This window comes from Patiria miniata, unplaced genomic scaffold, assembly GCF_015706575.1.
Source record: "Patiria miniata isolate m_02_andy unplaced genomic scaffold, ASM1570657v1 HiC_scaffold_17, whole genome shotgun sequence".
In the NCBI taxonomy this organism is placed as follows: Eukaryota; Metazoa; Echinodermata; class Asteroidea; order Valvatida; family Asterinidae; genus Patiria; species Patiria miniata.
The window spans coordinates 11,127,250-11,260,746 of NW_024037055.1; the positions used below are offsets into that span (position 1 = coordinate 11,127,250).

General features: G+C 40.5%; 3 protein-coding genes across 5 annotated transcripts; all 3 read right to left on the bottom strand.

Annotated features, from left to right (window-relative positions):
* Nucleotides 1–7,607: 7,607 nt before the first annotated feature.
* On the bottom strand, nucleotides 7,608–108,604 carry LOC119723817 (transmembrane and coiled-coil domain-containing protein 3-like). 3 transcript variants are annotated; one of them, XM_038194693.1, is made up of 12 exons: nucleotides 108,302–108,604; nucleotides 107,289–107,483; nucleotides 105,883–106,011; nucleotides 99,230–99,322; nucleotides 96,302–96,524; nucleotides 87,982–88,197; nucleotides 73,890–74,026; nucleotides 72,700–72,850; nucleotides 50,233–50,312; nucleotides 49,370–49,519; nucleotides 29,341–29,465; nucleotides 7,608–8,756 (listed from the first exon to the last, which is right to left on the bottom strand). In XM_038194693.1, the coding sequence occupies exons 1-11, from the start codon at nucleotides 108,557–108,559 to the stop codon at nucleotides 29,349–29,351; spliced, it is 1,749 nt and encodes a 582-aa protein (XP_038050621.1). In that variant the 5' UTR covers nucleotides 108,560–108,604; the 3' UTR covers nucleotides 7,608–8,756; nucleotides 29,341–29,348. The 3 variants fall into 3 exon arrangements, with proteins under 3 accessions (XP_038050621.1, XP_038050622.1, XP_038050623.1); XM_038194694.1 differs by lacking the exon at nucleotides 99,230–99,322; XM_038194695.1 differs by lacking the exon at nucleotides 87,982–88,197.
* On the bottom strand, nucleotides 22,516–23,993 carry LOC119724034. Its single transcript, XM_038194955.1, has 3 exons — nucleotides 23,913–23,993; nucleotides 22,972–23,395; nucleotides 22,516–22,742 (listed from the first exon to the last, which is right to left on the bottom strand). The coding sequence occupies exons 1-3, from the start codon at nucleotides 23,991–23,993 to the stop codon at nucleotides 22,516–22,518; spliced, it is 732 nt and encodes a 243-aa protein (XP_038050883.1).
* A 7,413-nt stretch (nucleotides 108,605–116,017) lies between the features above and the next one.
* Nucleotides 116,018–117,885, bottom strand: LOC119723819 (protein ANTAGONIST OF LIKE HETEROCHROMATIN PROTEIN 1-like). The gene has a single exon (XM_038194696.1). It carries the CDS (start codon nucleotides 117,859–117,861, stop codon nucleotides 116,974–116,976), a length of 888 nt encoding a protein of 295 aa, XP_038050624.1. The 5' UTR covers nucleotides 117,862–117,885; the 3' UTR covers nucleotides 116,018–116,973.
* Between the last annotated feature and the right edge of the window lie 15,612 nt (nucleotides 117,886–133,497).

Sequence of the window (133,497 nt, forward strand, 5' to 3'; positions counted from 1 at the left end):
AAAAGTGAAAATGGCAAATGGCAATCCAGTGCGATCACTTCTTTTGTAATGAAAACTTCATGTTGACAATTTTGCACAGTTTGAATGGAAAAAAACTGTACAAGTGTTAACGAAAGTTTACCCAGTCGAATTGACCTGAAATTTCCAACACGCAGTACCCGAAAGCACACTATAGCTACTGCAGAAACACATAATAAATGACGTAATATAATCTTACTGCATCTGTTATACGGCCGGATATGAGACCAATGATTTGTCAAAAAGACCATAATTATATTTTACGTGGAAACCAAGTTGCTTTGAGTTGCAAAATAATGCGCGTTTGCTCTTCCATTGTCTTACTATTTGGAGATCAATTTTTACCCCACTGCTTTACGCGCGCCTGCAATGCGCGTACAGCGCGTACCGTTTTCACGAAGAGAGAAAAGTGAGTGCGGGGAGGGCAAAACAGCTGCCAAACGCATTTTAGCGTTTTCACGAACAGCCAAAAGTGTTTCTTTACTAATTAAACAATGTTTAGTAAGCCTTTTCGGAAATAATTCAATAGTTTTGAGTCATTTAGCGTATGGTTTTTCGTGTGGTAACATTGGTTAATTAATAAGAATACCGAGTAACAGGGACATGCACGATGCAAACAGAGACCAACTTCAAAGGCGATTTCTCTCGAAACATGCATGCTTATAAACTGGCAGACTTTTCTCTCTTCGTGAAAACGGTGACGAATTGTTTTAAAAAAAAATGCCACGCCTGTAGGAACATCCGTTATCAAAACATCTATAAAGTGTGGACAAAGCAATATTTCATTTGTTATTTTTAAAAAAATGTAATTTACACCTCCATGCGTGTCCGTCTATGCACGAGTACTTGTGCACATGCACAGTTGATACCAAAAGATTTCGACAACTTGACATTTCGCGTGAACGGTACATGTCTGATTTTCACACCAATGTGAGTCAAAATGACCGTAAACAGCCGTGTGGTTGCGAAGGGCCATTTCAAAGGGTTACGTAACGCTTTATTTGGAATGAAACTACATGTATACGTACATGTTCACTTTGGCGGGCGAAATCTTTAAAAATTAATTTCTCCCGTTTGGAAGACCGTATCTTCATGCAACTTTCAGGATTTATTTTACTTATAATAATCCAAGTGTGTGCTAAAAATCGTTGTGATATGTTTATTACTTTTCTTTGAAATTGGAAAAATAGGCCTGGCTTCGTGCATATTTGAAAGTTGTAACACTAGCGTTTGCAATATCTGTCAATCTTTTCAAGCCTCATGAATATTAACAAGGTTCCTAACACACGGCCAAACATTAAAAAAAAAATCTAGTCTGCTCACACTGGAGTTTTCAGTCGTCCACTGCTTGCCGCAAATTTGTAATCCACAAATGCGTACTACCCAATCATGCTCCCTGTATCCAATTGGCTCGTGATGTCGTCACTACCCAGGCGATCCCGACATCATGATGATGATGATGACTACCCAATCATTTTGTCGGGTCAATAGGAGACCGATTTTCAGTCACTGCACTGGGATGTTTCGGCTACACATGAACGCGCAAACGAACATGTACCTAGTCAAGGGCGAATCCGGGAGGGGGGGGGGCAACAGAGGCCATGCCCCCCCCCCCCCCCAAAAAAAGCGAACCCAATTTTTCTTTAAAGTGACGTCGCACTGCGTACTGCGTACACCACATCTTTTCCTAAAAAAAAAATTAGTTAAAGTGGTCAGAAATTGCCTCAGATCGCACTACAGAGCATCTAGAATCCAATTTTTTTCCCGCCCCCCCCCCATGCCATAAGAGTTTCGCGCTCCGCACTCACATTTACTCCTTGGACCAAATTGCCCCTAATTTCACCCTGGCTAGAACACTGGATATACACCATGTACATATTACATAAGTTGTGTGTACTTTGCTATAACAGTGCAAACCAGTAGGCCTGGCCTACTTACACACTCTTTGTGTCGATCCCCTGGCCACGGGGCTCACACGACAAAAAAAAGCTCTAACGGCACAATATTCAGACCAGCGAGCTTAATTCGTACCCCCCGCCCTGCAAACAGAACGCTGGGATACTCTGATGAGCTTCACAGAATCTTGTGAAGGAAATGGCCTATGACCTATGTATAAAGCATCTGGCTGCAGCTGTTAAAGACCGCAGTTAGACAATGTGCGCAAATGCTATCCGAAAACGTCCTATAGAAATGCGCACATTCCATACCGGATGTGATTTCTGTTTCATTGCGGCCCATGTGACAACATTTTGAGCGCCACATAATGCAATCCGACCGTTCGTGATTCGAAATGGAGCCTGACCAAGTGACTGGAATTGTAGATTTACAACACATGTAAGTTTTACAGAATGTCCTACATTATTACACTTTTCAACGAAAAACAAAACCATCTCTAAACTGGAATAAAAGAGTAATGATTCAGTCTTAACGGCCGTTTCAAACCTTGCAGAGTCATGACCTTGATGACGCGCAGGTCACTGGTCACGCAAAATCTAACCAATCAGAGCGTGAATTCATCAGAGTATCCCAGCGTCCTGTTTGCAGGGCGGGGGGTACGAGCGAAACCAGCGAGCTTGCTCGAGAGAAAGTAAAAAATCAGTTGTGCGAGGGCGTACGAGGGCGCTCTACAACAATAACTAAAAGCATATTGATCACTGATGTCTCGAGCCAAGACTAAGCGAGTACCTTGCTATGGGCTCCGATCCGTTACGCACAAGTACGGGTCTACCCGATATCCAATACCTATGTTTTCCAATACCGATGTTCCCCGAAATCCTTAGGATTAGGGTTAGGGTAAGGATTTCGGGGAACATAGGTATTGGGGAACATCGGTGTTGGGGAACATGGGTATGCACCCCACAAGTACCCCCTTCAATGGCCGGAAAAGAAGAGTTGGGGTGACCTAGACTGGTTCCCGGTCCATCCACTGCGTATTTCGAATGATCCAAAATTCTTGGGGGCCGGGATTAGTCTGCGAGACCATCGCCTACGGTGGCCAACAACTGTCACGGCAAAAGCAAAAGCGCCGCGGCAAGCGCAAAAGCGCCACGGCGAAAGCAAAAGCGCCACGGGTTTATTGGTAAGGGGCTAATCATACATGCCGCTACTACATCAAAAAATAAAATGGGAAGGAGAATGGCCGCCACCAGGAATTCTTATTAATCACAGAATTTAATTCTTTGAGAAGTGATTTCATGGCTGAGAAAATAGCAAGGCCAAGGAAACCGGTCAGTGCAAGCAACGTTCAGGAAATAAATCGTCGATATTAATTTGTTGTAGGATAATTCCAAGATTATTCCAAGAGAGTTGCTGCTCACTTGTGTGCCTACACTGGTATACACACCGGTGAACTAAGGCTCAAACATTAACGGAACTCTTCTCTGCATGCTAGTCGGAAGGGAAAAAAAACTCTTCAAAAAATGCATCAGCTCACAGAGCCTCCCGTCCTCGTAATTGTTTTGCATCCCACGAAATGTAAAGAAATGAGGAACGGCCCTGATAGTGCTGATAGTGAGTCCCACTCCTTTATAAACTCTGATCCACGGCAGCAACTCTCTTGGAATAATCTTGGAATTATCCTACAACGTGATGAGTTTCACCAATCAAATGACAAGGATCTGTATGTCGGATATCTAATATAAGTTATCCCGCGAGCGCGAGTGGCACACGGAACAATGTAGTGCGTCTGTGTCCCACATACCATACCTTTTAGCGGTTATAGGGTGCAGACCAGTAAATCGGTCGGAAATTGCTTACGCCAGCCAAATCACGATTTGCATGCCCTCAAAATCTTCAGTATTTGAGCATGCTGTGGGCCATGAACTTGAGGGTTTGTAAAAAATATGGGTGGAAGCCGTGCACAGGACTGGGAGCTTGCAGTTCTGTGTAATTTGGATGTAATTTGGACCCTAAAAGCGCTCTATTTTGCAATGGAGTGTAGGCATCGTTTTTCAAAATGGCGATGGGCTTCAGGACTATTTTCAGGGGTGGTCATCTTCAGATGGAAATTTCTCCTAAAAGTCATCAGTTGACCCCCCTAAAATTGAAAAGAAAATGAAAGATGATGAAATAAGCTTTAATTTGATGTGGGTCTCGAACACCTTGGCGAGTTGTGAGTATTTTTCCCGAATTTCTGAAGTGGGAGCATTTACCATTGGGGTCTATGGAAGTTTATTTACTGGTCTGCTACCTTAAGCGCGCGCATGCAGCTGGAATGTCGCTCGCATCTTGGAATAGCGCAATACGCAGGGTGCGATATGGACCGTGCAATACAGCCTCTTATATAGCCGACATACAGATCCTTGTCATTTGATTGGTGGAACTCACATCACGTGGCATTTGTTATTGCTCTCATTCATGCCGCGGCTCAAAAAGTACTATCCGCCCATGGGGAATGGGAAATACTATTCAACAGTTTGACGCGGAATTTGTGTGCAAATGCATGCTGGTGTGCGCGTTCAGCGTTGCGCGTATTGTTCCAAAGAGCCAGCGCTACAGCGTTGGGTTCAAACATTTTCGTGAAAGGGTGGTTTGAAAGAGAGAAATACATTTTCCTCCATTTTTTGTATTGAAAAAAAAGTTCGAATAATCAAATGACAAGGATCTATTTGTCAGTTATATAAAACAAATATTGAATGGCTTTAAATTGTGAAATGGGAGGAATATTATCGCTCGGTAAAATCTGGACTTTTCCAGTTCACTCGGCTTCGCCTCGTGAAATGGAAAAGTCTAGATTTTACCTTGCGATAATATTCCTCCCATTCCACGCTGAGCCACTCAATATTTGTATAATATCACACTGTTGTTGCCATGGATCGACCAATCAGGATCGAGGATTCAAGTTTACTTGAAGATAAGAAATGTAATACTCCATATTGGCGGGCCAGATTAATATGAAATGTAATACTCCATATTGGCGGGCCAGATTGTAAATAACATTTGAACTTCCAAACACATCGTGTTTACTCACGGCGGCACGAATTGATGAAACATAATGGTATAATTTGAAATCAGCATTAACAACTGTGCCCAACGATGTTCGGGAACGAAATTAAAGTATCTTTCCATGGAGTTTGAACGATACAACTTACAAGCGTTGAAGTAACTGGAAACTTATGTTACAGCAAAGCAAAGTTATTCACTGTTAATTGTGACATCAAACAATAAAGTCTGACTTTGAATAATTGCTTCACAAATTGATTTGCGCCCGACAGTAGGCCTACTTCAGGTGGATCTTTTTGTGCTGTAGAGGCGTTGCAGGCACCACAAATAGAGGAGGAAAAGGATGGTGTTTTTTTTTTTTGGGGGGGTCAAAACATACCCACAAAATTAAATTAGTCGAGGAACACAAAGAGAGAAACACATGAATAAAATCACTTCTGTGGTTTCCAAAACTATATGCACACACATATAATATTTTCTAGAAATTAATATTATGCGCAACAAATATAAAATTCCGAGAATCCTACTGAATACCTATTTAAATAAATTATCTAATTCTGTATCATTCTGTAATAACCTCAAAAGCTTGCAAACGTCTGATGCACTGTTAAATCTACACAATAATATGCAGTAGTCCACGAGCAAAAGAGCTGCTTTCCTTTTGAGAGGGGGTTACAGGAAAGGGATAAGCGAAGTTATGTATACATTTTAAAAGCCTGTTTTACATAAGCTTAAGTTTACCCGACATTCCAAATCTACCAACTATGAACTACACTCAACCAAAAAAGAATGTCCCCCCCCAATACTTTTTTGTTTAACTGAAAAACTACAAAATTATGCAATTGATGACAAACGATACAAAAAAGTTGCACTTTTGTATGCGTGCAAGTTGAGTGTGATGAACATTTCGTCTCTAACTCAATCTTCCAACAAAAATTACTTAAAATAAATTTAAAGATTTGTTGGCTATCTTTTCACCCTTTCCTTTACTGCATACTTTTCATGTTCTTCGAGGTTCAGTAAAGGAAACTGTAAAAAGATAAGTAACCAACGAAATGTGAATTTTTTCAAAAGAATTGTTTGTTGGAAGATTGCGCTAGAGACGACATGTTCAGTGTTGAGTGTGAACATTTCGTGTCTAATGCAATCTTCGAACAAAACATTTCATAAATTTTGTTTTCAAGTTTTGTTGGTTGCCAAATTTCTAGTGTGGGGGGAGGGGGGGGGGGGTTGGCGATTTTTTTTGCACAGCACCTTGCGTCTCACCCGCCATGACTCTTTTCTCGATCGTATAAGTGCATAATTCGATGCTTACATGAAAGTTGGGAGGTGGGAGGGTGCTCTATGGGCAAGTATTCACTAGTAGAATTGGCCCACACTTCTGTTAGGGGGGGGGGGGATTCTACAATGCTCATCTTACCCGTAGAGTAGTGTCGGGTCGGTTTTGGTTTTGCATTTGCGATTGTCGGGTTGACGCGGTTAAGCCATTTTTGGAAAAAAAAATAAATAAACCGGAAAAACTTAAACAGTTCGGCAAATGACTTGGTGCAATATTTATTGCGGAGTCACTGTGCCCGGTACGACCAAAATCAGGGGCGTCTGTAGCAAGGTCATTTTTATTGGGGAGAAGGGGGGGGGGGGGGTAAAAATGTCTTGAAAAGGGCACTTGCAAATCCGTGCTGAAATGTAGACACGTTTTTTTCCCTGAACACTTAGCCTCCGTAAATAAAATAAATCAAATACTGGGGGCGGGGGGGCGGGGGGGGGGGGGGGGGGGGGGGGGGGGGGGCGTGGGGGGCGTGGGGGGGGGGGGGTTTACCATCCGTCGATGGGAACGTTGTTCAAAACAAACAATTATTATGCACACTAACGGACAATATATCATGCTTTTCAGGGTGATACATTTGCGAAATTAACAAAAAAGCACCCGTAACGGGTGATGACACACAAAAGGGCAAGACTTATTTTTTTAAAGGGAATATACATCATTTGCTTTTGCTGTAATTTTCAGAAATGGATGGAACTGGGGGGTTGGAAATATATGGCAAATATAGTTACACTGACCTTTTTGAGGTTTTGGGTTCGAAAATGCTATAAAAACCAAGAAAAACAATCATTTTCCTGTAGTCTGGTTCCCTGACTCCATATAAGAAGAAACAGAGCAGTTTACATACATTGGGGAATTGTAAGGTCAGGGAACCAGTCTAGCTGGCTCGTACCCGTTCATAGGTTTGTAATCGATTGCAAACAAGTGCGATGGTCAATTGGCGCCAGTATTTGAAAAAAAGCCAGTTTTTTCCAACGCTGATCGGCCGATCAGCGTTGGAAATTGATACAAAAATACCACTTTTCTTGAAAATGACAGTATACCAGGTGCCATGATTTACACTGTCATTCACTAACAGTCCAGCAAGGTATTTCAAAATGATTTGGTAGTTTTATTTGTTGATGTTTGCAAATGTTGTATTTTCCCTTTAAAAAGACACTTGTTCAGAAAAAAAGGGGCACTTGTTCAGAAAAAAGGGCACTTGTTAACAACAGAAGGGCACTCTTTACAGATATTGGGGGGGGGGGGGGGGGGGGGTTAAACGCTTGTGAAAAAAGAGCATTTGAATGGAAAAGGGTAGTCTTTACACAATATTGGGGGGGGGGAGAGAAATACCTTACATCCCCCCCCCCAAAAAAAATATTGGGGGGTCTTGGAAAACACTCTTTTCTGTAGCGCTAAAGAGAAAAGAGGAAGTATCATGCCAGGCGGGCCGCGAGGTAATGTGGGAAAATAATCTTGGTGAATGGCTAGTGCCCTCTAGGGGGATATTGTAGTACTGCTCTGCGGGTTAGACGAGAGCAGTAGTATATAAAATTAAATGAGATGTTATAAGTTTTGCCTAAATAAACCCCCTATAATCTTCACTCTTCACCCTTAGGACACGTTTCTTGGGGGGTTCTGATTATCATTCCCCCCCCCCCCATATATAGTAGCATACTTTTACAATTTCTGAAACATAGTCATACAATAATGGAATTTCTACACATTCATGACATTGCTTCAGACCTTTGTCTATGTGTCGACTTCCAAACCCTCCACAAGTTAATTTGTAAAAATAATTGCATTATTATGCAAAGTTTTGTTTATGTCACAATAAGTTCAGGCTTCAACAAATGCATCACATACCTCTGTATCTTTATCTAGGTTCTGTGCTAAAGTACCTTCTCAGTAGTGAAAGTGTGTCACTGTCATTGCAGAGCACTTGCCAAGCAATGATTCTTGACACAGGTATGTGAATAAGTGTAAGCATTCCCTCTGTTCCAGACTATTTCCTGCCCCCTGCATTATGAGATCCAAGAATTAAGTGGAGGGACTGAATTTTTCCTGCTACATGTTGATTCCCCAATGTCAATGCACAAGCATGTTTCACAATGTGCCAAACAGAACACAGTGAATATGCATCTATAGCACATAACATCAATAAATTCATGCAGAGAACTTCCCATCAACTACCAGCTGCAAAATTAGTTTAAATACAATGTACAAAAGTTGTATTAAATTCACACAGTCCTGTCATAGATGCACAACTAAGTGGTATTATGTTCCTCCACTTCCGGCTATGTAGCCAACTATACTATTGCAGATAGACAAATTATTCTTATGCATGACATTTTTTGAAAGACAAAATAATAGAGCTACATGTATATTTAGCAAATCTTGCTTTAAAAAACACACATAAGCTTTTGAGTCTCTAATATCTTACACTTCCTTGACTGTCAATGACTGTCTGAACATGGCATCAACGAATCTGTGAGGAAAAATCCAGAAAAGACATAATACATTGTAGCTTAAAGGTAAAGAATAGATGGAATCTCAATAATTGTTCATCACCTGCCTTTGAAGCAGGTTCTGTGTTTAATGGAATATTAATAACTTGGATTACAGATTCGCTACTCAAAATATAAAGATCCGAAGACAAAAATTGCTGTAAGAAAATACATGTTTTGATGACAAAAATTACCTAGCACAAACAAAACAAGATATCGCAACAAAAATCCAAACAAAACAAAACAAAGTTAGAGCTGGCACATTTGTTGACCTAAAATGCAGGGTGATCGGGCAAGCAACTATTTCATTGGCCATTGTCCACTTCAGTTATGAATATTGTTAGGGCCATGTAAAAACAATAAACAAATCTTGAATTCTGCATTTTCCAGTGAATATTTTTTAATTTGAAAACAAAAAGGATTTTTTTTCTTGCTACTTCCCGTTTGTGACATCGGTAGTTAATTAAAGCTATAGTCCATCATTTGCAGCCATCCAAAAAAGGAAGGCCTTTCCAACGGTGCGTCTTAAGATGCACCGTAGGAAAATTTAAATTAGTAGTTCGTTTTATTTTTCGGCGCAGCGCGTGCAAGCATTGGCACGATGCACAGGCGCGCGTGGTTGCTATAATTTGTCGGTTCAGTGCGCGACATCGCGTATAGCTGCAATTCAAAACAAATCAAAACATGATTCAGCAACTTTTGATTTGAAATTGAGATCCTAGAATGCTGTTTTTCTCGGAATATACAGCTGAAGCTGAGCTGAAACTTCATCAGATTAGTTGTTCAGTATCCTTCATTAGATTTTGAACACTTTTGTTGCTTCAAACGAACAAAATGCACAAATTACAAATGATGGACTATATCTTTAATTTGGACAGGATATGCAATGTAAAGTGAAAAGAACTTCTGAATGTATAAGTGTATGTGTTGATTCCAGTTTGACGACTTTGTAGCATTAGAAAGCCAAACACCAACAGTATAAGATGATATCCTCATTTGTGCTACAAACATTGCCACTGAACATAGATTAAATCATGGATTTGAAAAACAAAATGATAATTTTCAAATTATCCCCACAATAACTTCCGGTCTGAAGATGTCATCATTCTGAAACTTCACACCGTCATTTGAGGTTGTCCAAAGAATGATCATTGGCAATTTACAATGTAGGTTGTCACAAGAGGGCGCAATATGTCCTTTATATTGAATATTTATTATATTTCACGACCCGTCTCCCTTATGTTGGTACGACATTTTGAATACGTTAATTGTGATTGATTTTTGGGATGTGGTACTCCGAATAAGGTCGAATTTGTGGCCCAAAGGCCCTGCTAACATCTCCAGTATTTGAGGCGCTGGTTTTTTTTTTTTAATATATACCAAAAAGCTTAATGGCACTTTGAGAGCCTCAAATTTTGAAAAGATGCAGAACTGGAAATCAGTTTTCATATATTTTTTTTGTAGCATGGACCTAGATTGATCTCCCGTAGCTTAATGAAAATCCTACAAATTTTGTTTATGTGAGTGACGTGTTGCTGAACTTGTCTTCTACTTGTCAAGAATTTTTTTTAAATCATTTTATTCAGTTTTAAAAGTAAATATAACATGCATTTGATGCCAAAATCCAACTTTACTATTAACTTTCTAAGCTTTCTATTATATTAAATTGGTAACAATGAAATGTTTAAAGACAGGATATGTGATGCTGCTGGCATTGTGGGATTATTCAAAAATTACCTAACTGTTAATTAAACTAAAACAATGTCAACTACAACTACTCATCAGAATTCTTGAGCCATATAAAAAATACTTTCTGGGGTATTGTTGTTGTGTTTCGGACGTTACAGCATAGTGTTAACATACATTTTTATCATCAGACAAATTTCAAATGAGGGAAAAATCTTACAATAAAAAAAATAGATTTCAACATTTTAAGTCCTCCTGTTGTGTTTTCTTTTTATATTTTATCAGGTCTTGTTTTTAGGAAGGTAATTCCAACTTAAAAAATATAAGTTAAGTCTATTTCTCACTACCTGTATGGCCATTTTACACTATAGTACATAGCCTTGGTCAATGCTCTCGTCGTTATTCGTCCCGTACGCGGTCAATCGTCGGCATACATGTATATCCTCACGCGCTATGCACATGCATGTAAAAATACAGCGCGAACAGCGACCTCACGCGGCCACTATTTTTATATGCAAATCAGTTGGGGACGATCGAGAGCCTTGGTTCAATCGTCCATGTGAGGTTTTGGAGGTGGTGCTCATTATGTTAATAGCCTTAGCTGACCTTAAATGTCGTTTTCTTATTGGTCGATCGTTGCGTGGAAAGTTGCATAGTGAAACGTGGCACCGTACATAATCCATACACGTACACGTTGTGTCTCTGCACACGGCACCAATGCACAAAAACTGTGGTTCCTGTCACGTCCGCAAAAGGCGAATAGCTGCAAATAATTTGATGACGTCCGGATTTACCAAGGTGTGATTGGACACTCCACATATTAGCCCCGCCTACACTTATCTGTATTCACATACGAGGTCGTGCGCTAGAAATCCAGCGCAAAATAAAGAAAAACATTAGCTTTTGCCGACGATTGAACCAAGGCTCGAGATCGTCCCCAACTGATTTGCATGAAAAAATAGTGGTCGCATGAGGTCGCTGTTCGCGCTGTATTTTTACATGCATGTGCATAGCGCGTGAGGATATATGCCGACGATTGACCGCGTACAGGACGAATAACGACGAGAGCATTGACCAAGGCTATATAGTACACCGAATTAAATTTAAGGAGACAACAAGATATGTTGTTTGATTGGTGTTGCAGCAAGATGGAATGAAGTAAAGTGTGAATTTTGGTTAAAATAACCCTTTTTTTCCTTAATATAATTAGGGATTTTTGAAACTAATTTTTGCACCTTGTTTTAACATGCAAAACTTGAGTGGTATTGTAAGTTTTGTATTTTAGAGAAAGGTGCAACTTCTGTATAAATAGAGCTCTTTTGTTTGATTATTAGTTTCATTTCGGTATGTTAAAACTTGTGCCAAAGATGGGCGGACAAACTGTAACGTTACGCTACATAAACCATAATGTAACTAACCAACGTTTTTAGCACTATGTTTTATGCTTATGACAGTCATTGAGAAATGTTATTACATGTATACCGGTATGTCAAAGCATTTGTCAGTAAGTAAGCAATTAAAGAAAAACTATCATTTATTTCAGCTGTATCCCATTTGAGGGAACTTTTTATACAAAGACACATATTTTTGGCTGTTTCGGCAACCGGCCGAAACAGCCTTTGTTTTCGTTAAAATTTATTTATTTATTTATTTTTTATTTTTTTGCTTTTTCGCAAATTTGCGAAAAAGCCTTTGTTTTTGTTGTGATTTTTTTTTTTGGGGGGGGGGTTTTTTCTTTTTTGTGCCATAAATCCCATAGACTTTGTACACGATTTTAGTACATGCCACTTTTGGCATTGAACTTTGTCACACATCATTCAAATTAAGCATATGCATTGTCCTTATGGCAAAGTTGTGTCCCGAAGAGTGACGTCATGATTACGTCATCAGGGGTCACGTGACGTCATCACAAACATGCATATTTTGAAGTCTTATATCTACAGGACAGTAAGTCCGATTGGGTTGAAACTTGATATGTGGGTAGACCGGGATGTGTTATAGATAAAAATTGAGGTGACATCATGATGACGTCATCATGCGATTTTCTATGAATATTTTAATTTTTGGACCTTTAACCCATATCTCACGAACGCAACATGCAAAATTCAAAATTCTTTTTGTATTTGGTTCGTTATGGAATAGGTATTTGCACAAAATTTTAAAAAAAATATGGGACGTCATCATGACGTCATCAAAAATGTGATTTTTCAAAGCACATATAAGGAAAGGTCCGATCGTCATGAAACTTGGTGGGTAGGTAGATAAGTGTACTAGTATGCAAAGTCCGAAGTGACGTCATGATGATGTCATCATTCGATTTTTTATGATTTTTTAAATATTTAAAATTTTATTCTGCTTCCAAAATTGCACACTTCCTTTTATCAGATTGACTTTAAGCTTGGTTCAAACCAAGACCACAATGACAAAATGTGCATTGGGGATGGTATTCAAGATGACGTCATCGCAGGGCATGTGAAGGACAAAGAGAAGGGTTTTCAAAGTGACGTCATTGCAGGGCATGTGACCTCATGTGATAAAGTTTTATTGGAATTATTCTAAGCATTTTGAACAAACTTTGACTGTATTAAACACTCTAAAAAGTGGCTGCAAAGGGACAAACATAGCATAAACATTTATGAAATGCGAAAAAGCCCTGTGTTCTGTTTTCAAACAGACATACACATGTACAGCTCTAGTTTTTTTTTCTTTTTCAGTCATTTTTGCCCATAGCATTTGTACACGTATTTTTGTTACCGGCACTTTGGCCACTAAAATCAATCCGATTGCCTTAATACTCGGCACACACTTAGACCAGCATCTGTAGTTGATCCCCGAACATTGACGTCATCATGACGTCATCACGAGTCACGTGACGTCACATTATATGCGAATTTTCTGTTGTAACCATTTTCTAGCAGAATTTGGCTAGATCTGACAGATTGGGCTATATCTCCAGAACTACAGGTCCAATTGAGTTGAAAGTTGGTATGTACCTAGACCGGGATGTCCTATAGATGAAAATCAACTTGACGTCATGATGACGTCATCACGTGACATATGACGTCATGTATAATAAACATATTTTGAAGGCCTATATCTCCTGAACTACAGGTCCGATGGGGTTGAAAGTTGGTATGTACCGAGACCGGGATGTGTTATAGATGAAAATTGAAGTGACATCACGATGACGTCATCATGACATCATCATGGGTCACGTGACGTCACGTTAAAGATTAATAGATCTTTGAAAATCAATATAAAATCAACCGTGAGAGACCTGAACTTAACGTTTGTGGGAATCAATAGAATAATCCAGGGTCTTAATTTTTTTATATTATGTGCAAAATCATGTGACCCTTCCTTCCGGAAACCGGAAGTGCCTTGTAATTTAAAATTGGTGAAAGATGTGAACTTGCTTTCAACGATGTATGCTATGGCTAAGTTGTTATTTACAAACAAAAATATAGTTATAAATGAAAATTGATGTGACGTCATCATGACGTCATCACGTCACATGTGATGTCAAAATTCAAAGCCCTATGGGAATGTAATCACATATTATATCCACCAGTTATTAGCAACAGAACTACACATCCTTCCTGGATGGAACTTATACTTGAAACTTTACATGTCACATGTCACAAAAAAAATACCGAAACAGCCCTGTGTTTGTCCACAAACATAAGTCTAGTTTTCCTTGTCGGTGTTTTGAAATGTACATGTAACTTCAAATTAGGTTTTTGCCCTTTACCAACGTTTAAACACTGTATACTCAGTGTTTTTAACGTCGGTGAAGGGCAAAAACCTATATCACCACGACACAAAATTCCATCTTAAAATACATGTAACTTAAAAAGATTTTAAATGATTTTTTTTTTCAATAAAAATGGAGAATTGATAGCCACCCATGTTAAAATACATGTAAGTGCCCAAACAGTGGTGTTACATTGCTTAAAATGTAACGAAACTAACCGTGGAATTGCCATGAACCACATCAGTTTACCTTTAATATCTAGTTTTTCTACGAGTTTCATTCCAAAATAGATTTTCAACTATTTCATGGGATACTGTGACTGTAACGATGTGGTTTTGTCAAAAATAACATTTGAAGCGAACAGATTAAACCTTAGCAAAGTTTGTAGAAATTGATAATCCGATTGCGATGTTAACATCATGTAACATCTGAAACAAAAGATGACATACTGTCTTTTGCACTGTAGCAAATAAGCAGTTCAGTATGTTTTCATTTTTTTCCCAATGATTACCACTGCAATCAAGTTCATATTTTGCAATTTTCCATATGCAACATAACGTTTGGAAGTACAAATTAGATTGATCCAGTTTACAACAAGTGCTAGTACTGTACCGTATATAAATAGTTGATAGAATACACTGCTCAAATACAGTGGAATGCCGCTATACTGAACACCGCTATACCGAACATTCGGCTATTCCGAACATCATCCTTGGCTCCTGGTTTTAATGTACAAAACGTAGCAAACATTGTTGTTGAAAAAAGTAAACAGATTAACAAACAATCTACTGGTTGTACAATGTACATGTATTAAACATTATGTAACCGACATACAGATCCTTGTCATTTGATTAGTGGAACTCAAATCACGTGTCATTCATTATTACTGCCATTCATACATGGGGAATGAGAAGTACTATTGAACAGTTAGGATCATGACGCGGTATTTGTGTGCAAATGCGTGCTGGTGTGCACGTTGCGCATAGCGTGTATTGTTTCAAAGAGCCAGCGCTACAGCGTTGGGTTCAAACATTTTTGTGAAGGGGTGGTTTGGAAGAGAGAAATACATTTTTCTACAATTTTGTATTGAAATAAAAGTTCAAATATATCAAATGACAAGGATCTATATGTAAGTTATATAAAACAAATATTGAGTGGCTTTAAATTGAGAAATGGGAGGAATATTATCGCTCGGTAACATCCCCCCACAGAAGTGTGGTTGGGGTCTACGAGCGAATACTTACCAGTAGAGCAATTACAACTTTTGCATATTCCCTAGACCGGCAGGTATTTTCCGCTAAGAGTTTTACACAATAGCGCCCTCTGGTGTCCTACCCATAATGCCCTGCGGTGTGCGTGCCTCGTGAGCGTCCTCTTTTCTCGAGTGTTAAGTCGGAATACAAAATGTACTCATGGCATCGAGAAGAGTGGGGTAGGAGGGAGGGATGCTCTACAGGTAAGTATTCGCTCGTAGACCCCAACCACACTTCTGTGGGGGGAGTCTACTTCACTCTACTTACCTGTAGAGCAATTACTACTTTTGCATAGACTAGCACCGTCAAGGCGGTGGGTCATGCGAGATGCTATTGTGCTTTCACAGGGGCATGTAACGCTACACGTAACCCCCGGATGGGCCCCGTCGCTCCACATGTGGACAAGGCAGCCCAAAAGGTCTGCATGATAAGGACATTAACCATTAACATGCTGACTGAGATGCGGTCCCCGATATGGGGCAGTGCGCGTAATGATTATGACATACGACATATAGACACTGTTATATGTACTGAATTCAAGAAAGAATCAGAGTCAGGAGACATCAATTCTGGGGAGGTCTCCGGTCTGAAAATGTCTCGAGAATATGTTGGGGTCAGTCATTTGCCATCAACACTGTTCTCCCAATCTCTGCCTAATACAGTATTGTGTACACGGGCCGATCACACAGCCTCTGCCGTTGGTGACGCCTGTAGTTTCATGGACCATAATCAACCTTCAGGCAATCTTGTCGTAAAAAGCCTGCAGGTATGGTGGGGTCGTCCTGATAAAAACATGTCGTGAAAGGCCTGCCGGTATGGCAGGTTCGTCATGACAAAGCACGTCGTGAGAAGCCTGCTGGTATGGCACGGTTGTCACGACAAACATGTGTCATGAGAAGCCTGCTGGTTTGGCAGGGTTGTCATGACAAATATGTGACGCGAGAAGCCTGCCGTTATGGCAGGGCTGTCTCGACAAATGTACAGTACATGAAACTGCAAGTGATCAATTCAAAGCGTCCCTGTGCAGCTTATGTACGATGTCACAGTCATGATCGGCACCAAAATTCTCCGTCGAGAGTAATTTGATGCCTGGAATAAAGACGTCCGGAGGCACAAAGGACTCCGACGGTCTTAGTTCAAAATCCTTCCGTAGAAATCGAATGGGCACACTCAGTCCACACCAGGTGTGGTCCGTCTCTATTATACAGCAAGCAGTTGTTTTCTACATGTACATCTAGAAGTAACAACTGCTAACAAAAAGTAACCTTAGGGACAATGGAAACATATATGAAATTGCCCACTGGTTCAAGGAACTACAAGTCATGTCTAAAGATCTCGATAACGTTTCTTTGGAATAGCGTTGAAGAGGTCCCGCACTTCAGTGGAGTTGAAACAAACATCCCCTTAATAAACTGACATGGGAGTACGACTGTCTAACATAAAGCAATACATGTATACTGTCATGTTAGAAGTCCCTCAAGTGCAGGCAGTAACAGCCGTAGCTTGTTTGAGAAAGGTCTGATGTGAATAGGATAGCATGACAGCATCCAGCACATCAGGAGAAATTCCTGCGGAGCCGGGTGAAGGAAACCCAAACTGCGCTGGAACAGAATATTTTTTATCCTCGGAAGAACTCCTGACTGGTGAACCAAGGGAATGGTTATAGCCCTGGGAAACCAATCAATGGGACCAACATGGAGTAAAGAGGAGGACCTTGTCATCTTTCTACTCCAGTTGCTTTAGTACCCGAGGGATAGGAGGAAACGGCGGGAAGATGTAAACAAGCAGCCCGTCCGTCTCCACACCAATGTGTTCATCTGCCACGTGCAGGGGTTAGGAACCCTCCCGCAGTACACTGGAAAAATGTGACTAATCCGTGTAACAAGCAGATTGACATGGTTAGTGGTTTAGCAGCTACCACTGTCGAGAGAATCCATCCCCCTAAGGAGGACGTTAGAAACGACGTTCTCCTTGTTTGGGAGGGAAATAGTCAAAAGCATGAAACTGCCATGACAATTAGTGAAGGCTGTGATCTGCGAGGCCCACCCCTGTGAGGTTGGCAGCGTTGAACCATCACTGGAGGTGCTATAACAAGTACTTTGTACAGAAGAAAACAAAGAAAATCAAAAACTTGGAACTTAACATTTTCCCTGTTACATGTATAAGCACAATGTTGTATTAACAGTGCTTTTCTTATCAGGGTTCGACTGTACATGCACATGCACACTGAACATTGGGCAATGTACATGTACATGAAAAACTGCAGCGATTTCAGATTTTCAGTGCAGGCAGAAACACCAACGCACACAAGTGCGGCGTGTCCCTCTGTCCTCGAGCCACCCAACCGTGACTACTGTAGAGGGCTACAGAGCATGGCTTGCAACTCAGACGGGCGTTTCATCAATGGTGCCCGCCAGACAATAGGCGCATAGAGCCAACAATGATCTCGGCAATGTAGCCGAGAACAATTGTAAGGCTTGCGATGAGTGGACCCAAACAACCGGGTCCTCATCCCGGCTGTGTTTGCAACATGGGATCGGTGCAAAAAATCGCCCGAATTTGATCGAAGAATAAGGAGAACAAATCGCCCGAATTTGATCAAAGAATAAGGAGAACGAATCGGGTCGTACGATAGTAATCCTATTCCCGCTTGAGAAATGGACGCCGTTTGTCCATTGACATAATGATGTTGATGTATTCCACACACTTGATCCAAAGGAAGTTTGGGGAACACTTCGTCATTGTTAGATGTGAAGCCCGTCCCGCGCTTCAAAGATTTAAATTTATGATCAGGCGGAGGGGCTCATCAGCGGAGGGTAATGTACCCGTATCATGTCCCTCTACACAAAACAGACTTCCGTTTCTGTGATGGACAGCCGCTGTAATTGGTCTGGTTCTTCGTCATCATCGGCCGAGTCAGCAGATTGCGAAGATCGAGTTGACTCTGGTGAACGAGATCCGTCTGGAGGGGTGAGTTGTACAGAACCACGCGGCGGTGGCTGGACAACTCCCTCGGAGTAAAATAATAGACATCGATGGGTGAATACTTAACACATGCGGGGATTCCGGCGCACGGCTAACTGCGTGCGGTAGGTCCCGTTGTCTCCGGTCCACCCAACCGTGGCCCACGGCCGGCGAATGTGAAACACTCGCCATAGGCCAGGACTTCGGTCCACGCAACCATACGTGGTATCGGTCAGGGGGCGAGTTGACCTGACACCGTATCATTGTACATTGTGTACATGTACAAATGAACATGTGCAAATAAACATGTGACCAACGAATAACAACTGTGAAGCATTCACTGCAGATGGGACTCCGGAGCACGGCTATCTGTGTGCGATATGTCCCCTTGTTCATGGGTCACCCAATCGTGACCTGCGACTGAAGATTGTGAAGCAAAACCAACGGCCGAGGGTTGTGAGGTGTGGCTTGCCGCTTCAGGGCCTCACCACAGGGGCGTTTGCCCCGGTGGGACCAGTCAGAAGAGCCGCCAGCGTCTGAAGAAGAACAGCGTGATATCAGCGATCAACCTTCTTCTACTTCTTTGAAGAATGGCTCCGGGGTGTGTCAGAGGAAATGCCGGAAGACACCTGGGGCACCAGGACCCCCGAACAACGGATAAAATCCGATGACGAGAATGGTGCCTCAGAGCGAGATATAATGGGGGCCCGTCGGGCCGGGGTATCCCCAGGTGACAGGCTCTGCGTTGCTCATAGCATACCCGACCAACGCCTCAAGCCCCGTGGGCTGAGCGAGCGCTGGCCGTTCTGATAGCCCGTGAAATAGCCCGTCCCTGCAACCAGTGGTACTTGGCACTGTGTCAGGAGGGCATGGGTGACTATAGCCCACTGACGCGTGGCGGCTAATCCCCTCGGGCTGCCCCATGCTTGGGGAAGTGCAGGGGTATAGCGTAGCTCATATCATACCCGGCCGACAGCGTCTCAGGCCTCGTGGGCTGAGCGAGCGCTAGTCGGTCTGATAGCCCGTGCAATAGCCCGTCCCGGCAACCAGTGGAACTCACACTGTGTCGGGAGGGCATGGGTGACTGGAGCCCACTGAAGCGTGGCGGCAAGGGCTAGGGGCTATAGCGGCGCTCGTACCCGAGCCACGCTTGCCCTTTCGGCCCTTTTTAGGCTTCGCTCCGGCAGAGGAGGTATGTTTTGGAGGAACCTTGCCGGAGCGTGCCTTTTGTTTGGGTGTTCCGCTTGAATTGACCAGAGAAGGAGACCGAGGTCCCTTTAACTGGTCAGCGGAACTGCCAACGCCCCCAGCCGGCAGTGGCTGAGGGTGCTGGACGAGGGACTGCGGCCGTGGTAACGACGGAGCGTTACCGGCAGAGTCCCCCGAGAACTCGGTCCGTCCTGTGGGAGAGGAATTCCCCCGGTTTGTGACAGATCAGTTCTCCCCAAACGCTTCATACCAATTGAATAAAGTCAACAACTAAATCAAGAAGACGATGAGAAACTCTACAAATTGTTGTTATTTAACTCTTTTAATAAATAAACTTCTCTTAGGCGAAAAAAGGGTAGCAAAATGACGAGGAAAACAGGAGCTATTTTACACACGTCCTACCCGACCTGCCGCTATTAAGAGAAAAGAGGACGCTCACGAGGCACGCACGCCGCGGGGCATTATGAGTAGGACACCAAAGGGCACTATTGTATAAAACTCTTAGCGGAAAATACCTGCCGGTCTAGGGAATATGCAAAAGTAGTAATTGCTCTACAGGTAAGTAGAGTGAAGTAGACTCTGGACTTTTTCAGTTCACTCGGCTTCACCTCGTGAAATGGAAAAGTCCAGATTTTACCTTGCGATAATATTCCTCCCATTCCACGCTGATCCACTCAATATTTGTATACTATTTGGGCCACTTTTAATTCCTGAACATCAAACAACCCATAGTTACATTGTATTTGAACGTTGAAAGGCAATAGATGGCTATTATTTCTCCAAGGAATAGAAGGGAAAACCACTCTTGAGAAATGCCAGTTCACTATTGGTCAAGAGGGTACCGGCGGTTCAAAATCGCTATACCAAACAATCGTTATTACGAACACTTTCTGTGGATCCAACGATGTTCGTTATGGCGGCATTCCACCGTACTTCTGTGGCAATTTGAATACAGAGTTTGCATAAAAGTTAATATGTTAGTATATTTTCTGCCTACAAATAAGCTAACAGGCCGATGATACTAAAGCAAAGCCATAAAATGTGAGAAAAGTTAATATAGCAGGGGACACAGGTATGAAAATTATCTGCTAATGTACTTTTTCAATTTTTTTTCCATATAACTAGAGTGTATCATCCATTGTTTACATGCAATAAGTTTGACCCAAGAAAAGCCCATTCTTCCAAACCCCAAACAAATTTAAATAGTGAAACCCAGTATTTTCGGCTATATTTGAATTTCAAGCAATGTAAAAAACAATTTTTTTGTGATAGAAACTCAAAACTTGGCATAAATAATCTCTGAACCATGCTCTTCACATTAACATTCATTGTTAAAGTAGTTGTTAAAGCACGAGTTGAATATCACCATTTTGAGATATGTAACGGTTTGTAGTAAAATGTACAAATGTTGTTATGTTCATGGATGTTTCACAAGTTTAGAGTTAGATTTAAGCTCAGACTTTTACATTTCTTATACATATAACTAGTTTTGATGCTAAAAAAAAAAAAACATGTTTGAAGTGTGCTGACATGTTTTCATTTTTTACCCTATTGGTTGACACAAATGGGTACGTTAAAAAAAAACAGAGCCTTATGTGACTTGAGCGGTGATTGGGGCCCCACCAACCCACCACTTGGCGCAGGTGGAGGATGGCCCCCCAGCCAGAAAGGTATGAGTCCTTCAGGTCTAGGCTGGCCCCCCATGCTGATGTGTGGATTGACTCGAGGATAATCTTAAGTTTAGAATGGGGCACCATACGCTGGCTTCCTCCTTGGGCAACAAGAAGAGGGTCGACATAAACCCCGATCACATCCCCCAGGAAATTATGCGTACTACCGCTTTTTCGAGGAGGGAGCTGATCTCCACCTCGAGGGAGGGGCATTTCGTTGGGTTGGATGGTATTGGTGTTTGGTGGAACAAGCATGTCTGACAGGGGGGTTGCTCGAGCAATCGAATGCGTAACCGTGACTGATTGAATCGAGCAGCCACTGGTCAGACATGATAAGAGCCCAGGACCCCGCAAATTCTCGAAGGTGGCCTCCCAACGGGTCTGACAGCGGGAGGTCGCCATGAGTTGGGTGAGTCATTTACGCCAACCCCCGGATAATGGGGGGCAGTTGTCCAGGAACCACGGCCAGATTGGGGTCGTTGTTTGGTGAAAGCATGGTGTAAGACTGAGTCTGCGCGGAGCATGCACCGGACATATGCCAGTGCGGCCACGAAAGCTACTACGGTTAAACTACAGCGACCTGCGGCAGAGAATAACAAACAACAGTTTGTTCCTACCCTGGGCTGCCCTGGCCAAGGGGGTTGGCAGCTTCTTGGAAATGTTCTCAGTAGCCTTCAACAGCTTTGTTTCGGTTTGCATCAAATTGCCCCGTAAAATGATCCTTGTCTGGCCATTAGAGGGAGGGTCTCGAATATCTTTCAAGCGCCCTATGACGGGAGAAAAAAAAATATGTGCGCAACCTGAGCTGTTATGACTTTGTAGCCTCGAGCCTTGCGCATCTTTTGATACCAAAAACATAGAAATCGGACCACTGGTAGCCGCGCAGCGAAAATTTTTCCCATATATGTACTGTACACAGAGCAGAATTATCATTCGTGCATATGAATAATTAATTAGTCCTAATTCCAAAACCCTTTGACCTATAGTCATGACATGAAATTTCTTGGCTATGTTTATGATAAGTTGTTCTATGCACGTACCAAGTTTCATAATTTTTTGTCACTCGATGGCCGATGGAATCCACCCCCCCCCCCCCCCCCCGGCTGAGAGTTGATCAAAAAAGCTTGGCCCTTTCAGGGTTAAAACTATCCATTATCTCAGTGCTTTCCGCTGAACTATGTAAATCAACAGATATACGTTTGTGTCAATCAAGTTGAGGCCCTTTGGCAGCTCGAGCCCTCCCAATGATCTTGGTCCACATGTCCCGGTCCAGCATGCAGGAGCGCAGCTCTTCAGCGGTGGTCAAGCTGGTTTCCCGTTTCAGCATGTCCACGAAGGAGATATTTCTTCTCCCACGTGAGGCAGTGCCCAATGTGGTCTCCCAGAGAATGATCTGGCTAGCAGCCAGCTCGAGGTGACGGACGCAATGCCCTGCAAGCGTGACATGCCCCGGATCTTTTTCGTCACCTTTGGCAAGCCTGCATAGAGGTCTACATTTCTCATGTGATCCTGCCACAGGATGTTGAGGGCCATGCGCAGCATCCTGGTGTAACACCCATCCAGAGACTTCTCCATCTAAGTAATGAGGGTGATCAGTGATGACCACACCTTTTTCATTCTGTGGAGCAATGACCACACCTGTCCTTGAGGTCTTTCTCACTGGAGCTGATCCTAGCTCCAAGGTACTTGTAGTCAGATTCAACCTTGAGAGTTGTACCATCTCTCGTGCAGACAGCTGTGCCACTGATGTTATAGGCGAGCACCTTGGTCTTCTTTGTGTTCAGCTGTAGGCCAACCTTCAAACACTCCTCCTCAACTGATAACAAAAGGGTTCGAGCCTGCTCCACTGTATTTGAGACCAGTGCGATGTCATACGCAAAGTCCATGTCAGTGATCATCACATGAGACAATCGCCGGCTCTTGCGGGGCACTATGGTGAAACCCAGCTCCTCTTCTCTAATGTTGATGGCCTTCCTCAGGGCGTAGTAGAGTACAATGATGAAGAGAAAAGGGGCCAAGATGTCACCCTGAAGCACTCCTGTCAGGATGTCAAAGCTCTCTGTGACACCACCCACTGAAGTGACCTGGCCCGGCAGTTAGTGTAGGTCGCCCCAATGATTTGCACTAACTTACTGGGGAGTCCGTATGCGGTGAGGATGTTCATCATTTTGACCCGGTGGATAGTGTCAAATGCCTTGCGGATGTCAATGAAGGTGATGACTGCAGGAGGATGTTTATGCTTGACACCTTCAATGATTCTTCTCAACCAATGATGTGCCCCACTTAGAACCCATTCTGTGCTGTTCTAAGAAATGGGTCCATCACTGGCCGAATCCGGTTGAGCACCATCCTGTTAAAGGTTTTGGCGACAAAAGAGGTAAGACTTATCCCTCGGTAGTTGTCCGTACATGTGAGGTCACCAGACTTCGGAACCGGGATGATATTAATACTGCTTCACTGATCTGGTATCTCTCCCTTCTCCTATGCCTTGTGGACAAAGTCGAGTATGTGGTCGTGGATGGGGACATACTTCAGGACCTCTGGGACTACTCCATCCTCTCAACAGCATTTTCCAGCCTTGAGTGCCCCCTTTGCTTTCACATACTCCTCATCATTGAAGGGACCACCTTCGATGTCCAGGTCCTCGAACACATGTTCTACCTCCGCCTGCTCATCCATCATCTCTGGTTTATCACCAAGAAGGTTTCTGAAGTGGTTGAACCATGCCTCAACCCGTTGCTCATCGGTATCTCCCTTGACCAGTAATCTCGTGGATCAGCATACAGCTCATCGCATGCATTTGGTTGACCCGAGCTACTTCCACCTCCCTTATTTTCTGGGTAAGCATGCACCTCCTCTTCGATGATATCATAGGTTTCAACGAGGGCCTTCTTTTTGTTGGAGTAGACCACTCGATTGGTGAGGCTGAAGTCTGCTACAAGAGATCTGTAGGCCACTTCCATCTCCTCCCTGGCTCTGAAGACACAAGGATGCGATGAGGCTTTCGCCCTCCTCTTCACCTTGGGGACCTTGTCCATGCAGAACTCCCCGGCCTCCTCGTTTGCTTTCACAAACTTGTCATATCGGTCAGTAGCAGATTCCCCCTCCTCAGTCAGTACCTGGAACCGATTGTGAACTTTTATTACGTACAGCTCCTGCAGATCGCTGTTTCCCTTGAGCTTCTTCCATTCGTATACTTCACCCTTCTTGTGACTGGCTTTCTCGGTTTCCTCGGAGGCTGAGACGCACCTTTGTCACCACCACTCTATGATCTGATCCCACTGTAGAGAAGGTACTGTGGGCGCAAGAGTTAATAAGGCTATTTCGCCATTTCCTCCTGGTCAGGATGAAGTCGATCTGGGATTTCATCCCTGCTGGTGACAGCCACGTCCACAGCCTTCCCTTTCGCTTCTCAAACAGCGTGTTGTTGACTAGAAGAGAGTAGTCCTCAAATCGATCCAGCAGACGCACCCCATTGTCATTTGTAACCTGATGCAAGGTGAAGGAACGTCTCCCTGTCCCAGGGGGGCATTGAAGTCTCCAAGAATGGCAAGGAAGTGATGCTGGGGAACAGCCTCTACCGCTCGTCTAAGATCATCATAGTTGGTGTGTAGGCCACTATGGTGGTGAGGACTGGATTGCTTTGGAAAGAGGCAGTGATAACTATATCAGAACACCGGTTGACATGATTAACGACCTCTGTGCCTCTCTGCTCAGCATAAGCCTGACCCAGTTGCCGCCTGAGCTTCATTTCTCCAAGCCGATGCCGTGACAAGGTAGAAATCTTCAATCATGTTGGTAACCACGATATCTCTCATGCCATCAGCATGCACGTGCTCCTGGATCCCACACACGGCCACTCCGTGTCTCCTCATCCTATCCACTAGCTCCTTTGCTCTCTTATCCTCCCTGATTGTCTGCACATTCATTGTGACAAGAGACAAGCTCTTCTTACATCTCAGTAGTGCTTCGGCTGTCCAGCACCCGTCGGCTCCCCTTCCCAAGGAGTCCTTGGGGTTTGAGGGAGCACCATCATCATTCTCACGAGGTGAGCGTGCACGAATTCCCTCTGCTGTTCTCCTGCAGACTCCGGCTGCTGGAAGTATACGATTCTTCATTGGATTTAAGATCATGATCATGGGCATTGCGAGGGGGGGGGCAAGGGGGGGGGCTTGTTCCCCCCCCCCCCCGAAAAAAAAGAAAAAAAAAAAAAAGGGAAGAAAAAAAAAGAAAAAAGAAACAGAGGCGCAAAGTCATACTGGAATTTTTTGGAAAAAATATGTTTTGCCCCCCTCTAGAAAAAAATCCTGGCGACGCCCATGATCATGATTAGGCTTTTCTTTTGTGAAAGTAGTGCTGGGGTGGTCACAACTCCTCTCCCGAGACGGGTGGTTTGAGGTTAGAGTTTTCCTTCTCAAAGGAGGGCTGCCTTCCCAGGTTTACGACAGCCCCTGGGATAACGGGGGTGGCGCCCAGGAACCACCGCCAAATCGGGGCCATTGTTTACCGGGGAATGACTGAGTCTGTGCGACCTGCGTAGCTGACGTGTTGTCGGCGCGGCCGCAAAAAGTACGGTTAGATTTCAGTGGTTTGCGGCATGGAATAATGAACAATGGTTTGTTCTTATTCTGTGCTATTCTAGTTGTGGGGGTTGGTGGCTTCTTAAAATTAATCTTTTCAGTAGCCTTCAACCGCTTTGCCTCAGCCTGCATGCAATCCTTGAATTTCCCGGTGAAGAGATCCTTGCCCTTGAGGGGGAGGGACTCGAACCTCTCGAACCGGCACATGGAGGTCGCTAAGGTCGACACTCATGCAAATTGGTCAAGCACCGAGCGAAGACCTTGGTCGAGGAGTAAAGAGCAGCAGTCATCATGTCTACCGGAATTGTGGAGTCATCTTCATAACCTAAAGCCAAAGACTCCGTGCAGAGAAGTAAGAAGGAGGCGGATCGCAAGCTTAAGCGGGAGGCTGAATCCATTTTCTTCAGAGTGTCCTCAAGCTCGCCGCGTGTCTTATCCACGAAGGGCCGCTTGATTGTCAAAGTCCTCTCATCCGCTGCCAGCTTATCTTTTGCTGCCTCCGGGAGGGAAGGCGATTGAAAAAATTATTGATATCCGTGGGATAAAAACGATAATAATCCCGCTGACTTCTAGGGAATGGACGCCAATTATCAGCGGACATAATGTTGTCAATGTGTTCCACGCACACTTGATCTAGTGGAAGTATGGGGAACACCTTGTCGCTACTTGTTGTTGAGCCCGTCCTGCACTTTATGTTCATCAATGGAGGGTTACTTAAGTACCAAAATCATGTCCCTCTGCACCAAACGGAGTTCTGTTTCTTCTGTTGCTATTGGTCTGCCTCGTCGTCGTCATCAGATGAACCACCCGAGTGCGAGGGCTGGGTTGACTCCGGTGAACGAGAGCCGACTGGAGGGGCGAATTGCAACAAACCACGTGGGCAGTGGCTGTGAAACTCCCTCGGAGGCAATGGACAAAGGCGGGTGCAGACTCAATGCAGGCATGGACTCCGGAGCACGATTAAGCATGTGCGGTATGTCCCTTTGTCCTTGGGCCACGCAACTGTGGCCAATGGCTGACGACTGTGGAACGCTGACTGCAGGTGGGGAGATCAGGGCACGGTTAACTGTGTGTGGTATGCCCCTTCGTCCTTGGGCCACCCAACCATGGCCAATGACTGACGACTGTAATTCTACCCAGTTTGTGACAGGCCAGTTCTCTCCAAACGCTTCATTACTATGAACTATTTACTCAATAAGACGAAAACTATACTCTACAATAATCTTTCTTTATCAATACTTCTCTTAAAGGCGCAATAGGGTATAAAAAAACCCGATGAAAATACAGAGCATATTTTTATACGTAGGTACGAAGCATATCACACACCCACATAATTCCATGGCACATCATTTCAGGGGGTCTGTCAAAGTCGCTGCACTGATATGGTTCCGATCTTGAGGTACAGTAATTTTGCATGCATTACTTGAGATGAACTAGACTGTTTTCTTGCTTGTTTGTTGTGCAAATTCGCTACAATTGTTTTTTAGTCTGTTCGGCCATGAGCACAATCTTCTGTTTTGAAAATGTTCATCACTGATTAGTTTATGTCACATACAAGGGCGGAAATCGCTCCTTGAACGTGGGGGGGACAGGTTTTTTTTTCTCCCCGAAATTACTCACAAAAAGTCACAGGCTGAACGGACAACTTTCCACTCGTAATATTGCCATGGGGTATGGCAGCCATAGCGATAGACTTGAAATCAAGTCTGTAATGAGTGGTTTTAATCGCGTCCGCCGCAAGGGCGGATCCAGAACACAATTTTTGGGGGGGGGGGCAAAAAAACGTTTGGTCCCGCAAAAAAGTGGGTCCAAAAAATTACGGCGTGGGGTTTCGTGAAAAAATTTTGGATTCTAGATGCTCTGTGATGCGATCTGAGGCAATTTCTGACCACTTTAACTAATTTTTTTGGGGGTGTACTCATTGCCTGCCTTTATTGCGATGTCACATAAAAAAAAAAAATTGGTTTCGTTTTTTTTTTGGGGGGGGGGGCGGGGTCATGGCCCCCTTGATAATGCAACAATATATTTCTAAACCTCATTGTGTGCATCGGGCATTTTGTCATTGCGGTTCTGTAACCTTAAAAATGGGCACAAACCGCGAACGAGTTCGTTTTCAGGGTGATTAGTTAAACTACAACAAGCCACATGGGCCAAAAGGAACTTACATTTACAGTCGGCGCGCACTTCATTTTTTGAAGGGGATTTACAATTATTCGTAACAGTTTCAACTTCCATAATTACTTAAATATTACTCCTTTTATTCAAAGACAGTTGCAAAAGTACTAATATTATCTACAATGTTACACGCTTTTACTGTAATTTTAAAAACAGGACTGCCAGATAAAATGAAAACTTGAAAATGATCGATGGTGTTTCTTCGTAAGCCAGATGGGCTACTATTGGCCCTCGCTATGGAAACATCATGCATATATGCATTACAGTGGCTGCACATATGAATATTCGCTTGAAAATGTCTTAGTCAAGTCGTTAGACACATACTGACCATGCCGCGCGTTAGTACATGACTTTTGCATGAATGGTTGTAGCGCTGACGTTGCATGAACGGCGGTGGTATGTATGAGGCGCCATGTGTATATAATGCAAACTGCCAAACAATTATTGAATTATAATGAATATATATAAATAATTTTGTTAAATAATTTATTTACACATGGCGCCTCATAGTATGGCGGATTTTGGCGCTGATCGATGACGGACATAAACCACTATAGTCTAACGACTTGTCATCAAGTCTATCATAGCGATTGCGGGCCGGAGTGGGGCCGAATTTGTATAGGAGTAGCAAATTATATGACGTACGCAGGCAACATTGTGTATAACGTATACCGCATGAACCAACACGCACGTACTGTACATGTACGTGGGTAGGCGTACAAGAGCTGTGGTCAAACCTACAAGAAAACCAAATTGGTTCTCAGCCACAAAGCGACGTATCAAAGAGGCTTTTCCCTAAGACTCTGCCATGGTTGGTCACCCACCCATACCTACACATGAAAACATGGAGGGGACATTCGACATTGTGTCCCCCCTTACCAAATTCATGAGGGGGACGTGTCCCCCCTGTCCCCCCCCCGGGATTTCCGCCCATGGTCACATATAATATCATTCTACATGTATGTACCAACCCTTTTAAGAGAATAGAAAACAATGCTGGGAATTCTTAGTGGTACACGTCCGATATTAATGACGCTAAACAAATGCTGTCAGGCAGTAGACAGAGAAGATCAGATTGCATTTGGTGTATTATTTTATTTATTTATTCATTTAATCATGTTTTGAAAATCATCTTACTCTTGAAGTTTTTGCAGCATGGAACATGTTTAATTAAATATATCAGGATACATATTGTATCATTTAGCATGTATCATAAGTATCGTGACACAAGTGTATCATTTCAGCCATAGTTTCAGCCTTCTGTGAACACTCACCTTTGGCGTCACCTGATGACAGGGGGACGGTGTTGGATGCGCCGGCATCGCCATAACGACACCTTCCACAGCACTGGGGCCAGCAAGAGACTCAGTGTTGTTACACTCAGAATCAATAAGTACACCTGGAAAGAGGAGTGTGTTTACACATCAATGCAATAAGAGTGACAGAGATTCAGGTTCATGACATGTAGGCACAGTGGCTCTTTCCTCGCCTTCCACCTCTACATCTCAGGTTCGATTCCTGCCTTGGTTCACATGTACATTGGGTTTCAGTCTCTACCTGATTCTGTGGGTTTCCCCAGCATATTTCTTCTTGTTACACTCTCTCTCTACAGCTTTCTCCAGGCTTGCAATATACAGTGCCTCGGGTGCTTTTGTCAAATTCCCTAACCCACAGAGGTGTGGGCTGATTCTACTAGTGAGTACTTTACCCGTAGAGCATTACTACCGAACATGCAAGAGGGTGTTAGCCATTTGCTAAGATTCATTTCCCACAGTACCTTGCCGCCCACCCCCGCCATAACACATCCATGAGTGAGTGCGCATGCGTGAATTGTATAGTAAGATCTCCACATCGCTGCTGAAATTTGGGTAAAATTTACACCATAACTCCACAATTTACTCTCCCAAATGTGGTTTCAGTGCTGAATCTTTCATTCAAGACCATGTTGGTTTGTTTTGGCTTTCACCACCTGGATTCTGGTCGAGTAACATCACTTAGCATTTTTTTCACCACACAATTGTTGTTTTCTCCATCTTGACAATATGGGGGCCACCATGGAGTAGAACTCTAGCGGGATGGCGTCAGGTGTGAGTAATAATTTGCTGGGTTGTGATAGGTGACCTGTATTGTTGTTTGATCTCTCATCTTGTAGAAAGGAAGGATTCATCCCCGTGAGTATGCTACTTTTAATCACCGGGATGGTGTTGTCTGCAAATTTCTACAATTTTGATGATGAATCTGTTACAATTAACTTCATTCATTTGTATGTAGTGATGTTTGTGTGGATGAATATCCATCATGATTTGACTATGGTACGCTGGTTGGGGATCGTGCATCTTCTCTACCATGCAAAAAAGCTTCAAGTTCAAATACTTCCCTGCTATACCATTGTTGCTTAGGAAGAGAAATAAAACTCAATTACCAGTCTGGATGCAGATTTAAAACTTTGATTAGTCTACATGTGTCTACTCACCGTACTCCAAACTGGAGACACTGAGCCCAAACCAGGACCCACCCCACTTAGTCCTAGTAACCCACATAATGCAGTAGATAACCCGATGTATGTGGGAAGATAGAGCAGTGCAATGTGACCAATGTGAAAATGCAATGAGTGGTACCATGCCAACTGCATGAACATGAATACAATAGTCTACGAAGCACTCAGTTAACAGGAAAGGGAAACATCTTGGATTTATTTCTTACTACCCACCCCACTTTTGTCGAGAAGTCCTCTGTTTTACCTGGAATGAGTGACCACGAGGGTATTCTGTGCGTGATCCTGACTACCAAACCAAGGAAAGTTAAACAACAGCCAAGAAAGATTTTCTTGTACAAAAAAGCTTTAACACCACAGACATGAAAAAGACCTCAACAAGCTTAGCAAGGACTTTGTGAAGAAATATGACAATGTTGACTGTACTGCAGATGATCTTTGGTGCGACTTCACGGCTGGGCTGAGTATGCATGGACAAATACATATCCTCTAAGACAGTCACCAGCAGAAGTTCTCCCCCTTGGCTAACACAGAAGATCAAGAGTGCGCACAAACGAAAACAACGGGCCTACAACCACTTCAAGAAAACCAGAGACCCAGAGGATGAGGTGAACATTACGGCGTGGGAATTCTAGATGCTCTGTAGTGCGATCTGAGGCAATTTCTGACCACTTTAACCAATGTTATTTTTGAGGAAAAGATGGTGGTGCAGTCATTGCCTGCCTTTATTGCGACGTCACATAAAAAAAAAATTGGTTTCGTTTTGGAGAAGGGGGGCCCATGGCCCCTTTGCCCCCCCCCCCCGATCTGCCCTTGTGTTGCCATGGCAATTTTGATGCTGCAAAAATTCAACTATATCACAAAAAAGCATCATCCTTACACTTACAAGAAAAAATTAGAAACACTTTTCAAAAAATCACTTTTATATTATTTTTAGGCCCTACAATACAGCATGTTTTTACAACTAGCAAAATTGCATTTTTTACCACATTTTTAACCCTCCAAATTGCCACTTGCCAGGGCACTCAGAATATATACTTTTACCCTTTCAAGGGTAAAAGGTCTTATACTCAGCGAACGCTTTTATCCCAGTGTTAGGCCTCTGTGCGTGCTGTCTATATAAAATAACAATCTTACGCACAGCCTGTGACCCACAAATGAGCATATCTCGGTCACTGAACTTTTTGCCACATCTTGTGTGGCGCGCTTAGCTTATTACAGGCTCGGACGTACGGGTTGGCGCCTAATAAGGGATAATTATGCAAAGGGCTAAAGTTCACGGGCATGTAAATTGCGATTCTTAGGTGCCCGTCCGGACGTTGGGCGCTCGGCGGGCTGTAATCATACGGCCACTCTGTCACAGCCATCCAAAGCGTGTACAGACAAAAAGTCTGTTCTTTCAATTTTCACCCACCACCATCCCCTTAGCTCCACCCACACAACATATTCAGTTTTTCAAGACATGTATAGTGCTCGCTAGTGTCATGAGATTATACATGTGATTTCCTTAGGAGTACCTCCTGGTTCATTGTACATTTGATTCCATCGATTAGTTTGTCTGGCAATATTTGCGGATGCAGACAGCCAGTAACCAAATTACTCATATTTTGGGGCATTTAAATATAATGTATAATTGTTATACAAATTTAAATTGTTGCCATAGCACTCAAAAGTTTCCCGAGGCCATGCTTTCCTGACTGAATGTAACATCGGTTGGAAGCTATCGTGTGTCAATCCACGTGTGAAATGTGATTTAAGCACCAAGTTGACGTGCATTTGGCTCATGTACATGTAGCTTGGGCATGTTATGCCCATTGTTTTGGGCCTGGGTGCCCAGGGCATGTTATTGCCCCAGGGCATGTTATTGCCCAATGGCATGTTATTGCCAATTTCTGGTCGGGCCGTGTGTTGCCCAATGGCATGATATTGCCCATTACTGCTTGGGCCTAGTGTGGCCCACTATTAATAACTTTTAATACTGACAACCGGTATGCCCAATCCTGGTATCCGGAAAAATAAAACACTACTTTAGGCTGTGGCATAAACTCAATGAATTGTCTCTTTGTTGCTTAATTTGTGTCTGAGTATAATTTCTCTTTGGCTATGGTTAGTTCAGACATTGGTCTTTTAATATCTGGTGAGAAAATCTTGGGTTAATGTACATCCTTCGTGCAGTAGTGCTCCAAAAATGGTAATTTTCACAAAAACCTTAAAAAGTGTATTTTCATTTTTTCCTTTGTTTTGAGTAATAACATGTATAATTGGAATTGTTCCTAAATCTAGCACAATGTCACAAACAGAATCACACTGTTAGACCAGTGGATGAATAGTAGGTCGTATAGTCCCCCCCCCCTCCCGGCTAGGCCCCGCCCACTCCCCCTCTACCACCGAACTTAGATCTTGTATGTTGATTGCATAATGAAACAAATGTAAATAAATAATTTGCAAGTGAACACTTTAGAAATAATACAGAATTCCTTTTCACAGCCTCCCTCCCCCCCCCTCGGCCCTGGGGCATTGAGTGGGGTTACGGATGGGGTATGACAACCCACCAATAACTTGGCTTTGTTGGTAAAATCATTGTAACGTCAGCAAAAATCATGGTGACCTTGACCTTTGACCCCAAAACCAATCTCAACTTGCCTACTCCCAAGGACAATCCCCTACCAAAGTTAGACACCAAAATCTCATTTTTAACTCAAGTGATCATCCGGAAACCATTGACATTTAACTGACCACGGTGACCTTGACCTTCGACCTTTTGACCCCCAAACCAATCCAAACTTGCCTACTCCCAAGGGCAATCCCCTACCAAAGTTAGACACCAAAATCTCACTTCTACATATAACTCAAGTTATCATCCGGAAACCATTAACATTTAACTCACCATGGTGACCTTGACCTTTAACCTTTTGACCTCAAAACCAATCCCAACTTGCCTACTCCTAAGGGCAACCCCCTACCGAAGTTACAATCCCATACAACATTTCTAACTCTTAAAAGTTATCATCCGGAAACTAAGCTGCCCGGACGGACGGGTGGACAACCGGGCAGATGAGACAACCGGGGTGATGGCATTGTAGTCCTTTTATCCCTTTTTATAAAGATTTCACATCCGGGGTGATGTCTTTCTATAGATTTCACATGTAGAGTGCATGTCCAACAAAGAAAATCACCCCACATGTGGGGTGTGGTTAGGGCGGACGGCCCGACGGACGCCCTATGGACGGACGGATGACTACGGACGGACGGATGACAATACCCCGCGAGCCTCTCGGCTGAGGGGTAAAAAAAACAGTGTACATAATTCAGACTTTCCCCAAGGCCATATGCATTTATGAAATCTGAACATAAGCCTTTCTTTTTGTTAAGATTTTTCTTTCTTCTTCTTCCTTTTCTTCTTCTTCTTTTTGTCGCCTAAACCCCATAGACTTTGTACACATTTTTTCTCAACGCCACTTTTGGCATTAATCTTTGTCGTACATCATTCAAAGTCAGCATAGGCATAGTCCTTATAGCATAGTTGTGTCCCGAAGAGTGACGTCATCATGACGTCAACATGGGTCACGTGACGTCATCACAAAAGTGCAAACTTTAAGACCCTATATCTAAAGAACTGTAAGCCCGATTGGGTTGAAACTTGGTATGTAGGTAGACCGGGATGTATTATAGGTAAAAATTGAGGTGACGTCATGATGATGTCATCGAGCTATTTTATATGATTTTTTTTGCATTTTTGGACCTTTAAGCCATATCTCTTGAACGCAACATGCAAAATTCAAAATTCTTTTTGTATTATGTTTGTTAAGTAAAAGGTATATGCACACAATTTTGAAAAATGTGTGACGTCATCATGACGTCATCAAAAATGTGATTTTTAAAAACATATATAAGGGAAAGTCCGATCGCCATGAAACTTAGTGGATAGCTAGATAATGGTACTAGTATGCAAGTTCCGAAAAGACATCACCAAGACGTCATCGGTTGATTTTTTATGATTTTTTTTTCATATTTACAATTTAAAGTGCAGTCCTATATCTAGAGAACCGTATGTCCGATGGGGTTGAAACTCGGTATGTAGATAGACCGGGATGTGTTATAGGTAAAAATTGAGGTGACGTCATCATGACATCATCATACGATCTTATATGATTTTTTGAATTTTTTGACCTTTAAGCCATATCTCATGAACGCAACATGCAAAATTAATAATTTGTTTTGTATTATGTTTGTTAGGTAATAGGTACATGTATATGTAAAAAATTTTGAAAAATGTGTGACGTCATCATGATGTCATCAAAAATGTGTTTTTTTTAAACACATATAAGGGAATGTCCGATCGTCGTGAAACTTGATGGATAGCTAGATAATGGTACTGGTATGCAAAATCTGAAATGACATCACCATGACGTCATCGCATGATTTTTTTATGATTTTTTTAATATTTACAATTTCATTCCGCTTCCAAAATTTAACACTTCCTTTCATTGGATGGACTTCAAGCTTGGTACAAACCAAGACCACAATGCAAAAATGTGCATTGACAAGTGTTATCAAGATGACGTCATCGTAGGGCATGTGGCGCTATCATAAAGATGCCTTTTTTAAAGTTTCACATTGAGAAAACTATCAGTCCGAATGGGTCAAAATCGCGTATGAAGGTAGTCAGACACGTCTGATTGGCTTTTCCGCAAAAAAGCGGAAAAGACTTTCTTTTTGTTCTCATTTTTGGCTTTTTTGCAATTTTGCGAAAAAGCCTTTGTTTTTGTTCTCATTTTTTTTTTTGCTTTTCCGCAAAGTTGCGGAAAAGCCTTTGTTTTTGTTCTGGTTTTTCTTTGGCTTTTCCGCAAAAAAGCGGAAAAGCCTTTCTTTTTGTTCTCATTTTTTTGGCTTTTTCGCAATTCTTGCGAAAAAGCCTTTCTTTTTGTTCTGATTTTTTTTCTTTCTTCCTCTTCCTCTTCTTCTTCCACTTCTTTTTTGCACAAAATCCCATAGACTTTGTACACGTTTTTTCTACACGCCACTTTTGGCCTTAAAACAATTCCGATTTTCTTCAAACCTGGCACATACTTAGAACATCACCTGCAGATGTGTGCCGAATCATTACGTCATGCTGACGTCATCACACGATTTATTATATAATTTTGAATATTTAATTTTTCCCATAGACTTTGTACACAGAAATTTAAAAAAAAATGTCAATTTTCAAAGGGCATTTTCGACTCTTTGCCAGTAATTCATTTACACCACTCTTTGTCCAAGCAAAGACCCTAATTCAAACAACATTGTGTAATGATGAAGTCATGATGACGTCATCCGGTGTTTATTTATAGGCAATTAAATTGTGACACTTTTAATATTTAAAAATGCATAAGAAATCAACCGTACGCGTCCGCAGCATTCTGTTGCCGGCAAGTGGTAGATTAGGTTGATTTCATTCAGTGTGCGTGAAATCACATGACCCTTGCTTCCGGTCGAAAGAGGCCAAAACCGGAAGTGGCTTATTATTTGAAAGTGGTAATAGATATGAACTTGCTTTTAACGGTGTTAGTCTCTTGGCTGATAGTATTGTTCAAATTATCTACCGATGACGTCATGCAATCTTCGAGCGCCCTCTCGCGACAGGTTAAAAATTAGCAAAAATGTATTTTGAACAGATGTCTGTGGCGAAGTTTGTCGGAATCGCCTAAATATTGGTGTATATGATGACCTTGACCCACTTAAGACGTGTGCGAAGTTTGAGGTGAATGACGTCATCAGACCGGAAGTTATTATAAAAAGACCTTTTTTCATTTGAAAATTCCTGAAAAATCAACCATGGCAGTTTTTATGTTAGTTTTTACTTTAATTGTCGATTTAAGGGTAGGTCTAAAACATTTCAAAGTTTCGAGGCGATAAGCGAACTCGAACATACCCTGCGCACGCTTAAAACTTCACGTTGACAATACCTCTGCTTCAAAACATGCACAGGACAGGACGTCCACAATGTACATGTACTTGCACGTACGTTGTACATAGGCACATACATCGTATGTCAGTCAGCCTGCAGCGCACGTGTTGCTGAGGTCAAATCCTGTCCACAGTGACCGTTTTAGCCGATTTTCGGCTAACTTTGACAGATTTTATGTTCATGCATGCGTATAGACAGGGACGTATTATAACACTTTTGGCATTAATCTTTGTCAGATATCATTGAAGGTTGGCATAAGCATAGTCCCTATAGCCAAGATGTGTCCCAAGGAGTGTCGTCATGGTGACGTCATCAAGTGATTTATTATGGATTTATGAATAATTAATTGTTCTCATAGACTTTGTACACAGCTTTCTCCACAAGTCTTTCCCTATACAACACTGATATATCTTACTGAGTAGTTCTGAACTTCGGCCGAGAATTACTATGAGAAGGAAAAAGAAATCGTTTTTTTTACGTTTGCCATTTGATTGAAAATATTCCCAAGAGTCAGAATATCAAGTAATATTTTATAAAAATGTTTCAGTTTAAAGGCAAATCACGTATTTAAAGGTGCAGTTTCTCTGCTGTGGGATTTTTAACCCATTGACTTTGTATACGTTTTCAAGCCACCATTTTTATAACTTGGCGATCTGGAATTGTCATCAAAGTTACAGCCAAGGAAGACCCTCATACAAAAATTATGCCAAGACTATGACATCACGATGACGTCAGCACCTAATTTTTTTATTGATTTTTGAAAATTTACGTACATATTGTGAAGTCTTATATCTACAGAAATGTAAGTCCGATTGGGTTGAAACTTGGTATGTGGCTATACCAGGATGTGTTATAGATTAAAAATGAGGTGACGTCATGATGACGTCATCCTGAGATTTTATATGAATATTAATTTTTTTGGACCTTTTAGCCATATCTCCCGAACGCAACATGCAAAATGCAAAATTCGTTTTTGCATTTGGTCTGTCATGTAATAGCTATTCGCACAAAACTTGCAAAAAGGTGTGACGTCATCATGACGTCATCAAAATGCGATTTTTCAAAACTCATATAAGGAAAGGTCCAATTGTCGTGGAACTTGTTGGGTAGGTAGTTAATCATACTATTATGCAAAGTTAGAAGTGACGTCACGATGACGTCATCAAAAATTTTAAAATAATTGTCGATTTTCATAGTGCGTTTTCGACTCTTTGCCAGTTATTTATTTAGATCACTCTTTGGCAAGGCAAAGACCTTGTACACACACACATACATACATCGTATTGCCGAGGTCAAATCCTGTCCACAGTGACCGTTTTAGCCGAGTTTTCGGCTAACTTTGACAGATTTTATGTTCATGCATATTCAGCGCATATTATTGATTAAAAAAAATCATAATGCGGAAAAGCCCTGTGTTCTGTTTCGACAGACATACAGTTCTAGTTTCTTTCTTCTTCTTCTTCTTCTTCTTCTTTTTGTCGCCTAAATCCCATAGACTTTGTACACGTTTTTTCTCAGTGCCACTTTTGGTATTAATCTTCGTCTTACATCATTCAAATTAAGCATAGTCATAGTCCCTATAGCAAAGATGTGTCCCGAAGATTGACGTCATGGTGACGTCATCGACTAATTTATTATAGATTTTTGAATATTTAATTTTTCCAAAGTTTCAAGGCGATAAGCGAACTCGAACATACCCTGCGCACGCTTAAAACTTCACGTTGACAATACCTCTGCTTCAAAACATGCACAGGACAGGACGTCCACAATGTACATGCACGTACGTTGTACATAGGCACATACATCGTATGTCAGTCAGCCTGCAGCGCACGTGTTGCTGAGGTCAAATCCTGTCCACAGTGACCGTTTTAGTCGATTTTCGGCTAACTTTGACAGATTTTATGTTCATGCATGCGCATAGACAGGGACGTATTATAGCACTTTTGGCATTAATCTTTGTCAGATATCATTGAAAGTTGGCATAAGCATAGTCCCTATAGCCAAGATGTGTCCCGAAGAGTGACGTCATGGTGACGTCATCAAGTAATTTATTATGGATTTATGAATAATTAATTTTTCTCATAGACTTTGTACACAGCTTTCTCCACAAGTCTTTCCCTATACAACACTGATATATCTTACTGAGTAGTTCTGAACTTCGGCTGAGAATTACTATGAGAAGGAAAAAGAAATCGTATTTTTTTACGCCTGTCATTTGATTGAAAATATTCCCAAGAGTTAGAATAGCAAGTTATATTTTATAAAAATGTTTCAGTTTAAAGGAAAATCACGCATTTAAAGGTGCAGTTTTTCTGCTGTGGGATTTTTAACCTATTGACTTTGTACACGTTTTCAAGCCACCATTTTCATAACTTGGTGATCTGTCCTATAACAGTTCTGTAGTCCTATATCTACAGAACTGTAAGTCTGATTGGGTTGAAATTTGGTATGTGGCTAGACCGGGATGTGTTATAGGTAAAATTTTTTTAGGTAGAGCCATGATGACGTCATTCAGAGATTTTATATGAATATTTGAAGTTTTTGACCTTTTAGCCATATCTCATGAACGTAACATGCAAAATTCAAAATTCTTTGTGTATTTGGTCTGTTAGGTAAAAAGGTATTTGCACAAAATATTGAAAAAAAATATCTGACATCATTATGACGTCATAAAAATGCGATTTTTCAAAATACATATAAGGAAAGGTCTGACTGTCATGAAACTTAGTGGGTAGGTAAATAATGGTACTAGTATACAAAGTTTAAAGTGACGTCACGATGACGTCATCGTTTTGTTTTGATAATTTTTAGATATTTATAATTTTATTCTGCTTCCACAAATTGCACACTTTCTTTCATCGGATTGACATTAAACTTGGTTCAAACCAAAATCACAATGACAAAATGTGCATTGAGAAAGGATGACGTCATTGCAGGGCAAGTGACATCATTTGATAAAATTATACTTTAGGAATTATTCTAAGCGTATTGAACAACCTTTAACTGCATGAAGCACTCTGAAAAGTGACTGCAAAAGGACAAACGAAACAAATATTTGTAAAATGCGAAAAAGCCCTGTGTTCTGTTTGCAAACAGACATACAGCTCTAGTTTTTCTTTCTTCTTCTTCTTCTTTTTGTCGCCTAAATCCCATAGACTTTGTACACATTTTTTCTCAGTGCCACTTTTGGTATTAATCTTTGTCATACATCATTCAAATTAAGCATAGTCATAGTCCTTATAGCAGAGATGTGCCCTGAGGAGTGACGTCATGGTGACGTCATCGACTAATTTATTATAGATTTTTGAATATTTAATTTTTCCCATAGACTTTGTACACAAAAATTTAGAAAAAAATGTCGATTTTCAAAGGGCATTTTCGACTGTTTGCCAGTATTTCATTTAGATCACTCTTTGTCCAAGCAAAGACCCTAATTCAAACAACATTGTGTAATGATGACGTCATGATGACGTCATCAGGTGTTTATTTATAGGCAATTCAATTGTAACACCTTTAATATTTAAAAATGCATAAGAATGCGTCCGCAGCATTCTGTTGCCGGCAAGTGGTAGAGTAGGTTGGGGTCTTTATTTCATTCAGTGTGCATGCAATTACGTGACCCTTGCTTCCGGTCGAAAAAGGCCAAAACCGGAATTGGCTTATTATTTAAAAGTGGTAATAGATATGAACTTGCTTTCAACGGTGTTAGTCTCTTGGCTGATAGTTTTGTTTAAATTATCTACCTCTGACGTCATGCAATCTTCGAGCGCCCTCTAGCGACAGGTTGAAAATTTTCAAAAATGTATTTTGAATAGATGTCTGTGGCGAAGTTTGTCGGAATCGCCTAAATATTGGTGTATATGATGACCTTGACCCACTTACGACGTGTGCGAAGTTTTAGGCGTATGACGTCATCAGACCGGAAGTTACGTTAAAAAGACCTTTCCTTTTTCAAAAATTGCTAACAAATCAATCCGTACAGATATAATCTTGAATTGCCCATGAAATGATAGTGTAAACATTTGCCTCAACAGTGCCAAGTTTCCAGCTTGTCAAATTGTTCACACAGTTGACGCGGCGTCGGCAAAAATACCCTTGCGCAAGTTGCGGCAGAGAGCTTTAAAACATGCACAGGACTTCCACATGTATAGCACGTACACGTGGCTTTGAAACGTCGTACAATGTACATTACGTCCCTTCATTCTCGCCAAAAGAGGGCAGTACATAACTTTAACGGTAGTACGAGCGCACAGGCATTGACTTCGTGCACGTTTTTTCTGGCCTCCACTTTTGGCATTAATCTTTGTCATACATTATTCAAAGTCAGCATACGCATAGTCCCTATAGCAAAGATGTGTCCCGAAGAGTGACGTCATGTTGACGTCATCAAGTAATTTATTATGAATTTATGAATAATAAATTTTTCCCATAGACTTTGTACACAGCTTTCTCCACAAGTCTTTTTCTGTACAACACTGATATATCTTACTGAGTAGTTCTGAACTTCGGCCGAGAATTACTATGAGAAATCGTATTTTTTACGCTTTTCCATTTGATTGAAAATATTCCCAAGAGTCAGAATATCAAGTAATATTTTATAAAAATGTTTCAGTTTAAATGCAAATCAGGTATTTAAAGGTGCAGTCTTTCTGCAGTGGGATTTTTGCCCATTGACTTTGTACACGTTTTCAAGCCACCATTTTTATAACCTGGCGATCTGGAATCGTCATCAAAGTTACAGCCAAGGAAGACCCTCATACAAAAATTAATTATGCCAAGACTATGACGTCATGATGACGTTATCACCTAATTTTTTTGTACACGTTTTTACAACACTGTTAAACTAGAGCCGAAGCAGCTGAATCAAACATTTGATTCAAACATTGCACATGCAAAGTCAGGGACGTGTTATTGATGAAAACAATCATAATGCGGAAAAGCCCTATGTTCTGTTGCAAACAGACATAGATCTCTAGTTTTATATGGATTTATTTCTTTTGGAAGATAATATATCTCACAGACGCTACATGCTAAATTTAAAAATTATTGTACCATATACTTTGAAACGTTGTACATGCATTGTCTGGGACGAAAAAAAGCATAATGTTTAAAAGCCCTATGTTCTGTTGCAAACAGACATAGATCTCTAGTTGGCCTTTCTCTCTGTTAAGATTTTTCTTTCTGGTTCTTCTTTTTGTCGCCTAAACCCCATAGACTTTGTGCACGTCTTTTCTCATCGCCACTTTTGGCATAAATCTTTGTCATACATCATTCAAAGTCAGCACAGGCATAGTCCTTATGGCATACTTGTGTCCCGAAGAGTGACGTCATGTTGACGTCATCATGGGTCACGTGATGTCATTTTAAAGATTTCTAGATTTAATCTTTGAAAATCAATATAAAACCAACCGTGAGAGACCTGAACTTGATTTTTGCGGGAATTGATATAATAATCCAGGGTCTTTATTTTATCTCGTGTGCATAAAGTCACATGACCCTTCCTTCCGGTCCAAACCGGAAGTGGCTTATAATTTAAAACTGGAAAAAAATGTCCAAACCGGAAGTGGCTTATAATTTAAAACTGGAAAAAAATGTCCAAACCGGAAGTGGCTTATAATTTAAAACTGGAAAAAAATGTGAACTTGCTTTCAACGCTGCTAGTCTGTGGTTAGGTTGTAGTTCACAAAAATATTACAGGTGACGTCATAAAATGTTAGAGCGCCCTCTAGCAACAGGTTGAAAAATGTTTAAAATGAATTTTTAGTTGATGTCTGTGGCAAAGTTTGCGGTAATCGCTTCAAAATGAGGGTATATAATGACTTTAATGCAAACAACACCTGTGCGCGAAAAAAAAAATGATAATGTCATCAGACCGGAAGTAAGAATGAAAAAACCTCTTTTTCTTTGAAAATTCCTAAAACTCTACCCTGATAGTAATATTCTTGAATTTTTCTTCAACACACTCTAAGGGTAAGTCTAAAACTTTCCTAGGTTTGGTGGCAAAAAAGCGTACTTGGACATGCCTTGCAGCACACTTAAAATTCAGGTTGACCACACCTACGCTTTAAACATCGTATAGCACGTACATGTACAATGTACACTACGTCCCTTCATTCTCGCCAAAAGAGGGCGCTGCATAACTTTAACGGTTGCGTTTATATGTCGGTGGTTGTACCACAGACGTACATACAAACACATGCTGTGGGTTGTACGCAGGCTAGGCAAGGCAGTGTAACCGAGCGGCACAGAGCCTGATCATGTACAGGAAATTTCTCTTTTTGCGTTGCCAAAACACCTTCACGTGGCGATTTGTTTTATCCAGTTCACCAGGCATTAAGAACATTCTGCCGAGTTGTATAACAAGGACGATAAAAAAATATTGTGCCTTTCGGTACTTTTAATGAGTGTAATACATATTCACGTTTTCAAAAACTTCCAAATTTTTCCTCACCGTGTCTGCTAAATGGTACGGTACCGTCTATATTTTAACATAAATTTTTAACGGTGTTCTGCCCATGAAAGTTCCATTGTCTGGTTCCCATTCTACAGCTGCAAACGCAAAATAACGTCGAACGACGATTTTTTATTCCAGTATGAAATCTTAAAAACTTTTACGCGATCAAAATACTCACAGCGCGTTAAAAAAATACAACAGTACACCGTGTTAAGTGAATGGCGCCCCCATTCGCCAAGTTAATGTGGTGTAATTCAGAACCATGACCATTCAGGTATTGACACTTGCGAGTTGGGAACAATAGTTATCATATGTAAATTATATCCTCACCATTTCTGGTATTCTTTTTAATTGTTGACTTGTTTTGGAAATAAAACAAATTACAATAGTACAGCATGTGCATACCTTTGTTTTGTTTTGTTTGATTAATAGAAAATTCTTACTTAACAGTCAGTCTTCACAAATATGCATATTTTAAATTCCTATATCAACAGAACTATAAGTTCAATTGGGTTGAAACTCAGTATGTAGGTAGACCGGGATGTGTTATAGGTAAAAATTGAGGCGACGTCATCGTGCGATTTTATATGCATTTTTAAAGTTTTGGACCTTTAAGCCATATCTCACGAACGCAACATTCAAAATTCAAAATTCCCTTTGTATTTGGTTTGTTAGGTAATAGGTACATGTATATGCACAAATTTTTGAAAAATGTGTGACGTCATCATGACGTCATCAAAAATGTGATTTTTGAAAACACATATAAGGGAAAGTCCGATTGTCATGAAATTTAGTGGATAGCTAGATAATGGTACAAGTATGAAACAATTCAAAAGGACGTCACCATGATGTCATCGGTTGATTTTAATTTTTTTTTTTAATATTTACAATGTCATTCCGCTTCCAAAATTTAACACTTTCTTTCACCTGATTGACTTCAAACTTGGTACAAACCAAGGCTACAATGCAAAAATGTGCATTGACAAGTGTTGTCAACATGACGTCATCGTAGGGCATGTGACGTCATCATAAAGGGTCACTTTTCAAAGTCTCATATTGAGAATACTATCAGTCCCAATGGGTCAAATTTTGTATGAACGTAGTCCGATGCGTCTGATTTAATATGGACTTATTTCTTTTCGACGATAATATATCTCAAAGACCCTACAAGCTACATTAGAAAAATTCTTGTAATTCTTGTAATGCGGAAAAGCCCTATGTTCTGTTGCAAACAGACGTAGATCTCTAGTTGTATTTGTACTTGTTGAGGGAGAGGGGGGAAGGGGTGTGCTCTTATGAGCATTGAGAGAGGGGGTGGAAGGAGAAGGGGGCTAGCTGTGAGACAGCTGTTGGTGTAGATTGTAAAAGGTTCACTTGCAAATTGATATCTATTTGGGCAAAACATACATCAATCAAAATCTGTATTTGGTGGCAAGGGAAGGGGCCGGGCGTAGCTGGGTGGGGAGGACTGGACATCATTTAAATAAATGGAAGCACTTCAATCAGAGGACAATGGATATGGCCATTATTATTCATTGCGGCTTGCAAACAATTGATTTTTGACGACTTGACAATGATTTCCGACAAAGGCAAGTTATTGGTGGGTGGTCACATCCCACCCTCAACCCCAAGCAATGCCCCGGGGCAGGGGGGGGGGGGCTGTGAAAAGGAACTCTGTGTAATTTCTTAAGTGTTCACTTGCAAATTATTTATTTACATGTACATTTGTTTCGTTATGCAACATACCAGATCTAAATTCAGTGGCAAAGGGGGAGTGGGTGGGGCCTAGCTGTTAGTGGGGGGACTATACTACCTACTTTTTATCCACTGGTCTAACAATGATACACATTGTGATTCTGTTTGTAAAAATGTGCTAGATTCAGGAACAATTCCCATTATACAAGTTAGTACTCAAAACAAAGGAAACAAATTAAAATACACTTTTTAAGGTTTTTGTGAAAATTACCATTGTTGGAGTGCTACTGCACAAAGGATATACCTAACCCAAGATTTTCTCACCAGATATGAAAAGACCAATGTCTGAACTAACCATAGCCAAAGGGAAATTATTCTGAGTGCCCTGGCAAATGGCATTTTGGAGGGTTAAATTACAGATGTAAAACAGCTCTACAACACAGCTTTGGTTTCTATGCAGTTTGTTTATTACACCGCGTTTACACTAGATCCCGCAAGGGGGATCCGAGGGGCATCCGATCCGGCAAGGAGGATCGAAGTCCGCTTAACCCATAGAGCTATATTAAATTACTAGAGCGCTAACACTGTGTACAAAGTAATGCCTGCTGGGCGCATCCATGTTTTTGCACAAACCTATGCAGACCTAGAAATTGTATACGGATTTTGTACGGCTATTTGCATATCTGCGTTTGTATTCCATGCCGGTGCGTTATTGAAGCCAATACGCCCAATACCGAAACGCACGATCAGCAAATGAGCTTGTCGTTTTGCTCTACGCAAACAGCGCAACGCGTGCGCGTATTTGCTGCAGATGCTTTTTGCCGTCACGTTTTTTTTAACCGTCAATGACGCGCTTAAGTTTGCGTGTGTTCTTCTTGTGCGTTGCATGTAGAGTACACTTTCAAAATTCAAGCCATCTAATTTCATTATGTTCTACAAACACGCACATGAATTCAAAATTATCTGCGCCTGTGATATTTAAAGTGTATAACTTGAAAATTTTGTTGGACTGATGGAGATAGACAACTGTACGATAGTGGTGCAATGCAAGCATCTTTATTTGACCTCCAGTGACCTTGTCTATGGAGTGCCTAGTACCACAGAATAACACAAGTGATCTTGCATGTAATGGAATGCCTTTGATACAAAATGAATGGCTATGAATACTACATCGCTTCCTTATTTTTGGAACACGAAAACAATCGGGAATGCCAAAATTGTTTGTTTTTGGTAAGCGCTGTGTGCTCGTTCAAACAAAGGAGGTTTAGGTCAAAACACGTTATATAAGAGCAAGACAGTTATATGAAGTTTAAGCAGTTACATAAAGTGCAAACAGTTACATGTTCATAAAAATCAAAACGGTTACATGTAAAAATCAGAACGGTTACATGTATATACAAGGTCAAACTGTCATGATTGAAACCAAGTGTTCTCTGGTGTGGGTAGTTCGAGTGGCCAGGTTATTTCACAGTATAGTCTTTGAAACGCGCTGGTGGGTGGCGTGCTCGAGGTGGGTTTCTGCGTGGTGCTTGATTGGGTGTTTGGGTAGGTGTATCCGACATGTCATCCAGGTCAGACTCATCTGAGTCATGTGATGGTTGAGGTTGATCATTGATGCGCTTGAAGCGAGAAATGTTGCGAGTCACTCTGTGAGACCCGCGTCGAGCAGTGATCATGGATCCTCGCGTGTCGGTGACGGTGTAGGGTTGAAGGTGATATGGTGTTTGGTCCTTTGCAACCATACCATTGCGGCGGATGAGAACTGTGTCACCCACTGTGATGTTTTTGTGTTTGGCGTGTTCACCCTTGTCCACGTATGCCTTCATGGCAGCCTTTCGACGTTTGTCTTTGTGTTTGGCGTTGGGATTGGGAGTCGTGCGTGAAGTCTCCGGAAGGTGAGTGCGCATTGGCCTACCGAAGAGAAGTGTTGCAGGAGGGGTGCCTGTGGTCGCGTGTGGGGTTGCGCGGTAGTTTCGAAGGAACTGGAAGAGGGTTTGCTTCCACGGCTTGTGGTCAGCAATGGCGGTGCAATAGGTTTTCTTTAGAGTTTGCATAAACCGCTCAACCTCTCCATTGGCGCGTGGCCAACGTGGCGTGACTGTGCGGTGTTTGAAGCCTAGGTAGTCCGGAAAGTTGGAGAACTCTCCACTGTTGAATGGTGGGCCACTGTCCGTGCGTACGACTTGTGGCACACCGAACGTTGCGAATATGCGATCGAGTTTAGGGATGACTGCGCGCGCATGCTGATGTAGATGAGACGATTTCAATCTCTGGAAATCTGCTGTAGTCATCAATGACGACTAGGATGTGCTCACCAGAAGGGAGGTCACAGAAGTCAACACTGACCTCCAGCCATGGACCGTTGGAGAGCGGCGACATTTGCAGTGGAGCGCGTGTAGTGTCCACTGTCGTGGCTTGGCACGGCAGGCAGTCGCGGATGGTTTGGTCAACCAGACGATCAATGCCAGGGAACCATATTGTTTGGTTTTGGTTATTCCCTGGTGCCCACTCATGGGCGATGTTGATGACTGTTTGCTGGAGAGTTTGGGAACGACAATACGGTGTCCTCAAGCCCCTGCAGCGTAGCGTGGATGATATTCTGGAACACTTCGGCGGCTGAACAAACGCCAAAGTTAAAGCGCTTGTAGCGGCACAGTCCTGCGTGTGTTGAGAAGACTGTAAGATGACGCGACTCTGGGGACAACTCCACCTGGTGGTAGCCTGCGTTAAGATCAAGCTTACTAAACACAGTGGAGCCGTTGACGTCCGCAATGATGTCATCGATGGTGGGGGTTACATGTCGTTCGCGCTTGATGGCTTTATTGACATTACGCATGTCGGCGCACATGCGTATCTCCCTGGGCCGTTTGGGTTTCTCGACGACATGGATGGGCGAGACCCATGGGGTGAGTTCGTCACGCAATTGTTGAGTATAAACACAACCTACCTAGCCACATCCTGTCAGCGTAGAAAAGTCCGTGAAAAATATTTTGTTCTATTAACAAGTCGCCGGTGAGGCCTGCGTGAGTGCTGCGATGGTTCCCAACGCTATTCTGTGCACAGTACATATGCGCGGTTGGTACTCATCCAGAATCAATGGGTGTTTCGTCCACGTGCATGAAATTGGAGATTGTGTAGTCATGGGCCCGTCTTTTGTTTTAGTCCTTAAAGTATTTTTCATTTTAAAATAATTTCTACATTAAGCAGCCTTATTCATATTCTTTGGAATCCATTTTTGGGGGTAAGTTTGAACATTATCCTTGGGTAGAAAATGCGATTTTCTCACGCATTTTCAGTTGATACCAACGTGGTTCAGCATTGCCGCACTACTGCTCGCCATCAACGATTTTTTTCATGTTACGTTTCGTCGTCTTCATCACTATTTTACCCCCAAAGATTCCATAAAAACTTCAAACCCTGGTTGGTTTTATATATTAATTAGTAGTTGGGTGACTCCCGGATCACCGGATTATGTTCTCTTTATTTGGAACGGGTCCCTTAACTACACAATCGCCATGAAATCACTACCCACAACGTGTTCCCAAATCCGATCACTTGTGTAGTCCTGTTTATGCCGATTTTATGTTGTTTTTGTTTCGTGATTTGATTCTCTAAATCTTTTCATATTCCCAGTAAATTTTAGAATTTTTTTGGAGTTAAATACTGCTAAATTCCTACCTCAATGGTATTTTAAACAAGTGCTCTGCAAAGTAACTTAAGCTCCGTTTGGAAGTCATGGGTTCTGTACGTAACGTTACTGCGATATTATTCGTGGACTAGTGTGGACAATGCATGGAGGATGAAGTCAATCAGATGAACAGAAGTGTAAAATTTTGTCAGCAGAATAAATTTTTAAATATTAAAAAAATCATAACAATCAATCGATGACGTTATTGGAATGTCAGTTCGGTATTTTCATATTAGTAACAGCATCTACCTACACAACAAGTTGCAAGACAATGGGACTTACCTTTATTTGTGTTTTAAAAAAAATCGCATATTTGATGACGTCATCGTGACGTTTTCAACATTTTGTGCATATACCCATTACTTAACAAAACTAATACAAAAAGAATTTTGAATTTAGCATGTTTGGCTCAAGAGATATGGTGATAATCTTCAAAACTTCAAAAATCGATAAAAAATCACACGATGACGTCGTGATGACGTCACCTCAATTTTTACCTGTAACACATCCTGGTCTACCTACATACCAAGTTTCAACCCAATCGGACTTATGGTTCTCTCGATATATACGACTTTTAAGATGTCTCGTGACCCCTGGTGACGTCATGATGACGTCACTCTTCTACATGGCTCTCACCTATAAGGTCTTTGTCTATGTTAAGTTACGTTGGAATATGACTTTGTTTTATGTCAAAAGTGGGGGGCTGAATAAAACATGTACAAAGTCTACAGGATCGGGCACCCTAAAAGAACAATAAAAAAGAAAGAAAACAAAAATCTGAACAAAAACAAAGGCTTTTCCGCAAATTGAGGAAAAGCCAAAATATAAGTGGGAAAAAAAAATTATGGACAACATGAGCTGTTTTGGAGTATGTACTCAAAAAAGCTAAAAAAAAAAAAGGGAAAAAATAAAATAACCACAAAAGCAATAGCTGCGTCAATTATGTAGCCGAATCATCTAAAAAAATCCTGTCCTCATCTACATTTATGATATGAGGTCAGGTCTCTAGACTTAATTCTTACCTCCCTGGAAAGCAGGCCTAGTCGTCTTGCTCGGCTGCCAAGGACAAAGGAGAACTCGCTGACCTGGGCAAGTCCTGAGGCAACAATCCACTTGATATGATGGTTACTCATTGGTAGAAAGATGCCGAGAACAAAGATGGCCGTCAAAAACTGGATAGGTAAATTTAGAAATTTTTAATTTGTATTCAACACTCTAAAAATAAGAAGCATGTGGACCAAATTTACGGAGCTCCTCGGCAAAATATTCTGAGCACTAAAATTGCTTGCTAATCAAAAACAGGTCATCAGTTGTACTGTCATGAAAAATACACCACTTGCCACTGCTTCACAGTAGCACACATACTAAGCAATTTTTTTTGCACAAAACTGGAGCTGACACATTAATCTGGCGAGCTGAAGATCTATGAAAAGAATTTTTTAGAAACATCCACATTTTTATTTATATATTTATTTATTTTAACTGGGTGGCCCATTCAGTGGAATTCACAGGTCTCCCATACATAAGGTACATATTCAAGCTAAAAACACATCAAGTAAAACCTGTACGAATTGGAAGGGTCTGTCTTCCTGCTATCTCTCTAAAAATACTGGGGCGCCCTGTTTTTCAATTGTTTGATTACTTAGCTTTAAAGGATATTTTATGCTGGTAAGTGTTTTTCATCAGCAGAACACCATTAAAAACAAGATTCTTGAATAAATGCAAAACAAAGCCATAAAAGATGATTAAGACGCCTTTTTTGTTGTTGTTGTTGAAGTATTGACGACAACTACCTAACAAACAGAGAAACATGAATATGGCCAAATAAACTGACTACTAGATGACAAGACATACACACACATTGAATCATGTTAGATTGACTCACCTTCATTGCAACCACTATCAGTGTCAGGCTCATCAAAAAAGTCAACTCGTAAAAGACGAACGAAGGGAAAACATGAAGACCTTTGGGGAAAAAAATATATAATTAAAAAACTGCACTATAAAGGATTTAATGGCCCATCAAAGTACTACCTGTTTTTCATATCCATATCTGAATTACTAAGCAGATCACTCATTTAACATTCACTGTGCACAGAGTATATTCTGCGTGTCAATGTACATTACCTTATAAACATTGTATTTATGTACATGTATGGTTTTAAAACGAAATGTTAAGTCATGTGACATATGATGATGTCGTCAATATTCGGCACATTTGTGCGGGTGTACGTGTTCTACATAATCCCTGAAGACCGATACACAAAGGAAGAACAACAGATCCTTAGTTTCAGTCCTCGGGAGTTGGGTCTTTTGTTAGAAACGGACCTCTGTAGTAAGTTTGTGTGATTAGTCTATGGGAGTGTGTTATATTACAGGGACTAACGGAAACACAAACCTTTGTCCTCGGGAATATAGTAGAACAAGAGAGTTTGTTTCTGCATTCAATAGGGGACGTTGAACAATGGAGGACAATAGGGTCCCCAATTCCTGAGAGGTCCCCAATTTGGATTCGTGTACAAAACGTATGGTAGGTCTAAACAAAAGAGGGACAATAGGGGGTCCCCGATTGCAGGCAAATACACACTTCCCTATGTCTGTGGTGGCGCGTGTTTATGGTGTAAATCGAGGACACGAACGTGCAACATCATCGGTGAATCGAGAACAGAAACCAAATTGAGGACTCCTCGGTTGGAAAAGGTGTACAAAACCAATGAGAGCTGTTGCGAAAAAGTTTGAGTACAAACAAAGGAAAAGGGCAGAGGAACAAAAGAAAATCCTCGATTTATACCATAAACATATGTGCTAGTCTGTGTGTGTGTTAAGTTATCGATCAGATTGAAAAAAAGTGCCAACATCATATAGTAGAAGAAAAACGTGTACAACATGTCCTTTGGAGAAGAACGGAAGCATATTAAGGATATGGGGCCGGCCCCCCCCCCCTCCCCCCCCCCCCCCCCCCCCCCCCCCACAAAACCTAGTCCACTATTTCGCCGAGCGGAGTACTATTTCACCCGGGAGGATTACTATTTCGCCAATGTGGATTTTACTGTTTCGCCCTGGCAGATTAGTATTTTGCCCAGGCAGATTACTTTTTCGCCCGGGCGGATTGGTATTTGAGCTCAAAACAGCTCAAATTAACAAACTTTTTGAATAAATATGAATTTGCTAGTATTTAGGAACAATTTGGGGAGCTTTCTAATGTTTTTAAAGACTTCTGTTGGGTGATCAGGCTGATAATCTCACTATGTTGGGGCGATTGGACAATACTGTGACCTTTCTTCGGAACTGTTCATATTATGAACTTGAACCTTGGACTGAGCGTCAATCCCGATACAGAGTAGTACATATTAATGTGACGTTATTGTGATGTAATCAGGTATTACAGTACAAGCTATTTTCTGTATGAACATGAAGTTTGTTCATTTATATCAAATACTTTGAACCGCATGTTTTGCACTGATTGAGTACCACATACATTTTTTTATTTTGTGTGATTTGGAAATTGCCTTTGGCAACTTTTTGATTCCAGAGAATGAAGCTGCTTGGTCTTTACTTCTAGTTTGACCAAATGTGCATTGAGAAATAAATATATCACCGCTAGGGGCCTATAGTATAAAGAAGAAAGGGTGTATGTGTGAGTATGTAAACACCGGCAATCGTGGACCTAGGACAAAATGGTTAGGGCACACACAATACGTCCACGATTGAAATTTGTGTACATAACCAATGAGAGCTGTTGCTAATAATATGTGTGATATGTTCTTGATGTTCTTGTTCATCTACGCTAGCTATCAACAGGTCGTCTATGTAGGCGTATACAAAATCTAGTCCATGGAGTACTTGATCTATAAATCTCTGAAAGGTTTGTGCAGCATTTCTAAGACCGAATGGCATTTGAACGTACTCAAATAGACCAAAAGGAGTTGTGATTGCGGTTTTAGGAATGTCTGATGGTTCAATAGGAATTTGGTGATATGCTTTCACGAGATCGATTTTGGAAAAGACTTTCTTGTCCTGCAAAGAAGCAGTGAAATCGTGTATGTGTGGAACAGGATATCTGTCTGGTATTGTTAAGTTGTTTAAAGCACGATAATCACCACAAGGTCTCCAATCTCTCGTTTTCTTTGGAACCATATAACGGAGATGACCAAGCACTCTCCGATGGACGAATGATGCCTAATTCTAGCATGTGGTTAAATTCAGCTTTAGCAATTGGTAATTTATTCGGGGCTAGCCGTCGAGGTTTAGAATGTGTTGGCGGACCTCTAGTGCGGATATGATGTGTAACCGTATGCTTAATGGCAGTTTCAGTATAATTTGGTCTCGTTATATCCTGAAATTGGTTGAGTAAGGCATGGTATACATGAGTTTTCGATTTTTAATGTCCACAGTGAAAAGTGTCTCAAAAAATCTGCACCAATTATCGGCAAAGGAACATCGGCAATAACAAAAATCCACTTATATGTACGCCTTAAACCTATATCAATGGTCATAGATTTTTCTCCATACGTAGCTATTTTGGATTTGTTTACTGCTTGTAAAGTATAAGGACTTGAGTTCCTTTTGTCTGAGTTGGTAGGCGGAAATACACTAACCTCGGCGCCCGTGTCTATCAAAAATCTGGTCCCAGATACTCTATCGGCGACATAAAATAGACGACTTTCAGATTTGCCAGGCATACTCGCCGTCTCTAGTTGCCTGTGTTCTAGTTTCCCTGAGGAAAATTATCTTTCGACTCGGTAAAACTACACGGCTTGACGCATTTCAGTGCTTTGTCCCCAAATCTCCAATGATACCAACATTCAGAGCCTGCTCGGGGTGGAGTTTTAGATTGGTATCTAGATCTACTTCGTGAACGGGAACGACTTTGATCACGTTTTTTTAATCGTTCTCGAGAACTTTCGCGACTGGCGTAAACTTTTTGTCCGCTGTGGGATCCACTAGTCACTAATGATTGAACTAACATTGTGAGCTGTGAAACTTGTGCCTGTAGTTCATCTAGGCGGGACTCGTGTTTAGAATGCGGCGTTACTGTGGGCGGTGCAGCTTCAGCACCTGCACTCACAGTAGATACCGAGAGTGGAACGGCTACTTCTAGGATTTTGTCAGCAATTACAGCCAACTGTCCAAGATTGACAGCATCACCAGAGGAAGCTAGGATTAACTGAACATTCTGTGGCAAACGTTGCAAAAATAACTGTCTCAAAATTCTCTCTTCCAACTGGTTTTCACCAAGAAGTTGTTTCATTCTACGGAGAAGTTGAGAGGGTTTTCTATCCTCTAGTTCTTCCGAGATTAATAATTGGTGAAGACGTTTCTGTTCAGAGTCTGAAGTACGTTTGATAAGTTCTGTTTTTAGTTTATCATATGGGTCTGCAGAGGGAGGAGAAATTAACAAGTCTCTAACTTCCTGGGCAATTTCAGGTTGTAATGATGAAACAACGTACGAAAATTTTGTTAGTTGACTAGTGATCTGCCGAGTCTGGAATTGAGCTTCAACCTGAGCAAACCATATTGTTGGATCATGTGGCCAAAATGGTGGTAATTTTAGACTCACGGCGGCAGTTGGTACTGTTTTGGTATCAGATTCCATTTTGACTTGAGGATCTTTACTCACAAATAATTAAATTGGATGCTATGGTGACTGATGCGAAATATTACTCTAATTGTTGCAATGCGGTGTAATCAACCCTAAAAGATCTGTGCATTTCTGAAAACCAGCGTTGCTTCAGTTTGGAGTCACCATGCAGACCGTCGTACAAATGTGCAAAGTGATTTCTTTTGTTACACGTTGTTTTTTCGCGACAAGTTTTCTTTTCTACTTTTCTCACTGTGTTGTGCCAAGACAAAGTTCTCAACAGAATGCCGTTCTGGGGAATGCTATTGTGTGCTATAATTCTATCGTTAGCTTCATCAACTACTGCATTGTGGTTGCGCTGGAAGCTGTGAATGTCGTCTTTAGAAATGAGTGGCACACGAAGCTTTTTGCTTGCCTGGAATTTAGCGAATGACATAGGAGGAATTTTGACAAATGCAACTGAGGTATTAGGTCTAGCGGTTTGTATTGCGCGCTTGAAATGATCCAGTTCAAGAAATAAGCTCTCCGCGGTGTGGTTAGAAGGTTTCAATACACGATATTCGTGTGTGGCGTCGTATTGAAATTTAGTTAGATCATTAATGCCGGCTGCTAGACATACAACTACACGGTCACTGGCACTGTATGAATTTAACTTACGGATAGTAGGTCCTACTAAGTTGTAGACTTTAGCACCGCGAATAACCACAAAATCAAGATTTAAAGAATATGCCTTATCTTCTTGCTTATGATAATTTGCAAACTTATGCGCTCTAGAATCGGCTACGAATAAAAATCTAATCATCTGTTCAACGTCCGGGTCACCAGTTTTGGTGGTAAATATATTTATTATGAGTAGGCTCACCAAATAAAAATGGCCTGCTACTGCCGAGGCTCACAAAAGACGAAGCAAATAAAAACTTGCTCGCAAACTGCAGAGCTTAAATAATATTACTTAACTTACACTGGCTACGTGGACTCGTCCGCTGCACGTAACCGTGAAATATAAGAGGTGATATTGAAGCTAGAAGATAGAGCAGTGGAGTGTAGCCGACTTCTATGTCGTCGCATCAAAGCAAAGTGAAGAGTGAGGGTGGTGGAAACCACGCTTAACCTTTTCATAGTCGCGTTCCGCGTCAGGAGTTATGGAGAATGGGACAGTCTTCCGTACGCTAAAAAGGGAGTCTTTATTATTAACCACCGGGCCACATACTTGGGCCATTTGCATACTAAAAGAAACAATTCACTACACCCATACCGGGATGTGTTTCAGATGAAAATTCAAGTGATGGCGTCATCAAACGCCATGTGACATCCATTAAAGGGGCACTTTTCTATTAAAGGCCTATATCTACAGAACTATATATGCTCGATTTGGTTGTAACTTGATATGTACGTATAATGTGCTGCGTTATAGGAGACATTTTGTAGTGACGTCACAAATTGTTCATCACGTTCACAGAGTATTTCAAATATCCGAAACAGCTTGTGTTTGTCCACACACACATTTCTAGTTTCTTCTCCTTTTTCAGACTCTTTCTCCATATGGTTTTTACACATTTTTCTTCCACCAGTACACTTTGGCACTTTCTTATATCCGATCAACTTAAGACTTGGTACATACTTAGACCACAATTCACAGATGGTCCTAGAAGAAATTTGTGATCGTGACGTCATCAGGTGTCAGGTTACGTCACATTAAAGATGCATTTTTCCCCATATGTTTTGTACACGGTTTTCTTAAAACCACACACTTTGGCACTTTCATACATCTGATTGAAATGACACTTTATAGTAAGGTGGCTCAGACCCAATTTGGACCGACTGGTCCAAAGCACCCAACTTGGCAGATATATTCTTATAGCCACAGAGAAGATATTTAGAAGGGGTGACACCTGAAATTCTTTTGGAAGGGTGCCGAATTTGCATATATCGTTAATACCTGCCATGTAATATATTTATCCCCCACATTAGGCAACCCTTCGCCTAATTTTTAGCCCGGGTTACATACACTATTTACAGACACATTTTTGGGCTAAATATCAAGATGTTATCATTTTTCACATGATTTCCCATTTATGTTTGTTAGGGTAACTGTGCCAGTAAGTAATTTTGTGAATTTGAAGCTCATTAATATCGACGGCGATACTACTTGATGATATCTGAGGAAAAGTTGAATGCGCGCAACTTTAGGGTACAATGGTAGCCAAAAGTTGGATCTTTATTATGTCCTCATAATCATCCGGTCTCTGAAGTTATTTAGAAAATGTTATTTAAGTAATGCTATGTTTAGTAGAGTCCCCAAAATATATTTAAAAAAAATAAAACAATAAAAATATACCAAAATATGGGAATAAATATATTACATGGCAGGTACCGAATTAACGATTTATACAAATTAGGCACCCCTCCCAAAAGAATTTCAGGTGTCACCCATTCTAAATATCTTCTTTAGGGCTATAAGAATATATCTGCCAAGTTTGGTGCTTTGGACCAGTCGGTCATGATTCCAACCACATGTCACCTGACTAACTTGGCAGACACTTAGACCAGCAGCCGAAGATGGTCCCCGATGATTTTTGTAACGATGACGTCATCATGCGTCACGCATCATATTAAATGTGCATTTTTTCAAATTGCTATAACTTCAGAAGTACAAGTCCGATTGGGTTGAAACTTGGTATGCACATACAAAGAGAGGTGTTACAGATGAAAATGTAAGTGATGTCATCATGACTCATCACATTTCATGTGACATCACATTAAAAGGGCAATTTTCTAAGGCCTATATCTACAGAACCATAGTTCTGATTGGATTGTAACTTGATAGGTACCTATGCTGGGATGTGTTATAGATAAAAATCCAAGTGATGTCATCATCACGTTATGTGACCTCCATTAGGCCAAAAAAAGAAAGTCTCCGGTTTCTGGTATGACGGTGCGGCGACGCGGCTTTTTTTGGCTTTTCCGCATAGTTGCGGAAAAGCCTTTCTTTTTGTGCTTTTTATTGGTTTTCTTTCTTCTTCTTCTTCTTCTTCTACTGCTACTTTTTGTTCCATTTCAAAGTCCTTTGACTTTGTGCACGTCTTTTTGGGCCTCCACTTTTGGCATTAATCTTTGTCATACATTATTCAAAGTCAGCATAGGCATAGTCCCTATAGCAAAGATGTGTCCCGAAGATTGACGTCATGATGATGTCATCATGGGTCACGTGACGTCATTATTCATGTGCATATTACTATATCTACTATATCCTATATCTACAGAACTGTCAGTCCGATTTGGTTAAAACTTGGTATGTAGGTAGACCGGGATTTGTTATAGATGAAAATTGAGGTGACGTCATGATGACGTCATCATGGGTCACGTGACGTCATCCTAAAAGTGCATATTGTAAAGTCCGATATCTAGAGAACGGTGAGTCCGATTGGGTTGAAACTTGGTATGTGAGTAGACCGGGATGTGTTATAGGTAAAAATTGAGGCGACGTCATCATGACGTCATCGTGTGATTTTATATGAATTTTTTTATTTTGGGACCTTTAAGCCATATCTCACGAACGCAACATGCACAATTCATAATTCTTTTTGTATTTTGTTTGTTGGGTAATAGGCGTTTGACGTCATCAAAAATGCATTTTTTTGAAATCACATATAAGGGAAAGTCCGAGCATCATATAACTTAGTGGATAGCGAGATAATGGTACTAGTATGCAGAATCCGAAATGACATCACCATGACGTCATCGCATGATTTTTTATGATTTTTTTAATATTTACAATTTCATTCCGCTTCCAAAATATAACACTTCCTTTCATTGGATTGACTTCAATTCAAAAATGTGCATTGAAAAGTGTTATCAAGATGACGTCATCGTAAGGCATGTGACGTCATCATAAACGTGCATTTTTAAAGTCTCATATTGAGAAAACTATTAGTCCGAATGGGTCAAAATTGCATATGAAGGTAGTCCGATACGTCTGATTTAATATGGATTTATTTCTTTTTGACGATAATATATCTCACAGATGCTACATAATATAATTGAAAAATTCTTGTACCACACAAATCTTATACACGATCGTAACCCCATCTAAAAACACGTAAAAATTGTGCAGCAGCAGGATTCCAGTCAATCCAGTGAGTTTGGCAGTTTGTAGACATCATCTTACATTGAAAAAAAAAACTTTTGATTTTGCCGACGCGCATGGCTACGGCGACCTGCGCGGAGGGGCATTTTTTCTATTATAGGAATATATCTACAGAACTACATGTTCAATTCGTTGTAACGTGTTAGAATTGGTACATACTTAGACTACCAACCACAGATGGTCCTAGAAGAAATTTGTCATCGTGACAACATCAGGTGTCAGGTTACGTCACATAAAAGATGCATTTTTTCCCTATATGTTTTGTACAGGTTTTCGTCAAACCATACACTTTGGCACTTTCTTAAATGTGATCCACTTCAGACTTGGCGCATACTTAGACCATCACCCACGGACAGTCTTAGAAGATTAAATTAAATCATATTAAATGTGCATATTTCAAAGCCATTTCTTTGGAAGGACAAGTCCAATTGGGTGGAACATTTATGGGGACATAGACAGGGATGTATTATACATGTACAGGGCTCGAAATATCCACTGGACCGTGGACCGTGTCTAGTGATTTTAGCGTCGGTCTAGTGCTGTGTGTGACTGCACTAGTCCGGCTGTCTAGTGTTTTTTTCTTGCACTATTTAAGCAAAATGACGCCCAAGTATACTAGCAGTTGAGGTCTGATTAGCGTGCTCTGAGTTCATTACTTGATTGATTAAAATTACCGACCTAAAAACTCCCTGTGCCGTGCCGAAACGCAACGAAGCTGCTTGGCCAACGCGGCAGTCATGCCAGTTGCAGACATGCGTATGTGTACACAGAGCTGCATCGATGTATAAACACGTGGGCCCGTACGTGCTAGTGCAGCAGTGACTGGTTCCCGCTGCACCGCGCACTAAGGGCCAAAGAAGGCATGATGGAAATGCGGTAACCAGTCAATGCAAAAGTCGTGTGCGGTGCATGCACACTGCAGTACAGTGTTTTGCATGCAGGCCGGATGGAATAGACATCGAAAAAAATGCCAAGAAAACATCGATGACAAAGACGATCTTTGCAAGCTTATATTCACAGAACTTGATCTCTCTTGTCTGTGTATGTATTTCCCTTGTTCATGAATTTATTTTGAGGAAATACTACTGGTATTTGAAGTGAAACGATGCAGCGAGTTTCACCGAAATCACATACCGATAAACGAAGCTCAATGCCGGCCCACTGCCGGTCCACAACACACAGTGCATCATCGCACGCTCGTACCAAGCAAAGTTCAGACATTGTTAGCCAGTTTCTCATCGTGACTGGCATTGTGCACAAGGTATAATTGACCTGCATTTTCCATTATTTTTAAGATTATTGACGGCAAATATTTTCGATAACACTTAAGGCAATTTTTTTTCATTTTTGAGGCCATTTTTGTGTAGCTTTCGTAGTACAATGGAAATAGTTCAGGCTGAAAATTTTCATAAAATTTTAATGAATCTGAAAACAAACATTCAGTTGCTTTATCATTTCTATGTGCCGTTTATTAACTCCATTTTCCAAGTATAATTAAGTGATGAACCAACTGACAAGTGTATTAAAAAAAAAATGAAAGCGTAAGCAGAAGTGAAACCTTTCATTAATCTCCATTTAGTTAGTTTTTTTAATTTAAAGTTTACCTTGCCTTAAAGTTACAAAAACAAAAGAAGTTACGCCACTTGAGCATATTATTATGCACAAACTAATAAAAATGCAGCCCCTTGAATAAATCCTGATATTCAAAACAAAACAAAAACAATGTTTACCGTCGTTTCACCGCTGGTGATCCATGGATTTTAAGGAGACCAAATCACTCTTCACAAAGATTTGAGGAGAGCGATTTATAGCTCTGCTGGATTTTCTTCAAATGAAGGACTGCTATGCTCGCTGGCAAGATAATAAGACTAATTTTCCATTGGAACTAGCCAAGTGTACACACGAAACGGGTGACTCATAAATAGCATTTTGTTGTTTTCCTGTCGCATACATAGTGCAAAATGTTGGTGTTTTTTTTCGTATTTATGACACAGGTCTTGTAAAAATAGTTCAGGTCCAGTAAGATTCTTCAGTTACTAGACCTGCTGTCTAGTGTTTTTTTTTCATGAAATTCGAGCCCTGATGTAGATAAAAATTGAGGTGATGTGACGATGACATCATCACCAGTCATGTGACGTCATATTAACGGTGCATTTTTAAATGTCTATATGGTGAGATTTGAAAAGACTTTATTAAATGTCATTCTGTTCTCCTCTGTCTATTTGCTAAACGGTTCCAATCACATGCCACCGTTTCCCAATAATTATCTTCAGAACTGCAAATCCTTCCTGGATGGAACTTATACTTGAAACTTTACATGTCACTTGTCTCTCCCCCCCCCCCCCCCTTATGAAAGAACATCGTTGCACAACTAACCCCCGGTTCAGACAGGCGTTCCAGAGTCGTGCCAAACCAAATAGATTAGGAGCCACTCCAGGTCAACCTTATTAGAATTTTGGTTTCAGACAGGAAAACTTAATACAATGGAGTATTGTGTACAAACCAACAAACACGGGATCTTAGCAACAAGCTGGCATTGTGCAGCGTCGATGCATGGGCTGCGTGTGGGTTCCTTCACCACGCAAATGCCTGGCCCTGTAATACGTAATCGACGCATCGACGCTGATTGAGAGCGTACTGCGTGAAGTTCGCGCATATCGAAGAAGACAGTATGCTAGCACGTACGCCATGTGCGCTCGCGTTATCTCTTGCACATCACGTCACGTCACGTATGAACAATTTGTATTTCAAGACTGCGCCCTGTCTGTACAACATAGATACTGGAAGTCTCGGTTTTCCGCTTTAAAAAAATGTATCTTGTGTTGTATTGGGGCCACAGTGGGACGTGCATTTATTGTAAGTTTTTGCTCTGTATTAAACACGACATCGAAATCTCGTGTTTGAAAGGATTAAATCTGCAAAAAGAAAACTTTTAAATTATAGGCACTGCGTCACGCCTTAAACATATCGCCTGCAGTCCTTATTTTTGAAGGTCACTACTTATTTACATACATTTACATTTGCATTGAGTTCGGCTCAAGACTAGAGCAATGTCTGAAACCAAGTCGCTCCTGAGACGTTCTGAATGACTCCGACCGTCAATCATTCGCCATCTGGCGTGCCTAGTCGCTCCTATTTGTTTCAGACGTTGAACCTTTCATGTACTTAATTTAAATCTTGCCTTTAATTTGGATTGGCGCGACTCTAGCACGCCTGTCTGAACCGAGGGTAAGTTCTCCAGATATAGGACTTTAAAATATGCACCTTTAAGATGACATCTCATATACCATGATGACGTCATCATGATGTTACTCCAATTGTTTTTCTGTATTAACACGTCCCTGTCAATGTACATACCAAGTCCCAACCCAATCCGACGTATAGTTCTTTGGATATAAAATCTTAAAATATACACCTTTAAGATGACATCACATGACCATTGCTGAAGTCAAAATGACATCACTTGTATAGGGCCAACCTAACCTTGGGGTCTTTGTCTGTACCAAGTTTGAAGTCAATCGGAATGCATTTTATGTCATATTTTGCGAGGTGGAAGAAAATGTATAAAGTTAAAAAATTAAGAAAAAATCAGATAATGAGGCCATCATAGCCTAACCTCGGATTCTGCATACTAGTAACACTATATGCCCGCCCATCCACCGACAATCGGACCTTCCCTTATGTGTGTTTTAAACAATCACACTTTGACTATGTCATCATGACGTCACACACTTGTCAAATTTGTGTGCACATAAATATGCCCTGACATACCTATTACAAAAAGAATTTTTAATTTAGCTTGTTCTGTTGATGAGATATGGCTTAAAGGTCCATAAATTCAAAAATCCATATAAAATCACTGGATAACGTCATCACAACATCACCTCAACTTTTACCTATACACATTCTGGTCTTCCCACATACCAAGTCTCAACCCAATCAGACTTACAGTTCTCTAGATATAGGACCTTAAAATATGCACATTTAAAGGGAATATACATCATTTGCTTTTGCTTTAATTTTCAGAAATGGATGGAATTGGGGGGTTGTCAATATATAGCAAATGTAGTTACACTGACTTTTTTGAGGTTTTGTGTACGAAAATGCTATAAAAACCAAGAAAAACAACCATTTTCCTGTAGTCTGGTTCCCTGACTCCATATAAGACGGAACAGAGCAGTTTACATACATTGGGGAATTGTAAGGTCAGGGAACCAGTCTAGCTGGCTTGTACCCGTTCGTAGGTGTGTAATCGATTGCAAACAAGTGCGATGGTCAATTGGGGCCAGTATTTGAAGAAAAAAAAACCAGTTTTTTCCAACGCTGGTCGGCCGACCAGCGTCGGAAATTGATACAAAAATACCACTTTTCTTGAAAATGACGGTATACCAGGTGCCATGATTTTACAGAATGCTTTACACTGTCATTCACTAACAGTCCAGCAAGGTATTTCAAAATGATTTGGTAGTTTTAGTTTTTGATGTTTGCAAATGTTGTATTTTCCCTTTAACATGACGTCACATAACCCCTGATGACGTCATCATGACGTCACTCTTCAAGACAAAAGTTCACTATAGGGTCCTTACCTGAGATAAGTTTCATCGGAATAGGACTTTGTTTTAGGTCGAAAGTGTCTCATACAAAAAAATGTTCAAAGTCAATGGGATCTGGGTGGGACCAAAAAGAAGAAAAAAAGAAGAAGAAACAAAACTAGAGATACGTCTGTTTGCAATAGAACATAGGGCTTTTTCGCAGTTTTTTTAAAATACATTTCAGAAATATTTTGTATTGATGACGTCATAACACCTTTCTCACAATTGGCCAAACCTGTTGTAAAAAAGGAATTAATTTAGAATGTTTTGTTTGTTACTTAAAAGTTGGTATGGTTTCCCTGAAAGATGCCATACAAAGACGTTGTCTTGATAACACTTGTCAATACACATTTTTGCATTATTGTAGTCTTGTTGGTTTGTACCAAGATTGAAGTCAATCGGATGAAAGGAAGTGTTAAATTTTGGCATGCCGTGAATCCTCTTATAAAAAAGAAAACCGATAAGGCCGTAAGTGGTGTTTTTCATCAAGACTGAACCAGGCTTTCTTATCTCTCTTATCTCAATATTTTATCTCCTCAGGACAGTTCAGCACCATATGAATGCCTACCACCAGCAGGGAACAATTATTAGTATCGCTTGACTTAACAACTTTTTTTTGGCATGCCCGAATCATTCTTTAGTGGTCTTAACGTACCTAGATTTTTCATAAATTAAATGTCAAACGTAATATTTGTTTTGTCGGGCAATGAAACCATATTTTCTTTCTGTGATCATTGAAATTGATGCACAAATAAACAAAAATCATGAATTTGTCGGACTGTACGTGCCTTTTTATGTAACATGTTTGGGGTTTCAAAAAGGTTGATCCAGCAGGAAGTAAAACAGTATCATTTGGACTGGCCCCCTGTGGTGTTACAACTGATTGCCTAAGGGATTAACCAGATAATGTTACATGTACACTGGGCTCATTCAAAAAGGTAAACACCGCAAGCCTGGTATAAAAAGGGGCCATGATTTTAAAAGGGAAATTCACCTCATGAAGCGGAATAAAATTGTAAATATTAAAACAATTTATAAAAAATCAACCGATGTCATGGTGACGTAATTTCGGATTTTACATACTTGTACCATTATCTCGCTATCCACCAAGTTTCATGACAATCTAACTTTCCCGTATATGTGTTTTCAAAAATCACATTTTTGATGACGTCATGATGACGTCACACATTTTCCAAAATTCTGTGTATATTCCTAACAAACCAAATACAAAAAGAATTTTGAATCTAGCATGTTGCGTTTTTGAGATATGGCTTAAGGTCCCAACATTCAAATTCAAATAAAATTGCATGATGATGTTATCATGATGTCACCTCAATTTTTACTTATAGCACATCCGGGTCTATCCACATACCGAGTTTCAACCCAATCGGACTTATAGTTCTGTAGATATAGGACATCCAAATATGCACATTTGTGAAGACTTCATGTGACCTATGTAGAGACATAATCATGACGTCACTCTTTAGGACACAACTTTGCTACAAGAACAATGCATATAATTTGAATGATGTATGACAAAGTTGAATGTACAATTATCGTGTACAAAGTCTATGGGATTTCGCGTGAAAAAAAAGAAGATCTGCTTATCAATTTTTTTATGACTTTCTGCTTTTTCTGCCGATGTACAGTCATGAAAATTATATTTTTTGGTTCAAAAATAAAAAAAATTACATTGAGCTAGTATAGCCATGGAGCTATAGCTCCATGGTATAGCCAACAGATATCAAATATAAACTAGAGTTCTATGTCTGTTTGAAACAGAACATAGGTTTTTTTCAAATTTTTTGTTAATACATTTCAGAAATATTCTGTATTGATAACGTCATGACGCATTACTCACAATTGTAACATTTAAATGCACCTTAATGATAAGTCACATGCCCTACGATGACGTCACTTTGACAACACTTGTCAATGCACACTTTTGCATTGTGGTCTTAACTGTTTCAAGTTTGAAGTCAATCAGATGAAAGGAAGTGTTAAATTTTGGAAGCAGAATGAAAATGTAAATATTAAAAAAATCATTAAAAATCAACCGATGACGTCATGGTGACGTCATTTCAGATTTTGCATACCAGTACCATTATCTAGCTATCCACCAAGTTTCATGATGATCGGACTTTCTCTTATATGTGTTTTCAAAAATCGCATTTTTTATGACGTCATGATGACGTCACACATTTTACACATTTTTGGGCATATTTAACTAACAAACCAAATACAAAAAGAATTTTGAATCTAGCTTGCTGCGTTCATGAAATATGGCTTAAAGGTCCAAAAATTCAAAAAATCATATAGAATCACACGAAGACATCATCATGACGTCACCACAATTTTTACCTCTATCACATCCCAGTCTACCAACATACCGAGTTTCAACCCAAGAAAAATCTGAACAAAAAGAAAGGCTTTTTCGCAAATTGGCGAAAAAGCCAAAGAAATTAGTTGATGGCATCATGTTGATGTCACTTTGGATTTGGCATATGATGACGTCATCTTGATAACACTTGTCAATTTGCAAATTTTTGCATTGTGGTCTTGGTTTGTACTAAGCTTCAAGTCAATCCAATGAAGGGAAATGTTAAATTTTGAAAGTGTAATGAAATTGTAAATATTAAAAAAATCATAAAAAATCAACTGATGATGTCATGGTGACATCATTTTGGATTTTGCATACATGTACCATTATCTAGCTATTCACCAAGTTTCACAACGATCGGACTTTCCCTTATATGGCTTTTGAAAAATCGCATTTTTGATAATGTCATGATGACGTCACACATGTTTCAAAATTTTGTGCACATACCTATTACCTAACAAACATATTATGCAAAAAGAATTTTGAATTTTGTATGTTGCGTTTGTTAGATATGGCTTAAAGGTCCAAAAATTCAAAAATTTATATAAAATCGCACAATGACATCATCATGACGTCACCTCAATTTTTACCTACAATACATCCCGGTCTACCTACATACCCAGTTTCAACCCCATCGGACTTACAGTTCTGTAGATATAGGACTTCAAAATATGCACGTTTGTAATGAGGTCACGTGACCTATGATGACGTAATCACAACTTTGCTATAAGGACTATGCATATGCATGATTTGAATGATGTACGACAAAAATAAATGGCAAAAGTGGCGAGTACAAAAATCGTATACAAAGTCTATGGCATTTGGGAACAAAAAAAAGAAGAAAAAAAATTCAGAACAAAAAATTCAGAACAAAAACAAAGGCTTTTCCACAACTTTGCGGAAAAGCCAACTAGAGGTATAAGTCTGTTTGCAACAGACTTTGTATTGTTTTATGCTTTAGAGTATAAATGTATTATGTAAGTTACGTAAATTATTTTAAAGAAGTATATTGAAATTGCATTTGATGTCAAAATTTGCTAAATTTGGTATTTAGTATTAAAGCTCCATATGTGATGTTGCCCATAACGAATTTGCTTTGTTGATATTTGATCGCATACAAGTTTTTACAATTTCACACTGGAAATATCGTCCTTCGACCTTATTTTGCATTTGCAGCTGTGGGAACCAGACAACTTGGAACTTTCATGGACAGAACACAATTAAAAATTTGTTAAAACATAAACAGTACCGTACCTATTAGCAGATACGGTGAGGAAAAATTTGCAAGTTTTGGAAAACGTGAATATTCATTACAATCATTAAAAGTACCGAAACACACAATATTTTTTTATATTCCTTGTTATACAACTCAGCAGAAAGTCCATAGATGCCTGGTGATCTGGATAAAACAAAATTGCAACGTGAAGGAGTTTTGGCAATGCAAACAGAGAAATTTCCTGTACGAGATCAGGATCTGTAGCGGGCTAGCCTACCTTATGCATACATCCCACAGCATGTGTTTGTACATCTGTGGTACAACCGTTAAAGTTATGTACCTCCCTCTTTTGGCGAGAATGAAGGGACGTAATGTACCGGGGTACAATGTACGTGTACATGTACATCGTATGTACGTGCTATACGATGTTTTATATGTACGTCCGTGCTATACGTTGTTTTAAAGTCAACCTGGGTTTTAAGCGTACTGCAGGGCATGTCCAAGTACGCTAATTGCCACCAAACCTAAATGTAGGAAGGTTTTAAACCTACCCTTAGAGTGTATTTTGCAGCAAATTCAAGAATATAACACTCATGGTTAATTTGTTAAGAATTTTCAAAGAAAATGATTTTTTTTAAATTCCAACTTCCGATTTCATGACGTCATCATTTTTTTTCGCGCACATGTGTTGTCTGCATTAAGGTCATCATATAAATATTCATTTTGAAGCGATAACCGCAAACTTCACCATAGACATCAACTCAAAATTCATATTAAACATTTTTCAACCTGCCGCTAGAGGGCGCTCTAACACTTTATGTCATCACCTGGTTTTTTGTGTGAACTACAACCTCACCACAGACTAACATCGTTGAAAGCAAATTCACATTTTTTTACAGATTTGAATTATAAGCCACTTCCGGTTTGGACCAGAAGGAAGGGTCACTTGAGTTTACGCACAGGAGATAAAATGAAGACTCTGGATTATTATATCAATTCCCGCAAAAATCAAGTTTAGGTCTCACACGATTGATTTTATATTGATTTTCAAAGATTAAATCTAGAAATCTTTTAAGTGACCTCACGTGACCCATGATGAAGTCACCATGACGTCACTCCTCGGGACACATCCTTGCTATAGGGACTATGCCTATGGTAACTTTGAATGATATAAGAAGAAGAAAGAAAAAACAAGTCAGGTGTGTTTACAAACACAAATGCCCCGCAACCGTGACTGTTTCCATGACATAACACCACTCTAACATCAACTTACATGTACCTTGGTCAAATGGAACGTTCATTGACAGCATTAGTGTCTTCTGTAGGTTTTATATGAATTAATCCCTAATCCCTATGATCTCAGAATAAATACAAGATTTCTATTGTTTTAGCCACTGTGACCTTGACCCTTAACCTTTCGGCCCCAAATGCAAAAGGCTTCTTAGAATTGCCAAGGACAATCCACAAACCAAATTTGAAGTTCATATGTAAAGTATTTCTCAAGTTATCGCGCTGACAAAATTTCTATTGTTTCAGCCACTGTGACCTTGACCCTTGACCTTTCAGCCCCAAATGCAAAAGGCTTCTTAGGATTACCAAGGACAATCCACAAACCAAATTTGAAGTTCATATGTAAAGTATTTCTCAAGTTATCGCGCTGACAAAATTTCTATTGTTTCAGCCACTGTGACCTTGACCCTTGACCTTTCGGCCCCAAATGCAAAAGGCTTCTTAGGATTACCAAGGACAATCCACAAACCAAATTTGAAGTTCATATGTAAAGTATTTCTCAACTTATCGCGCTGACAACATTTCTATTGTTTCAGCCACTGTGACCTTGACCCTTGACCTTTTGGCCCCAAATGCAAAAGGCTTCTTAGAATTGCCAAGGACAATCCACAAACCAAATTTGAAGTTCATATGTAAAGTATTTCTCAAGTTATCGCGCTGACAAAATTTCTATTGTTTCAGCCACTGTGACCTTGACCCTTGACCTTTCGGCCCCAAATGCAAAAGGCTTCTTAGGATTACCAAGGACAATCCACAAACCAAATTTGAAGTTCATATGTAAAGTATTTCTCAAGTTATCGCGCTGACAAGATTTGTCCGGACACACACACCCACACACACACCCACACACCCACCCACCCACCCACCCACCCACGGAAGGACAAGGCGGAAACAGTATGCCCCTTCGGCTTCGCCGCGGGGCATAAAAATCAGAACAAACATAAAAGGCTTTTCCGCAACTTTGCAGAAAAGCCAAAAATCAGAACTGAAAGAAAGGCTTTTCCGCTTTTAAGCGGAAAAGCCAAAAAATCTTAACATAAACAATGGCTGTTCAAACAAATATCTTTACAAAAACCAAGGCCGTTTTGTCAATCTGGTGATATACACAATGCAGTGCGCCACCAAGGGTTTGCCACGGAGAGTTCATTTTTCCCAGTGCATTGTGGGAGATGGTCATCAAATTCACAGCGCGGGACATTTGAAATTGTTACTTTTTCCAGTCAGTGGTTTTCGTAAGCGTATGATTTGAGGATCTGTTTGCCCGTTTCTTTTGTTGTTATCAATATGGTGTTTTTTGTAAGGCGGCAGAACGCTATGCCCCAATCTATGACATATTAGCTCAAGTTGTCTACCGACACTCATTCAAATGGGCCATGTTTTGTCGACAGTAAACTTGAAAAATGGACTCTCCGTGGCAAACTCTTGGTGGCGCACTGCTTTGCGAATCGCCCGAATTGCCGAACAGCCAATAACTGCAACTTTGCCGCGACCCAATTTGTATGATAATGGCAGTCTACTGTGCATAGAATGTGCCACTGGGTTTCGCAGAGTGGAAGGTTTAATCCTTGCGAAACTTGCAAGGGAGTTTAGGGGACCCCCCCCCCCCCCCCAAGTCTCCGGTTTCTGGGAAGCGCGCATCACAGTTGCCATGCGCGTCAGCAAAATTAAAAACTTTTTTTTCAATGTAAGATGATGTCTCAAAACCGCCAAACTCACTGGTTTGACTGGAATCCTGCTGCTGCACAATTTTAACGTGTTTTTAGATGGGGTAACGATCGAGTATAAGTTTTACGTAGCCTCTCTGAGCTCCCATACATTTAAACTAAGTTTAGTCGGCACCATTTGCAGACGGTGTTGTAATTTTGTAATTGTGCGTCTGGAAGCCTGACTGAGCGAGCGATAGTCATGTATCTGGAACCTGTAAATGCTTTTTAATTAGCGCCATATGTAAGGTATGAGATCCGGAATGGGACCATTTGAGAACCGGGCGAGCAGAGCCCGCCCAATAAGCTGCTGCCCGCTTCGAACGCTGTTCCCGCCCGGTTACTCAAGCGTGACGCTCGGTTGGCTGCTGGAGTGGCCCTCTGGGTCACAACAATAGCTGCTAAACAGATTAGTGGTTATTGTTCCGAGGATTACAGTGCCCATCTGAGTTAGGGTTGGTTTGGAAGACACCTGGCTATCATTATATTTTTGCTGAAATTTATTCTTTTTTACGGAAGCCCGTTCGTGCCAGATTTTAAAATTAAAAAAATATTTCATTGCGAAATAACGCAATAGTTTTGCGAAATAACGCAATAGTTTTGCGAAATAACGCAATAGTTTTGCGAAATAATGCAATACTTTTGCGAAATAACGCAATACTATTGCGAAATAACGCAATACTATTGCAAAATAAGGCAATAGTATTGTGAAATAACGCAATAAATGTATTGCGAAATAACGCAATAGTATTGCGGAAATAACGCAAAAGTATTGCAAAATAATGCAATAGTATTGCAAAATAACGCAATACTATTGCGAAATAACGCAATACTATTTTGCGAAATGACTTATTGCGAAATAGCGCAATACTTATTGCGAAATTACGCAATACTGTCGTGTACAAACTTCACCCCGGATGTTCAGTTTGGCCTTTATTTGCCCATTTTGATGAAATGTTCTTGAAGTTCCTGTCCGTCATTGCGTTTTTATCCGTTGTGCTCTTTTCGTGGTATGGTTTTGCTTTAAAGGGGCGGTGTGCTGAAAACCAGAAGGCCTATGTTTGATCTTTTCAAAAAACGTTGCCATAATAGAAATTTCTGTGGCATTTTGGGAGGAAAAGGGCAACAAGTTTTAAGGGCTTTATTATCTTTTCACACCCCCCCCCCCCCCCCCCCCCCCCGTATTGATGTGCGTTCTGACTAAAAATGGCCACCAAGCACGCACGCGTGCTAACAGAAGAGAACTGAATGATTCCCTTGCAAATACAAGTACTGCGTTTTACCAATGCACCTGAAGGAAACAAACTTTAGAATGTTAATAATCACTTGAATTTAATGGTGCATCCACAGTACATTCGCACTGTAACAATGCAGGGGAAATTGTACTGATATAATGATACGTTTTGAGGAATGGTTGTTTGGGTTGGGGGGGATGCATCAATAATACGCTCAATATTCCACCACGCTGAAGAAAACTAATACATTTAAACGAATGATAAATACATAAGAATGATTTTCCAACTTTAAAATGTTTTCCCCGCAATAACCCCCTCCCAAAATTACATAACCGGTCCATTCAATATTAACTGATAAAAGGATGCCTTGCATCAAGAATCACTAAAGCCGTACCCTGATATGAATTAGAAAAGTTTTTTTTTAAGCTTGTTAAAGAACTGAACGAATTTTTAAAAGTTTTTAAAAAAGAACTGTACTTTTAAGTCTCTATTTGTTCTTTAAGCTAAAACGTGTTTTATGGGGGTCATTAGGCAGTGGTGGGTTATGGGGATGGTTGGGATGATTAACCATCGCAATACTATTGCGTTATTTCGCAAAACTATTGCGTTATTTTGCAATAAAAATATTTTTTTCACTTTAAAATCTGGCACGAACGGGCTTCCTTACTATTTGAGCTTCATAGAATGCAAGTATTTCGTTTTTGCATGAAACCATTTGACAAATGAACTTAATACAACTGCCTAGTTTGCAAAGTTCTATATATAAATAATGGTTAAAAGCTAGATGATCAAGGTGTGCATTTTTTTCTGTGACTTTTTCGAAATACGAACGTTGAAATCTATATTCTGGGATTGATCAAATGTACGAAATGCCTCATTCTGTATTGAAATAAAGTATTCCCCATATGACAAACATGAATTGTTTTGCCTGTGGTAATAATTTGATGTTTTTTTTATATTTAAGACTGCGACACCGCACTTGCCTCTTATTCACGTTAATTCATACGCATTTTAAACAGAAAAGTCTGATGCCCGTTTGAGATTAGAAGCGGGCGGGCTTGGCCTGCTCTGTAGCCCCCGAACGGTATGAATACTGGCCCCTCTGTTAGTCAAGTGTGATGCTCGGGAGGCGGGTGGGCTTGGCTAAGCGCCTGACTAACTTGCAGTTGGTTTGCTCTGGCTATGATTATCTGCAGAATTTTCTTTGCTATATACATGTAGTATGGAATGACAGCATTTTTTTTGCATAAACACATGTAACTGTATGGGTTTTACTAATTGTTTGACGTACAACATTTTTTTTTTTTTTCAAGCTTTGAGTTTTTCTGATCGCTCAAACTGAACTATATTTTTCAATAGGCCTACCAAGGTAATGAGTGACTTAACAATAGCAGTCCACGGGAGGGATTACCGGCGGCACGCCCTTTGATTTGCCGTTTTTTTGTACCCTGGCAGTGCGGATTATCGCCTTGCAAATTGCTTCTTTTGTTAGGTTCAGGACAGGACCCACGAGTCAGACTTGTACTTATTTCTCTTAATCCGAGCCCGCCTGGCAGCACATGCACGATGTTGGTGTTGCTGCAGTGTATGGTCTGTATGTTACCGTTTTCTCTGATTTTTGTCTTGACTATCCAAATTTCCCGAAGAATGTTCGTGTCGGTCGAGATCGTAAGTGGGTACAGAATTCTCAAGCCTTATGTCCTTATACATGTACTGCTTATAATGAGGTCACCTCAAGCTCCACCCTGAAGGACTTTAAAGGGGATCGAAGGGTCATCTGCAACATCAGCCGACATTTGAAGAATAAAAAAGTAGGGAAGAAAAAAAAAGTAGGGGAAAACACAAAAACGATTCGTCGCCGCACCACTTTAAGGGCAAGCTCTATACCAGAAACGGAAGGCTGTTTTTTGGCCTTAAATCGCAAACTCAGCGCAAAGAATTTTTTTTATTCAAACACTCATTTTTTATCCTTGAGTCCATTTCAATTCTAATCATGATGTCAACCAAAATTGAACACAATTTCCTGTTTTACATTTTTTCCTGAGCGTTTGTAATGAAAAAAGTCAAGCTGTGCACTTCAGCTTTGGAACTGTCACGCAAGTTTTCTCCTCAATTCTCTCAAATACTTCACAGAATAGGAGGTTTCCATCATGAATTGATTTCTGGTTAGGAATGAGCAAATCCTTCACTTGGAAATGACAAACATACCAATTGCACCAAAGAAGAGAGCGGCAAAGAAATCCCGTATAGGTTCAACCAAACCACGAATATCCTCAGCCGTAGCATGCCCCAAAGAGCTCAGGATGACGCCAGCTAGGAAACAACCCAACTCCATGGATACACCTAACAGGTCTGTGATCTGCAGGAAAAGGAACAAACTATCGGAGGGGTATGCGATTTTGCAAAAGTTTGCGAAGTGACCATCATTGAACGAGAATTCTATCAGTCGTGCAAAGCACACTAATATACTATGATCGCCACCCGCCCGCCCATTCGTCCTATATCTATATCTGCCAAATTCCTTGTCTGATTTCAGCCAAATCTGGACAGGAACATCCTTGACCCGAGTCCTATCTTAAGTGACCAGCATGTGGGGTCAAAAGGCACCTAATGGTCATTAGTCTTAAAAAAAAAACTTCTCGCACAATCTTGACCCCATTAATGTCAAACTTCGTCAGTTACATCTTTGGACCAAGCTTCTTATGGGTTGTTCACAGAATTTGGCCAATGGTCACCTTATGGTCAGTAAGGGTCATTTTCTTCAACATTTTGAAATGCTTCTTCTCCCCCAGTCTTGATCCAATAAATGTCAAACTTGGTCAGTTATATATCTGAATCAAACCTAGGGTGAACTTCATCAGGGATGTTCAAAGGGTCAGTAGTGGTCATTTTCCAAAAAAAGTTTCTTTTCTGTTAAAATGCATCCCTGGCCCAAGCTCCTTCTTGGTTGTTCAAATTTTGGGGTCACCAAGTGATCAGTAGGGGTCAATTCGGGAAAAATTACAAAATGCTTCTTCTCTTACATTCTTTTGCCAATTTCAGCCAAACGTAGATGCTTTTACAATTTGGGAGCAATGATCACCTTGTGGTCAGTGCGAGTCAGTTCAGACAAACTTTTCAAAAGGCAATTTAGGTTGATATCCGTACTTCGTGAGGCACATTCCTATAGTCATGCTAGTGGTTTTAGTATGCAGTAACGACCATATGGAAAATAATGGTGTATTTGCAGAAAGTGTTATACTCTCTAACAAGCAAAGCCCCAAATCAATCATGCACAATACTACGGATTAGGAGTGTGCTTTTACAGGTAATTTTAGAACCAGATTGACTTGTGATTGATTCGCTTACAACTCTGACTTTTGATGTGACAATTAGCTTTCAGTTCAGGCCTGGCTTACCATAAGCATGTTGAAGGTCAGAGCCACACTGCCCATGATTAGCATTTCTTTACTGCCGGACATTCGAAGCCTTTGCATGGCAACTGGCATCACATAGCGAGTCACAGCAACACTAAGTAAAACCACAGCGCCAACAGCTGTAAAACACAACAACACAACAATCAGAAAAGACAAGTTACTGGTTTGCTTCCGATCATCAATGAAATAATGAAATGTGAAGCATATGGTCAGGATTCTGGTTGTCACCCTTCCAATTGTGGTGTCAAAGGTAAATCCCCCCCCCCCCCAAGGTGTTTGGTCATCTTCAACGGGACTACTTATTGAGTGGTCGGGCACAACCCGACCACTGTTTAGAATTGTTCTGACAAATCTTTTTTGTTTGGTTATTTCTTTCTTTCTTTCTTTTCCCAGACAACACTTCTCCGCAGTTTCCTCCTAAACAGTTTATGGTATGAACTTGTAACTTTCAACTTATATCGACCCTCATCCCAAGTGGTGCATATTACTCTGACGTTATGATGACCTCATCGGGTGTCAAATTACAAGCAATGAAAGATTTCTAGATTTAATCTTTGAAAATCATATAAAATCAACCATGAGAGACCTGAACTTGACTTTTGATAGAATAATCCAGGATCTTCATTTTATCTCGTGTGTGTGTCTAATCACGTGACCCTTCCTTTCGGCCCAAACCGGAAGTGCCTTGCAATTTGAAATTGGAAAAAGATGTTAACTTGCTTTCAACAATGTTAGTCTCTGACTAGGTTGTACTTTAGAAAAAAATTACTGGTGACGTCATAAAATGTTAGAGTGCCCTCTAGCGGCAGGTTCAAAAATGTTTAAAATGATTTTCAGTTGATTATTGCGGTAAAGTTCATGACATATGAAATAGATGTGAGCCCGGCCACTTTGCATTTTGTAACTCAAAAAACGCGAACCTCTAGTTAAGAGAGTAATTGGTACACCATTGTGGCACATCTAGCGCCTTTTATATCGTTGGAACTCTAATCCTTTCATCACAACCTCTTTTTCTGGTCCCGTCTTGGCCGGCCACCCAGTATCTCTTTTGTCAGTGTATTCCAGGGATTAGTAATGCCCCTTGCCTGTGCTCACTGGAAGGCATCGGCAGGCAATGGCATGCACTGGCACTCAAAGGAACACAAGAGCCAGTGCCTTTGAGGGCAATTGCATGCAGACCAGTGCACACGGGGTTGCACACATGAGCGGGTGTCCGCACGTGTGCACATGCAAATCCGAATTAATCCACAGTCCCTTAACGTTTGGCACAGTGATGAAGTTATGGCTGCCCCAGCAGCAATTTCTCATAGGCATGAGACCTAAACAGTCATCCAGCAATTTGAAAAGGACTGGAAGGTTCTGGTCCACAAGTGATGGATCCTCAGAGACATGTGTAAACACATCCGAAAGAAGAATGGAGAAACTTGAAGGTTTGGCTCAATGGCGTATTTGATGATCTAATTTTTCTAGAGTTGTATTTAGGTCTCTTGTACGTTTGTCAGGAAACATTTTTCTTGATACAGTTTTCTGAAAGAAGTTTGTCCTTAACTTCAGAGGAAATGAAACAGTAAATACAGTCCTTGAACCCTGCTATACAACAATGATGAATCTGTCGTCAAGGTTTATGTACATCCATAGACCTTGACAATAGAAGGCACTGGCCAGTGACTTGTTCACAATTCTGGGGACGACCCCGAGTCTGGCATGCATTTGTGTCCGACTTAGGGGCACTCAAGAACTCCAGGCAGTAGCCGAGTGAGACGGTGTCGACTTGCCAGAGAAACGCAGAGAAACCAAGGGCTGGGGTGAGCAAACTTGAATCGCCGCCCGGAAAGGCGGGGGGGGGGGGGGGGGGGGGCCTGGCACCCGGATAACCAGATATTGGGGCCATGGATACGGCCAAGGCCACGCCGTGGAGTAATGGCGGGCACGGTTGCGTGGCCGGCTGTATTTTAGGTGTTTCTGAATTACTTTGGGGCCCCATGGATGACATAATTGCAGCACAGGGGAAACCCATATACATGTAAAATGATCGGTTAAAACCGGACGGCAGCAAAAGTAGTAGGGACATCCGGAACAACAGTGCGGCGGCCGGAACAATCTTGGAACGGCCAGAGGACTAGTTTTGAAACAAGCAATAGGCCTATCAAATGAAGGATGTATTGCTCTGGTGTTCTAGTATAATTTACTAGAGCAGAATGAGACGCCTGAAGCGTCACACCATGTAACTGTGAGATAACGAAATCGCTGGTTAATACATGTACACGTAAAGCCCCAAAAATTTGGTGTAGCGTGAGGGATTTGCTTAAAGCGAAATATCACACTTAAAAGGCGAAAGCACCGAGTAATTGGTAGAACGTGAGGGTTTTGCTTTTACGTGATATTTCGCTGTAATAAAGCGAAATCTCACGTTGGCTGGTCGCGAAGCTGTACGTTGGAGTTAACAACTTGCAGTCAATGTTAATAAGTCCTGCTCGTTGAACAACACAGCTATGAAACGAAACTGCCAGTAAAAATAACGGCGTTCGTTTAGAAGATGAAAACACCGAAAGTTTGGTGCAGTGTGAGGGATTTGCGAACAGTGAAATATCCGCAGACTGTTGAAAGCGAAGCAACTAAAATTCGAAGTGGTGTGAGGGATTTGCTAAGTAGCAAAATATCACACTTGTACAGCAACACTGCTGTAAGACATCAAAAGTTGCCATGTAAATAACAGCGAAACGCCAGGTAAATAGAGGCATTCATGTTGGTGTGACGGATTTGCTAATTAGGGAAAATATCACACTGATTGGACAGCAACTTGTAACCTAGGTAAGGGGAAAGTGGCTTGCAACTCATGCGAAACTCGCCCCATATAAAGTCTCACTCGTTCAGTACAGCAAAACAGCTGTGAGACAACGAAACTGCCGGTTAAATAGCATGGTATTGTCGGGTAAATAACCGCAGTCGTTTTGAAGATGAAGACTCCAAATACATGTACATGTAGTCAGTGCAGCGTGAGGGATTGGCTAAGTAGCGAATATCACGCTGATGGGTCGGTTAGCAGTGGGTGAGCAGCTTACAAAATTTAACACTATTATTCATCCGATTGGTTTCAAACTTGGTACAGACTAAAACCACAATAAAATAATGAGCACTGCCGAGTATTGTTACGATGACGTCATCACCGGGCATGTGACGTCATCATGAATCTACATTTTTCAAAGTTTTCTGTTGAGAAAACTATCTGACTGATTGGCACAAAAGTCTGTATGCACGTAGTCTGACACGTGTTATGGAGGGAAATTAAGCTAGAGTCATGATAAAAACCATTAATTCGATCTTTAATGAGATTTAATTTGATACAAAAATCCATCTTTTTCAATGTTTTTTCAAGCATGAGAATCTCCTGCAGATCTGTGGGTAGTACACCTGTTTGGAGGAATTTTATGATCTTACAAACGTACACTTGTGTTCAATTTGTTCGTGATCGTCACTTAATCATTTTTAATACATCCTCCACAAGATATCTGGCAGATGCATCTTATGCAACATGCGGCCGTAAGCGCACGTCAATTGGCGATGGGAAAATTGTACGCAGCCCGCCCGCGAATTATCTTTTCCCAAACTACATCCACATATGTCTACTTTTATGATACGTACGCAGGTGTATATAATTATTTTCCCCCACGTTTTGGCGAGCAGTGCGATAGCTCAATCAATACAGTCGTGATTCTGCACCGCGAGGTTGCAGGTTCGAATCACCGTTTTGTATCCGATTTTTTTTTTCTTTTCTAACCTCAGCTTCGGAGGATTTTTTGTTACAGGGAAATATAGTCCGAATGTCGTTACGTTAAGATGGCATCACTCACACGTCTGCCCGAACGGTAGGCAAACCGGACAGGGTCAGTGTAAGCCTCAGTCTTAACCAAGATAATATCCTTAATTACACTTTCAAAACATTTCATAACTGACGATGTGAGAGCATTAGGTCTAAATTAATTCATAACTGTGGGTTTGGGTATTTTTGGAATCAGTATGACAGTTGAGGTTTTCCTAATTTTGGGAAATGAAATATGAAATACTATACAGTCTATGAAAAACAGAAGACAGTAGGATTTCAGGATTCTCCCAGAAACACCATTCGGGCCTGATGCCTTGTTACCCTTGATATGCTTGGAGGGTTTCTCAATCGCTGGAACGCTGATCGTCTCGAAGAAGATTGTTCACTTTCTTATTTTGCCTTTTTTTTGGACAAATTTAATTGATCATGAACTTGACTAATTAAAGGTAACATTGTTCTCATACAAGGGCTGGTTGGATCGTCATAAAACTTGGCGGGAAGTCAGATGATGTTATTTGCAGGCAAAATCCGAAGTGACGCCATAATGACATAATCGATTGATTTCTTTGCAATTTTTGTTTATGAATTTCCAAATATACTTCTGAAATATTAACAAAAACAAAATGCAGAAAAGTCTATGTCCTGTTCATCGAACAGGCATAGCTCTACTTTCCTTACTTTTTCTTTTTTGTTCTAACCCAAATCCCATAGACTTTGTACATGATTTATTCAGCACGGCACTTTGGACCTAAAACAAACTCGTATTCTAATGAAACTTACCATATGTAAGGATCCTATAGTGAGCTTGTGTCCCGAATAGTGACGTCATGATTACGTCATCATGGGTCACGTGACGTCATCCTAAACTTGCAAACTTTAAGACCCTATATCTAAATAACTGTACGTTCGATTGGGTTGAAACTCGGTATGTAGGTAGACCGGGATGTTTTATAGGTAAAAATTGAAATGACATCATCATGATGTCATCGTGTGATTTTACATCAATTTTTGAAGATAATCACCATATCTCGCGAACCCAACATGCTAAATTCAAAATTCTTTTTGTATTAGGTTTGTTAGGTCGTACTTATGTGCATAAAAATTATAAATGGGTGACGTCATGATGACGTCATCAAAAATGGAAGACAGAACAAGCTAATTTCCAAATTCTTTTTGTAATAGGTATGTTAGGTCATACTTATGTGCAAAAATTTTTTATACGTGTGTGATGTCATGATGACGTCATAAAAAAATTGAATTTTTGGACTTAAGCCATACCTCATCAACAGAACAAGCTAATTTCAAAATTCTTGTTGTAGTAGGTATGCGAGGTCATACTCGTGTGCACACAAAATAATTATACATGTGGCTGCTTCAGGAGGCTACGGTTCAAAGTCCAGGTTTGACAGCCATACAGGATCGAGGACAGGACTACAGCATTGTACATGTTGAGTTTGGTGGTGAGGTGGATATCTTTGTGCTGCAGAACTTTGACACAGAGCATCCCAAGTGTCTGGCTGGCTTTCTGAATCCTTGTTGTGATATTTTTTTCTTCGAGAGATCCATCGCTTGAGGAGGTGCTTCCTAGGTACTTAAAGCTGTCCACATTCTGCAGTTGCATGCCATCGATAGTAATGCATTGCTGAGTGGGAACCTTGTTGGGTGTAGAAGGACTTTCGTCTTTCCGAGGCTGAATGTCAGGCCAAGCAGCTAGGATTCTTCTAAGACCATGTAGACAATGGACTCCCAGGTCCAGGTCTCTCACAGCATTTAACAGCACTTAATAATAATAATAATAATGAGAGATCTATGTCTGTTTGCAACAGAACATAGGGCTTTTCCATTGTGCTTTTTTAATCATTATCTCGCTATCCACTAAGTTATATAACGATCGGACTTTCCCTTATATGTGTTTTCAAAAAAATGCATTTTTGATGACGTCATCATGATGTCACACGTTTTTTCAAAATTTTCTGCAAACGCCTATTACCCAACAAACAAAATACAAAAAGAATTATGAATTGTGCATGTTGCGTTCGTGAGATATGGCTTAAAGGTCCCAAAATAAAAAAAATTCATATAAAAATCACACGATGACGTCATGATGACGTCACCTCAATTTTTACCTATAACACATCCCAGTCTACTCACATACCAAGTTTCAACCCAATCGGACTTACAGTTCTCTAGATATAGGACTTTACAAAAGGCACTTTTAGGATGACATCACGTGACCCATGATGACGTCATCATGATGTCACCTCAATGTTCATCTATAACACATCCCGGTCTATCTACATACCAAGTTTCAACCCAATCGGACTGACAGTTCTGTAGATATAGGACTTTGTAATATGCACATGAATGATGACGTCACGTGTTATAGATGAACACGTGACCCATGATGATGTCATCATGACGTCAATCTTTGGGACACATCTTTGCTAAAGGGACTATGCCTATGCTGACTTTGAAATGGAACAAAAAGATCACGAAGGGTGGCTCCAGCTGATCTGAAGGATTTGAGGCTACACTTGCAGCAGCTGTTAGACAACGACATCATCAGAGAATCACGCAGCCCGTATGCTTCACCGATTGTGCTGGTTTGCAAGAAATATGGTAGCTTGCGAATGTGTATTGATTATCGCACACTGAATGCACGCACAATCCCTGATCAATACGCTTTCCCACTCATACAGGAGGCGATTGATTGTCTGAACGGCAGCAGTTGGTTTTCAGTGATCGACTAGAAATCTGGGTTTTATCAGACACCCATGCGTCAAGAGGACAAAGAAAAGACGACGTTCATCTGTCCTTTGGGGTTCTATCAGTTCGAACGAATGCCTCAAGGTGTCAAGGGTGCTCCTGCAACTTTCCAAAGGTTGATGGAAACCTGCATGTCTGGAATCAACATGACTGAAGTACTAGTCTACATGGACGATCATATCATCTTTGGTCAATCCTTAGACCAGATGGAAGAGAGACTTATGAAGGTTCTTGATCGTCTCGCCGAGTTTGGACTGAAAGTGTCTCCAGAAAAGTGTCAACTCTGCTGTAGGTCTGTCAAGTATCTCGGGCATATAGTCTCGGAGAAAGGAGTACAGACTGATCCAGAGAAGATGTCTGCTCTGGAGACATGGCCTCGACCTCTGAATGTGAAACAAGTTTGATCGCTTCATTGAGAATTACTCAAGAATAGCCCGCCCTCTAAATGACCTCACTGTTGGGTGTGTTTACCCTAAAAAGCGGGGTCGACCGACACCAAGAGTGGCCTCTGACACTCATGCTCGTAAGGCTGATGACCCACTTGGTGAGCTTTGGACGGCAGAGTGTGAGACGGCATTCCTCACTTTGAAAGATCGACTCATGTCTGCTCCTGTACTTGCATTTGCAGATCCGTCCAAGCCATTTGTACTACACATCGATGCCAGTCGTGATGGCTTGGGCGGAGTACTCTACCAAAATCATGATGAAAAACTTTGTCCTGTGGCGTACGGTAGTCATGGGTTATCACATAGTGAGAAAAACTACCCTGCCCATAAGCTAGAGTATTTGGCATTGAAGTGGGCAATCACCGATAAATTCCGCGACTACCTGTACATGGCCAAAGGAACTAAAGTGATGACGGACAATAATCCACTCAACTATGTTCTTTCATCGGCCAAGCTAGACGCCACTGGACATCGTTGGTTGGCGGCATTGTCCAATTTTGATTTCTCCATCCACTATAAGCCAGGGCGGACTAACGTTGACGCAGATGCTTTGTCACGTAGGCCCCATTCCCCTGAGCTTGATCAGCAGTTTGAGGAGGAACAGCGCGATAAGATGGAGAAACTCGAAGGTCGACTGAAGGGCACAGGTGAGATACAGGATGTCCCCTGTCCTCAAGAGACTGTGAGCGCCCTGTATTTCCGATGTTCTGCCAGGGTCCCTGAACCTGCATCCGATGGACGAACAGATTCAGTCCCATCTCAACCAGATGACAGTGTTCCGCTGGTCCACTCCTTGTCTATAGGTGCATATGCTGTCCCTGATTCTTATGCATCAGAGTCCGAGATGAGCAAGATGAATTGGGAGGAAATCCAACGAGAGGACCCAATCATCAAGCTAGCCATAAGCTTTGTGAAATCGGGTAGGAAACCAGACTCACAAGCAGACCTGCCAGGTGAAGTGAAACTGATCCTTAGAGAGTTCGACAAACTTACCCATTCCAATGGCACTTTGTACAGGTCCATCACAAACTCACTGGGCAACAAGTGCTTTCAACTTGTCCTCCCATCCCAATTTCGCATCCAGGCCATCAGAGGACTGCACAACGAGTTAGGACATCTCAGTGTGGAGCGGACACTAGCGCTCGCCCGAGACCAGTTCTACTGGCCTCGAATGGCTGCAGAAATTGACAACTGGGTCAAACACTGTGGCGAGGAAGACGCCCCAAAAACCTGCTGCACCACTAGTGAACATCAAAATTAACGGTCCTTTGGAACTGGTCTGCATGGACTTCTTATCCTTGGAGGCAGACCATAGTAACAAAAAGTCGATCCTAGTAGTGACCGATCACTTCACTAGATACGCTCAGGCATTTCCTACAAAAGACCAAACTGCTCGTGCTGTGGCTAAGGTCTTGTGGGAAAATTTCTTTGTTCATTATGGTCTACCCCAGCGTCTTCACTCCAACCAGGGACATGATTTCGAGAGCAAGGTTGTGAAAGAGTTGACACTCCTGCTTGGCATCAAAAAATCACGGACCACACCCTACCATCCCCAAGGTGATCCCCAACCAGAGCGATTCAATCGTACTCTGTTGAATATGCTGGGAACCTTGGAAGATGAAAAGAAAACCAACTGGAGCAAGTATGTCAGTGCATTGGTTCATGCATACAATTGCACCAAGCATGATAGCACAGGTTTCTCGCCTTACTTTCTTATGTTCGGCAGAGAGGCGAGGCTCCCAGTTGACTTGCGTTTTGGCGTGAGCCCTGACGGTTTTTCCAACACCGACCATGTCAAATATCTCAAGGGCCTCAGAGAACAACTAGCAAGGGCATATCAGCTGGCAACCAAAGAGTCGGCTAAGTCAGCCCATGCCAACAAAACTTGTCATGACGGACGGGTACGAGGAAATGCCTTGAAGCCTGGAGATCGTGTTCTGGTCAGAAATCTTGGTCTGAAAGGAAAACATAAGATTGCTGACCAATGGGATTCAACAGTCCACCTAGTAGTAGACCGGATTAGCCCCGATATGCCAGTTTATCGTGTCCAGCCAGAGACAGGAGAAGGGCGTGTCCGAACGCTGCATAGGAACATTTTGTTGCCTATCGACTACTTAAATGGTGAAGAGTCCCAGCATCGTGTCACCAAGCCCAAACGCCCTGTCACAAGAGCAGCAGCGAAGGCTAAGCCTCCACAATGTCAGTCCGACTCAGAGAGTCAAGAATCTAGCGACGACGAGGTGGTTGTAGTTTTTCCCAAGGAACTGCTCCAATCCTCACTTGTTGCAGAGGCCCCAGAGTTCGTCCCTCAGCATCAACCGGATACCACCCTGTCAGTAGATACCTGTTCAGAGGAGGAACCAAGCTCAATCGCAGAACAGCCTTCACCTTCTTGTGAAGTACGTGTTGATGCTGAGAAGTTGTCCACAGAACAGCCTCCGTCTCCTTGTGAGGAGATACATGACTACATTGAAAAGTTATCCGAAACCCCAACGACAACTTCGCTGCCAGATGCAGATTTGAGTGAACCACCTACAGTGGACAGCCCTCTCATTCCACCAGTACTTGTGACTTCCCCATAATTCCTCAGGATCAACTCATCATTAGAGATGAGATGCAATGGCCATCCACTGAGGATTCTCCATCAAACGAGCCTGTTGATGACCCAGTGCCGACCCAACCCATTGTGACAGAAACTTCTGATTCCGAGTCAAGCTTTGTCAGACGCTCAACTCGAGTGTCAAGACCATCCGAGCGGATGAAATTTGAAGAGAGAGGACAACCAGTGTGTATAGCCGGCAATTCCAAAACGCCTCGGATGTTTGCCGAGTATAAGAAGAAGATTTTCGGCTATTAGATTTGTATATATGTATATATTTCCTTGTTTTCTTTTCTTCATGCTCCCGGAGGTAGCAAGTTAAGAAAGGGGAGGATGTAACCCCGACCCAAAAAGAGGTCTTGGGTTATAGTATTATTTTATATTTATGACTGGGTTTACTATTTGCATTAACTTCCCTTTTCTAATCTTTTATGATGTTTCATCTTTTCTACTGGTGACTTGTGCTCCAGTAGACCTTTGATCTTTTCCTACTTTTGTTAAAGCCTGTCTTTGAACTTTCCCACTGCCTGGAAGAATAGAGGATGTCTTTTGTGTCCACTGCCTTTTTATTACTGACTGGTGCACCAGTTGTGTACTCTTCCAGGAGCTAAGCAGGATGTAGGGACACTTAATCCCTGGTTGTTGATCACACCTTGCAGAAGCTGTGAAAACCACGAACTCTGCTGAGTGTTCATCTGCCTGGTTAATAAATGGCCAATCAGTATTAGAGTCTTGTGTGACAATTTGAAGTTTGACCAATGAGAGCCTGGCTAGTCATGTGATCAGGGCATGGTCTTGGTGCTAGCTGCCCCAAAATTTTAGCAGAGCTTGCCATTCCTGATTCTGCCACCGTGCTGACTGCATGCCTGCCATTTTCACCAGCCATTTTTGCATCATTTTGTTGTTCGATTGGAGAATCCTGATTCCAAGTTCCCTCCTTTTTGCACAAATGTTGGCTCTCTGTTTTAGGTAAGTTGAGTAATTATTTGTCATGTTTAGATTATCATAGTCATTACCTTTTCTCTGTGACTTTTGTAAATTGTGAAGAGAATTGCTTAAATAGATTTTTCTATGAAGTCTGGACTTCACGAATTTTAGTGAGTCTAGACAAATTCATAAGAGGGAGACTTAGCATTTTGTAGATTATTACCAAGGTTAATGATGTTCTGAGAGATTCAAAAAGGATATTAAATTGGAGAGTTTTGCATCTTTTATTGCTACCTTTAGACAAGTGTTTTAGCAAATTTGTGTAGTGAGTTGGATCCGTGCATTTTCTATTTTTTTCTTTGAAGTTACATGAAGCGGTTTTGAGGTCAAACCAAGAATGAGTAATGCTCCAGATTTTATTCAGCATTGTGTACAGATTTTTGTATTTTTATGAAGTCAGGATTTACCACCCATCGTATTCGTGATGTTTCTGTGGTAAACTGACTATAGTCCTACAGTCTGGACTGATCTATTTTTGTTGAAGTTCTATTCCACGGTTGCGACTTATGGTACTTGTTGAAGTACTTCGCGAATATTTGACTATTTTCTTGTGATTTGATTTACCCAAACTCAAAGACACAAACTGATGTCTTGTGATAGAGTTTGGGGTTACACAAGAAAAGATGCACACTTGTGTAATATAAATTATAGATTCTAGTCCCTTTTTTTTGGTGTTTGCATATTAGAGATCTTAGAGATCTACATTTGTGGTTACCTCATGATCAAGTTTTGGAAGTTAGTTTTCAAGTACCTGAACAGTTCAGTTTAGGGAAGGAGTTCCTATTTTTGATTTGTGTCTCATGTATGAGACTGAGAAATTTAGTCCTTTGATCACGCCTGGTTTTAAAGTTGTTCTAAGTGAATACGTTAGAATTATCAACTGAGAAGTACTAGGCGACAAGTTGATTTCTTTGATATGTTTCTATGATGAAGAGCTTATCTGTACATGTTAATTAACATGAAGGTTGATATCCAAATTTAAAGTTTCGCACGTGATGTGTGATTACGGAAGTGTGTTATTTACATGTAGAAAAGTCAGCCACTTTGGTCTGACTTCGTAGTGTTAGATAATATTAGTAATGTGGCATGGACCACCATGTAACTCTCTGTTTTAGACCAAGAAGACTGGACCAGCTGTGTCACTTCAAGGGAGACCTAGACGGGACCGTCTGAGTGTTTCCCAATCTGCCCGCCTGACACCCTATCACGTGCTCCAGTGAGTCAGTGAGTCGGAGACCCGTCACTATCCTCGACATCCAAGACCAAGGCGTCTGAGCGACCCAGCTCCACCCAAGATCCTCGACATCCGAGTGACCAAGACATCCAAGAAAACCCAGCTCTACCCTAGACACAGCCACCAGCATTGCCCTAGACACAGCCACATCATCTTTCAAGACCCCGCAAGTATACCTTTGTTTTACTGTACCGACAAATGACGAGAGTCGTCATTTCTACTTCATCTTCAACTGAACCTTTCATCAACTAGTCTACTTTGTCACATCGTTCTTCAATTGTCTTCAAGCTACTCTACGCTATGTATGGACTCCGAACTACCGCGGATGGATGAAATCGCGAGTTTAACCATTTTATAGTTTTGGCACCTTTTTTTTCTGAGCTCTAACTTTGTATTTTGAATCTTACAGGATCCTGTGTGTTCTGTGAATTATATTTAAGGCCAAAAAAAAAAAGTCTCCGGTTTCTGGTATGCGCGCGCGTCGCCGTAGCCATGCGCGTCGGCAAAATGAAAAAGGTTTTTTTTCAATACAAGATGATGTTTCAAAACCGCCAAACTCACTGGTTTGACTGGAATTCTGCTGCTGCACAATTTTAACGTGTTTTTAGATGGGGTTATGATCGAGAATAAGATTTATGTGGCCTCTCTGGACTCCCATATATTTGCACTAAGTTTAGTCGGGCACCATTTGCAGTCATCAGCTGACATTTGAAGCCAAAAAAAAAAAAAAAACAGGTAAAAAAAAAAAAAAAGCCGCGTCGCCGCACCACTTTTGGGGCAAGCTCCATACCAGAAACCGGAGACTTTTTTTTTGTGGCCTAACCTCATTGCATTCTTAATTTGTATTTCCATTGCTTGAGACTACTTTATTTCTGGCAATAAAACATATTTCATTGTATACGTAAATCCTGAATGGTGTGAAGTCAAGAGTCCTTTTTTCAAAAGGGAGTTAAATTAATATAAAATTTGGTTCCTGTTATTTTGAAATGTGAACCACGGGTTACAGACATTTTACAATGGGTTGCTATAACTTTTGAAAAGAATGATTTCTGACCGCAATCACCCGCAAGAAACATTCATGTTGGAATTTTATCTTGGCATTCCACAAGAAAAAAAATATGAGTAATCGGTTGGAAATGGGTAAAAATGAATTTTACCTCAACCTTTCACATCCGGCAATGTCATGCAATTTTTCGGTTTCCATGAATTGAGATGCTTTAAATAATTTTACAAAGGCCTTTTCCGAGGGTGATTTTCTTAAGAATTCAATGGTCCAAAAATAAATTCAAAAAACTACAACTTTTACCCGCCAATTTTCCTATTGGAGGGGTCCGGTAGCATGCCTCCATTAATCTATTGAATGTAATTGGATTAATTTTGGAACAAGAGAAAAGTGGTGTTTTCTTTCATTTGTTTGGTTACATAATCTGTGAAATATCTTAACAATTTGGTTCAGAAGCACTACAGCGCAAGGATTACGTGCCATATTAAAGGTAGGGTACATCATATGTAATTTATGTATGTGTTCATTTGAAGCAACAAATTGTGCTCAAAATCTAAAGAAAGGTGCTTAACAACTAACCTGATGAAAATATAGCTCAGTGAATGCTATATATTCCAAGAAAAACAGTATTCTAGAATCTCGATTTCAAATCAAAAGTTGCCGAGTCATGTTTTGAATTTCATCCGAATGCAACGTCCGGGACACATTCTCATTCAGCCGATTGCAGCTACGGGATGTCGGGCACTTAACTGATAAATTATTGCAACAGCGCACACGTGTGCATCGTGTCAATGCTTGAGCACACTTTGCCAAATTAAAAAACAAACTACTAACGAGAATGCACCTTTCGACGCATCGTTGGAAAACGGCCTTCTTTCATTGTTTTTTTCTTCAAAACGACAGCTTACCAGAAAGAATATTTTCACAGGGAATTGAGTCCCATTACTATCTTTAAACCAAGTATGCTTTTCAACAGTAATTATGTCAGTTACTTTTTGGATAGGTGCAAATGATGGACTGTAGCTTTAAATAAACAACAAAACCTGATGTGGTTCATAATTTTGATTGTTTTATCATGTGTTGGACACAGTCACTTTATAGGTCCAAATTACTCACAACACTCTAAGAGACCATGGCGCATGACACACTCGCCTGTACCTCAGATGTCAAAATGCCACGCCTAACATCACAGCAGACACAAAATATTGATTATTACCCAGCATCACTTTTGTTGAGAGGAGAACCGCGCCGAAGAACTCTACCAACACACTGGTCAAATCTTTGTTCCCTGGTTTAGGACTGAGGGCAGCTGAGGCCGAGTCCACACCAGCTAAGGCAGGCAGGATGGCTACCAATAGGCCTAGCTGCACATCCTGCATTACCAGGATTCCTAGCAATGTGGAGCTGTACTCAAACTCGCTGGCATCTGTGGCTGGGTTGACAAAGGAGAAACAAAAAGTTTTACAGGGCCTTTCATAATTCCCTTTTCAGGTTTTATTTGAATAAAAAGCAATGACTTGTCCCAATTTTCCCCGGTTTGAAGCACTGCAGAAATAACATTGCTTTTATCATGACTGTGGATGTGGTCCCTGGTCACATGGCTTCTAACAAGGACTCCATGACAAATTGAAAGTCCACCAACAATGGGTAGAGCACTGTTCCACTCACATCAATATAATGAAAAACCATATTTTGCACACAATTTCATAATTTTTTTTGCAAAGTACAGTAAACTCCGGCTAAACCGACTTCGTATAAACCGTCATATTGCTTAAATCGGCTGTCTGACGAAAGTCCCGATTGTCTCTAATGCATTTCCATTGACATTTTCATTTGTAAGTCGACCTTTGAAAGCCGCCATTTCGCCTATGTCGGCGTGTTACTTTCAGTCCCATTTCCTCAAAACCACAAAAAATCCTCTGTATAAGTCGGCATCGTGCTCTGCGGTTTGCAAGAAGTGTCGAGTGAAAAAGTCCCAATGGCACGGCCCGTGATTGATGCATCGGCCAGCACGTGTATACTAATCGCACGTGTACACTGTTTCATGCACAGTCTGTACATTGTGTGCATCGTTCGCTTACACGTGCGTGAAGGGGTTTTCCCGATAGCACATCAATACCAGTACCCCCTCTCGACTGCACGCATGCGCTCTGTTCATTTTGGGGGTCCCCTTATTGTACCAGTACCATGCACACATTTAATTCGTGACTGTACACGTACGTACGTGCACAATGTACACTACATGTACATGGACGTACAGTGCAGTATGCCGCACCATCCTTGCTTCGTACGTACGTACATGTACATGCATGACTTTCTGTGATCAATTCCACAGCCTGTTTCTGATGATAAACATTGAGGATATATTTGCTGGAATCAACCATGGATGTAGAAATAAACCAGGGTAAATCAAAGCCTTTGAATTTTAGCCATGAATCTTGTTTGCATGATCTAGATACAGATGCGCATAGGCCATTAATTCAATCTATTTTTTTTTTTCTATTGATTCAATTTGTGTATTTGTGTAAGTCGGCAAATTGACAGCTTGCAGCAGAAGCCGACATTTGCGTAAATCGTCACAAATTCTCTGGTCCTGAGAGTGCCGTCTTAGCCGGAGTTTACTGTACTTTGGAACTTTTCAGAACAAATTACGATGCAGAGTTGTAGATTATTGTTACATCTCACTCTTCAAGTTTATTGACTTTCAATGATTATCCGTATGACTAAGTGATTTTATGACCGTTGCTGATACACACATCCAAGAGCCGGCCCACATGGCAGGCCACGCACGCTGATACCATGCGATACAGACCATGTTTCGGCCATTGTCCCTTATTTTTATTCAGTTTTATTAGTCCTAACTATACTTCGTTTAATTAAAGCAAATTTGCATTATTATTCATGGGGCACGTTTTGATAACTTTTGTGGAAGAGACATTTTGTGGTATTATTATTAATGGGAATAAACGTGTTTGGCTGGTTTTAAACAAGATGTTTAAGACTGGTTTGGAGTCTGGACGCTGGTAATGGCCAGAGTCGAAGGCGAGGTTCATTATTAGTGTCCAGACTCCAAACTGGTTTTAAACATCTTGTTTAAAACACATATTTATTACCACTCAAAAACACCTTTTTTGGTCAAAACGTAGAAGAATTGATAAAACATTCCAAAAAGGAGAAACATTGACAAAATTCTGACGATGTTTCATTCACGAATTTCAGGTTAGATTGCTATCCATGTTCTGGGGTCGTTTCTATGAATGGAGCGTGAGATTGCATTCCCCCTCCCCCCAAAAAATACAACCCAAGATGACACCCTCAAAGAAGCTACTTTGAGAATTTTTAGATATTAAATTAACCTATTTTCCTAACATTGTTTTCAGGGCAACTTTTACCACGAAACAGGGAGAAAATAAGACAGCCTAAGCAAATAATTTGACACTTTCGTGAAACGGTATGCTACCAAGCCGAGTGTGAAGCCATATGATTTTGTGAGCAACTTTGTGAAACGTAAATCCATGGAACGGTATCGTAAAGAAGTGTCACATTTTCAAGCTCATGTATGTACAAAGGGCCTACTTGTACCGACAGTACACGGCAAAAAAAGTTCGTCTATATGTCTAGATGTGTTGCTTTCATGGGCGTCGCCAGGGGGTGGGCAAGGGGGGGCGCTTGTGCCCCCCCCCCCCCCGGAAAGCCCACCCCCCAAAAAAGAGGGAAAAAAAGAAAAAGAAAAAGAAAAAGAGGCGCGAAGTCATAGTGGTGTAAATTTAATGAGTTGGGGGGGGGGGGGCCAAAATGACCCTGCCCCCCTCTAAAACTGAGAAATCAAGAATATGTTGAGAACTAGATTTATGTTTGTGGACAAACACAGGGCTGTTTCGGTAACTTTTTGTGACATATATATGTGACATAGTTTCAAGTATAAGTCCCGTCCAGGAAGGATGTGTGGTTATGTATATATTAAATGGTGGCATATAAATATGCGATTTCATTCTCAGGGCTTTGAATTATGACGTCCCATGTCACGTGATGACGTCATGAAGACGTCACATCAAAAGAGAAAATAATTTGTTATTGTATTTTTATGTCATGTAAGGCTGATAGGACAACATGTGCGGTAGAGTGATCAGGACCAATACAGTTCTGTAAATATTGGCCTTCAAAATATCCAAAAAGAAGAAGAAGAAGAAGAAGAAGAAAGAAAAACTAGAGCTGTATATACATGTCTGTTTGCAAACAGAACACAGGGCTTTTTCGCATTTTACAAATGTTGATGTATTTTGAAGTGATCGCCGTAAATTTCGCCAGAGACATCAACAGTATGACAATGTGGCGCTTAGTCGGTCCGCGCCCTCACCACCACGTGCGTGTGTGGTGTATGGGAAGCAGGCGATGCCGAATCTGGTCAATGTATACACGCACACACTTCGGGTTTATGCTCGCTTTCGATAAGTCGGCATTTTTTACTCTCTCTGCTGCAGCTTGAGCAAGGATATGTTTTCCCGACGGCGCGTCAACTGTATGAACAATTTGACAAGATGGGAACTTGGCACTGTTGAGGCAAATGTTTACGCTATCAATTAATGGGCAATTCAAGGTTATATCTGTACGGATTGATCTGTTAGCAATTTTTGAAAAAGGAAAGGTCTTTTCATTATAACTTCCGGTCTGATGACGTCATACGCCTAAAATGTCGCACACGTCTTAAGTGGGTCAAGGTCATCATATACACCAATATTTAGGCGATTCCGACAAACTTCGCCACAGACATCTATTCAAACTGCATTTTTGAAAATTTTCAACCTGTCACTAGAGGGCACTCGAAGATTGCATGACGTCATCGGTAGATGATTTAAAGAATACTATCAGCCAAGAGACTAACACCGTTAAAAGCAAGTTCATATCTATTACCACTTTCAAATAATAAGCCACTTCCGGTTTTGGCCTTTTTCAACCGGAAGCAAGGGTCACGTGATTGCACGCACACTGAATGAAATAAAGACCTCAACCTACTCTACCACTTGCCGACAACAGAATGCTGCGGACGTGTATGGTTGATTTCTTATGCACTTTTAAATATTAAAAGTGTCAAAATTTAATTGCCTATAAATAAACACCGGATGACGTCATCATGACTTCATCATTACACGGTGTTGTTTGAATTAGGGTCTTTGCTTGGACAAAGAGTGGTGTAAATGAATTACTGGCAAAGAGTCGTAAATGGCCTTTGAAAATCAACATTTTTTAAAATTTTTGTGTACAAAGTCTATGGGAAAAATTAAATATTCAAAAATCTATAATAAATTAGTCGATGACGTCACCATGACATCAATCTTCGGGACACATCTTTGCTATAGGGACTATGCTTATGCTAACTTTGAATGATGAATGACAAAGATTAATGCCAAAAGTGGCACTGAGAAAAAACGTGTACAAAGTCTCTGGGGTTTAGGCGACAAAAAGAAGAAGAAGAAGAAAGAAAAATCTTAACAAAAGGAAAGGCTTTTCCGCACTTTGCGGAAAAGCCAAAAAAAGAAAAATGAGAACAAAAACAAAGGCTTTTCTGCACTTTGCGGAAAAGCCAAAAATGAGAACAAAATGAAAGGCTTTTTCACAAAATTGCGAAAAAGCCAAAAATGAGAACAAAAAGAAAGTCTTTTCCGCTTTTTCTGATCTGATGACGTCATCATGACACGGCTGATATTGTGATCGATATCATATTGAGGTTTAGGTAGAATCTATATTTGTCAACTGAATGGAACTTGTCGCATGTAGTCATATCAACAGAAAATGTGCAAAATTTTGCGAAACCATTTTTCCAATCATAGGTATTTAGCCTCAAAAATATGCAACTTTACTATGACGTCATATGTCACATGATGACGTCATCATGACGCCACTACAATGTTCATCTTAAACGCATCCCGGTCTAGGTACAAACCACCTTTTAACCCAATCAGTCATGTAGTTCAGGAGATATATGCCTTTAAAATATGTTTATTGACTATGACATCATATGTCACGTGATGACGTCATCATGGCATCATTTTTTTTATTTATAAGATATCCCAGTCTAGGTATATTCCAAATTTGAACCCAATCGGACCTGTAGTTCTTGTAATACCTGCCTTCAAAATATGTATTTTTACGATGATGTCATATGTCATGTGATGACGTCATCATGACGTCACTTCATTTTCATCTATAACACATCCCGGTCTAGGTACATACCAACTTTCAACCCCATCGGACCTGTAGTTCAGGAGATATAGGCCTTCAAAATATGTTTATTTTATATGGCGTCATATGTCACGTGATGACGTCATCATGGCCGGTTGCCGAAACAGCCAAAATATTTTTATTTGTTGGGTAGGTAGTTTGCTATTCATAATAACTCTTGGACGACCATTGCATTTATGAGTGCATCAGAATAATGAAAACCACAGATGTCAGACATAACAGGGATAGGGAAAAAAATAACAGCGTTGCTGTTGAAACCCCTCAGCCAGAGTCTGAGGGAGGCATTTTTGGGGAATAGCTGGCATCCATGCTAGATCAATTACCTGAACCATAACAAACAAGATGTTGGTGGATGCCATCGTTAATTTTGACACTAAATATACCTAATTTGCATAAATTGTTAATCCCTGCCAGGTAATATATTTATTCCAATATGTGGGTATATTCTTTATTTTCTATTTTTTTTAAAGTTTATAGTGATTCTACTAACACACCCTTACTTAAATAACATTTTCTTATAATAGCAACGATCCAAAATGGCTACTATTGTACCCAAAGATTGCGTGCATTTACCTTGTCTCCAGATATCATCAAGTAGTCTTGCCAAACCTCAGTATTAATGAGCACCAAATTCATCAGGTTGCTTATTTGCACAGTTGCCCTTTTAAAACTGTATGGAAAAATCATGTGAACAATGAAACCATATGATATTTAGCTCAGCAAACAAAAACGGTAAAACGAGCTGGCGTAAACTGGGCTTAAATTAGGCGAAGAGTCGCCTAATGCGGGAGACTCGAATAAGTTCAAGGAAACACCCCCCTCCAAAAAAAACAAATGCTTCCAGTCATTATGTCAATGTCAGTATGTTTTCTTTCCAATAATTTTGGGAATTTCCTGAAACTTTTTTCAACTCTCCCACATTAGGCAACCCTTCACTTAATATTAGGTCAATTAACAGACGAATCGTTTTCCCCGTTTCTGTTTGCTGGGCTAAATATCACAATGTTATCATTGTTCGCATGCTTTTCCATAAGGTTTTAATAGGGTTACTGTGCCAGTAAGCAACTTGGTGAATTTGAAGCTCATATACTGATGTTTGGCAAGACTACTTGAAGATATATGGGGACAAGGTAAATGCGCGAAACTTTGGGGTGTAATAGTAGCCATTTTGGATTGTTACTATGTCCTCATAATTCAGTCACTTATATGCTTTAGAAAATGTTATTGAAGTAAGGATGTGTAAGTAGAATCACCAAAATAAAATTTTTAAAAATAAAAAAAATGCAAAATATACCCAAATATGGGGAACAGATATATTACGCGGCAGGGATTCATGATTTATGCAAATTAGGTATATTTAGGGTCAAAATTAACGAAGGCATCTACCCACATTTTGTTTGTTATGGTTCAAAGAATTGATCTAGCATGGATGCCAGCTATTACCCAGAAATGCAGTGAAATTATTTTCTAGAGAACTTTTCCACATTTGGCTGGCCTACTAATACGCACTCGGAGTATTCAAAACCCTGTTTTCGAGCGACCCGTGAACAGGGTTCTTGGGTTGCCAAAAACCAACGTCCAAGTGCGTAAGGAGTACAGTTTGGAGAAATGCAAGATGGCAGCCACCATTTTAAAATGCTGAATAAAAAGAAGGGAAAACGATCTTTAGGAAAATAATTTAAATCCTGGTACAGCTATAAACATTGGCATAGACAAGCCCACTCTATGATCACGTACAATTTTATTATTCTATCTTTTAATAGTGTACACTGCTCCTGTAGTGAATGAGTGCTTTCAATTTTATGCAAAAATTTTTACGCAAGTTGCTGTTGGGGCCCAAGTCCGCCATCTTTGTTCTTGACGTTCGCCACCGTTCGCGTGTTGGTTCTTTCTGTTCATTTGAAACCCTGTTCTTGCGTTCAATTAACACGAGAACAGGGTTTCAAATACGCCCACTATGAGGGATGCTGATTACACGGTCGACACATAGTTACTTTGTGAATGGTCAAATTTCTGATAAATCGGCACTTTAGAATTTACATCTTTTCATGCCAAGGACACACATAGTTACTTTGTGAATGGTCTTCTAATGATACTTGACCCTCAAAACATGGGTTTAGACACCTTACTGGTGTAGTTATGTGCTATATTGGCCGAGATATGCCAAAAACATGATTTTCCGGTATTAGCGGCACTAATTTGCATATTCCTATGCCACAGACACATGTGGTCACTTGCAGATTAGTTTTATTGTGATCTCTGACCTTGAAAACATGGGTTCAGACACCTAATTCGATCAGTTATCTGCAATATTGGCTAAAACATAGTGAAAAAATAGATTTTTCGGTAATGGCGGCACTAATTTCCATAAAAACAATACGTGGGACATTTTTTGAATTTTTTATCATAGCAAATCGTTTTCTACACATTTTTTTTTCTGATCTGGAGACGTTGATTAGAAGTTGATTTTCGAGGGTGCACGATACCCCCTTCTTCCCACCCAACTATTTCTTCTCTTCTTTTTGTTCCACTTCCTTCAAAAATTACATTATAAATGGGTCACCAACAATGCTTTTGCTGACAAAAGCTTTCATTATAACACAAAACTCAAATATCTGAGTTCATCTTACGCAAATTTTTCCCACTACAAATTTGCACAATTTTGCTGGGACCAAATATTTATTTGTTATAACTGGAATTTTGTCCTATCTGGTTTTGTAATTATGGGAGTAACCTCTACAAAGACTAGAATTAAGGTACATGGAAATGTGACAAAACGGGGGCCTGTAAAGCAGCGGCGTAGCCATTGTTCTCATCTGGGGGGCTTGACTTTACAATTGAGGGGCGCCGAAAAATTGCATCCGTCCTGAAAGGTAGACAGGTTTTTTTCACCGGACACCCGCCCCTCTGTAAAATCAAAATTCCAATGGGGGCGCAAACTTTTTATTGGGGGCGTTTGCCCCCCCCTCCTTTTCTATTGGGGGTGTGTGTGCCCCCCCCCCCCTGTAACTATGCCGCTGCTTTCAAGGATTCAATTTTGGAACATGCAATGGCCATTTTATAACAGAAGATGTATTATGTTGATGGTTATACTGGTTTCCAAGGGATCAACTTATACTTTTAAAGAGCAAAATCAAATTTAAAACTGACAGTTTCATGAAAAAAATCCATCTAACCATTTGTTGTACCAATTTTTACACTGAAATTGGCAGAGAAACAGTTTTGCAACTGTAAGTAGGAGGGGCTAGCCTTTTAGTGTCTTTGCTTTTCTTTTCAAAACAGTGACAATGTCTTACCAATGGCTTTGTCCTCTTTTGCTTTCTTACTGATTTCTTTGTCATCTTTGGAATGTCCAACACTCAGGAACTTGACCACCAGTGGGGTGCTGGAGAGGGACATACAAGCCGCAATAAAGGCACTCTCACTGGGGATAATGCTCAAAATGTAGCCAAAGAAGATGCCAAATGCTATCATGATGACAGTCATAGATATGCTGCCAAAAACAGCAATACGCCAGACCTGGAGCACACAAGGAGGGGAAAATGCAAAAGGGGCGACATTAGCAGCAGAGCAAGACATTTTTCATCCTGGCTTTACTAGAAAAACTCTTAAAAACTTTCTGGCAGCCTATGAAAACATTCCAAAAGGAAAGGGGAAGGCCGGACATTATTTAATACTTAATAGGTTTAATACAGTTCATGATACTTTAAAAATTTGAGTATGCTAACCCTGTTTATAGGCCCCAGACGGTCTACTGTTTTAACCATAATGACCTTGGCCTTTGTATTCTGCGGTCCAAACTCATTAAGTTTCTTTAAGGTTCCACTAGCAAGCTACCTATCAAGGTTCACGACATGCATCAAGTCCAACATGAGTTATCATGTTATCACGAGGGCAAGCCATTGTCTTTTCCTTTGTCGCTGTAATACATGTATGTAGGTTTTCTCTGTCAATTTTGGCAAATGAGCAGCCAGTTTAATTTTTGTGGGTTGAAAGCAATTCTGCCTCTCCAGTTGTTATTGTATTTCAAAATTAGAATTCGGGCATTCAATTTCGTTTCGAGGCATTTGAATTTTTTAGCAATGTGTTCAATTTAGCTTATCGTCATTCCTTTTCGTGACGCACTATCATCATTCAATTTAGCAAAGCTGGCTCGACTGGACATTTTTGCTACTTTTTTTTCTTTTCAATTTCATAAAGAGGCAATCAATTTTGCTATATGAGAATTCAAATAAATACGATAAAAAAAAGTGAACAAACAGAAAAAAATTTTAATTGTACTAAACAACTGTTTTGTATCCCTCACTTTAAGTCAGTCAAAACTTTGTTCTTTATTCATTTATGTTTCCCGTAGATTTCATATGGGGCCTATTGGTTGTGATTTTCTGACCAAGACGTAATTTGTTTTTGTGTTCGTGAAACATTCACGTTTGTTATTGTTTGGGTGTTTTCTTTATTCTATTTTTTATCCTAGTTCCTTATTGTTTATTTATGTTGTTTCTTCCTCAACTATCAACCTGTTGGCATGCCAGACATATTGGCAAATGTTTGGGTATAGTTATACCACTGCATGCACTTCACCCAGAGTGATGACATCAACGCTCTGAATGGCTGCTTGTTGAAGGAGATCACACCTCCACTGCTGCATGTTTATTCCTGCTTGCTAGGCAGCCTGTCTGTCTCCGACACATTGCCAACCGTTAACCCCAGGGTGCGTTTGACTGCAGTCTTGAAGCAGATGTTCCATCTCAATGGAGGCGTTTCAGCTGGATCATTGGGTTGGTACCTTCAGGGAGTTGGGCTCGCACGTGAGGCTTTGCATTGTCATACATGAGGTATAGGGGCTCATCGTCTGGGAAAACTGCAGTACACTCTTGAACTATCCGCAAGAATCTCCTTGAATCTCTCTTGCATCACAGTTTCAAATGCGATTCAGTGATGCACCAAGCTGACATCACTAGAAACAGCGAAGGTGACATTGCAATTCCTCCCTGGTTGTCTGTCAACGACTCGTCTTGCGGCGATCCCTCGGGGAGCTCTACCCTTAGAGCATCGAGTCCAGACATTGCAACCTGTCTCGTCAATGAAGACTAGATGCACCAAAACACCATACTCAGAGCTCCCAACATTCAGATTTCATCGAGCCAGTATTTATTGTTCGGCACATCACCATTTAAACAAAAACTTAGTCAAATCCCGTCACAACAGTAATAAGTATTCCCCCAGAGTGTAAACCATTCAATTCTATTCTTGTTTAATGCTAACTCAACCACATAACAATACTTAAGGGCAAGAGCGAGACTAAAACATATAAATGCTGGTTTAACAGCCATGTAAGTCAGTTAAAACAGGGTTTGACTCATTTTTGAACTCACAGGCTTTCAAGAAGTGAAGTAAGTTTCTGTTACACAAACTAATTACAGGTCCCAGGAGAGTCAGTCACTCATCAATTTGGAACTGCATCTTGATTTTAAGGGCTAGCACTGTTGTTTGTCCACACTGATACTGTTTGGTAATTTTGCTATTGGGAAACATCTTCCTGAATAATGTGCCACCATGATCAGAAGCAGCGATGGATAGGTTGTGTTCAATAAGAAAATCAACAAATGTTACCTCGGCATTTATTACTGATGTGTTCAATCTGAAGCTGCTGAAGCTGGTGAGTTTCGGTGTGTTCTTAACATTTTCTGCTGCCCAAGCATGTTTATATTGCGATGTGTTTCTGGCACAGCGTACAAAAACCGAAATAATCTGAACGTTTGCTGCATGTTAGACACGGCCATTCATCACTGTACTTCTTCAAAAATCTCTGCCATGGCTTCAGCTGTATTTTAGATTGTATGGTAGATACATTTTCAACATACTCTACCACTGACTATTAAACACAGGAAAACAACTCAATGAAACGAAGCATTCCACGGTACGTAACATTTCGTGCGAAATAGAATGGTGCAGTGTTTAAATTGGCTGCTCATTTGCCGAAATTGACTGAGAAAACTTATAACACCCATTAACTGAGCACATAAACGCATGATCGAAGACCGTTTTCAACAAAAGATGAACAATCAAGGTCAACAAAGAATCGGTTGTTTTCTCTCTGTCTGTCGGTCCCTGTGGTGTATGTAGTGTACATCCACACGGACAGACAAGGCAGAAACAGTATGCCCCTTCTGCTTTGCCAGCAGGGCATACAAAAATTGACAGCACTTTATATCTACAATCACCTTCTTAATCTTCTCCGGCGAGAATTCCAAGCCAACTGTGAACAGAATAAAGAAAGCACCAAACTCGCCCAAAGTCTCAAACTGCACCAATGCCTGCAGAGAAGTATAATGTCAATTGTGGAAGCTACCTTAATAATGGAAATATACCAAGTCACTTGTATGGGTGACAAAATACAGATTAATTGGAACACTTTTCCAAACCATTCCTTGAAAACACACAAACCCTGCAATAGACAAAAGGGCTATGGTTTATTTCCATCAAAATTTTGAATTCTGGGGGATAACAATTCCCAGAGACTAAAGAGATAATATCTAAAAAGGAAATTACAAAACCTATTACGATACAATGTATATGTTTTCCCAGTTACTTTAGTTTGTATTATTCAAATTCCATGGAAAGACTCTTTTATTTCATTCCAGAACGCCACATCTCATATTTGGTCCAGTGTATTTGTTTCATGAGAAGATTGGCATTGAATTAAAAAGCAAATGCTTTTTCGGCAACAATTTGAAAAAAAAAAAAAATTTCAGTAATTTTGCCCATAGCATTTGTAAACATTTCTTTTGTCTAGGGCACTTTGGCCACTAAAATCGGATGTCGGTCACTTCGCCGAATTTCCACTTCGCCAACAACCAATTCGCCGACAACCACTTTGCAGATTTGCCACTTCGCCGAATTACCTTCACCGATTTTCCACTTTGCCGATTACCACTTCGCCGAATTACCACTTCGCCGAAAGTGTATGCCCACGTATACATGTATCTATGCAAGCACATAATGCATGCATGCATGCACGCACGCACGCAAACGTGCGTTCACCGTCGATCGTGGACGTCCTATTGTCCCTCTTTTGTTTGTACTCTTTTTAGGAAGACTCCCATAGGATTTGTACACGTCCCCAATTGCGGACGTATGCTGGGAATCGTGGATGATATTGTTCTCTTTTGTTCTCTGTTATTTTGTGACTGGAAAGGTGTACTGTATGATATATAGATTCCGAAATCACTCCTGCACAATTAGGCAGATGCCTTGAAATCTGTAAGTTAAGGGTCTGGTGTTGACTACATTGACTACATCACCCGTCCTGTTTGGGGTTCAGGACTTAATACGTCCCCACGCAGATTCAGTGTCAGGGCGTCAGGCCTTATTTTTAAGCGAACGAAAGAGTAGATTCCGTATAATTCACGCCTATTATAATACCTTGAAAATTAAATGTATAAAATATCGATAATATCGATATAAAAAAAACGATATATCGGTATCGGCCGAACAACGATGTCGACGGTGCCTATTCACGGTGACAATGTATTTGGTCGAGCGTAGTTTATTTCTGAAACTTTTTTTGTTTCTTATTACCCTTAGTACTGTTTCAGTTCGATTATGGTTCAAATGTTTAATTTCATCTGGGTTTAGATAATAGGGGAAATGACCATTTTAGTCGAGCCAAAGTACCCCAAATTCCACGGCCTAGCTCCGCCAACTTTTTCACGTAGCTCGTTGTTTAGCACCCATGCATGCGTACGTACATACGTACGTGTACATTTTTGTACGTAGTGTGCCTGCAAGCATGGGCGTTCGTGCATGCAGAGCAGTATGCAAAGAGGCAATTCGGCGAAGTGATAATTCCGCGAAGTGGCTATTTGGCGAAGTGGCAAATTGGTGAAGTGGTAATTAGGTGAAGTGGCAAATCGGCGAAGTGGTTGTCAGCGAATTTGTTGTTGGCGAAGTGAAAATTCAGCGAAGTGACTGTAAAACCTAAAATCAATCCAATTGCCTTTATACTCAGCACACATTTAGACCAGCACCTGCAGTTGTGCCCCAAACATTTACGTCATCATAACATCATCACGTGTCAAGTGACGTCACATTTAATGTGCATATTTTGCACCTACACTGGGATGTGTTATAGATGTAAAATGAAGTGGTGTCAGGATGACGTCATCATGAGTCACATGATGTCACGTTTAAGATTAATAGATTTAATCTTTGAAAATCAATATAAAATCAACCGTGAGAGACCTGAACATGACTTTGGCGGCAATTGATAGAATAATCCAGGGTCTTCATTTTTGATATTACGTGCAAAATCACATGACCCTTCCTTCCGGTTGAAACCGGAAGGGCCTTGTAATTTAAAATTGGTGAAGGATGTGAACTTGCTTTCAATGATATGCTCTTGCTAAGTTGTTCTTTACAGACAAAATTATAGTTATAGATGAAAATTGATGTGATGTCATTATGAGTCATCACATGACATGTGACGTCATAATTCAATTCTCATATGAGAATGTAATCACATGATATGCCACCATTTATCATAAACGGAACTCCTTCCTGGATGGAACTTATACTTAAAACTTTACACGTCACATGTCACAAAAAAGTTGCCGAAACAGACCTGTGCTTGTCCACAAACATACGTCTAGTTTTCATTCATTTTTGTGCTTGGTCATTCATATTCAGTTCAAGCATTTATAGACCTTTTTCTTTAAGGCAGAGTTAGAGGGCAGTGGTTTTGTACAGCTTTGATAGGCATGAGTAAACCGTTGTGCATTCATTATTAAGGGAATAAATGTGTGCTTGGGAGATATTAAACACTCTGTTTAAACCGGTTGGAGTCTGGGTGCTGATAATTACCTGAGCTGAATTATCAGCATCCAGATTCCAACCGATCTTGAAAAGAGTGTTTAATACAGACCACGCACATATTTATTCCCATTCATAAATACCTTTTCGGTCCAAAAGTCAAAACAAGTCAAAATTATAAATTTTCAACAATTTCGATCAACAAAACACCCTCTAGCTATACAATGGTAATGCCCTCTGGTAAACAACTCCTTATATGGAGATTGACGCGCACATCGTGTGTACTGCGTGATGTGGTGCACAACACAGATGTACAGGTGTAGTGTGAATTTAGGACTATGAAATACTGACTCACTGGTAGTATTGTGCATGCCTACGTGAGGATTGTGAACGTTCAACTAATAAAACGGTGCTGGCACCGGGTTCCGTAGGAGTCAAAATTTTATGTGACACTGGAAAATTGTTTAAGACCAGCCAGCCATGTCTTTATCAACCGTTTAAAACTGGCCACATGACGGGCTCTCGACCAAGTCGAACCTAAAGGGAAATGGATAAAAAATTTGGGGTATCTAGACTTCGAGGTAAACAATGCCCCACTGTTCTAGAGTCATGCCATTTACATGGTCTGACACATCATTGATAACAGTTTTACAAACTTTTGTCTAGACCAGGACAATTTTCTTTCTTTTTTTTAATGGATTTTTAATTCTTGTCTGAAGATATAAAATAAATTTATAAATACCTTGGAGAGTTGATGGTTTCTGATTGGTCGAGACTCGATCACGTGGCCGGGCATTAACAGTGATAATGACCGGCTTCAAAGAACAAGCGAATAAATGGCCCCTGAACCAGCATTGATCCAGCCCCATGGAAGGCAATGATTGGCCAAATTTACAACAGTCCTACGGCAGCTTGTAACAATACAGCACTGCACATGCACTCAACCACCTTCGCGTGAGACTGACGCGCACGTACGCAACACAGTTGCTATGGGTACGCACGCGTAAGGAAGTTTTGAAACGACATCGTACAGCGGCAGTGCACTATACTGAGGATGTTACGGCGAAAGCGTAGATCTACAATTTATTTTCCGTAAATACTTCGCCCATCGACATATTTACCTTTCCTAAACCAAGCATCTTTGTAATTCTGGACACAAGGAATGTGTAAACGAAATTTCAGCTTCCTCCATAAGGTAAAAATATGAAAACATTGTTGTAATCTGTTTGGCTACGGCAGCAGAAGTCGTACGCGTACGCAATGAAGACGTTGCAATTGTCCAGCGCAGCCTGGGCCCGGCTGTGGTGTATATAACAACGCTTATTGAAGAGACAGGGTACCACGCATAAGCTAAAATATGGCCCATGAACATGAACACAAAAAAGTCTGGAAATATCCCTGGAAAAAAAGTCACAAAATTGGAGCATTTAAGCTGTTTATTTCGTTAAAAAGGTATTTATTAATGGGAATAACAGTGTGAGGATCTGGTCTTCACTGCGTGATAATGACCGGGTTTGGGGGTGACCGCTATTAACAACAGCGGTCACCCCCAAACCCGGTCATTATCACGCAGTGAAGACCGGCTCCTCACACTGTTATTCCCTTAATCATAACTAGAGGTCTGTTCGATGAACAAATTATAGGTCTTTTCTGCATTGTGATTTTTTTATGATAAGATGCTTTTTTTGGCGATGTGCAGTCCTGTAAATGATAATTTTGCAAAGAAAATGGATTCTATTATTAAAAATTGGTTGCTTCAACAAAGACCCTGGATTATTTCGTCCATTCCCGTCAAAAGCCAAGTCAGATCTCTCACAGTTGATTTTATATTGATTTTCAAAGATTAAATCTAGAAATCTTTGGTTGCTTATAATTCGATACTTGATGATGTCATTGTGACATCATTCATAATCATTGAAAGCATGAGAGTTATGTTAACCATGCTAGTTGAAGCAAAAAATCTGGATTATATCTCTCACGGTGGATTTTTCAGCAATTTTTTTAAAAATTAAAGGTCTTTTTATAGTAACTGCTGGTCTGGTGACATCATTGATCTTTATCCCCCTCAACTTGTTCTCAGCATGAAGCTGATTGTACACATCAATTATAGAGTGATTTCAGCAAACTTGGCCAAAGACATCAAATAATTATTCATTTTAAACATTGTTAAACCTGCCGCTAGAGGGGAGCTCTAACATGTTGTGACATCACCGGTAATGTTCTTGTGAAGTACAACCTGGCCTGAAACTTACATCTTTGAAAGCAAGTTCATATCTTTTTCCAATTTTAAATTATAAGGCACTTCCAGTTTGGACCGGATGGAAGGGTCAAGTGATTGGACTCACACAAGATAAAATGAAGATCCTTGATTATTCTATCAAAAGTCAAGTTCAGGTCGCATGGTTGTGGGGCGCTGTGGTCCAATGGTTACGGTGTTCGACTCGTGTGTCATGGTGCATGGGTTTGAATCCTGACCGTGGGAACATGGTGCTTGTGCTCTTGAGCAAGGCACTTTACCATTATTGCTTCGTCCTTTTGGGACGTAAAACCGTAGGTCCCGTGTGTTGTGTAATGCAATTTCTTTGTGTAAAGAACCCAGTAACACTTATCGCTGAGAGAAGGGGTTTGCCCCGGTGTTTCTGGCAGTGGCTGCAATGTGCGCCGCAGCACCTTGTAAACCATTATAAGGTGCTACATAATGGGTCTCATATTTCTCATAAACTTTATTTACCTTTCTTTAATAATTGACATAATTTCCAGCGCCTTGAGTACCTAATTGTTGGTAGATTCGTGCGCTATATAAGACTCCAATATTATTATCATGGTTGATTTTATAATGATTTCCAAAGATTAAATCTAGAAATCTTTGGACACTTGTAATCTGATACTTGATGACGTCATCCTGACGGCATTGTCAGAAAGCTCGAGAACTTTGTTAACTGTGCTGATCAGAAAAGATGTGTTCAAAGTCTATGGGATTTTGGGACAGCACGCCCAAGAAAAAAACAACACACACACAAACAAAAACACACAGTCGTTTTTTGCTATGCTTCCGAGGATTGGCTTTGTGTTTTCCTTTGTCCCTGTAATATAACACTCTCCCATAGACTAAGCACACAAACCTGAGTTCGAGGACAATAGGCACCTTCCTTCGAGGATCAATGGCCCCTTTGTGCTCCTTTTGTTGTCTGTCCTCAGGCGTAATGCCATGCAGGAACAAAGGCTTTTCCGCAACTTTGTGGAAAAGCCAAAAATGAATTTGTTTTTTTTTAATTCAACGGCAATCTCCACACAAATTTTCTGATGCTAGGACAAATCAGTTGCAAGTTGTACATGTACCTGATAAATATGAAGGAAAAAACGGCGTTCTGGGACAAACTTAAAGGTATAGTCCATTATTTGTAATTTGTACATTTTGTTCGTTTTAAGCAACAAACGTGCTCAAATTCTAAAGAAGGGGACTGAACAACTAACCTGATGAAGTGTCAGCTTAGCTTCAGCTGTTTGTTTCGAGAAAAACAACATTCTAGGATCTCGATTTCAAATCAAAAGTTGCTGAATTATGTTTTGAATTCAGCATCCGAGACACCTTCTCACTGAGCCGATTGCAGCTACGCAATGTCGCGCACCGATCCGACGAATGATAGCAACCGCGCGCACGTGTGCATTGTGTCAACACTTGCGCGCACTTCGCCGAATAAACAAACGAACTACTAACGGAAATTTCCAATGGTGCGTCTTTTTTTATTTGTTTCTTCAAAATGACAGGGTCCAGCAAGAAAAAAATAATTTCACAGGGAGTTTAGTTCCCTTACTATCTTTCAACCAAGTATGTTTTTTAACACTAATTACGTCAGTTACTTTTTCGATCGCAGCAAAAGATGGACTGTAGCTTTAAAGTATCTTTCCATGGAATTTACATGATACAAGTGTTAACTGGGAAAACCTATATCAAAGAATTATAGGAAACTGAATATTTTGTTGTTAAAACTTGTAAAACAATGGGGCAACTTCTGTCTGTTATATGAGGTTACCGGTACGTCTGCAGTCTAACTGATAAACCTACTTTGATCAGGTTGAGTCCAGATGATCCCAGAATGACGCCAGCCATGGTGTAACCAAACATGGTGGGCAGACCAATAGACAGACACATCCAGCCACACACAAAGGCCAAGATAGACATCAGCAAGATATCCTTGGTAACAGTAATCAAATCACATATGTTAAGTGTAATTGCAAGTCCATTACATGACTCATGCCATCAAAGTGAGGTAATCATTTGTGATTTGTTTCGTCAGAATGAGAAAGAAGTACTGCTATTTGATTTTCATCAAGATGGGGCCCAAACAGTTATGCCTAATTTGATGGTTCTGTTAGTCATACAATGTGTGCACTGCACAGAGACCATAAGGCCGAACAAAAAAATACCTTTAGTTCAGGTCATCCGACCGACCCTATTTTTGAAAGCAATAAAATGCGACCAAACAAAAGTTTATTGGTTATTTCCGGTAATATCTGAAAGAAAACATTGTGGTCTAAAGTCAGTTTGCGTGTACTTACGTGGCCGTAAATCAAGGTATATTCTAAGGGAACATAGTGATATAACAATACAAATCTTAGCTTTGGTCTACACAAAGGTTGGCTTTGTCTCTGGTCTATTTTACATTGGGAACTCTGGCACATTATCAAATTCTATAGTATCCCAAAGTCGACAGGATTTCCTTTTGGTCTGAACATTTACAGGACTCTACATGATTTATGTTTCATGATTTAGCCTGAACCCAGTGAAGTGTACAGATTCACAACTCCTGTTTATGTTAACTTCACTATATTATTATTCATATACTTTTTGGTCTCTTCTTAACTTTGAACTTATAAAAGCCAATCAAAATGTTCTTAACAACTCTCCTTTGACCTTTTTTCCAATAAAAAAACTTTGCTTATATGGGACATTCTATAAATTTAGGGTCCAAAAAGAGTCATTTCTCCCGTCTTTGTTACCTCAAGTGGTACTTTGTAACTTGCCATTCAATTATCAGTAAGAATCACTTCAAACATCTGTTTTTCATTTGTTGGGTACATGTAGGTAGTTTGCTATTCATAATCACTCTTGGAAGAAGACTGCATTTCGGAGTGCATTAGAATTATAAAATCACGAATGTCAGATTTAACAGGAACAGGGAAAAAATGGACCCCAAATTTATGGAATCAAATTGTGTCAAAGCAATTCTGTTTTTCATACGTGGTTTTGCCTCCCATCTTATCAACATTAAGAGGAAACATACGGACTTCTTGTCAGCTTCTAACTGAGGTGATTGAAAGGGACTCCTTCAAAAATACGCTAGAGAACTTCCACCCCACTCAATACTCATTGCAGCAAACTGGCCCAAGTTTTTGGCCACTAGCTTTCTTGTTTAATATTTTTTAAAGATAAAAATTGAACCATGTTCTGAGTGGATATTATACTCAAACCTGAAGTAAGTGATGGTCTTCCAGAGGTACTGTAGTGTCTTTGGGTTTAGCCAGGACATACTGGTTGTTGCTTGCATCGATGAGATGACTCATTCCTTGCTGTCGGCTTGCCTGGCTCATACCATTGGCTCGACGGACTTTTACCACATCTTCATCATCCACACGGACAACAGCTTCGACATAGGCTCCTTTAGCCTGGCAACAATGAAAGTTGGCATACATGTATATTGATGAAAAGACATGTTCAATGAATGTTGTGGTCAAGTCCATCAAAAGTCTAGTCACGATTAAAGAGGCACACTGTCCTGCAAGTGAAGTATTGATGGATACATTACAACAACCTGTTTACAGGTCTAATTCCACGTAGCTGACTGCACTGGTACCATACTGAATTAGGAAGCCTGGCCTGGGTGGTGAAAGCGTATGATATGGTAGCTAATTTCCCATTTGCTTGCTAGTGAACTTACAGGAAGAATGACAAAGCAACGGTAATTTGATTAATTTAGAACAAAAACAGTTCTGTGTGGTTTTTTAAAAATATAAATTAGTCCATATATTCCACAAACATCGGTAAAGTTTTAAGGCATGGTTTAGACATTTATATTCTGTTTAAAAATGCTTTTTACAGCCAATATCTTTTTGTGAAAAATGCATTTTACAGACCACTCAGGCGCTTCACAGGACACAATGCCCTTTTAATTTAAAAGTCTGGTCACAAGTAAAAGGGGATGAATAAAACAAAGGATTGTTTCTCTCACAAATCATTTGAATATCTAGCGACTTGATTTGGTTACAATTGATATGATAAGCTAGTGACTAAATTTGGGACTGGATTACTTAAGTGGAGTGGACAATGTGTAATTGATGATGACTGAAAGGATGAACAAAATTATACACACTGAACAGACTGAAAAGATGATGTCAGCATGAAAATTGAAAAGATGAAAACCTGTACAACAACTGAAAATAATACTTGAAGACAACGTCCTAGATGTAACCCATGCTCTCCATACCTGCTTAGACTGGTCAAAAACATGCTCTCCTATCCTGTTCTCAAGGTTATCGGCTGCTTCCACTACATCTGACAGAATCTCATCAAGTATTGCCTCCACCTTGCTACGATGGGATTGGGAGGCATTCCTGTAATGTCTCATGTGATCCTTGTAGGCTTTTTGGTGTTTTTCAGCAGCCAGGATGTCGTTGTACTCCAATTCCTCCCGGATTGTGGCTTCACGAAGAGCCTCCAGTCGCTGGCGGCTGCTCTCCTTCATGTTCAGCACATCCTTGTAGTTTCCCTAAAATATACCAAAGGGATTATGAGGCATAGAATCTTTCATAAACAAAGCACTGTCTTGAAGAAATGCAAACAAGTCTTTACCCCTCCTGTGCAAACATGCATTCTGAGCCATGTTGTTACTTGGGTCAAAATTGGTCAAGTGACCATAAGTGTGATAAAAGCATAACAGGGAAAGTGGAAGGAAATGTTTACTGTTTGTGACCTTTTAAACAGCAGGGAAGGGGGGAGGGGGGTAATTGTTATACAAAGAGGGTGAAGATCCCCACCCTAGAGTCTCAACTGTCTGAGCAAAGGGCTGAATGACACCAAATTTACACTGGATCCCACATAAACGGAGAGCTGGTTAGGGTTTAATAAAACATTTGGGGAAAAATCCCCTGATGGTATTATAGCATAGTAATAATAGTGGATATTTATAAAGCACACGTATCCACCAGGAATGGTGCTCAAGGCGCTACATCATTATTACCCCTGCTCATTGGGCACATGAAACATTCCAAATACCATCTCAGCTCCCTGGGGAGTATACAGCTCGATGCAGCCTGTTAGGCGCAAGGAAGCTAATTCAATCACAATAACCCTCTCTGCCCTCACAGGTACCCATTTACTCCTGGGTGGAGAGAAGCAATGAGTGACAAAGTGCCTTGCCCAAGGGCACACGCACCATGACCCCGCCAGGACTCGAACCCACAACCTGCAGCTTTACCCGCAGACCACGAAGCAGTGCCCTTAACCACGAGGCCACAGTACTCCACATAGTATCATCAACCCTGATCACAGAATGGCCAGTCATAAGTTTCGCTAGATCAGAATAAGGCCCATTGGCACCATGCCAAATAGGGCTAATTTTGCATTAATCAAATTTTGAGAACAAGAACGAAACCAGTACCATTCGATACATTGTAGCTTGGCACTTGTAGATAATGGAAAAATAACGTAAGAGCAACTGTAGATCAGAGTAATTAACTTAAGAGTCGCCCAAAAAGTGCAGAGGGGGTGTGGTCGTCAACCCCTCCTTTACCTTTTCGCTGATACCGTTGCAACGCAATGGTAGTGGGGGAAAAAAAAGTTTGGATTTACATGTATTCACTTGTGGATCATAAAAAAATTAATTACTTAAAAAGAGTGATTTTAGGTCAGACTTCAAAGTTAACAGTTAAAAAGTTAACATTTGGCCCTACCTGTTTTGGTAAATGGCCATTTGTGACGAATGTATGCACTATTTGTCATAAACTTGGAGTCAAAATAACTGCAAGACATACAGGTAAAAAAAAAAATGTCGAAGAAACTTGGCATGATTAAAAAAGTGCATTGCGGAGATATCGTCACCATTTTCACGAAGAGGCGAATTTCATGAAAATCGTCTGTTTTTCGAAATTTGGTTTTTTTTAGTGAAACTGAATGAATATATCAATATCTACAACCTGGTGAGGCTATACTTTCAAAAAATTAATTAAAATCTTATTTAACCTAATTAACGAATGGGCGAAATTGCCAAAAGTGCCGTTTTGCGTTTTCACAAAGGGGCATATTTCCGCACTCTATGGTATTAATAAATTTTCAGTAAATAAATACATTGTAATACAATGGCGCGTATATCACGAAGGGGCGAATTCCATGCGCGTGCAATAAAACGTTTTCACGAAGGGGCGAATTTCAAGGCACATGCGCAGTGGGGCAGAATCTGCGCGTACTGTACAAAACACGCATTGACTTGGACCGCAGAAGGGCGAAATCTGCACGTAGTCACTTTAGCGTTTTCACGAAGGGGCGAATTTGCTAATTGGTCTTAATTGATTAATTCTGCAAAACTAATCACCTATTTTTCTTAAAGATTGCTACATTTAGGAAGATTAGAAGCTCTTCTTTCCTCTGATATCTAAATCTTGCATATTTTATGCATCTTTTAAGTTTCAAATTGTCAAATGAAAAAGGACCAACTTTAAACGCGATTATCTCAAATGTTTGTTCAGACAGTGAAATACTAAATTCGCCTCTTCATGAAAACAGAAAAGCGAAACTGTACATGGAGGGGGTTGCAGCCCCGCCCCTATGCACTTTTAGCGCCGCTCTTAAGCCGGCCTCAGGTCGACTCGCGATTTGCTTGCGCCGCAACGGAACCGTCGGCATCAAGCACCGTTTTAGGAAGGTGGGTTCGCATACGACATGAGAGTGTACGATGTGTAAGGCGGGCTGCAAGGGAGCGTGAGCCAAAAGCCAAGAAGATTAAACCCACTAAAGTAAACAAGAGGAATCGGCTCTTGCCATAATGGAGTAAGCCGTCACTGGTCGGTACTGCGGGGCACCAGCGGAGGAGGAACTGGATCCGGTTGCGCCGCTGGGGCAGTAGGGAGGGCTGCACAACGGTTCTGCCGTCAGCTTGCAGCACGTTCCTCAAACAACAGGAGATGAATGTGTTGGAGGATTTCCAACATGCCACTTGCATGATATCTGCAAGGAGCACTCCTTTGAAAAAGTGAGCCCAAGAGATTGCCACGCTGTGAACTCCTGTAGGCCTGTACTCTGTTCAGGATACGTCACTCAGACGATGGGAGTTGTATGGCCATCATGACCCAGCGAGCGATTGTATCGTAGGATGCTGGATGATGTGGTGAAACGTGGTAATGAACAGAGCCTAGTGGTCACCACGGATCGGTGCGGTCCGATGGAGGTACCACTGAAGGGTCCGGATATGACATGAGATCTTGTTCTCTGGGACAGAGGACAAGATCTTCAGTCAGGAACGAAGATGTCAGGCGGGAGAACATCACTGACTGGAACTTCGTGAAAAAAGAGCAATGGTAGGTCAGGCAGAGCCAACCGAGCTCCCAACGCAAATGTCCTTGACCTATGGTCGTGGAGTTCACTCATGCGCTGTCAGGAGGAAACTGTTTTCAAGGAAAAGGTTAAAGAGCAGTAGCCTGGTCTAGTGGTTCAAGCAGGAACCAGGTGAAAGCTTGTAAGACCCGCCCACGATCACATGATAGTATAGGTGTGTCCATTGGGAGGGTCATGAAACAAACATGCCTCGGAAAAGATGTGTGAGGATGGTGCAGTCGGGAATCGAAGAACCATCCTGAAAACCTGAATGAACAGTCGCAATTTCAGAGCGATAGTTCTAGACAATGAGGACCGCAAAACCCGATTGGTGGGGTGGAGACCAATATCGCCAACTTCGGTTAGAGTTGTTGCCAAAGGATCCACCGTAGGTCGTACAGACCATTTATAAAAATGTTGTAATTGGCTGTCACGAACAATCCGGGTTGACTGATGCCTGCTACGAACTGCCATGGCAGCAGTCGCATGAGAAGGCGGTGGAATGACAGACAAGTCATGGAAACCATGGTTGTCGGAGCCAAATGAGGCAATCAGGAGGACCCTAAAGGGATGCTGCTCGATCTTCCCAAGTACTCCAATGAGTAGGGAGATCGAGGAAAAAGCGTAAGCAAACAAGTTGGTCCACGCAAACGGGCGTGCGTATAGCACGCCACGCCTTTAGCTATTGGGATCTGAAACAGTACCCCGTGAGCTGGCGGCTGAGTACTACTGCGAACAGATCAATAATGCAGATGGTCAAATTGTGCTAAGCCCCTGGAGAGTCCATCGGTTGTGGTGTGGCATATGTCCGCCAGATGGACTTCTTTGAGATAGATGCCATGCTGGCCACGCCAATGCCGTAGTTGCCACTTGAGTAGGCACAGGCACAGGAGTACATGTATATTAGTATCACCTATATGTAGGACACCGCAGTTGTGTTGCTGCAATGGGTAACAACAGATTGACCCTGCACTATGCTCTAGAAGCAATGAAGGGTGATAAAGACCACTGCCATTTTGAGAATTATTATTGTGGCAGGTGGCTGATGGAAGTCAGACGACCGCCATTTGGTGAGATTGTATCACTGTGCCCCAACCCAACAGAGACAAATCTGTTGTGATCGTCATGGTGGGTTGAAAGGGTGGGAAAAACCCTGGCTGATATTGTCCAGTTGCATCCACCACCGGGGACGCAGCCGGGTATTCTGTGAACACGGAACCACGTGGGATGCAGGGTGGAACCGTGGACAAAAGGGGGCCAGAAAATTTAAGCAGGCCCCTAATCAGGCGGCACCAAGAAAACAAGTCTGTGAGGTTCACCAGTAGGCCATGGGGGAATGGCATTGACAAACATTGGCGATTCGCCCCCATGTCGGGTGAGCCATGTCCCGTTGTACGTGTAGATCGGAGATTGCACCGAATAACTGGGACATTGGGATGAGATTGGCTAGGATTTAGAATTGTTGATGCAAAACCCAGGCCCTTGGAAATTGAGCGTGTCGGATGTGCTGCGTGAGTCGTTGAAACCCGCTATGCGCCAATGATGAATCCGTCATCAAGGTTTATGAACATCCATATGAAGGCACTGGCCAGTGACTTGATGGCAGGCACTGGCCAGTGACTTCTATACAATTCTGATGAAGACCCTGAGTCTGGCATGCATTCGTGTCTGACGAAGGGGCACTTGAGAACTCCAGGCAGTAGCCGAGTGAGACAGTGTCGACTAGCCACTGGACTGAAGTGATTTGGCCCCAGGACCTGGTGAAAATGGGTCCAACGGGTTCTCACAGGTCCTGTGATTGGTGGGTATATTCACTTCTGCCAGCTGAACCGTGGCCGAAAGGCAGCGGTTAAGGCTGAAGGATAGAAGGTGGCCCATTTATTAGCAGGGTGTCGAGCGGTGGACTAAATCCAATGCTTGACAGCTGTAGACGACTGGGAAGGCAGTTTGGGACGAACCTTCATCAAAGTGGTCTTCTCTGTAGCAGTCTGAAACTGAATGGCAAAGAGGTCTCACCTGGAAGGGAAGGGACAAGAGCCATTCGCAAGTATAACTGGAGGGCAGCAATATGACAACAAGAATTGCTGCCCGTCGCGTCTCTATGTCGAGACGGTAAACTCAATTAAGTTCATTGGACCTGCCCAAAGGGAGTTTTGCAATCAGTGGAAGGCAGAGATGAGCATGTTGCTTTAAAAATCTCAGCTGTGTAGCAGGTATTTGGTTCACACAACCCCAATATGTGCACCATGTCTCATTGTACCAGGTGAAAAGCATGGTAATCGAGGTTGGCATAGTTGGCTTTTCCGCAAAGTTGCGGAAAAGCCTTTGTTTTTGTTCTGGTTTTTTTTTTTGGCTTTTTCGCAAAATTTGCGAAAAAGCCTTTCTTTTTGTTCGGATTTTTGGCTTTTTCGCAATTTTGCGAAAAAGCCTTTGTTTTTGTTCTGGTTTTTTTTTTTTTTTTTTTTTTGGCTTCTTCTTTTTGTCGCCTAAATCCCATAGACTTTGTGCACGTTTTTTCTCAATGCCACTTTTGGCATTAATCTTTGTCATACATCATTCAAAGTTAGCATAAGCATAGTCCCTATAGTAAAGATGTGTCCCGAAGATTGACGTCATGGTGACGTCATCGACTAATTTATTATATATTTTTGAATATTTAATTTTTCCCATAGACTTTGTACACAAAAATTAAGAAAAAATTGTCGATTTTCAAAGGGCATTTTTGACTGTTTGCCAGTAATTCATTTACACCAATCTTTGTCTAAGCAAAGACCCTAATTTAAACAACATTGTGTAATGATGACGTCATGATGACGTCATCAGGTGTGTATTTATAGGCAATTAAATTGTGACACTTTTAATATTCAAAAATGCATAAGAAATCAACCGTACGCGTCCGCAGCATTCTGTTGCCGGCAAGTGGTAGAGTAGGTTAAGGTCTTTATTTCATTCAGTGTGCGTGCAATCACGTGACCCTTGCTTCCGGTTGAAAAAGGCCAAAACCGGAAGTGGCTTATTATTTGAAAGTGGTAATAGAAATGAACTTGCTTTCAACGGTGTTAGTCTTTTGGCACATTTTGAATTAACCTTTGAGTCAGATCAGAAATGGCACACTTGTGGTGAGGTTCTGCTAGTTATGGGATCTCAAAGCCTGCAAATTGAGCCGGGTACATGCCCCTCTTTGCTTGCCTTGTGGATTCCTCTTTTCCGTAATTGTTAAAAGTCACATATAGCTGGTTAACACTTCTATGCATGGGCAGTTGAAAGATGGTAAATAATAAGGATCACACATTGTATGAGGTGGGGCTGATAAGTTATTGGAAACTGCCATATTTGGGCACAAATAGCAATTTTTGTTATATTGTTGAAATATTGGTTTCCAAGGGGGATTCACCCACTTTATTCCTTATCTGCCCTTACTATAAAGGTTGAAAGTTGAGTTACTGTTCTTGTTTGCTTACCTTCAGCTGATTCAAATTAAATTAAGGCTTTAATTCTTTGAAATTTTGCATTAATACATGTACATATACATGTGAAATATGTTTAAGCACATTGAAGATTTTTTAAAGTTATATTAGCCAGACATGACACCTTATAGTGTGACACAGTTGTGTATCTTTGAACATAAATATATTCTCAATATGATCACCCTTTGAATTTTCATTTGGTGGAAATTGTTGATCATTTTCTTGAGACATGTACATTATAATGCATAAAAGTATAACTCAAAGGTGCAAACAATAACATGGAAATAAAGTGAATGCAATTCTTGCATGTTTAATGCATCAGTATGCTTTCATTAAAATATCTCAATTGCAAAAAGCAGCAAGTAGGCTCCATTTTGTCAAGTTGTGTACTTCACACACAATGCTTACACTACAGATGAATGTCAACAATCAACATTATCATACTTGGGCTTCATTTAGTGTCCTCATTACTTATACTCTGGAAAAAAAGGTTTTCCATACATGTACATTTTTAATATGGGTGTTACATGTGTATGTTTATGATCAACTGTTTCCCTTGGTGACTGCAAAATAGAATTGAATCATAAAATGAAAATGTAAATTACATGTTTACAATAACAATCTTGAAAAAAATTTCCACTCACATCCATGAATCATTTTGAAATCACATTTCATCATTGTTTTATATAAATGATAGTTTTATATATTGAAATAAAGCAGAATTCAGGTGATAAATACAGGAAGAACATGTAAATTACATGTTTACAATAACAATCTTTGAAAAAGTTTTCCACTCACTTGCATGAATCATTTTGAAATCACATTTAATCATTGTTTTATATAAATGATAGTTTTATATTTTGAAATAAAGCAGAATTCAGTGTCCTTTTTGTAAATTTTTGAATTTCAATATTTTACTTCACTTCATGTGGTGATATCATGTCTTGCTACCATCACCTGGAAATTATAATGCAGCATAGACCTGACAAGTAAATCCGTCATATGAACTACCCTTGTAAAATGGAAAATGGGTGAGATAATGGTGTCCTTTGCAAGTATAAACAAATAGCAATTAAATACACTTTGTTATAATCAGGCTCAATCTAGGGTGTCCCACAGGCCTCAAATTCAAATTGTAATGACAAAGTTGTCCTGACAAAGTTGTCCAGCTAGGCTACAGGAGGCAGAGTTTGAGAGCCAATTTCTCTGCTTATATCTCACTGCATGATTCATCTTTGTTTTACCAAAAAAAAGAGAATAAGTTGAAAAAAATGTATTCTTGTATCAACCAGTCATCAATACATCAACTGCAAAAACATTGTCTAAACTATAAACTTTTTGCTGAACACTTCCTTGCTACATTTGTGTACCAGTTTGCAAACATGTCATACCAGTAAACACTTGCAGTTCAGCTGCTAAACACTTGCAGTGTGTAGCAGCAGAGCTTTTGGTGTTCTAAAATACCAAATGTTTAATTTGCAAGCACCAAGCATTCTGCTGTGGTAGGACATGTTTAGAAACTGTGTGATGGCAAGCAAGTTGTTTAACAAAATATTAGGAGGCAGAACACTGTTTTTGCAGTGCATGTTTTTAATGCAAAAGGAAGGTATTGCCTGTTGAGCACTGAAGTACTGAACTGTTTTGAATGATGATGGCTTTGATGAATACTGGAGTGATTTAAACTATTTTGAAATTGCAGTGATCATTATTGGGTTAAACATACAACAAAAGGAACAATACATGTATAACTAAATGTTTAAGTACTTTTTCTGTTTGTGTTAGAAGATTTTTAACATTGCCTTAACCGGAAACATCTTCAGAGGGTGATTGAGATCAAAGTTTCAGTTGAAGTTTTATCATATAGCTGCTGGGGACATTGAAGTGATAATGGTATTCTCTGTCATCTCCAATCCTTGCCCCACAATTTCACTTACTTTTATAAAATGGTAAAGGGTGCAACAAGAGCAAACTAATTATAAACATGTTTTTAATAACATTGTACTTTACAAATACCAGGGGGAAAAGGCAAAGAAAATGTTATTTCCTGGATCAACTGTTGCTGATGAGTACGTCAAGACATGTCCATTCTTTTCATTTCTGTTCATTAGCAAACACCATGCCCCTCTTTTTCTCTCCAAAACTTGGTGGCTAGACAGCTGCGAGTGGTTTCAGCTTGTCTATTGGTGTTCCTCACTGGTGGGCTCAGGTTCATGTGTAGCAGAGCGCGGATTTTGTCCCGGTCTCTCCTCTCTCCTGTTGCAGGGTCATTTGTCATGTCCAGTTTTGTTGATACCGTGTCACCTCTATCGATGCATATGTTGTGCAGTACGATGCAGGCAAGGGTCGCACTTCGTACATTCTCAGGGATGCTTTCACATTTTCTTTGGAGCACCCGCCACCGTCCTTTCAGCCGCCCATATGCACCTTCAGTTGTCATTCGTGCTCTGCTCAGTCTGTAGTTAAAATACCGCTGTTTTGGAGTCAAAACGGCATCGGTATATGGTTTCATCAACCAGGGTTTGAACGGAAATGCAGAATCTCCGAGTATTATTGGGAAAACATCCACCCCATCAACAGTCTTGGCGTATGGAGGAATTACTTGTCCTTCCTGTAATTTTTCCCATAAATCGGTAGACTGCAAAATTATTGAATCATGGGAATTTCCAGGAAAACCGCAGCTTGCCCATATAAATCTGTATTTGGCGTCCACCAACCCCATAAGAACAATCGAATAAAAGTTCTTAAAATTATGATATTCCTTGCAAGCTTCTAGGCCTCCAGCAGGGCATTTAATCGGAATATGGCAACCGTCCACCGCTGCCCAGCAGCAAGGAAATTGCCAGTGCTCTTCCATATCTAGCATCTTTTCCTTGAACTGTGCTTCGTCTTCTGGGAAGTGTTTGGCCACTGAATGATCCCAGAGATTGTTGACTATGGACTCTGACACTTCTTGGACGATGGTTGAAACGGTGGAAGTGCCCACTCCAGCCATTTCCGCTATTGTAAAATTGTAATCTCCTCGGCCAAGATGATATAGGCATATTGCCAATCTCATCTCTGGGGAAATGGGGTTTTCGGTGACCGTCTCGCGTTGCAAGTCATGCTTTATGTTATTCAGAATGAAACTGAATGTGGCCTTTGACACTCGAAATGTCTTCTTGAACCGGGCATCTGAGTATGCATCAAGAACTGTCTGAAACCATCCATCATTTCTCAACAACCTTCGGCATGATCTAGGGCTATTTACAACAGTTACATCTCGACTTGATAAAAGAAGTGAAAGAAGAATACACAATGTGACTGATCTCTTCCTCAATAAACTGTGTATGCAAAATGTCTGCTGCATGAGTCTCCTCTTTCTGGCAGCTTTGATAGTGTGGAAAATCGTTAAGTTAAGCCTCTGTCTCTCTGTCTCCGCCATTTTGTCAGGTGATTATTAAATGCGACTGTTCTGTGATTAAATTCGACGTTTGACACCATTCTAAATTCTGTCGCGCTTTTGCCGCAAGGAAATGAATTGTATTCGACACGGCAGAAGCACGACGTTTGAAGCAGGCCTCAGTCAGCATGCAGCGCACGTGTTGCTGAGGTCAAATCCTGTCCACAGTGACCGTTTTAGCCGATTTTCGGCTAACTTTGACAGATTTTATGTTCATGCATGCGCATAGACAGGGACGTATTATAGCACTTTTGGCATTAATCTTTGTCAGATATCATTGAAAGTTGGCATAAGCATAGTCCCTATAGCCAAGATGTGTCCCAAAGAGTGACGTCATGGTGAATTCATCAAGTGATTTATTATGGATTTATGAATAATTAATTTTTCTCATAGACTTTGTACACAGCTTTCTCCACAAGTCTGTCCCTATACAACACTGATTTATCTTACTGAGTAGTTCTGAACTTCGGCTGAGAATTACTATGAGAAGGAAAAAGAAATCGTATTTTTTTTACGCCTGTCATTTGATTGAAAATATTCCCAAGAGTTAGAATAGCAAGTAATATTTTATAAAAATGTTTCAGTTTAAAGGAAAATCACGCATTTAAAGGTGCAGTTTTTCTCCTGTGGGATTTTTAACCTATTGACTTTGTACACGTTTTCAAGCCACCATTTTTATAACTTGGCGATCTGGAATCGTCATCAAAGCTACAGCCAAGGAAGACCCTCATACAAAAATTATGCCAAGACTATGACATCATGATGACGTCATCATCAAGTGATTGATTATGGATTCATGAATAATTAATTTTTCTCATAGACTTTGTACACAGCTTTCTCCACAAGTCTGTCCCTACACAACACTGATATATCTTACTGAGTAGTTCTGAACTTTGGCCGAGAATTACTAGCAAGTAATATTTTATAAAAATGTTTCAGTTTAAAGGCAAATCACGAATTTAAAGGTGCAGTTTTTCTGCTGTTGGATTTTTAACCCATTGACTTTGTACACGTTTTCAAGCCACCATTTTTATAACTTGGCGATCTGGAATCGTCATCAAAGTTACAGCCAAGGAAGACCCTCATACAAAAATTATGCCAAGACTATGACGTCACGATGACGTCATCACCTATTTTTTTTATTGATTTTTGAAAATTTACGTACCTATTGTGAAGTCTTATATCTACAGAAATGTAAGTCCGATTGGGTTGAAACTTGGTATGTGGCTATACCAGGATGTGTTATAGATTAAAAATGAGGTGACGTCATGATGACGTCATCCTGAGATTTTATATGAATATTTGATTTTTTGGACCTTTTAGCCATATCTCCCGAACGCAACATGCAAAATGCAAAATTCTTTTTTTGCATTTGGTCTGTTAGGTAATAGGTATTCGCACAAAACTTGAAAAATGTGTGACGTCATCATGACGTCATCAAAATGCGATTTTTCAAAATTCATATAAGGAAAGGTCCAATTGTCATGAAACTTGGTGGGTAGGTAGATAATCGTACTAGTATGCAAAGTCTGAAGTGACGTCACGATGACGTCATCAAAAATTTAAAAATAATTGTCAATTTTAAAAGTGCATTTTCGACTCTTTGCCAGTAATTCATTTAGATCACTCTTTTTCCAAGCAAAGACCTTGTACACACGCAAATACATCGTATTGCCAAGGTCAAATCCTGTCCACAGTGACCATTTTAGCCGATTTTCGGCTAACTTTGACATATTTTATGTTCTTGCATAATCAGGGCATATTATTGATTAAAAAAATCATAACGCGGAAAAGCCCTATGTTCTGTTGCAAACAGACATAGACCTCTAGTCTTCTTCTTCCTCTTCTACTTTTTTTCCCCAAACCCCATAGACTTTGTACACGTTTATTCTACACGCCACTTTTGCCCTTAAACTTTGTTGCATATCGTTCAAAGTTTGCATAGACATAGTCCATACAGCATAGATGTGTGCGGACGAGCGACGTCATGATGACGTCATCATGGGTCACGTGACGTCATCATTAATATGCATATTACAAAGTCCTATATCTACAGAACAGTCAGTCTGATTGAGTTGAAACTCGGTATGTAGGTAGATCGGGATGTGTTATAGACGAAAATTGAGGTGACGTCATCATGACGTCATCGTGTGATTTTATATAGATTTTTGAATATTTGGACCCATAAGCCATATCTCACAAACGCAATATGATAAATTCAAAATTCTTTTTGTATTAGGTTTGCTGGGCAATAGATAAGTGCACAAAATTTGGAAAAATGTGTGACGTCATAATGACGCAGCAACAATGCGATTTTTTGAAACACATATAAGGGAATGTCCGATTGTCTTGAAACTTGGTGGGTGGGTAGATAATAACACTAGTACACAAAATCTTGAATGACGTCACGATGACGTCATCGGTCGATTTTTAAAGATTTTTTTAATATTGCCAATTTTATTCTGCTTACAAAATTTAACACTTTTATTAATCTGATTTTTTTCAAACTTGGTACAGACTAAAACCACAATAAAATATTGAGCACTGCCAAGTATTGTTACAATGACGTCATCATTTAGACATGTGACGTCATCGTTAACTTGTATATTTTAAGCCCCTGTATCTCATGAACAGTACGTCCGATTGGGTTGAAACTTGGTATGGGGGTAGGCCGGGATGTGTTGCAAATATTTATTGAGGTGACGTCATCATTACATCATCGTGTGATTTTATAGAGATTTCTGAAGTTTTGGACCTTTAAGCCATATATCACGAACCCAATATGATAAATTTACAATTCTTTTTGTATTAGGTTTGTTAGGCAATATGTATATGTACACAATTTGGAAAAATGTGTGACGTCATGATGACGTCATCAAACATGCGCTTTTTTGAAACACATATAAGATAATGTCCGATCGTCATGAAACTTGGTGGGTGGGTAGATAAAAGCACTAGTACACAACATTTTAAATGATGTCACGATAACGTCATCGGTTAATTTTTTTACAATTTTTTTAATATTGCCAATTTTATTCCACTTACAAAATTTAACACTTTCATTAATCTGATTGTTTTCAAACTTGGTACAGACTAAATCCGCAATAAAATAATGAGCACTGCCAAGTATTGTTACAATGACATCATCATTAGACATGTGACGTCATCGTTTGTATATTTTAAGCCCCTATATCTCATGAACAGTAATTTAGATTGGGTTGAAACTTGGTATGGGGGCAGACCCGGATGTGTTACAAATAAATACTGAGCTGATGTCATCATGACGTCATTTTGTGAATATATATATATAAATGCAATATGCCAAAATCAAATTTCCATTTAAATGTGGTTTGTTAGACAAAACGTAAATGCACACAGTTTTGCACAAAACAGAAAAACATGACCTCAATTTTAAAAAAAAATAATGCGGAAAAGCCCTATGTTCTGTTGCAAACAGACATAGACCTCTAGTTTCTTTCTTCTTCTTCTTCTTTTTGTTCCACTTCAAATGCCATTGACTTTGTGCACGTTTGTTCTCAGTGCCACTTTTGGCATTAATCTTTGTCATACATCATTGAAAGTTACCACAGGCATAGTCCCTATAGCAAAGATGTGTCCTGAATCATTACGTCATGCTGACGTCATCACGCGATTTATTATAGAATTTTGAATATTTAATTTTTCCCATAGCCTTTGTACACAGAAATTTTAAAAAAAATGTCGATTTTCAAAGGGCATTTTCGACTCTTTGCCAGTAATTCATTTACACTACTCTTTGTCCAAGCAAAGACCCTAATTCAAACAACATTGTGTAATGATGACGTCATGATGACGTCATCCGGTGTTTATTTATAGGCAATTAAATTTTGACACTTTTAATATTTAAAAATGCATAAGAAATCAACCGTACGCGTCCGCAGCATTCTGTTGCCAGCAAGTGGTAGAGTAGGTTGAGGTCTTTATTTCATTCAGTGTGCGTGCAATCACGTGACCCTTGCTTCCGGTCGAAAAAGGCCAAAACCGGAAGTGGCTTATTATTTGAAAGTGTTTATAGATATGAACTTGCTTTCAACTGTGTTAGTCTCTTGGCTGATAGTATTCTTCAAATCATCTACCGATGACGCCATGCAATCTTCGAGCGCCCTCTAGCGACAGGTTGAAAATGTTCAAAAATGTATTTTGAATAGATGTCTGTGGCGAAGTTTGTCGGAATCGCCCAAATATTAGTGTGTATGATGACCTTGACCCACTTAAGACGTGTGCGAAGTTTTAGGCGTATGACGTCATCAGACCGGAAGTTACGTTAAAAAGACCTTTCCTTTTTCAAAAATTGCTAACAAATCAATCCGTACAGATATAATCTTGAATTGCCCATTAAATGATAGCGTAAACATTTGCCTCAACAGTGCCAAGTTCCCAGCTTGTCAAATTGTTCACACAGTTGACGCGGCGTCGGCAAAAAATACCCTTGCGCAAGTTGCGGCAGAGAGAGTAAAAAATGCCGAGTCGACTCATCCAAGCATAAACCGCAAGTGTGTGCGTGTATACATACATTGACCAGATTCGGCATCGCCTGCTTCCCATACACCACACACGCACGTGGTCGTGAGGGCGCGGACCGTCCAAGTGCCACTCTAGCAAAGTTTACGGCAATCACTTCAAAATTGTGCGGCGAAGAAATTCTCCTACATAAAAGAAAGCGAAAAAGCCCTGTGTTCTGTTTCGACAGACATACAGTTCTAGTTGGCTTTTCCGCATTGTTGCGGAAAAGTCTTTCTTTTTGTTCTGATTTTTTTTCTTTCTTCTTCTTCTTCTTCTTCTTCTTCCTCTTCTTCTTTTTTTCCCAAAACCCCATAGACTTTGTACACGTTTATTCTACACGCCACTTTTGGCATTAATGTTTGTCATACATCATTCAAAGTTAGCATAAGCATAGCCCCTATAGCAAAGATGTGTCCCGAAGATTGACGTCATGGTGACGTCATCGACTAATTTATTATAGATTTTTGAATATTTAATTTTTCCCATAGACTTTGTACACAGAAATTAAAAAAATAATTGTCGATTTTCAAAGGGCATTTTTGACTCTTTGCCAGTAATTCATTAACACCAATCTTTGTCCAAGCAAAGACCCTAATTCAAACAACAGTGTGGAATGATGACGTCATGATGACGTCATCCTGTGTTTATTTATAGGCAATTAAATTGTGACACTTTTAATATTTAAAAATGCATAAGAAATCAACCGTACGCGTCCGCAGCATTCTGTTGCCGGCAAGTGGTAGAGCAGGTTAAGGTCTTCATTTCATTCAGTGTGCGTGCAATAGCGTGACCCTTGCTTCCGGTCGAAAAAGGCCCAAACCGGAAGTGGCTTATTATTTGAAAGTGGTAATAGATATGAACTTGCTTTTAACAGTGTTAGTCTCTTGGCCGATAGAATTCTTCAAATCATCTACCGATGACGTCATGCAATCTTCGAGCGCCCTCTACCGACAGGTTGAAAATTAGCAAAAATGTATTTTCAATAGATGTCTGTGGCGAAGTTTGTCGGAATCGCCTAAATATTGGTGTATATAATGACCTTGACCCACTTAAGACGTGTGGGAAGTTTTAGGCAAATGACGTCATCAGACCAGAAGTTATAATAAAAAGACCCTTTTTCATTTGAAAATTCCTGAAAAATCAACCATGGCAGTTTTTATATTTGTTTTTACTTTAATTGTCGATTGAAGGGTAGGTCTAAAACATTTCAAAGTTTCGAGGCGATAAGCGAACTCGAACATACCCTGCGCACGCCTAAAACTTCACGTTGACAATACCTCTGCTTCAAAAGATGCACAGGACAGGACGTCCACAATGTACATGTACATGTACATGCACGTACGTTGTACATAGGCACATACATCGTATGTCAGTCAGCCTGCAGCGCACGTGTTGCTGAGGTCAAATCCTGTCCACAGTGACCGTTTTAGCCGATTTTCGGCTAACTTTGACAGATTTTCTGAACTTCGGCTGAGAATTACTATGAGAAGGAAAAAGAAATCGTATTTTTTTACGCCTGTCATTTGATTGACAATATTCCCAAGAGTTAGAATAGCAAGTAATATTTTATAAGAATGTTTCAGTTTAAAGGAAAATCACTAATTTAAAGGTGCAGTTTTTCTGCTGTGGGATTTTTAACCTATTTACGTTTTCAAGCCACCATTTTCATAACTTGGCGATCTGGAATCGTCATCAAAGTTACAGCCAAGAAAGACCCTCATACAAAAATTATGCCAAGACTAAGACATCATGATGACGTCATCATCAAATGATTTATTATGGATTCATGAATAATTAATTTTTCTCATAGACTTTGTACACAGCTTTCTCCACAAGTCTTTCCCTATACAACACTGATATATCTTACTGAGTAGTTCTGAACTTCGGCTGAGAATTACTATGAGAAGGAAAAAGAAATCGTATTTTTTTTCGCCTGTCATTTGATTGAAAATATTCCCAAGAGTCAGAATATCAAGTAATATTTGATAAAAAAGTTTCAGTTTAAAGGCAAATCACGTATATAAAGGTGCAGTTTTTCTGCTGTTGGATTTTTAACCCATTGACTTTTATGTGTACACGTTTTCAAGCCACCATTTTTATAACTTGGCGATCTGGAATCGTCATCAAAGTTACAGCCAAGGAAGACCCTCATACAAAAATTCTGCCTAGACTATGACGTCACGATGACGTCATCACCTAATTTTTTTTATTGATTTTTGAAAATTTACGTACATATTGTGAAGTCTTATATCTACAGAAATGTAAGTCCGATTGGGTTGAAATTTGGTATGTGGCTATACCAGGATGTGTTATAGATTAAAAATGAGGTGACGTCATGATGTCGTCATCCTGAGATTTTATATGAATATTTATTTGTTTGGACCTTTTAGCCATATCTCCCGAACGCAACATGCAAAATGCAAAATTCTTTTGACAGATTTTATGTTCATGAATATTCAGGGCATATTATTGATTAAAAAAAATCATAATGCGGAAAAGCCCTATGTTCTGTTGCAAACAGACATTGAGCTCTAGTTTTATTTCTTTTTGTCGCCAAAATCCCATAGACTGTGTACACGTTTTTTCTCAGTGCCACTTTTGGCATTAATCTTTGTCATACATCATTGAAAGTTACCACAGGCATAGTCCCTATAGCAAAGATGTGTCCCGAAGATTGACATCATGGTGACGTCATCAAGAGATTTATTATAGATTTTTGAATAATTAATTTTTCCCATAGCCTTTGTACACAGAAATTTAAAAAAAAATGTCGATTTTCAAAGGGCATTTTCGACTCTTTGCCAGTAATTCATTTGCACCAATCCTTGTCCAAGCAAAGACCCTAATTCAAACAACATTGTGTAATGATGACGCCATGATGACGTCATCCGGTGTGTATTTATAGGCAATTAAATTGTGACACTTTTAATATTTAAAAATGCATAAGAAATCAACCGCACGTGTCCGAAGCATTCTGTTGCCGGGAAATGGTAGAGTAGGTTGAGGTCTTTATTTCATTCAGCGTGCGTGAAATCAAGTGACCCTTGCTTCCGGTCGAAAAAGGCCAAAACCGGAAGTGGCTTATTATTTGAAAATGGTAATAGATATGAACTTGCTTTTAACGGTGTTAGTCTCTTGGCTAAAAGTATTCTTCAAATAATCTACCAATGACGTCATGCAATCTTCGAGCGCCCTCTAGCGACAGGTTGAAAATTTGCAAAAATGTATTTTGAATAGATGTCTGTGGCGAAGTTTGTAGGAATCGCCTAAATATTATTGTATATGATGACCTTGACCCACTTGAGACGTGTGCGAAGTTTTAGGCGAATGACGTCATCAGACTGGAAGTTATAATAAAAAGACCCTTTTTCATTTGAAAATTCCTGAAAAATCAACCATGGCAGTTTTTATGTTAGTTTTTACTTTAATTGTCGATTTAAGGGTAGGTCTAAAACATTTCAAAGCTTCGAAGCAATAAGCGAACTCGGACATGCCCTGCGCACGCTTAAAACTTCAGGTTGACAATACCTCTGCTCTAAAACATGCCCAGAACGCCTATATGTACATTACATACACGTACGTTACGCACATACATCGTATTTCAGTCAGCCTGCAGAGCATGTGTTGCCGAGGTCAAATCCTGTCCACATCACAGTGACCGTTTTAGCCGATTTTCGGCTAACTTTGACAGATTTTATGTTCATGCATGCGCATAGTCAGGGACGTATAATAAAAAATCATAATGCCGAAAAGCCCTATGTTACGTATTTAAAGGTGCAGTTTTTCTGCAGTGAGATTTTCCACAAGTCTTTTCCTATACAACACCGATATCTTACTGAGTAGTTCTGAACTTCGGCCAAGAATTACTATGAGAAGGACAGAAAAATCGTATTTTTTGGTGCTGTCATTCGATTGAACATATTCCCAAGAGTCAGAATATCAAGTAATATTTTATAAAAATGTTTCAGTTTAAAGGCAAATCACATATTTAAAGGTGCAGTTTTTCTGCAGTGGGATTTTTTTTGACTTTGTACACGTTTTCAAGCCACCATTTCTATAACTTGGCGATCTGGAATCGTCATCAATGTTAAGTTACAGCCAAGGAAGACCCTCATACAGAAATTATGCCGAGACTATGACGTCATGATGACGTCATCACCTAATTTCTTATTGATTTTTAAAAATTTACGTGCATATTATCTACAGTCCTAAATCTACAGAACTGTCAGTCTGATTGGGTTGAAACTTAATATGTGACTAGACTGGGATGTGTTATAGGTAAAAAATGAGGTGACGTCATGATGACGTCACCTCATTATGCAACGTAACATGCAAAATTCAAAATTCTTTTTGTATTAGGTCTGTTAGGTAATAGGTATTCGCACAAAATTTTGAAAAAAATGTGTGAAGTCATCATGACGTCATAAAAATGCTATTTTTCAAAACACATATAAGGAAAGGTCTGACTGTCATGAAACTTTGTGCGTGAAATCACGTGACCCTTGCTTCCGGTCGAAAAAGGCAAAAACCGGAAGTGGCTTATTATTTAAAAGTGGCAATAGATATGAACTTGCTTTTAACGGTGTTAGTCTCTTGGCCGATAGTAATCTTCAAATCATCTACCGATGACGTCATGCAATCTTCGAGCGCCCCCTAGCGACAGGTTGAAAATTTTCAAAAATGTATTTTGAATAGATGTCTGTGGCGAAGTTTGTCAGAATCGCCTAAATATTGGTGTATATGATGACCTTGACCCCTTTAAGACGTGTGCGAAGTTTTAGGCAGATGACGTCATCAAACCTGAAATTATAATGAAAAGACCCTTTTTCTTTTGAAAATTCCTGAAAAATAAACCATGGCAGTTTTTAAATTAGTTTTTACTTAAATTGTCGATTTAAGGGTAGGTCCAAAACATTTCAAAGCTTCGAGGCAATAAGCAAACTCGGACATGCCCTGCGCATGCTTAAAACTTCAGGTTGACAATACCTCTGCTTTAAAACATGCACAGGACGTCCACAATGTGTACATGTACATGCACGTACGTAGTACATCTCGTATGTCAGTCAGCCCGCGGCGCACATGTTACTGAGATCAAATCCTGTCCACAGTGACCGTTTTAGCCGATTTTCGGCTAACTTTGACAGATTTTATGTTCATGCATAGTCAGGGACGTATTATTGATAAAATAAATCATAATGCGGAAAAGCCCTATGTTCTGTTGCAAACAGACATAGATCTCTAGTTGTGTCCTCTTGTTTTGCCTAACGAGGTGACAGGGAAGAGGAAACATCTTGGTCAGGAGGTTCAGACGGCGAGTCAGTGGGAGCGCCGAGAAAACTATTAAGGCAAATACAAATGTACCAACACTACTAGAGTGTCCAGTTAGGACGGAAAAACGTGTGTGGTTTATTAGGGCTTGGGGACGGACGGGGCTGAGAAGATGACGAGCCTTGATCAGCCGCGGCCATCTGCTTGTAGAAGGCTAGATACAATGTATAAGGCCTTGTCATGAGAATTTTTTTTTTTGGTCGACAGAGATGTCATAGATATATATTGTACACAGGGCTGCCAAATCTCATGCATTGAGCGTGAGACTCGCGTATTTCAGGTTGTTCTCACACTCTCACGTGCACACAAAATATCTCATGTTAAAAGAAAGAAAGAAAAAAATTGAAAATGATGTTTAAATGATGATCTTTTGTTTCCCATAGACACTAGTGCTAAATGCCCATACTTCAAAATTCTTTTAAAAATACTCAGAACTCTCACAGGTATTCAAGCTGCACAGAAAAATGATGATCAACATGTCATCTTTCGTTTTCTTTTCATTTTTTGGTGGGTTGACTATTGACTTTTTTGGATATTCTCACCCAAAGAAGACGACCCCTATTTTTCCCTAAGCGGAAAAGTAGCTATCTTGAAAAATGATCCCTCCACAACATGGCAAAATAGTGCCACTTTCGAGCCCAATAGCATCCAAAATGCTCAGAATTGGAAGCCCCAAGTCTGGGCCAGAGGTTCATTCCCATATCTCTTCAATTCCCCAATTTTACAGCGCTCAAAAATATAGAATACATGTATTTTGAGGGTATAACTTTTATTCATGAGCTCGGCGGATGGATTTTGGTCTAATTACCGGTGTGCACCCTTTAATAGCAGGCATTTTTTAAAATTTTAACACAAAACCACATTCAGGAGAAGCAGATTATCTCCAAAGTCATTATTTTGAGAAAAAAAATTGAAAAAAAAAAAAATTATCCAAGGTCGATGTTAGGCCTGAAAATAGTGACTTTTTTGCGCCTGCTAGCTGTAGAGCGCCCCCAAGGACGATAAATTGAGTTTCAGCTACTTTGAAGCTAAAAATGCCCCCCCCCCCCTCCCCTTTCAACTAGCAATTGCTGAAATCGGCTGATAGCCTACTGCTCCCTTACAATTTGGGACCATCCGTTTACGGAAAAACCGTTGTTGATACCTTTAAAACACTTTTTCCCCCTCCCCGTAGGTTCTGCCCACTGAAAAACCACTGCCGCGGCACAGCGCATGCGTGAAACGACCATCTTTGTTATTCTATATAGGATGCAACCCTGCAAATAAATTCCCATAAACATTAGTGCTAAATGCCCATACTTCAAAATTCTTTTAAAAATACTCAGAACTCTCACAGGTATTCAAGCTGCACAGAAAAATGATGATCAACATGTCATCTTTCGTTTTCTTTTCATTTTTTGGTAAATTGACAATTGACTTTTCGAGATATCCTCACCCAAAGAAGACGACCCCTATTTTCCCCAAAGCAGAAAAGTAGCCATGTTGAAAAACGATCCCTCTACAACATGGCAAAATAGCGCCACTTTCGAGCCCAATAGCATCCAAATGCTCAGAATTGGAAGCCCCAAGTCCGGGCCAGAGGTTCATTACCACATCTCTTCAATTCCCCAATTTTACAGCGCTCAGAACTTTCTAATATAGAATATTTTGAGGGTATAACTTTTATTCATGAGCTCGTATCGGCGGATGGATTTTGGCCTATTTACCGGTGTGCACCCAGCAGGGAACTCTGATGTGAATGAACCATGAGAGAAACCAAGGGCTGGGGTGAGCAAAGTTGAATTGCCGCCCGGAAAGGCAGGGCCGTGGATACGGCTGACAAAGCCGCGCCAGTGGATAGCGGCGGGCACGGTCGCCTGGCTGGATGTATTTTAGGTGTGTCTAAATTACTTTAAGGCCCAGTGGATGACATAATTGCAGCACGAGGGAAACCCATATACATGTAAAATGATCGGGAAAACCGGACGGCAGCCGAAGTAGTCAGGATGTCAAGAACAATAGTGCGGCGGCCGGTACAATCTTGGAGCGGCCAGAGGACTAGTTCGGAAACGAGCAATGGGCCTATCAAATGAAGGATGTAGTGTGTTCTAGTATATGAATACAACATGGTTTGTGGGGAAATAGTGAAAGCTAATTACCCCGAGGTGTTGGATGATTGGGACTATCTCTCCAATCACTCAACATCGAGGGGTCATTTGTTTTCACTATTTCCCCGCAAAAAAAACATTTTGTATTTGTTTTACTATACCTCATATATATTCATCAGGCACCATGTTTTTGATAGTGCAGTATTTGGATAAAGTGAAACATTATTTTAATTAAAGGAGACAGACAGAAAAGAAAGTTACAATCAGTGGCCGTGTCACGCACACAGCCCTGTTTGACCTCAGTTTCCTGTACCGAGGTCAGATTTTACGAGATTTATTCGAGACTACAGAAAAACACGAAAAAAGCCTGGATACATGCACTGTTTGGCCAGAATGGCTAAATAACTGAAAAGTTGAAATCCTGTGCTTGATTTTGATACCAAAAATAACTGCTTTTGACAAATATAAAGAGTTGTTACGGCCTGTCGAACAAAATCATATTTTTTATCAACAAAAGCGAGGGCCGATAGGTTTTAGGTGTACATTCGATTCTTAAAAAAGGCCGATAGAAACGGCAAGGCTAGGTAGATAGAGGAAAGCATACGCTTCATTTTCATGTGAAACACGTGCAGGAGACTTCTGATGTTTGGTCCAAATCGCCGTGCAATGAATGACTTATGAATATTAAGCAGGCCAAACTCGAGCTCGACCAATCAGTGGGCGTATGGGTCACAAGGTCACACTGTGTTTGGATTCCTCACTCTATGCTTTACAATGGCGACGATCTTTTCACGTTGTAAAAAATGGAAGTTGTTGGAAACATTAGGTGTACATCTAATTCTTAAAATATTAATGACATCACGTCCACTGGCTTTTTGTAGACAAAGGTTCATTCTTTCCTTTGATTACCTCAACATTCGGGAGACTTTCATGGTTCTCAAAAAAAAAACACCGGAAATTTCAGGACCTATTAGTGGATTTGTCTATGAAATAATATCATCAAAATGCATTGAAATCCTTTTTTTTTTCAGAAAAAAAATACCTTGATGGACGTATTAAGCAGGTCTTTAATTATCTATAACAACAACTTTATTTGCTTGGATCGGTTGTGGCCTGCCATGAAAATTGCGAATTTTCTGAACCCATTTCTACGGCCATCGTTCGCTGGCCTCGCGTTGCTGTCAGTTGTGTGGATGAGAAAATAGAGCAGCTACGTGTGACACGGAAACTGACTGTTAATTTTGTGTCATTTAAGACACAAGACGAATTTAAGACGAATTTTTTTATACTTTGTGGGATGAAAGGACTTTGGGAGCAGGTAACCAAAATAGCCTTTTTAATCGGATATTTTGCCCGTTGCCATGGTTATGGGCCATTATGCGTTTTGGCCATTTGTGGGCAATTTTGAGGCTGCAAAAATTCATTTTTTGGCGTTATTTTCAAAGGTCATCAATCCAAACTGCGAAGTAATGTCACAAAAGTAACTATATCACGACAAAGTATCATCCTTACCCTTACTAGTCAGGTGGCATATGGTCGGAATCGTGACCGACTGGTCCAAAGCACCAAACTTGGCAGATAGATTCGTATAGCCCTAGAGAAGATATTTAGAAGGGGTGACACCTGAAATTCTTTTGGGAAGGGTGCCTAATTTGCATAAATCGTTAATCCCTGCTGTGTAATATATTTATTCCCATATTTGGGTATAATTTTATTTTTTTATTTTTTTGAAAAGTGTATTTTGGTGATTCTACTTGCATATTCTTACTTCAATAACATTTTGTAAAACATATAAGTGACTGAATAATTAGGAGGACATAGTAAAGAACCAAAATTGCTACTATTTTACCCTAAAGTTACGCGCATATCATCAACTAGTCTCGCCAAACGTGGGTATTGATGAGCTTCAAATTAACAAAGTTACTTACTGGCATAGTTACCCTAACAAAAATAAGTGGGAAATCAAGTGAAAATTGATAACATCTTGATGTTTAGCCCAAAAGACCAAAAAAGGGGAGAAAATGTGGTGTCCGTAAATTGGGCTAGTACGGGAAGGGTAACGTGGGGACTTAAACAAGTTCAACAAAATCCCCCTAAATAAGAGATTATTGTTGTTTACAATAATTTTGTCTACGCCAAAACGTTTTCTCAACAATAATAAGGGGAATTTTCTTGAACTTGTTCCAGTGTTCCATGTTACGCAACCCTTCACCTACTTGTTAGCCTAATTTATGGACACCTCGTTTTTCCCAGTTTTTGTTTTCTGGGCTTAACTCTTTCAGTGCCCGCGACATTTCAAAAGTTTAACCCTAAAGCGCCCAACTTCGAGCTTTTTTGTTAATTATTCAAAATTCTATAAAAAAAAAAGTAAATAAGTTGTAATCACCAAACTTCTTGTATCTTGCTCTCTGGTATATTCTTGTTACCTTCAAAAGTCAATATTAGTCATGCACCTAGTAATAAACCCTGAAACACTCTCCTGAACACAGGGGAATTCTGCACTTTTGCAGAATATACGTGTATCGCGTCTGATACCCCTCCTCATACAAACTCTGTTCATTATCATAAATATTGCCATGATTGTCACTTTTAGCACCATCATTATCATTTGAATCGGTATCCCAATGTTCGTCTTCTGACTCACCATCCAATTCTGAAGTATCCATGGATTATTCTGAATCAGAAAAGTAATCCCTTACCCTGTCCTAATCGGCGAAAAAATACACTGATTTTCTCTGGAGATAACACGCGAGCTCGGTTTATGGGCGCCGCCATTTTGTCAACAAATCGAAACTCAGTGTGACGCCCTCTCACAAGAACTCGAATATAAAAATAAATACAGGTCGTACATGCATATAATTGGTACCATTAGAAAGAGCGAGAGCGCCCCCTTTTGATAACATGTTACTCTACCTCGTACATGTACGAGGTTTGGCGATTTTAAGCACGAAAATTACCTCGTACATGTACGAGGTTGGCGCTTTTGGACTAACAAAAATACCTCGTACATGTACGAGTTTGGCACTGAAAGAGTTAATATCACAATGTTATCATTGTTCACATGATTTTGCATAAGGTTTTAATAGGGTAGCTGTACCAGTAAGCTACTTGGTAAATTTGAAGTTCATCAATGCTAATGTTTGGCAAGACTAATTGATGATATCTGGAGACAAGGTAAATGCGCGCAATTTTAGGGCATAATAGTAGCCATTTTGGATCGTTACTATGTCCT

Excerpts from the sequence above, each read along its gene's own strand:
- LOC119724034 (XM_038194955.1), bottom strand. The coding sequence starts at position 23,993 with ATGATGGATGAGCAGGCGGAGGTAGAACATGTGTTCGAGGACCTGGAC. Across the intron at positions 23,396-23,912 it reads CCTTCAATGATGAGGAGTAT|GTCACTTCAGTGGGTGGTGT; the intron begins GTGAAAGCAAAG and ends CTGCCGGGCCAG. Across the intron at positions 22,743-22,971 it reads TGGAGCTAGGATCAGCTCCA|GGCATTGCGTCCGTCACCTC; the intron begins GTGAGAAAGACC and ends TCACGCTTGCAG.
- LOC119723817 (XM_038194693.1), bottom strand. The coding sequence starts at position 108,559 with ATGAAGGAGAGCAGCCGCCAGCGACTGGAGGCTCTTCGTGAAGCCACA. Across the intron at positions 107,484-108,301 it reads TTTTTGACCAGTCTAAGCAG|GCTAAAGGAGCCTATGTCGA; the intron begins GTATGGAGAGCA and ends CATTGTTGCCAG. Across the intron at positions 99,323-105,882 it reads CTGGACTCAACCTGATCAAA|GCATTGGTGCAGTTTGAGAC; the intron begins GTAGGTTTATCA and ends ACTTCTCTGCAG.
- LOC119723819 (XM_038194696.1), bottom strand. The coding sequence starts at position 117,861 with ATGGCTGGAGTGGGCACTTCCACCGTTTCAACCATCGTCCAAGAAGTG.